The sequence below is a fragment of the Choloepus didactylus genome, chromosome 1 (assembly GCF_015220235.1).
Source record: "Choloepus didactylus isolate mChoDid1 chromosome 1, mChoDid1.pri, whole genome shotgun sequence".
Classification (NCBI taxonomy): Eukaryota; Metazoa; Chordata; class Mammalia; order Pilosa; family Megalonychidae; genus Choloepus; species Choloepus didactylus.
Genome location: NC_051307.1, coordinates 23,449,273 through 23,593,451, shown reverse-complemented (window position 1 = coordinate 23,593,451; position 144,179 = coordinate 23,449,273). Strand labels below are relative to the sequence as shown.

Below are 144,179 nucleotides of genomic sequence, written 5' to 3'. Positions count from 1 at the left end.
CCACCACTGTACATGAGGTCACTTGATGCTGTCCATGTTGTGAATTTTTAACCCCCATCTTTATCTCTATATGATCACTTTTTAGCCTGCTTTTGTTGCCCAAGCTTGACTAACGAGGTATTTTTTTCCATCTTAAAATATTTTCTTCTGTTGTCTTCCCAGATCCCACATTCTCCAGGTTTTCCTACCAATATATTTGCCATTCCTTATATTCCTTTGTTGCTCTCCCTCCTCTTTCAGATCCTCTAAGTGCCGTAAAACTCCAGGGCTCGGTCTTTGGCCCTCCTCTCTTCTTTTTGATATTCTTTCTATAGGTTATCTCATCCAGTCCCATGGCTCTAAAAATTGTTACTAGAATGGTATTTCCCAAATCTTTATTTCTACCTGAGCCCAGACTCAGACAGTTAGCTATATGACATCTCCGATTAGATGCCTAGTCAGGATCTCAAACTTACTATACCCGCAACAGAATGCTTATTTTCTTCTCCTCCAGTCTTCTCCATTTCTGTAAATGGCACTGCCACTTACTTGTTTCCTCAAGCTCAAAATCTTGGTTCTTTCTCTTACACCCAAGACAAATTAACAAATCCTCTGGCTCTATCTCTGAAATGTGTCCACAATCCACCATGTCTAAGCACCTTCATCATTATCCCCTCTTGTCAAGCTCTCCTCCTGGACTACCACCAAAGCCTATAGACTTGCCTTTTAGCTTCTACTGCTGTTTTTCTAGAGTCTCCTCTTATCTCAGAATCCTTCAAAAGACTTTCCGTCACACTACTGTAAAATACAGAGACAAGGCCCCACATTTCCAATTCCTTTTCTATCATTCTACCACTTTCCCATGCACTCCAGCCACACCAGTCTCCTTGATGTTCCATGAACATACTAAATATGTTCCTCTCTGAGTCTTTGCCCTTGCTGTCTCCTTTGGCTGCAGTGTTTTACCTCAAGACAGAATATGGCTTGCTTTATTATTTTATTCAGGTCTGTGCAAATGTCATCTACTCAGAGAGGGCTTGCCAGACCGCCTTATTTAAATAGTAATTCAACAACCCTCATTACTTGTTATCACTCCACCATGGTTTACCATTCTTCTTTGCACTCTTTAATATCTCACATTACAATATATATATTTTTTTGTGCATTTTTCTTTCTCACAATGGAATGTAAGCAACCTGGAACCCAGGAAATTAATTTGTTCTCTGCTGTGTCTGGGGCACTTAGAACAAAGCCAGACTTATAAGAAATTCTAAACAATTTTTTTTTATTTAATAAATGAATTAATAAATAAAAGAGTGAATAACAGCATATACAAATGATATATTCAGAGACCTCAGGTTAAAAATGACTTGATCTTCTTATTTTGCAAGGACTATGCCTCTAATTAAAAATTTTATTTAATGACACAAATAAAATCAATTTTATGTAGCTTTATGTATAGAATGATTGTGATATTATTTCTCTATGGCTTGCCTAGGTTTATAGACAAGGAACTTTTTGTACTTAGAAAGAAAATATGAGTATAGTTTAATCAACTAGAGATAAATTCTTACAAATACACTTAAAATGTAGTTTGAGAGTCATTTAAGACAAAAATCATCTGCTTTTTTCAAGCTTTCACACATCAAATCCACATGACAGAAAATTTCTTGAAAAACTGCATATCCACAACAAAGAGGTTTTCAAATATAAGTAATACAATCTATGCAAATTTGGAGTGTTGTATATTTCCATTCTTGTATTTTCTTTGAACAAAGAAATTGGTGTTTGACATTATTGCATATGAAATTCTGTCCTCCATTTTCTGTGGTGATCATGTTATTTTCTTCTTTCTCTTTTCTGCATTTCCACTGAGCAAAACAACAAGAATTGAGTGTGGGACAGAGCATGTGGCCTGGAAAGGCATGGGTCAAGTTGTCAGAAATGTGGTTGCCAGCCTGTGTTTTACCTCTCATTAACCATGTGGCCTGGGACAAAGCACCTCAACTCTCTCTGTTTCTAAAAAGATGGTGTTTACTTGTTGGCCTTTAAGCTGGCTTTTTGCCCAGCAAGTCTCTGGTTCTATAGTTCCTAACAATTCTCTCCAGAATGAGTTTTTCTCCCACTGAAGTACACTCCACTTCACCATTGCACTCCACTGAGACTAAAGTAAAGTCATGCAAAATCATTTGGGATACTAGATTTTTGTAACTTTTTTTCCAGTACATTAACATTAACTGTTTCTTTGCATTAAAACAAAAATGTCAGTTCTATTGATTCATTCAGGTCAGGGAATCACTTGGATTATGTAAGCAGTATTTAACAAGTGATGGTTAATTTCTTTCATGAGCATGAATGGTACAAGTGATTTTTTTTTTTTTTTTTTGCTGGGCTTAATATGTGACAAATGGTTGGGAAGGATGCAGAGCAAAATTGGGGTTTATCCTTATACCAAGATTCTTTTTTTCCTAAGCAAATTGCTTAGTGCAGTAGTATTATTGTACTCAGAAGACAATATTAAGTTATATTTTATAATTATTTTACTTGCTAAATTTTCCATAGACATTCAATCTTTAAAAAGTCAATATTATTGAAGTATAATTTATATACAATATATTGCACACCTTTTAATTGTAGAGTTCTATAAATTTTGACAAATGTATAGACCATATAACCATCTCCCTAAATAAGATATAGAATAAAGACATAGAATATTTTCATAATCCCAGAAAACCCCCTTGAATCCCTTACAGTCAATTTCCACCCCTCTACTCCTGGCAAACAATGAGCTGATTTCTATCATATAGATTAGTTTCGACTGTTCTAAAAGTTCATATAAATAAGATTATACAGTATGTTGTCTTTTGTGTTGGATCTCTTTCACTTAGTGTAATGTTTTTGAGACTTATCCGTGTCATTGCGTACATCAGTAGTTCATTCCTTTTTATTGTTATGTAGTGTTTGTAGTGCTTACTCCCTTTTCCCCAAACTGCTGCAACTCAATTGACCACATATGTGTGGGTTGATGTGGGGCCTCTCTATTCTGTTTCTGTAGTGAATCAAAATCAAATAAGGGCTTTTTGGCTATCCTGATAACTCAGCATCTTGTTGTTATGTTCCTCTGCATCCAACCCTAACACTTACTTATACAAGATAAATAGCTTCTTTTTCTCTCCTCTCCATGTTCTGCTTGGATTTGTGCTCCTGTGAATGTCAAATATGAATTCCCCAAAGTGGGGACGTTTGTCTGAACCAACTGCAACAACTTCACCTATGTCATATTATAAAGATCTAGTCCCCAGATCCATGGTACCTTTTGCTCCCTGCCTGCTTGGTTGAGCCTATGCTCCTGACTTGTTTCTGTGTGTTGCCCTATGAGGCAGCCCCTCCTCTCTGTTCTAGGACCTGTGAGTAATAATAAACATTTCATTCATATAACTCTGGTGCCACTTGTCCTTGCTGCACCTGACTATCCACATGAAGATCCTTGCCACACAGTTCCACAATTATTTTTCAAACACTATTTTATGTGTTCTGCTATTCCAGGAGTAAATAAGAATGAAAAGTAGCATGGTTTCCAAATAAATTCTTATTACTGAAGTCTAACTCCAATCCTAAAAGGAGGAAAATGACTTGACCCAGTAAGCCAGTCACTCAAAGTAATATCAACACTTCTCATTGCAGAGATAGCAAGTGATGCCATGAAAGGGGACATTCAATGGCACAATTTTGCCTAGTGTATGAAATTCAAATACTGGAAAATATTGACATCTATTCCAATTCTGGAATGCCCCCTCCTTTTGCTCTATCTTTTCCCATTCCCATACTTTAACAAAACCCTCTGCACAATGAATCCTGTCTTGCCTAGGTGCAGAGAGTGATCTATTTAAATATTTATGATATATCATGGAGCTTATCCTTAACTTTCATCCCATTTTCAGGCAGAAAATAATTTCTTTAGTCTCCACAATGTGCTATAAATATTCTACAAGAGTTGAGTGTTACCAGATCTTGGTAATATGTATTTATTTTATGTTCCCCAACACACTATGCCCATTATAGTCATGCCATTCTTCTCCCTGTTTCCCATACATGCAGACACTAATGACTTTCCCTGTGCTATTTCAACTCAATGGTAGCATTCTTTTACCTGCTATCTGTAAGGCCTTAAATGGATTTCTATTTCTTCTATAAAGCATTCTTTAACAGACCCACTCGGCAGTGACCATTCATTCTGCACCAAGCACTGTGAAGCATACATGATGGATACTGTTAATGTTGATTACAACAATAAAAGGAATCAACAAGCACATAAGGTGGTTAGAATTAATTTTTTTTCTCTCCAACTCTTAAGTTCTAAAGGACAATGGTAAATTTGAATAGAGCAGAAGAGTCTTCTAAATGGAAGGCTAATCTTCAGGGATCAAACCACATAATTATGCTTTTTTAAAATGCTTTTTTTAAAAAAATGAGCTCCATTTAAAAAATCACACCATTGTAATGATTTACTAATAGTCCACTTTGATTGAAGGAAAGACGCCTGAGGAAGAAGTGTGAAGACACAGTCTACTGAAGGTGTGATTTGGGGACAGGCTCTGGAGTTTTGGTGTCAGTTTATAAGCATCAAGGAAGCATTAGAGGCCTTTAAACAGAGAAGCCTGATGTGTTAGTTTGGAGCTGTTATTACCCCAGAAAAGGCCATGTTCTTTTTTTTTTTTTCCTCTTTAATCTATATCAGTTTTTATTTTATTGACAGAGGATATGTGCAAGGAATGAAGACATTGATTTTAAAAAGGAGGAAAATAAAATCTAGTAAAAACTTCCAATCCAAATATTTTAGTGTTACCCTCAATATATTGTAGTGGGGGAAAGAAGGGGCATGCATCTTATTTTTAATTCAAAAAAAAAACAAGGGTTCTAGGTTTGTTGCTTTATTCCTGGTAATGATCCTTGAATGTTATTGCAAAGACTGGGTAGAGAAGTTTAATTAAGTGACAGAGATCATATCATTGAAATCTGCATTACATGCTAGGATGATTGTTCAAAATAATATCTTTTAAAGAAAATTTTTGCATTCAAACAAATAATTTAAAGAGTGGACAGATCAAATGCAACAGCTGTTCTGCACATCATGCATGTTCTTCATTGTCAGTAAGTGCTACTCTCACAGATCATTCTAGTCCCTAAAGATATAGTAATGTTTGTAGGTCCAAGGTTTTTTTCTATTTAATGCTAATAAGACAATATTCTTTTAATCCATTCCTATAGGTGTAGATGTATTGTGGGTCAGAACTTTTTGTTAAGCTATTTCAATTGAGATGTGACCCAGTCCGTTCAAGGTGAGTCTTAATCCTTTACTGAAGTCCTTTATGAGTGGATAGAAGACAAAAATGCCCAGAGACAGCTCAGAGAGAAAAGCCCCAGAGAAGCTAAGAGAGGACCCATAGGAGCTGAGAGAGAGGAAGCCACTGAAGCCAGAAGCTGAAAGCTACAAAACCTAGGAGAGAAGGACCAGCAGACTCTGGCCATGTGCCTTCCCACATGACAGAGGTGTCCCAGATGCCAGTGGCTTTTCTCAGAGAAGGTATTGTCCTGTTGATGCCTTAATTTGCACATTTTCATGGCCTTAGAACTGCAAAATTTGTAAGCTAATAAATCGCCATTGTAAAAGCCAACCCATTTCTGGTATATTGCATTCTGGCATCAGTAGCAACCCAAAACACCTGATGATAGTTGGAGTTTAGACTGGGGAAGAAAAAGGTTGAAAGAAGGGACCAGTTAAAAGGGTTCTGAAAAAGTTCTGATTAAAGATGATGAGGACTTGAATGGGGGGACGAGGGCAGAATGGAAATTTATTATAAAAATAGGTGTTATGGAATGAGTTGAGTCCTCCCTAGTCCTAAACCCTGGTCTTGTGAATATGATCCTATTTGAAATAGGATCATTAAAGAAGTTATTAGTTAAGACTAATTAATATGACTGATCCCTTTATAAGGAGAGGAAATTTGGACACACAGAGAGAGAAGACAGCCATGTGATGGAGGCAGAGCTTGAGTTACTCCATGCATTGTCAGCAAGCCACTGGCAGATCGATCCCCACAGACTCTAGAGGAAGCAAGGCCCTGCCAACAGCCTTGATTAAGGCATGTAGCCTCCAGTACTGTAAGGCAATTTTCTGTTGTTTTCAGTTACCCAGTTTGTGTTATGTTTTTAGAGAAGCCTGAGGAAAATAAGAAAATAGATTTAGTGACCAGCTGGATATAAGTGATGGGAGGAGAAGGAGGATTTCAGAACAACTTAGAATTTTAAATTAAAATATTGCCAATATCCCAAATTCTCCAATTCCTCTCCATCTCAATTTCCCCTTAACCATCTGTCTTCCCTTTCTTTAGAGTATAGAGACAGCCATAAAGCTAGAACAGTGTCTTCAGGATTTAGCACCATTAAGATGGAAACTTTGACAAAGTAATAGACATTGCCACTGTGTTATGCAGACATTTGAAAGTAAGGTCTATACAAATAATGTTCCAATGCATAATCAAGTGACTATAAATTATATATATATATAAGGACAAGAAGATTGACTTGGCCACAAATGGTAAATGACACCAGTTTGGAGGGAGGACAAAGTAAAAGGTGGAATGTGGAAAGCATAGAAGGGAAAACATAAGGGAAAGGATATTGGTAATGCCTTAGTGATATTAAGCTGGTCTTGCTAATCTTTCGGCAGTGATTGTTAGTATGCAGATATTATGATATTATCTAACAATTACTCTTAATAAATAGCTTTTCTGATGAGATTGATGCTTCCAATACCTTTTGGCTTTTCTGTGCTTCCTTATGCTTTATGGGGTTCAATCTAGAAGTAGCATATTCCCTGTATTTTTAGGTAGAGAAATAAAAAGAGAAACAAAAAAGGAATGAAATGTAAAAGAAATAAAATAGAAATGAAAAGTGTCTCGTATTATCCTTATAATGTATAATCATACTTGTGTACATTTGTAGCACTATTTACTCTTTTCATCTCACTTTCTTATTTGATGTAAGACAAGACTGAGAAAGCAACACCATTACTCTCATTTACCAGACAAACAGAGTCCATGTATGTTTAGGTAACCTCTAAGATTTTATAGTTGAGTGGCATATCTGTACCTTGACTTTTGGTTTCTTGACTCTTTGTTCAGGGTTTCTTAATCCAGTGGGTTCTTTTTTTTTTCTGTAGGGTGGGAGTTCAGAGGTGGGAAGGAAAATGGTTGGAGGATTAAGAGAGAGACATTGTTCCTTTCTAAGCCAATTGCCTCTCCTGTGCTCCAGTTCACGTACCTGAGCTTGAATGGTAGCAGTGAGGTCCATTGTACAAAGTGAGTTTGGTCAAATTTTATCACCCTCAGACTCTTAAATTTTCAGCAGCCATGGGCCACTGTGATACCTCCTTTCTCCATTGTCCCTGCCTGGATAGGTCTTGGATATATATTAATAGCTATTTAAATATCTGCTTAGTCACTACCCTTATTCACATACAGCCTAATTCTTCTGGCACTTAGAAGGTGATAATGCCAGTGAAGAAAAGCAGGAGCAAGTCAAAACCGCATATATATGCCTTTTCTCAAGAATTTAAAGAATGCAGATGTAATGGAAAAGCAGCTCTACTAATTCCCCATTTCCATGGTTTCCTGACTGTGGCTGGTGGGTCATCTTGAAGACATCTCTCTGGGTCTCAGTCTGGCTTTGTGCTGGTTCAGGCAGAGCCCAGCTTTGACCTGACTCAGCTGGCTACTGCTCTGACTTGGTTGGTTCCCTTTGTTTCTCCCTTATGCTCTGCTGCCCCAGTTCCAGAATCACTGCCAATCCTGCCTCCTCAGCAGTTTCTAACTCCACCAGCTCTTGGCTTCCTACCCCACGACTGCTCACCTCTCTGGGTCTGTCCTCTGTCCTAACCCAGATTTCCCAACTAATACGACATTCCCTATCCCACAGGTGTGGGCACAAACATTTTTCTCTCTTTAACTTATGATTTGCCCCTGTTTTTTGAGGCACTTGAATCCTGTCCTTTGAAACTGCTCTTGGAAAAGGGTTAGTGAACATTCTTGCTCTCACGATTTTCCTTTTTCCCCCAGGTCTGATTTTCCATGTCTTTTATGAGGTCTGTGTCGGGGCTGAGGGAGAGGATGTTGCTTTCATAAATATTGCAACATGGCTTCCATCGTCACCTACAGGGCTTCACTGGGCTTGTGCACATTATTCCTGGGGCTTGCAGCTAAGGTTTGAAGAGCTTCTAGAAGTAGTGTGAATTAGATTCAAATAACATTACTGGTTGGCAATTGAGAGCAGGCCTGATTCCTACCCATCATGCTCTGAAGATATCATTTGAAGATGAAGAACATGGTTCCTTACCTAGATAACCATTTCCATATTAAAATAATATAATCCACGTACTTTAAAAAATTACATGAAATCCTAGCTGACCATCAAGTATTTGAAGAGACCTAAATGGGTTAGCAACTTCATTCCCTTACTGACTTAATTCTTTCTGTTGCCAAGCTTCAGTAACATCCAGGCTCAGCTGATATGAATGTAGGAGCGGGGCAGCACTACAGGGATTAGTACCAGCTGCTCCACAACAGATTTCAGAAGTAAATCAAAGCTGAGAGAGTCCATGGGAAACTCCATGTATACATGACAGGACCATATCACAATGTGGGTGACCTTGACCACAATCTGAGCTGGAACCTCATGTCTCTTTTTAGAAACTTCAAGAGTGCAAGCCAGTGGGAGAATAGGGAAGCCAGGATTGAGGGGAACCAAGAATGATTGTGAAGGTGGCTGGCAGCACATATTGTGGTGCTCAAAAGGATATGGCCAACTTATCTTGATCAGGGCTTGCCTAATTCCCTTCAAGGAGTGTGTGGGGACTTGGAACAGTAACAGGAGAGCGCAGTCTAGGGGTTGTTTCATAAATGAAATGTTAAGGGAGTAGCTGAACTCACTGTCAGGTGCGAAGTTCAGTTGGTTCAAATGAGGACTCCAACCTTCATGAGAGAATACAAAAGATAGGTACAACCCCCAAAGTGAGAGTGGAGGAAGGGTGTGGCAAGTTGTCAAGACTTAGCTAAGTTATAGAAAGATTAAATTCTCAGCGGGCAAGCAGCTAGCCAAGGTTCTCACTGGGCCTGTTAGATGCAGCTGAGAAAGATGGAACCAAGATGATTCTCGATTCAGCTCTTGTGTCTTGGTTGAGATTAGGGTGGTAACTGGAAGATGCTGAATCTTCTGATTGAAGAAATTAACACCTGTGGGAGAATGGGGCTGTGGAAACGAGTCACTAGTCTAATATTGTGATGTAGGGTGATCAGCCATCCTGGTTTGCTTGACTGAGATAATCTCAGTCAAATGGGGACAGTCCTGGGTAAACCAGAACAAGTTGGCCACCCTATGAGGAAATGTATTTGATAGTCTTGGTCAAATGCCTGTTCAACTGTTGCTCAAGATGAAATAAGACAAAAAATATATGTTTATAACAAATGCGATCTGAGGAGTTGGTAGTAATTTTGGAGAAAAACTGATATTCATTTACTTCTTATTGATTCATGTTTAATCACAGAATCTTAGAATTTCTGAATTGATAAGGAAGTTAGATGTGTAATCATCTCATTTTGTATATCATAAATATGGGAACCAGGGAGATTAGATAAATACCTCGTTTGGGTAGCTAATGAAGGGCAGAAATTTTTTGAGCCCACATTTTTTGTTTTGCTTCATCAAATTTTCCTTCATTACCCAAAGAATCTTACTTTTTATTTTCATCAAGAGCCATGCAGTCAGGTTGTTCTTTTTTTAAGTTAGATTCAGTCAACCCTCTTCAGAAGGTTACAGTAAAATATACAATAGAATAAGGATATCAAATTGTAATGTTACCATGACAATTATTACTATTGCTACTAATAGTAAGATTACCACTGCCACCATTGCTGTAGTATGAAGAGAATGTCAGACAATTATTGTTTTAACCCCAGATTCTTAGGTGAGTAGATGTGAAGAGCACTATGAATTCCAGGAATCTACCAATACTTCTTAGGAATCAAGATAATTCTTTGTGATCCCTACTGTAAATCTCTGAAGTGGATGCTTAGTCCTGGGATCAGTCTAGTTACTCTTTCTTACCTGTTGCCATTTTAATTACCGTCTGGGCTATAAGTCATATTTAGGTCTCGCATCCCTGCAATAGGAAAAGAAATAGAGTATTGCACAGTGACCAAAGCTTTGACCCTGTAAACTCTTACAAGAGAATTCCATACCCACAGAGTGAGTGAAAATGATAAATAACTCTTTAAGCTTCAAAGTTCAAAAGAACAGATGGATTTCAACTGGAGGGTTTGTTTTCATCCCATATATTGTCAAGTCCGTGACATCTACCATGCCCAGTGTAGCTGCTGGGGAGATTATATTCTATGCAGAGTCACAAAAGGAAGAATGTTTTTAACAAGTCCTTGGATAAGATGTGTTCATACTTTAAAGGTATTTCTGGTGAGTTTTGGAGAAAAACCAATCCAGATTCTTTACTCTTTAAAATTTACCCTAGAAGACTATCCTTAAAATTGTTACTTAGAATTTCATCTGAACTCTTTAAATATGGGATTGAGAATAAATTTGTTCTGTACTAAAAATTGAGAATGCAAAGTCATATTTTGGCTCTTGGACCCATAAAATTACCAAATGAAAGGTTAAATAATTAAATAGCATCACCAACAATTTTGTTTATATGACATTAAAGATTTAATTTTATTAAACTGACTGATTTATTTGCCCAACACAATGGACTGGTTACTTTGGAATTAAATAGACACTGTTTTTGTGAAAAAAATCTCCCATTGTTCCCTGGAGAACTATGGATTTTTGGAATGGTAAAGAAAGAAAACAGTTGTTACTAGGCACCCTGAAACTACATATCTGGGACTAAAAATTTGTTCCCTGTTAGCATGGAGTCATAGGAACTGAGATTGATGTTTCAGAATTGAATGGTTTATCCACACAATTCCAGGGAAGATTTTTCTAAACCACTCCAAAATCTTACCTTAGTACAGTAAATCTCTAGGTGATTCTAAAATATCCCTAGGTGACCAGTCGATAATCTCTTATAGGGAGTTTTCTCTTTTTTAATTTGGTTAATGTCACCTCTTACATATTCTTACATAAGTACCAAGCTCAATATTATATAAGTGGTAATAACCAAGAGTTTCAGGCTTCAGTTAATATAAGGACTATTAAATACAAGCTAAGTGAGTTTCATTGCTTTTGCTACTTAAGTATTTAGCTTAAAAAAGTCACCTTTTTTTTTTTTTTGGTAAAAAAGATGTTATAAGTATTTGTTGAAAATAATTAAAAATTACCTTCATGTGAAGATTAAATTTAGATAGTTAATAAACCCTTATTGGGAACTAGTAGATTGCTTTCTCAGATGGAGTAAAACTTTTTCTATATAATTTATTGTTTTCAATAAAGAATAGTTCCTACATTAACTACTCCAATATTCATTATGAAGGAAACATAATAAAACATATCCTGTCAGATTAAAAAGCTTCTGAATCAACCTTCGGAAGACAAAGTGGAGCTTCTGAGTAAACAGATTCTATTACATAGGGCAATGCCAGCAGGCAATCTTAATTATGTTTTTTTCTTTCATGTGCTGGTATTCACCATGAATTATTGGAGGCACACCCTTGTAATAGCAATGGATGGCATAATGTTTAAGGTAGGCATCATTTTATGGTGGTTCTTTGCTTTTCTGCTGTGCTTAAGAATACCTAAATTTATCTTTTTCCTTTATTTCTTACAACTCATGTTTGATTTTGTAATTTCTTCAAGAATAAATGTCTCTTCAATCAGTAAAGCCCAGAAAAAAAGGAGGAAAATGCATCCCATTGTTTGGCCATAGTAGAATGAGCAGCCTCTTCTTTTTGAGAACCTGATGGATATTGGTGACCTTTATATCTTTTCTTATACTGTCACACTGTATGAGATAGACAAGCCAAACATCTTCTAGCCTTAGTTTTCCTATGTGAAAAAAAAAAAACTGTAGTTAATGCTACTTTTAGAAAGATGCTGTAAAAAAATGAGCAAGAAAATTGCATAAAATAATACAAAATATTACAGCCATGCTTTCAGTACAAAGAGATTCCTGAAGGTTTTCAATGTAAATCTAGATTATGTGAATAAAAAAATTAATGCATTAGGAGAACTGGTTATTTGAAATTTCATTGATTAGTCTCTCTACAAAACAGATTTTCCCATCTCATGCTCACTTAAAGCATAGCAGAGACCATCAATAAAGGATGACACTGTGTTTGTAACAGACTTAATGAGGGTTTATAAAGTTTCCATATTTTACCCTCACAGTTGTTTTGCATCTTGGATGAACACAGTTCTCCAGTTAATTGTGAGACTTGAGTTCAGGGAGGGGACTAGCCCCCTTGGTTGGTAACTTGCCAGTGCTTTCGTATCCAACCTCTGCAGACCAAGCTGATCTCTCCAATTCCAGAACTAGCCTTGGAACAAGTGTTTCCTGTTATTTCACTGCAGAGTAGCTCAATTACCCTGATTCACTGAGAATGTACCAGAATGCATGATGTTCTGTTATGCTCTGATGAGTTGCAGAATATTGCAGCAGCTGTAATTCTGGTACAATTTAATTACCATGCCTTTATGAAAATTTTCAGACTTGGGACTAAATGAGCATGCTACCTCCAAATAAAAAACAAAAACAAAAACAAAAATAATGTGGAGTATATATGAAGGTGAGGGATGATCAACCTATTTTTTTTTTTAGTATTGACTATTGTATCTACGCTATGCTTTATATATCTATATCTATATCTATAAACTCATATGCCTAAAGAGAATATGGCATTGGCAGCTCATACAACTTATAAAGACCTGATGTGATTAAAACCTAATGATAGAGGGGACAAGACGGTGGCATAGAGAGGAGTGGAATTTAGTTAGTCCCCTGGAACAACTAATGAACAACCAGGAACAACTAATAAATAATTTGGAATAACTGCTGGGGGGCAACCATGAATGTCCACACATATGTCAACCTGAATTGGGAGTAATGTCTGAGATTGCAGCATAAAATTTGTAAGAAAAAGCTGTGGAACCGTGCCAGGAGACCCCTTCTCCCCATAGCAGGCTGAGCTACAAAACCTTGCTGTGGTAGAAAGCAGCACTCTCTGAACAAGTGAATGTAGCTCAACCCAGCTCCAACAGGGGCTTTTAATTAACAAATGTGGACTGCTGAATGCAAGCCAGGAACTCCTAACAAGCAGACAGAGGCTTTTAGTGACAGCTGACCTTAAAGAACCAGAAGACCCCTCTTTCCCAGTAGGGAGAGCCCAGAAGACCAGGTGTTACCTCTTGTCAGGAAGTGAAACTGGGGGGCCATGGACTGGGTCTGAAAGGGGGCTTTCTTTCCCTTTTTCTCTCTCTCTCAACCTGAGGGGCTCAGTGGAGAGACCCTCAGTCATTTTGAGTTCACAGTGCTCTGACCCAGACAGGTGTGGAGATAACAGAGTCAGAGAGACAAAGGAGATATTCAAATGCAAATGAAAACTCCCTAGGGGGTGTATCTTCCTAAGAGGAAGAAGGTGGGTCCCAGCTCTGCTACAGATCTTCCCTTCAGAACCAGACCCCAGAGCCTGGGGGAAAATAGCCAAAACAGAAACTAAAGGGGCCATACCTCCTTACACCAGTTGGGAGTAACAGACTGGCAGGTGCCACCAACTAGGCAGGTTAGGAAAAGCACAGTGGCTGGAGACCTCATGGGAAAGCCTGTCAATCTCTAAGACACACCCACAGGGAGACTTGAAACTGAGTATGACCCCATTCTGAGATCTGAATCTGTGCTGGTCTGGGAAAATCTGATTGGGGTAACCAAGGAGACCAGATGCCTGGACAACAGAAAACTACAATCTACACTAGGAAAAACAAAGATATGGCCCAGTCAAAGGAACAAAATTACACCTCAATCAAGATACAGTTGAGATATTGTTTCACTTTAATGAAACAATCTATCAAAGATTTTCAAAGAGATATACTAAATCAAATAAAAAAACCAAATCAATGAGTTCAGGGAAGATATGGCAAAAGAGATGAAGGCTACAATGAAAACACTGGGTGAACATAAGGTAGAAATTGAAAGTTTGAAAAAACGACTGGCAGAATCTATGGAAATGAAAGGCACAACAGAAGAGATGAAAAACACAATGGAGACATACAACAGCAAATTTCAAAAGGCAGAAAATGACACTTAGGAACTGGAGAACAAGACACCAGAAATACCACACACAAAATAACAGATAGGGGAAAAAATGGGAAAACATGAGAAACACTTCAGGGATTGAATGACAACATGAAGAACATGAATGTATGTGGCATGGGTGTCCCAGAAGGAGAAGAGAAGGGAAAAGAGGCAGAAGCAATAATAGAGGAAATAATCAATGAAAATTTCTCATCTCTTATGAAACATATAAAATTACAGATCCAAGAAGTGCAGCATACTCCAAAAAGAGTAGATCTAAATAGACCTATGCTGAGACACTTAATAATCAGATTATGAAACATCAAAGACAAAGAGAGAATCCTGAAAGCAGCAAAAGAAAAATGATCCATCACATACAAAGGAAGCTTGATAAGACTATGTGTGGATTTCTTAGTAGAAATCATGGAGACAAGAAGGATGTGGTATGATATATTTAAAATACTGAAAGAGAAGAACCACCAACCAAGAATCCTATATCTGGCACAAATGTCCTTCAAATATGAGGGAGAGTTTAAAATATTCTCTGACAAATAGACAATGAGAGAATTTGTGAAAAAGATACCTGCTTTACAGGAAATACTAAAGGGAGCACTACAGACAGATAGGAAAAGACAGAAGTGAGAGGTTTGGAACACAATCTTGGGTGACAGTAGCACAGCAAAGGAAGTACACTGAACAAAGATGACTGTGAGTATGTTGAAAGAGGAAAGTTAGGGGCATGTGGGACATCAGAAGGAAAGAGGAAAGATAAAGACTGGGACTGTAAAACTCAGCAAAACCTAGAGTACTCTGCAATTGTGACAAAATGTACAAATATATTTTTACATGAGGGAGAAGAAATGAATGTCAACCTTGGAAGGTGTTAAAATTAGGTGGTATTGGGGAAAATACAATCAATGCAAACTAGAGAGTACAGTTAACAGAAACATTGTATTATGCTTCCTTTAATTTAACCAAGGCAATATACCAAAACTAAATGCCTATAAGAGGAGGATACAAGGGAAGGGTATGGGACTCTTGGCATTGGTGATGTTGTCAGACTTTTTTATTCTACTTTAGTTTAATTCCATCTTTCCTTTTGTTACTTTTTAGCTGTCATGTTTTTTTTTCTTTCTTTGTCTTTTTTGTTTTGTCTCTGTACCTCCTTTGACTCTTCCTCCTTCTTTGTGGAAGAAGTAGAGATGTCCTTATATAGATAGTGGTGATGGTGAATGCATAAATATGTGACTATACAGGGAACCATTGATTGTTTGCTTAGGACAGAATGTATGTTGGGTGAACAAAAACATCTTAAAAGAAACAAAAAATAACAGATTGATGAAGAAACCTTGAGGGCACTACATTGAGTGAAATAAGTCAGACACATAAGGACAAATATTGCATGGCCTCACTGATATTAACTAATTATAATATGTAAACTCATAGACATGAAGTATAAGTTACCAGGATATAGAACAAGGATAAAGAATGGGGAGTGGTTGCTTATTATGAGCACAATGTTTAACTAGGTTGAACTTAAGTGTTTGGAAATGGACAGAGGTGATGGTAACAAGTTATTGTGAGAATAACTAACAGTGCTGAATGGCATGTGAATGTGGTGAAAAGGGGAAGGTCAGAGTCATGTATGGCACAAGAAGGAAAGTTGGAGGTTAAAAGATGGGAATGTACAAAACAGCAAATCTTGTATTGGACAATGTCTGTCATTTACTGTACAAATATTAGAGATCTCTTTCATGATATATGACACTATACCTAGAAGTTAATAATAGAGGGGAAAAATATACCTACTGCAAACTGCGTACTACAGTTGGTAGTATTTTAACATCCTGTCATCAACACTAACAAATGTACTATACCAATACTATGAATCAATAATGGAGGGGGCATGGTTAGGGGTATGGGAGGATTTGAGTTTTCTTTTTTTTTTTGTCTTTATTTCTTTTCTGGTGTAATGAAAATGTTCTAAAAATTAAAAAAAAAATTGTGCTAATGGATGCACAGCTGTATGATGGTACCATAGGCAATTGATTGTGCCCTTTGGATCTTTGGAAAATTGTTTGGTATGTGAACAATCTCAATAAATTTAAATTAAAAAAAAAAGAAACTAAAGATAGACCTCCGGAGAAGCTAGTAAACCACCAGGAACAACTCGTAAATAGTATGGAACAACTGTTTGGAGGACACCTGTGACTGCACACACATGGTACACCAGTTTGGAGTGGGTGATAGGGCTGGGACCACAATGTAGAACTGTGAGTAAGGCCCTCCAAACTATGGAGCTGGTGCTCCTCCCCCACTGGTATGGCATCTGAGCTGGAACACTTCCCTGTGGGAAAAAGAAACAGTTTCTGCTGGGAGCAAGGGAAGGTAGCTCAACCATGCTCCAATTGCAGTTTTAATTAACAAATTTGTTCTGCTGAACACAAGCTCTGAGCACAGATAAACCTGGAACAAGCAGGAAAGGAACCCTGAGGTCTTTCTCAATAAAGAGGAGGCAGGGCTGACGGAAAAGAAAGGAAAAAAAAACACTAAATAAAAGCAGAGGCTTTTGGAGTTGGCTGAGCCCTGGAAAAGGGCTGTGCCCCAAGAAAAGGGACATATAGAGCCAGGTACCAACTCTGGTTCTTGACTGGCTAAACTAGGGAGCTGGGAGCTCACTCTGAAAAGGGGATTTTTTTTTTCCTTTTCTCTCTCTCTCTCTCTTTTTTTAAACCATTCTATGTAGCTGTGCCAGTTTGTATATATTATGTCCCCCAGAATACAACATATTCTTTAATGCAATCTCATGGGAGCAGATTCATTAGTCTTTTTGATTAGGGTGTATCCTATTGATGGAATGTTTTCATGGAGATTTGACCCTTCCCATTCAGCATGGGTCTTGATTAGTTTTCTGGAGTCCTTCAAAAAGAGCCATCACAGCCCAAGACTGCTGCTGATGCTTTGGAGATGCTAGCCCAGAGTTTGCTTCAGAGAGACTAAGAGAGACAAGACCAGAGACATTTTGGAGAAAGCCATTTTGAAACAAGTACCCCGGAGCAAAGGATCATCAGACACCAGCCACATGCCTTCTGAGCTAACAGAGGTTTTTCATATGCCATCGACCATTCTTCAGTGAAGGTATACTCTTGTTGATGCTTAGATTGGACACTTTTATGGCCTTAAAACTGTAAATGTATAACTTAATAAATCCCCTTTATAAAAGCCAATTCATTTCTGGTATTTTGCATAAGAGCAGCATTAGCACACTGGAACAGCAACTCATTGGAGAAAGTCTCAGGCATTTTCAATTGTCAGGACTGACCTAGGCAAGGGTGGAGTTAACATGGGTCTGAGAGACAAATTAAGGAGTTAAGCAAAGGAGATAATTCTTTAAAGGTCTTATCTTCCCAAAGTGAAGGGGACAGGGCCTGGCTCAAGGGCTGCCCTCCTTCAGAGAATCCAGACCCCAAGGGCTGGGCAAAAAAACAAACAAATAAACAAAAAACCACAAACAGCTTTCTGCTGAGGATTAAAGGCACTGCACCTCTTTATGCCAATGGGGAACTATGGGCTGACAAGTACCACCTGCTGGACAGGATAAGAAAAGCACAGAGTCTAGAGGTGTCAAAGGGAAGTCTGACAACCTGCTCAATCTCTTCCTCAGGGAAACTTGATACAGATTACACCCTCTTCCTAAGACCTAGGATGTCTGATCTGGGAAAATCTGTTTGGACTCAATCATATCTGGGTAGATCCTCCTCAAACGAACAAAATAAAGGTGGGGGTTCCATATAGGCAGGGCAAGAACCAGAATAACAAGAGCTGAAAAATTCTGATCAATTAAACAGAAGCTAGGCTAGAGGTCTAGAATAAGTTGAACCAAATGCCAAAAAGCAGATAGAGAACAAAGTCAACAAACAAGAAAACCCTAAGTAAAAGGGTGAAAACAACCTCTAGAATAAACTATTCAAGGAAAACAGATGCCTAGACACCTGCAAAAAATTACAAGTCTCACTAGGAAAAATGAAGATACAGCCAAGTCAAAGGAACAAACTAATACTTCAGCTGAGATACTGGAGTTGAAAAACCAATGAAAGATGTTCCAGCAAGCATGCTAAATCAATTTAAAAATGAAATCAATGAATTGATGGAAGATATGGCAAAAGAGATGAAGGGTACAAAGAGGACATTGGGCAAACCCAAGGAAGAATCTGAAAGTTGAAAAAACAATTGGCAGAACTTATGGGAATGAAAGGCACAATAGAAGAGATGAAAAACACAATGGAGACATACAACAGGAGATTTGAAGAGGCAGAAGTAAGGATTCAGGGACTAGAGGACAGAACATCTGAAATTTTACACAAAAAAGAACAGATAGGGAGAAGAATGGAAAATAAGAGCAGAGTCTCAGGGAATTGAATAACAATGTGAAACACATGAATGTACATGTCATGAGTGTCCCAGAAGGAGAAGAGAAGGGAAAAGAGGCAGAAAGAATAATGGAGAAAATGATCACTGAAAATTTCCCATCTCATATGAGAAACATAAAATTGCAGATCCAAGAAGTGCAACATAACCCAAACTGAATAGATCCAAATAGACCTACTCCAAGACACATACTAATCATATTATCAAATGTCAGAGACAAAGAGAGAATTCTGAAAGCAGCAAGAGTAAAGCAGTCCATCACGTACAAAGGAAGCTTGATAAGACTATGTGCAGATTTCTCAGTAGAAAACATGGAGGAAAGAAGGCAGTGTCTTGATATATTTAAGATACTGAAAGAAAAAAACTGCCAACCAAGAATTACATATCCAGCCAAACTGTCCTTCAAAAATAAGTGAAAGTTTAAAGTCTTTTCAGACAAAAAGACACTGAGAGAGTTTGTGCACAAGACACCTGCTCTACAAGAAATACTAAAAGGGAGCACTAAAGGCAGATAGTAAAAGACAGGTGAGGGAGGTTTGGAAAAGAGTATAGAAATGAATACTTTCAGTAAAAAAATAAAATAAAATAGGACATATAAAATCTCAAAGACAAAATCATAGGTGGTAGCACAATATTGTAAGTGCTCTGAACAAAGATGAGTGTGAGTAGTGTTGGAAGAGGAAGGCTAGGGGCATGTTTGACACCAGAAGGAAAGACAGAAGATAAGGACTGGGACTGTATAACTTAGCAAAGCCTAGAGTGGACAATGATGGTAATAAAATGTACAAATATAAGAATGTTTTTACATGAAGGAGAACAAATGAATGTCAACATTGCAAGGTGTTAAAAAATGGGATGGTATATGGAAAAATACAATCAATGCAAACCGGAATCTATAGTAACAGTAATACTGTAATATACTTCCATGAAATGTAACAAAGGCAATATGCCAAAGCTAAATGTCAATAAGAGAGGGCTATATGGGAGGGGTATGGGATTCTCAGTGTTATTATTGTTTCTCCTTTTTATTTTATTTTATTTTAATTTTTAATTTTTATTTTTTTTCTCCTCTTCTTTCTTTGGAGAAGAAATGGAAATGTCCTCCTATAGATTGTGGTGGTAAATGCATAACCATGTGACTAAACCAGGAGCCACTGTTTTTTTACTTAGGATGGATTGTATGGTGTGTGAATGAAACTATTAAAATTATAAACAGAGGAATATAAGTGCTAGAGAAAATGTGGAGAGAGGGATCTACCTGTTCACCATTTGTTCCAGTTTGCCAATGCTGCCGTTATGCAAAATATCAGAAATGGATTGGCTTTTATAAAGGGGGTTTATTTGATTGCAAAGTTACAGTTTTATGGCCATGCAAATGTCCAAACAAAGGCATCAACAGTAGGGTACCTTTACTGAAGAACACCTATGGCATCTGCAAAACCTCTGTTAGCTGGGAATGCACATGGCTGGCATTTACTTGCTCCTAGGTTGCATTTCAAAATGGCATTTTCCAAAATGTCTCTCTAAGCTAGAGCAGCTCTGCAGTCCTTCTGTTTGTGAGCTTTTAAAGGGCTCCAGTAAACTAATCAAGACCCACACTGAATGGGCAGGGCCACACCTCCATGGAAATAATATAATCAAAGGTATTATACACAGTTGGGTGGGTCACATCTCCATGGAAACAGCCCAATTCAAAGATTCTAAACTAATCAGCACTAGTATGTTGATCCCCACAAGATTGCTTTAAAGAATATGGTGTTTTGGGGAACATAATACATCCAAGTTGGTACACCATTGGTGGGGAAGTAGAATGGTGCAGCCCATCTGGAGGGCAGTGTGATGGTTCCTAGGAGGCCAGGTATGGCATTGCCATATGATCCTGCAACCCCATTATTAGGTGTATACCGGAAGAACTGAAAACAGGAACATGAATGGACATTTGCACACTGGTGTTTATGGAAGCAATATTCATGATTTGCTATGATGGAAGTGGCCTAAAGGTACATCGGCTGATGAATGGAGGTGCAAACTGTGGTGCATGAATACAGAGAAATGTTGAGCAGCTACAAGAAGTTATGAGGCATGCAACTAGATGAATGAACCTTGAGGACAGTATGTTGAGTGAGATAAGCCAGAAACAAAAAGACTAGTATTATAACACCTCATTAATATGGACTAAATATGTACAAATGCTAAGAACTGAATTCAAGAGCATAGGTTATCAGGGGAAGGCTTATTGTAAAGGTTTCTAGATTGTAAGCTTTTACAGCAGTCACATCTGTTTCTTAGTTGTTACAATTATTTCTAAATTCTGAGATGCTAGATTCTTTGTATACAACCTGGTTTTTCCCTGAAACTTTGGGTACCTGTGTGACACCTGAGACTCAGAGCTAGAGTTCTGCAGCTATGAAAGTCAGTATTACCCCATACAGCAATTGTTAAAAAAGCTCAAAAAGAGATCAGACTTCAGTTAAAGATATGAATGAAGCTGATCTGGTTAGGATTAAAGAAAATAAGACTAAAGGGTAAAGGATGATACTGACTATGTTTTAAAATTCAACTTCTGTGTGAGATCAAAGGAAGAGATGTTTATTTGGTACCAAATTTACATCTTCTTGTAACACGCTATCTAATTTAACATGTATGTTCAGTTTATTTGAACACCATAACTATAAGGAACCTTGAATAGGAATTGAGACCTTGTTGGTATGTACAGGTTAGTGTGATACCCTGATTCATCCCAGAGTAATTTGGGCAGAGAATAGAAACATATTTGCAAAGCCCCCTTGAGGGACTGGTGAAAAATATGGAAATATTAAACTTCCCCACCCGGGGAATTCCTGATATTCTCACAAGCATTGGAGGCTACTAACTTAATTGGCCAAGTCCTCTATCTTGGGTCTTGCCCTTATGAAATGTATTCCTGCAAAGTAGGAGTTAAGCCTACTTATAATTTTGCCTGAGTCACCCCCAGAGAACTTCTTTTGTTGCTCAGATATGGCCTGTCTCTCTCTAAGCCAACTCAGCAGGTAAACTCACTGCCCTCCCCCACTACGTAGGGCATGATTCCCAGGGGTGTATCTCCCTGGCAACAAGGGACATGATTCCTGAGGATGAGCCTTGCTCTGGCATCATGGGATTGAGAAAAACAAGGGGGTGGGGGGAAGAGAAATGAAACAAAATAGTTTCAGTGGCTGAGAGATTTCAAATAGAGTCAAGAGTCATTCTGGAGGTTATTCTTATGCATTACATAGATATCCCCTTGTAGTTTTTAGTATATTGGAATAGCTAGAAGGAAATACCTGAAACTGTTGAACTGTAATCCAGTAGCCTTGATCCTTGAAGAAGATTGTATAACTATGTAGCTCTTAAGGTTTGACTGTGTACTTGTGAAAACCTTGGGACTGACACTCCCTTTATCCAGTGTATGGACAGATGAGTATGAAACCAAAGACAAAAAATAAACAAATAATAGTGGAGGATAAGCAGTATGGGATATTTTGGGTGTTTTTTTCTTATTTTTCTTTTTTTTTGGAGTAATAAAAATGTTCAAAAATTGATTGTAGTGATGAATGCACTACTCTATGATGATACTGTGAACCACTGAGTGAACACTTTGGATGAGTACATGGTATGTGAATATATCTCAATAAAATTGCATTAAAAAAACCTAATGATAGGGAGAATTTTTATTATGAACATTTATTTAGATACAAAGAGGAAGGACTGAAGACCATATCTATTTAAATCAAAATTTTGAGTTGGACCATTTAAGCCCACAACCTTGCCTTATAGTAAAAACATCCACTGCTCACTCATGTATTAGCCACAATGTAGTGATGGCAGACGGGGACATTACTAGGAGTGGTAAACAGAATTTTAAGATGGCTTTCATGAACTTCCTGCCTGGTGTGACTCCACGATTATGTCACCTTATATAGTAAAAGATTATCAGGGTGGGCCTAATCTAATCTTATTCTTTAAAAGCAGAAGTTTTCAGTCTAATATCAGAAGGGGAAGTCAGAGTGATTTGAAGTACAAGAATTCCACAAACTGTTGCTGTCTTTGAAGATGGAGGGGGCTGTATGGATTGACTGGAAAGAGACATCTAGTCCTTGAGGGCTTTGCTTGGCTGACAGCCTGCAAGGAAATGGGGCCTCAGTCCTTCAGCTGTAAAGAACCAGATACTGCCAACAGTGTGAATGAACTTGGAAGCAGATTCTTTCCCAGACTCTCCAGATAAGAGCCAAGGCCTGCCAACACCCTGATTTCAACCTTGTAAGACTTTGTAAGCAGAGAGTGAACTTGAACTCACATGGACTTCTGACCTACAGAACTGTGAGCTAATAAATGGGTATTGGATAAAGCCACTAATTTTTATTGTAATTTGTTACATAGAATAAAAAAACTAATATACTGAGGGTAATTCTAATTCTCACCATGGGTAATATTGAATAAAAGTAAAGCAGTTAAGAGAAATCCAGAACTTTAAGAAAATAATGGAAATTCAGCTTGTTTCTTATGTCTCTCAGAAAAAAGCAATATTTTGAATTCCCAGCCTGGACTGAATGGAAGTTGTTGACACAAGTTTTGAGTCATTGCTTCAATGAAAGTTTAGCAGGACTGACTTCTGTCTTCAGACATGGAATGTATATGTGGAAGAATGAATAACCTGGCCGGTCTTGTTTGTCCAGGTCTTAAAATTTTCCTGTTGATCATCATTAGTGAGCTACACGTGTCCTTTGGTCTCTCTCTTTGTAGGGGATGATAGCAACAGCTCAGGTAGGTTCCTATCCATGAATTGCTGTAATTAAAAAAAGGAAGAAAAAGGTAAGCTTAAATAAAAAACAATCCCAGGCAACACAAATCCTAACAATAGGTGACTAATTGTGAAATTTTAGCCAAAGCTTGATATAGTACTAGAAGCACTTGGGACCATTCTGAAAAGAAGTCTACTGCCATAAAAGAATTCTTCCTCTGAAATGACCTCACAAAATCTGTCTAGATTCACCTGAATGTGCTTCTAGACCAAGGCATCTGTGCATAACATAGGAGAAAATAAAATGCCTTTGTCAGCTATTTTTATAGTCTGATCTGTGATACACATCTTTCCATTACTTTCAATACATAATCTATTTGAGGCTACCAGAAATAGCTTCTAATCAAGTTCCATCTCAACATTTCTAACATGTGCTATCTCAAATGCAACCAAGATAATGTGATGATTTCTTTCTGAAATACTAATGCCTTTTCCTGTATGAAAAGCATTCTTTATGGGCAGATAATCTATGATAAAGTTGATTTTCTTAGGTAATATCTCAAAATGAAAACCCTGCCATATTTAATTAAAAATTTTTTCCCCAGTTTATACACATGGAATAAGTCTGTCTAGTTAGGTCTTCTCACATCAAATGAAAGATAATTTTATTTAATTTCAATTTTAATTTTATTTAATTTTTAATAGATAATATTTTCATATGGTTCAACTTCAAAAGGCACAAAACAATATTCATTGAAAATTCTCCTTTCACCCCTGTCTTCTTCCAGCCACCCAGTTTGATTTCCTGGAAATATTATCACTATTTCCTTGGGAATCCTTCCAAAGATAGTCTATGTTGCATACAAAAAATATACATATACATACATACATTATAAATATTCATACATACAATATATACATATATATGTATATATGTACATATATAGTATCCTTTCTTTTTACAAATGATAACATACTATATACTGTGTTGCAACTTGCTTTAAAAGATGTAATTCAAAGATTGTTCCATATTAGTACATAGAGTACTTCTTTTTTAATGTCTCTATTGTTTTCCATTGTCTGGTGGTTCATTGTATTTTTAACTAGTCATATATTAATAAACATTATTTGGTAGTCATTATTTCACAATTACCAAAAATGAATAACTTTGTATATAAGTCATCTAGCGTGGTTCAAGTATATCTGTAAGATAATTTCTTAAAGAGTAATTGGGTCCAAAGGCAGGTGCATTTGTAATTTTTGTACATACTGCACTGCCCTCCATAGAGGTATACGGATTTTCCTTCCACCATTCAAATGGGTATGCCTGTTTTCCTTGACAAACAGTGTTATCAAAGTTATTAGATCTTTGCTAATATAATAGGTGAACAATGGCATCTCAGGGTAACTTTATTAATATTTTTTCCTCTGAGAGAGGTTGTGTGTTTTATTATATGTTTAGGAAATAAGTATATCTGAAGGATAACTTATATTGTGCTAAGATACATGGGAATATTCCTGCTTCAAGTACTGGTAACAATAAACATTGAACAGAATATTATGACATCAATAGGAAGTGATGCAGTGAAGGATAGTGAGGTAATCCATAACAAAATGTGTCAAATGAGGTTGATAATTTTGTACAAGTTGTAACGATACAATGTAAGAGAGTAGAGATTTCTACCATGACAATAAAAGGACTCTCTTTTGCTATTTTGTGTAGTTTCCATCTACAGATCATATTTATAAGTTTAAAAAAATAGTGACATTGCTGGCTTTCCTAACTTAAGTTTCCCCAAAAAGCAGAGCCTCAGAGAAGAGTTTGCATGCAGCGAGTTTATGTTGGGAAGTGATCTCAGGGGAATAGAGTGGAGGACTAGAAAGAGCGAGACAAGGAAGAAAGGAAAGCCAATTCAAGGACTAGGCTATCAAGCTAGTGACCTCTGTGACAACTGGGGCTCAGTTTGCTGGGGCCCTTTCTAATGAGCTATGTAGAGTTGCCCCCTGAGTTGCCTGGTTTCCCATGTGGTGTTAAGTCCCTCATACTTGCAGGGTTGTGCATGCATCAGAATGGTTGAAGGGTTTCCACTGGCACACCAGGCAGTAGCAGCAGAGAAGCTCTGGGGCAGAAAGTGATAGGCGAGTGGTGTAGCTGAGGACAGGTGTTGTGAGGTTGCTGTGCAACAGCGACAGTAAAACATTGCACCAAGAGGACGTGAGAAAAGGCACAAAAGGTGTCCAACACACAGCCATTTTGGTGTGAAAATGCACAACCCCAAAATAGTTAGAGGGGACAGGAAACTTACTGATACCAAGATTCTAGCACATAGATTCAGATAATAATTAACTACTACAATTCTAGGAAGAGACTCATCTTGAGAAATTTACTCCATGAACTGACATTTTCTGGTTGACTTTTGTAGAAGAAAAGCATGCCAGAAATTAGGCAGATCCAGGAAATTTTCAAACTTTTGCTCATGTTGAAATTACTGTTTTATGTTTTATTTTTTTCACCTAGATCCTGATATATAAAAAATGTATGACTTTGAAGCCTTTCTGTGAATTCACCTTCTATGGCTCCCATGCCATGAAAATGTCTGAAATTCTAGAATTCCAGGAATGCCTGAAACATTCCAGGAACAAAAGTAATTAAAAACAGACATTATTTTGCTCATTGAGAAGAGTCAGTTATTCAAATATCTGGATCTGCATGACTGGTGCTTTTAGGCTTGGGCAACACCAAATTATGCAAATATCTCTCTCCTAAGCAAGAATGGCAATTGGTTGATTGGCACCAAAAGTTGGCCTTGAATGAGCTCTTTACAAAGCACTATCCAATTTGAGATTGTATTGATGACAATCTACAGAGCTAGAATGTGCCTTTTGATTTTATAATCCTCAGAAAAATATCTATCTTTCTTTCTTTCAGTGCATCTGTGCACTGGCTGGTACAGATGCTGTTTTCCTCCTCTAAATTCGCAATTCCATAAAACATGCCTTGGAAACACCACTAGGAAGCCTCCACTAATCTGCTATTTTTAATGGCATGAATGCTAAAAGCTAGAATACTAAATCTCCATTATGTGAAGGATTTGAGTCTTTCTTATTTTAGGAGGGATGGAAGCTTCTCTGCAACAGTGCCATAGTACACACTAACTCATGGTTCAGCAACATCAAGCCTGTGATTATTGGTAGACAAATACACACACACATATACATACACTCACTTAACATATACAAAAAATTAGTCAAGGATGCTGACAGCAAATATTTGCAAATGTCTTTTCCAATTAAGTCAAATCAGAGTCAGTTCCATCTTGCATGCACAACAATTTATAAGATCCAGCATAAATGTTTTAGTTTCCTAAGGCATCTTGTCTTGAGAATTTTCCATGTGACAAAACTTTCCTCATCTTACATGCCCATGATAATATTCTAATCTGCATTCTTTCAGAAAATAACTTGCTATTATGTTTTCTGAACATGTGGCCTTTCTTAAAGAATACGTGCTTGGAGGACCTGACTTTGCGAATGGAGCCTAAGTATACTTGTTCAACGTCTTTGGCATCCGAACTAATCTGAGGATGTTACTGTGTCTGAAGTTTCCTACATTTTATCAAAGAGCAAGGGAAATATGCCTCATTCAAACAAGCACACATATTAGCAGCTTCCGGTTATTTCTGTGTTATGTCTTGTTAGGTGAGAGCCTTTATTTTGGCCATTAAAATATCAATCAAGGAATATTGTTAAAAGAATTTATTATGACTTTTACATATGATTCTTAAAGCAGTGTTTGTATTTATTTAGGCCAGATAATTCTTTGTTGTGAAGGCTATAGGTGTAGGGTGTTTAGCAGCATCCCTGGCCTCTATTCCCTGGATATTTGCAGCCCCTCCCCCAGCTGTGACAACCAAAAATGCCTCCATATATTGTCAAATGTCCCTTGGGAAACTGACTGAATGGATTGCACATTGGGAAATATTGATTTAGGGCATGGTTCTCTAAATCTAGTCTCAATACCAGCTGCATAAATCAACAATGTGTGTAGTGGGAGTGAAGGGCTGTACCACTGTTAAAATATGGAAACAGTTTCCTAACAGTTGCTAAATAGATGTCTTGCAAATTCATCTCCCACCCTGCCCTGGCTACCTAGGTACCTCCTCCCAGACCTATTTCCTACCTCTCCATAATTCAGAGACTCAAAGATTAACTCTGTCACAGGAAGGGACCTCCCAAACCCTGCCTTATCTGTTGTTAAGCACTTTATTATCATCCCTTCATACAACTTAGAAGAAACTATGTTCATAATGCCTCTCTATTCTTACTTGAGACTATAAGCAGAAAATCAGATTATTCCCTCTCATTTATTTTCTTAATAGATAAATACTATGTGTTTCCCTGTTCTACAGACCATGTCTCTTGAAAAATGACTGAGCTATCTTTACTGCTGAACATATGCTAAACCATCTCCTGGCTTCAGTTTAGTTTTAAGATGTGCTTTTTTTTTTTTTTAATTCAGTTTTATGAGATATATTCACATCATACAATCATCCATGGTGTACAATCAACTATTCACAGTACCGCCATATAGTTGTGCATTCATCACCCCAATCTATTTTTTGAACATTTTCCTTGTATAAGAAAAAGTAAAAATAAGATTAAAAAATAAAAGTAAAAAAGCACACCCAAATCATTCCTCACCCCCACCCTATTTTTCTTTTAGTTTTGTTCTAATTCTTCTACTCTTCCATCCAGACACTGGATAAAGGGAGTGCGATCCACAAGGCTTTCACAATTACCCTGTCACCCCTTGTAAGCTACATTGTTATACAATCGTCTTCGAGTCAAGGCTACTGGGTTGCAGTTTGATAGTTTCAGGCATTTACTTCTAGCTATTCCGATACATTAAAACCTAAAATGGGTTATCTATATAGTGTGTAAGAGTGCCCACTAGAGTGACCTCTTGACTCCATTTGGAATCTCTCAGCCAGTGAAACTTCATTTCGTTTCATTTTGCATCCCCCTTTTGGTCAAGAAGATGTTCTCAATCCCATGATGTAAGGTCCAGATTCATCCTCCGGAGTCAAATACTGTGTTGCCAGGGAGATTTACACCCCTGGGAGTCAGGTCCCATGTAGGGGGGAGGGCAGTGAGTTCGTCTGCCAAGTTGGGTTATCTAGAGAGAGAGGTCACATCCGAGCAACAAAGAGGTACTCAGGAGGAGACTCTTAGGCACAATTATAAGCAGGTGTAGCCTCTCCTTTGCAGTAATGAGCTCCATAGAGCAAGTGCCAAGATAGAGGGCTCGGTATACCAAACTGCCAGTCCTCAATGTGAGAATGTCAGCAACAATCCAGGTAAGGAGGTCCAACACTTCTACCTTTTTCCCAGGCTCCTCAGGGGGGCCCTGCATATTTATTTTTATTCTCTGTAAGATGGGCTTGTTTTGAGAATCAATGGAAAAATACCCAAAGAGAAATTGCTATGCAAACTTACAGTGTAAAAATAGCTCCAGCTGAGAGGATAACAAAGCTTTGACAAATTGCATATAATAGAGTCAGTGATAGACAGTGCTTGGAATCAGTCTTCATGATACTTAAACTATTTATTGACAAATTGCTCATGCTCCTCTACAGATTTAGAGACACTGAAAAATACATTTCACAGTTACCGTAGATCTCAGCCTGCATCCTTCTTTGCAGGGTTATCAAGCATTTGAATATTTTCTTGTTGCGTCCCTTGGGTTTGGAGAGTTCTGCTTTGTTTGCATCTGAAAACACTTTTAGATATATTGACCAATTTTCTGAAACTCCAAAAATTAAAATTTTTCCTTATAATACCTGAAAACAAAAATTTGTATAGTAATTTATCTAGAGTTAGAGTTGTAAATAATTATCTTTTTCTGATTATAAAAATCAATGGACTATTTGCTCAGAAAATGATAAAATGAAAAAAAAAAAGAAATGATAATGCCCTTTCATCCAACAGACCAGAGATAATTATTTTTTCTTTTTGTATATCATTCTAGATATAATACACATTTTGTTAAAAGCAAAATGGGAGAATTTTCCTATGATAAATCCTATTTTATCTACATGACACAATGTGAACCTAAAATAGGTTTGCATATCCCCTTGTGGTAGCTGTAGAGTATTTCATTGTATGATGCATCACCATGTGTTTACTCCAAATCATGCATAATTATGTTGATTTTATTTTTATGTCCTATTGAAGATTGTAATGATTATTCTCATCCATACATCTTTGCATACTTCTCTTGTTATTTCCTTTGGGTAATTTCCTGAAAGAAGAAACATGAGGTCAAAGGATATGCACATTTTGCATTTTGATGAATGTTGCCAAATTGCTACCCAATTTACATTATAATAGGGCATGAATAGACCTGTTCCTGAAATCGTTTTTTTTTTTTTTTTTGTTTGTTTGTTTGTTTTAGAGAAGTTGTGGGTTTGTAGAAAAATCATGCATCAAATACAGGGTTCCTATACACCAACCTGGTATTAACACCTTGCATTGGTGTGGTGCGTGTTACAATTGATGACAGCACATTTAAAAAATTTTACTAATAATTATAGTCCAAGATTTAACTTAGGATTCATTGTTGGTGTTGTGCAGTTCCATGGATTTTGTTTATTTTTATTCTAGTAACATATATACAGCCTAAAATTTCCACATTCAAATACGTAATTCAATGCTTTTAAATACAGTCACAGCATTGTGCAACCATTATCACCATCTGTTGCCAAAATGTTTCCATTGTCCCAAATAAAGACTCTGTAAATTTTAAGCCTTACCTACTTATTCCCTAACCCCACCCTGCTCCTGGTAACCTATATACTAGATTCTGACTCCGTAAGTTTGCTTATTCTAATTGGCTCATATCAGTGAGATCATATAATACTTATCCTTTTGTGTCTGGCTCATTTCACTCAACATGATATATTAAAGGTTCATCCATGGTGTCACATGTATTGGGACTTCATTCCTTTTTAAAGCTGAAAAATATGCCATTGTTTTATATTACACATTTTGTTTAACCATTCATCAGTTGGTGGACACTTTGGTTGCCTCCATCTTTTGGCAATTGTGAATAAAGCCACTATGAACATCGGTGTGCAAATATCTGAGTTCTTGCTCTCAATTCTTTTGGGTATATACCTAGAAGTGGGCTTGCCAAATCATAGGATTTCTATGTTTAAATTTCTGAGGAAATATTGAACTGTTTTCCACAGTGGCTGCACCATTTTATATTCCCACCAGCAATGAATGAGTGTTCCCATTTCTCCACATCCTCTCCAACACTTGTTATTTTCCATTTTTATAATAGTAACCATTCTAGTGGGTGTGAAATGATATCCATTGTGGTTTTGCTTTGTATTTACCTAATGACTAATGATCTTGAGCATCTTTGTAAGTGATTTTTGGCCATTTGTATATCTTCTTTGGAAAATGCCTATTTAAGTGTTTGCCCATTTTTAAATTGGATTATTTGTGTTTTGTTATTGAGTTGAAGAATTTTTTTATATTATGAATTTAAAACCCTTATGGATATGTGGTTTCCAAGTATTTTCTCCCATTCTCCAGGTTGCCTTTTTACTTTTATATTAAAGTCATTTGACAGACAAAAATTTTTAATTTTGATGAGGTCCCATTTATCTATTTTTCTTTTGTTGCTTTTGCTTTGGGTATAAAGTCTAGGCAACCACTGCCTAACACAAGGAAGTCCTGAAGATGCTTCCCTATACTTTCTTCTAGCAGCTTTTTAGTTCTGGCTATTATATTTATGTCTTTGATCCACTTTTAGTCGATTTTTGTATTTGGTATGAAGTAGGGCTCCAGTTTCATTCTTTTCTAAATGGATGTCTGGTTTACCCAGCACTGTTTGTTGAAGAGATTACTTTTCCCAACTGAGTGGTCTTTGCCCCTTTGCAAAAATCAGTTGGCCGTAAATGTGAGGTTTGATTTCTGGACTCTTAATTTCATTCTGTTGATCTACATGTCTATCCTCGTGCCAGTACTACACTGTTTTGACTACTGTGGCTTTGCAATAATTTTTAAGAGCAGGAAGTATGAATCCTCCAACTTTGTTCTTCTTTTTCAAGATGGCTTAAGGTATTTGGGACTCCTTACCTTTTCATATCAATTTGATGACTGGATCTTCCATTTCTGCAAAGAAGGCTTTTGGGATTTTGATTGGAATTGTGTAGAATCTGTAAATTGCTTTGGGTAGAATTGGCACCTTAGCAATATTTAATCTTCTAATCCGTGAACACAGAATGTCCTTCCATTTATGTAGGTCTTCTTTGATTTCCTTTAGCAATATTTTGCATTTTTCTCCATACAATTCCTTTACTTTCTTGGTTTTATCTATTCCTAGATACTTGATTCTTTTAGTAGCTATTATAAATGGAATTTTCCCCTCATTTGTACTTCCAATTGTTCATTGCTAGTGTATAGAAACACTACTGATTTTTGGTGCTGATATTGTACTGCACTACTTTGCTGAATTCATTTATCAGCTCTAGGAGCTTGTGGATTTTTTTTTTTTCCAGAATTTTCTGTATACAGGATCATGTCATCTGCAAATAGGAAAAGTTTTTACTGTTACCTTTCAATTTGGATATCTTTCTTTCTTTTTCTTGTCTAATTGTTTGGGCTAGAATTCCAGTGCTACATTGAATAGCTGTGGTAACGGTGGGCACCCTTGACTTGTTCCTGATCTTAGAGGGAAAGTTTTCAGTCTTTCACTATAAAGTAGGATGTTAGTTGTGGGTTTTTCATTCTCTGTATCATACTGAGGAAGTTTCGTTTTAGTCATAGTTTTCTAAGTGTTTTTATCAAGAAGAGTACTGGATTTTTTCAAATGCCTTTTCTGCATCAATTGATATGACATGTTTTTTTTTTCCCCCATTCATTCTGTTAATGTAGTGTATTACATTAATTGATTTTCTTAAGTTAGACCACCCTTGCATACCTGAGATAAATCCCACTAGATTGTGGTATATAAGTCTTTTCTGGGTCTGTGTCTTGTCCTGTACTTGTACCTGCTATTGGTCTTAGGATTTCCCTGTTTACAGAAGTTTGAATGCCCCCTCTACTTCCAAGAAACAGAAATTCTTGCTCTCCCAGGTGTTCCACTTCTGGTAAGTCTTTACCCCAGTCTGCTCACCTCAACTGTTTCTTATACTGCTTTTGCTGTTTCAAGCTGCTTTTGCTTAGAGGGCAGATTTTGGGATGGGGGAAGGGGTCAGTCTTTCCTGGCTGGAATAAGGCCAGCAACCCACAAAGGGAATGCTGACCAAACTGCCCTGGGAAGTGGATGAGGGAGGGGCCAGAAGGGGTGCTAGGAGATTCTTCCATGGCTTCCTAAAGCTGAGTTTTCTTGACTGGGCCCCTACCTAGCAAATGTAGCCCTTCAAGTGTCCTCTTCAGCTCTGAAGAAGTGTACTGTCTCTAAGTCTTCTCTGCCCCCTTGTCTGGGGCAGGCTGGAACAATGGCCCCCATTGATTGGAAATAGCTAATCGAAAGCTGTGATCAGTGATCAGTCCATGTCTACCCCAGATCTAGGAGAAGTGGATTTTTACATTCCTTTCTGGTATCAGAAAGCTATGTCAGAGGCCAGACTCCACTGCTACCTATTATAAGAGTGCGAGATAGATGCTGGTAACTGCCCCATGGAGAGAGCAATTTATTGGTATTTACCATATTTTTTAGTTTCCTAGGCCATCTTTCATTATCACTGGGCATCTGATGTGGGAGGATGTACCATAGGATTAGGATAAATTGAGTCAGAAAGGAAGATAGCTGTCACAAATAACAGAACAGAGCCTCATAATTTTTAGCCCACATTAAAAAAAAATTGCACTCATTTTAGACAAAAATTGTTCAGGGATCTGTAGTTGAAGCTGAGTCCTATTGTACACAGGGATTAAGAGGAAAGTTGTTAATTAATCAGTTGATTGATGTACACAATCATTAAGTCCACTTTAAAGGGAAAGTATAGTAAAATAATTTTTCCCATTTTAACTTTGTATCTGCCCAAAGTCATATACAAAGGATATTGAATAGATCCCACAAATCACAGTATCTTTTGGAGGTGAAAAGCCCCTTGTTTTATGTCAGTTCTGGCTAAAAACTGGTCAAACATTCCTAAGAACCAAGGACTTACCAGCCCTCACATGCTTTTAGTTATCTCACACAAAGCTACTTTTTCCTATCCACTGTTCATTAAACGGATGAAATCAGCTGTGCATTTTTGTGCAGTATAATAGATATCATAAATATTCAGAAACATGGATAGAACCACACACAAAGACCTGATTCTCTGGTCCAGGAACCAATGAACAGGCTGGTGGAAAATTTCACAGGAAAGACCTAAGGACTTTTTTTTTGAAAAAATAAGAAGGAATTTTTGAGACCTGGTTTTTTACTGGGAAATTTTATTTCTGGGTGTGCCTCTGGTGGACAGAATAGAAGGGCTAGTTAGAGTTTGTGCTGGTTTGAATGTATTATGTCTCCCCAAATGCCATTATCTTTGATGTAATTTTGTGTGGGCAGACATATCAGTGTTGATAAGATTGTAATTCTTTGAGTGTTTCTGTGGAGATGTGCCCCACCCAACTGTGGGTGATGACTCTGATTGGATAATTTCCATGGATGTGTTACCCCAACCATTCAGTGTGGGTCTAAATTAAATTACTGGGGCCATATAAATGAGCTGACAAACAGAAGGAACTCAGTGCAGCTGAGGGAGACATTTTGAAGAGGAGCTACAGCCAAGAGGGACACTTTGAAGAATACAGGAGCTGAGAGAGGAACTGCAGTTAACAGAGACATTTTGAAGACGTTTTGGAGAGAAGCTGAAGCCTAGAGAGGAATGTCCTGGGGGAAAGCCATTTTCAAACCAGAACTCCAGAGCAGACACCAGCCATGTGCCTTCCCAGCTAACAGAGGTTTTTCAGACACCACTGGCCATCCTCCAGTGAAGGTACCCGATTGTTGATGCCTTACCTTGGACATGTTATGGCCTTAAGACTGTAACTGTGTAACCAAATAAACCCCCTTTATAAAAGCCAATCCATCTCTGGTGTTTGGCATTCCGGCAGCATTAGCAAACCGGAACAGAGTTTGAGCAGTATTCTTTGGGCACAACAGGGCATTCTGAAGTAAAAAAAATGTCTTCAAGGAACCATAAACCCCCACTTTGAAGTACTCCTAATTTTAATCTACCACTTCTTTGTCAGTCCTTGCCAACTGCCAACCAACAACCCAACTATACCCCCTCGAGATCTTTTCTCAATGGCAATGACAAAATTTCCAAAATTTTCTTTTTCTTCTATGGTATACACACATCCATTAGGGACGTGCCAGATGAAGCACTGAGCTGATACATTAATGTGTACTAAGATGGGACAGACAGTCATGTTCTAATTTTAAATGGTCTCAGGCTGCACGTTTGCATATTTGCCTTAACCCATATATCTCCCTTTCACAGTTCTCTCTCACACTCCACCACCAAACACCCCCACGAGGATAAAAATGCTGTTATATAAATGAAAGCACTTTGAAATCTGTAAATTATTATCCAAGTGTCATATATTACAGTGTTTTAATTAAACACTTATATTCCATTATGGGAATACCTTATGTGAATGCCGTAGCATGTCATTCTTCTGCCTCAATGTCTTCCAGTGACTTCTCATTTCACTCAGAATAACATCCAAAATCCTTACCATGACTTACAAGACTTTACATGGGTTTTGATACTCTTGTGACCATTTTTTTTTTTAACTTTTTATCATGGTAACATATAAAACTCCAAATTTTCCACTTTAACCACTTTTAAGTGTACAGTCCAGTGGTATTAATTACATTCACAATATTGTGCTACATCACCAGCATCCGCTGCCCAAACTTTTTCCTCAGCTTTGGCTTTTCCCTCTTCCAGTGTCTTCTTGCCCTAGGTATCTGCAAACCTTACTCCCTCACTTCTTTATGTTCTCTGCTTCAACAGCACTGTCTCAAGAGTCCATTAACTTCCTATCAAAAGCAGCCTTCTCTTCTCCAACCACTGTCATTCTCTCTCCTTTTACCTTGCTTATTTTCCTCAGAGCTTTTTCATAATTGATACACTATTAATTAATTAATTAATTTTCAGTCCTTTTCCCTCTTTACAATAAAGCCCCAGGGAGTTCATTTTGCTCCCTGGTAAACCTTCTGTACCTAGAAACGTGACCGACATATAGTGGGTCAATGCCCATTGAATGAATGATGTGATATGAGTAAAGGTATGGCTGTGTGTTCCTACTCACCTCCTCCTTGTTTGCTGAACTGATGATTGTGCCTTTATGAAGGGCTCTTTACAATGGTAAAATAGTTGAGCCTTACCGAACCCCCAACCAACAAGCAATCAACCAGATTTATAGCCAATAGGTTTACTAAACCAAACTAAGTGAAAACAGACAGTGCTGGTCATATTGAAACAATAAACAAGGAAAACTCTTAGGTCAGAAGATGGATGCTCTTAAGGAACAAGCTATATATATAAGAGCTGTGAATCTGACTTGAGCTGAGGCAAGGATACAGCTGTGTTGTGGCTTTTAGCTCCTCTGTCAGCCTCATGTGTAGACGAAGCTCTCATGAACCTAATTCCTGTTTGTACCGACAGCAGTTTACATGGAAGAGCAGAGGGTGTGGTGGAAAGGGCCTGGACTAGAGTGGAGCCAGAGGTTTGTGAGTGAGCCCCAGGCCTGCTGCTTCCTGTCTGCACTCAGCTGAATCACTTCACCTGTCAGAAGGACTGCATTCCCGCCTTTGACATAACTTGTTCAAGCGTTATGACGACTAAGGTTCTGTCTTTGACTGTTGTGTCTTTGCAGCCTTTCCTACAATTGTTATTGATTAATAATGATTTTTTTCTAGTAATTTCTTTTTTTACATAATGTATGTAGAGATTACAGTAACCTAGAATTCAAGGGGCCGTGTTTATCTTCTTCACTGATATAACCCCAGCATTTGGTGCCCGGCACAAAACAGGTTCTCAATAAAAATCTGCTAATTGAAGAAATGCCCAAATGCATAAATGAATACATGAATGAAAGTGAGAAAAGAGATAAAACAAAATGGAGTTACTATGGCTAAGAGATTTAAAATGGAATTGGGAGGCCTATCAGGAAGTTACTCTGATGAATATCTCAATCAGATATCACAGACTTCCAAGGTATGCCAAAGCAGAAGGAACAATGTTTCTGAGGACATCTGGATGCCATGAACCAACTACAAGATAAAGGAATCAGTCAGCTGTCTAACTTGAAGGACGTTTGGAAAGCACCAAATCTTTCCAAACAACTTATGTCTTCTCCTTCTCCTTCTCCTTAAAAAACCCCCTTTTTTGGAAGCCCTGAGACAGGGCACAGATTGGGTTGCTATCTCAATCTGTGCTCCCTGAATTGCAATTCTAAGACCCCAAGTAAACGCTTTTGTTGCCTTGCAGCTCAGTCTTCTAAGGAAAGTTGTCCACAAAGTTGTCTTGCTTTCTTCCGTTAATTTTCCAGGCCAGTTTTATCATTTTCTTCTTCTGAATATCTACCAACATTATTTTATTTTTAAACTTAGGCCTGTAGATGCCATTATATCTATTGACTCATTTTAGTAATGTTCTGTTTTGTTCCCCTAATATAAATAGGGATATTGCTATTTAATAATTTAATTTTAATGCTATCTCATAGATTCAGGTGTGACTTACTCAAATTCATGCTCAGGGCATGTGAAAAGCCGATGTTTTTATTTCCAAAGATAGCCTTCAAGTCTGGTGACATGAAAACAGTGCTGCCTGATTGGATATTCCTCTAATGAATGGAGACCATAAAAAGGACTTATGTCCAATATCAATTATTCATACTCCAACAACTTGTGCATTCTCAAGTCACAATTCACCTCTTAACCAACAATAAAATGCAGCTTTGCTCTGAATAGAATGCAGGTTGCTGTCAGGTAAAAATACACTCTCCACTAGTACAATGGATATTTGCATCCATCTCTGGGAGGCAGTGACCCTTGGCCCTTACTTTGGTGAAACAGCTGGCAAAGCAAAACTGCAACTAGAGAAGTCAAAGCCCTACTTGAGATAGTCATGCTACTTAACCACTAGTGTCTGAAGTTTGAAGAAGAGAATGGGAAGAATATTTATCCATACACCTTTTTTCTTCAGACCAGCAAGTCAGCTGAGCAATTCATTCCTGATGGGTGTGCAAGGATCATTAAATATCTGGGACATTTCAAAAATCCTGAGCCCACATGTAATTAGGGATTTTCATCTCTTGACTTGACTATGTGATTTACAAGGAAGCAAAATCTTGGGGAAAATGTTGGCCCCAGAGACATTTGGGGCAGGACAATTCTTTCATTTACACAGTTGGTTTTTGTGGTACACTAAATATCAGAAGCATCTCCTAGATATTGTGTCAATCGAAATGCTATCACGCTGTTCTAAAGACCCCCTGGCTGGATCGTACCACCCCTCCATGGTGAATTAGGGTCATTAGGAAAGGCATCATAGAAAAGGGGGAAGGGGAGATAGCTTCTTGAGGTGATCACTTTGAATTCAAGAACTTTGGACTTAAATCCAACTTTTCTCATCTCTTATTAGAGCATTTGGGCCAACCACATTCTATACATTAGTTTGTAGTTCTGTAAAACATATTCAATAATTAATTCAACATATCCTTCTTATTAAGCAAGTGCCTACCATGCCCCAGGCACTTTACCGGGTGTTGGGTATGGAGTTATGGATTAAACAGATATAGCCCCTCCCTCAGGGAGCTTAGAGTCTAGGGAGGGAAGGGGAAAGAACAGCAATAAGTAAACAGAAACATATTACATTATATTTTGGCATAAGTGCTATGAAGATAACATATACAATGTAGGGGTGCAAAATAATGGACAAGGGGTTATTGGGAGATCTGTTGTCAAGAAATTCTTAGCTTAGGGTTTGGTGTTTCAACTGAGATCTGGCAGATGAAAGTCAGCTATGCTCCAAACAGGGACCAGCATTTGCAAAGTCACTGAAGTTGGAAAGAGTCCGGTAACAACCACCTGAACCAGCAGTTACATAGAGAAATGTCATAGTACAGTGGATCAGAGCAAGGATGCTGGGATCTCACTGCTCAACGTCTCTGCTACCATAATCTGTGTGACTTTAGGGAAGTGTTCTGGTTTGCTAATGCTGCCATTTTGCAAAATGCCAGAAATGGATTGGCTTTTAAAAAGAGGGTTTATCTGGTTACAAAGTTATAGTCTTAAGGCCATAAAGTGTCCAAGGTAAGTCATCAACAATCAGGTACCTTCACTGGAGAAAGGCCATTGGCATCCAGAAAACTTCTGTTAACTGGGAAGGCATATGGTTGGCGTCTCCTTGCTCCTAGGTTACGTTTCAAAATGGCATTCTCCAAAATGTCAGCATCAGCCTTCAATGGCTGTCTTCAAAATGTCTGTTTTGGTTGCAGCCAACATCAAGTCTCCACAACTCCAAGCATGTCTAAGCATCAGCATCAGCAAGCATCTGGGCTTGTGTGGCTCTCTTTTAAAGTACTCCAGTGATTAAATCAAAGACCTATGCTGAATGGGCGGGGCCACATTTCCTTGGAAACATTCAATCAAGAGGTCACACCCTAATCAAAGGTGTCACTCACAGTTGAGTGGGTCACATCTCCATGGAAACAGCCTAATCCAAAGATTCCAACTTAACACTAATATGTCAGCCCCCATAAGATTACATTAAAGAACATGGCATTTTGGGGATATAATACATCCAAACTGGCACAAGAAGGTACTTAACTTCTTTACCCATCATTTTTTTCATCTGTAACATGGAAACAATATTATAATTGTGGTTATGGGAATTAAATGAATTAATATTTGTGAAGAGCATAAAACAGTGCCCAGCACATATTAATCACTATGTGTTTCTAAACATAACTAAAATAAAGCAGTGGTGTGCGGTGGGAAAGAGAGTCAGTGATTTGAGTTTCTATTCCAGGCTTTGAACATGTCTTGTATCCATTCTGTGTGTGTTTTCTCTCCCATGAAATACGGCTGGTTGGATAAAAATGTTCCTATTATGCTTCATAGCTCTAAAAGTCTATGAAATTATTTTATTAGCATTTTTGTTTCTTGAAAGCTCCATGTAATCATTTATTGTTACTCAAAGGATGACAGAGGTAGCAGTGATCCTAGAGTTTATTTAGTCTAATACATTTTTTTCTTAAAATAGTGGTCATGGAGATTTCTTCACTGACCTGAAGTTGATTAGTGGTTAGAGTTGAGACTAGAACCCAGATCTCTTTCCCACTTTTTCAAATAAGTACTAAAACAAGGGTGGTTAGAAGAGTCTCTGGTCTATTTTAGTATATTAAATGACTCACATGAAGACTACTTTTTTTTTTAAAGAATTGAAGAATTTCAATCAGGGTACTGGCAAGAATCAGATGTCACATTCAAACTGGGTAATTTGAAGAGAATTTAATGAAAGACTATCAATGTGTAGGCATAGCGTAGGGAATCTACAAGGGGTAAGGCCATATCCCTGGGCTGGTTGGTATCAGGGGAGAAGCTTTACTAATCCTGTGCCTGAATGGGCAAGGGGAGGGAGCTCAGAGAAACAGATTGTTTGGATATGGCCTCCCATAGGAATTGAGACTTCTGGTTCAAAGTTGCAGCCCAAATAAGTACCCTAAGTAATTATCTCATCCTCACTCAGCTTTATCCTTCTGATCTCCTGGGTGGGCTTCCTTTGGCCAAACTCAACCAGAAGCCTGATGGGCAAGAGAGCACATAGAGTTCAGACTCCTGGGGCAGAGATGGTGCTCAGAAGGGTGGAGAGTGGATCTGGTGAGGGAAAAGCAGGTATGCAGTGCAGAAAGGTTTAGTGCAAAGGGTTCTTTCACCTTTTATTTATATTTGATGCTGTTTCATTCAACACTTTCAGGTACCTTATACTGTGCCATATAGTTACTCAAAAATTGTTACATGATAAAGAGATTCATCTGGTCCTCATTTTGGTTTCTAATGACATATCTTTAAGAACATATCTATAGATTGCCAAAACAATGGTCAATTCATATGAACATTGAAATAACTAGTCTGTCTAAACAGTTTGATAGAATCATCCTATCAATTCATTTGTATTTGACTGAATAATAGTTTCAGGTAGGACCACTTTATGGCTACTTATTTTTAATTATCAGAAATGTGTTAGTCATTGAAATTGTTGTGTTCTGTATTTGGTGTGAGAGGCAGTTGCCTATTTTAAGCTTAAATTGTAAACTCCTGGCATTTAGATATGTCCAAAGGATTGAGTACTGGAGCAGGCCCACCAAGATTTTATTTGCATGAAAGGTCTATAAAACTCCTCTATAAGGCTCATTCTAAGGGAGGAAAGAGCCAGAATCATCTTTCCATAAAAGTATCCCAGTCTTCAGAGAGGAATGGAAATTATTTTGTAATAAAGCACAATGTATCACTAGAATTTGTCCTAACGTTTTTTGTTATAGACCCACATATGTGAAAGTGTGAGGTAGAGAGGAGGATGTTAGGTCGAAATTGGAAGACTTGTTTTCACCAAATAGTCCCTGAGATATTGGGAACATGAAATATTGCTGCTTTAAGTCTAATGTCTTCAGTAAAATAAGGAAGTATTCATCCATGTTAGCCCAGAGTGCAATATTCTTTTTGTTTGTTGGATCAAGAGAGTGTGGGAATCTCTGGGACACTGAAGACCCCATCCTACCAGTGGTGTGTGCTTTAGGGTGGGTATGTCTTCACCTTAGTGGTACCCAGCCAACAGTTTCAGGAATAGGTAGAGGCAGGCATGGTATCTGTTCCTTCTCAATGACCATGCTGCCAATGAAATAGTGGGCGATGACATTGCCACTTAGAAGCTGCTGCAGTGACAGCAATGTCTCAAAATAAACTGAACATGTATCATAGAAAACCAACAACTAATTCCATAAGAATATTTAGATAATGTGCAAAGTAGACATGAATTTATATTGTTCTCAGCCATGTTTGCAGTTTGCAGTGAGACATGGCTGTCCCTCCATAAGTAGTTAAAAGTTCCCATCATTTTGCATACACCCCTTCCTCAGTCTCCTTTCCACAAATATTGACTCATTCATTCATCCTGGTCAAAAGGAAATATGGAGTGTCAATGGAAAATGCATAGTGGTTTCTAATGTGTAGGTAAAAATCATGATCTGGTAGATGATCCAATGAAGGTGTCTGATGGGACCAGGTGCTATATCAGAGATAAGAGAAACCTTTTACTCTCTGTTTCCTTCTAAGTTATACACAAAAACAGGAACTGATGGAGCCAAAATGATCAGTTGCAACAGAAGGACAAAGAGAAGGCTGTGAGTCATTAAGGCTGCTCCAACACGTGTATTTATCCACTTGGAACTCAGGCCATGGAAAGGCAGCTTCAGTGTGGGCAGTTTTTACAAATTAAAATATATATGGATGTATTTCTTTGCAGCATTAAAAATGTGTTCTTACTGAAAGATTTTTTTTATAACTATGGAGGGGCACATCTATAGTTTCTTCACCTGCAAAACAGAGATAATAATAGTACCTACACTATTTGGGAAAGAATTAAATATAGATTAAATATAAAATGTGTAGACGAGTACTTGGCACAATAAACATAAATTGTTATTGCCAATTATTATTATGCTATTATTAAAGGTAAAATATCTCTAGGAATGACTCTGCTGGTTTGAGTGTATTGTGTCCCCCAAATGCCATTATCTTTGTGGTCTTGTGTGGGGCAGATGTTTTGGTGATGGTTGGATTTGCTTGGAATGTGCCCCAGCCAGCTGTGGGTAATGATTCTGATGAGATGTTCCCATGGAGGCGTGGCCCCGCCCATTCAGGGTGGGCCTTGATCGGTGGAGCTATATAAATGAGCTGACTCGGGGGGAGGGAACGGAGTGCAGCTGGGAGTGATGTTTTGAAGAGGAGCAAGCTTGCTGGAGAGGAACGTCCTGGGAGAAAGCTGTTTTGAGGCCAGAGTTTTGGAGGAGACGCCAGCTGCCTTCCTAGCTAGCAGAGGTTTAGCGGGCGCCATTGGCCATCCTCCGCTGGTGTGTTACCTCAGACGCTTTGTGGCCTTAAGACTGTAACTGTATAGCAAAATAAACCCCCATTTTATAAAAGCCTATCCATCTCTGGTGTTTTGCATTCTGCAGCATTAGCAAACTAGAACAGATTTTGGTACCAGAGAAGTGGGGTGCTTTTGCTGCTGAGTTTGCAAATACCAAACATGCTGGAATGGCTTTTCAAATGGATAAGGGAAAGATTCTGGAAGAATTGTGAGGAGCTTGACAGAAAAGGCCAAAACTGCTTTAAAGACACTGTTTATGGAAATACGGAGTCTGAAGATACTTCTGATGAGGACTTGAGCAGAAATGATGAATGTGTTGTTGCAAACTGGAAGAAAGGCGATCCTTGTTTTAAAGCGGCAGAGAATTTGGCAAAATTGAGTCCTGGTGTCAGATGGAAGGAGGAATTTGAAAGCAACAACCTGGAATACTTAGCTGAGGAGATCTCCAGACTACGTGTGGAGGATGTATCCTGGCTTCTCCTTGCAGCTTATAGTAAAATGCGACTGGAGAGAGATAAACTTAGAACCGAACTCTTGGGTTCAAAGAAACCAGAAGCTGATCACTTGGAAAATTATGAGCTTCCAGGGGATGGAATCCCTGAAGCTATAGCCCAACATGAGGATGTAACCAAACACAGAACCCAGCCGCCATTTCAGTACAAGCCAAGATTGGAGATGGAATTATCCAGAAAGGATTTGTGGAAACTCCTACTGTCTGATGGCTTTGACCCCTGCATGCTTCATGCGAAGCCAACAGAATTTTTGCGAGATCTTTACAGACAGAGCCATTGCCAGTCTGGACTGGAGGAGACAGACAAGGAACAAACTGAAGGAAAAATTTCTTCAAAGACAGAGCCATGGAGGTTGAGGTCTGGAGTCAAGAGGTTTCGGGCTGGGAGAGTGGAGCAGCCCACATGCATGGAACGGGTGAGTTTGCCCTGGAGGTGAAGGGTGGGCCTTCTACCTCGATGCTCAGGAAATGTTCTGCCACCCCAAGCCCCAAAGAGGGTGGAGCACATTCCCAGGGAATTGGGGAGAGCCTGGCTGCCACCACACTGTTCTGAAGGGGTTGAGCGTGTGCCCCGGAGATGGAAGGGAATCCGGGAGCTGCCCCGATCTTTGAGGAGGGTGGGGCCGAGAAGGTGGTCTCCCCAATGTGTGGATATGTTGGAGCACTCGCCCAAGCATTTGGAGATGAAACAGCTGCCAAAAAGGCCCTTGGGAAGGGTTAGGCTCCCGCTCTCTCAAGCCCCAAGGATGCAACGTTGTTCTGTTAATGACTCTCAGACTTGGAAATCTAATGGAGTTTGTCCTGCGGGTTTTAGGAACTGTTTTGCTCCTGTTAACCCTGTTTTACTTACTGTTTCTCCTTATGGCAATGGAAATGTTTATCCTATGAATGTCCATCCTTTGTATATTGGAAGCATATAACTTGCTCTAAGTTCACAAATCCACAGCTAGAGGGGAATTATGCCTTAGGACTGGCCATGCCTATAATTGATTTTGATGGGATTTTGTACTTAACTTTTGTTACTGAAATGATTTAAGTTTTTGTGATATTGTGGTGGAATTAATGTATTTTGCATTTGAAAAGATAATGTATATTGGGGTCCAGGGGGTGGAATGTGCCGGTTTGAGTGTATTGTGTCCCCCAAATGCCATTATCTTTGTGGTCTTGTGTGGGGCAGATGTTTTGGTGATGGTTGGATTTGCTTGGAATGTGCCCCACCCAGCTGTGGGTAATGATTCTGATGAGATGTTCCCATGGAGGCATGGCCCTGCCCATTCAGGTTGGGCCTTGATCGGTGGAGCTATATAAATGAGCTGACTCGGGGGGAAGGAACGGAGTGCAGCTGGGAGTGATGTTTTGAAGAGGAGCAAGCTTGCTGGAGAGGAATGTCCTGGGAGAAAGCCGTTTTGAGGCCAGAGTTTTGGAGCAGATGCCAGCTGCCTTCCTAGCTAGCAGAGGTTTAGCGGACGCCATTGGCCATCCTCCGCTGGTGTGTTACCTTGGACACTTTGTGGCCGTAAGACTGTAACTGTATAGCGAAATAAACCCCCATTTTATAAAAGCCTATCCATCTCTGGTGTTTTGCATTCTGCAGCATTAGCAAACTAGGACAGACTCCATGGAGACTCATTTTTTAATATGTGCTGGTATTACAGCTTTAAGAACTTGGAAAAATGCACTATTGCTTTCCATACATATTATATAATAAAAGCCCAAAAGCTAGCTACTGTTTTCTTATTGACCACCTGCTTTCAGCTAGCTTTAGTCTTGTTTGTTTCTTTTCAGAGTATTCAGTAGTTTTTCACCTGCTGGAGAAATGGTAATGTGAAAAGTATGGCATATTATGTGAGTAAAAATGCATTTGGTAGATATTTTGGACACTGCTTCTAAAGTCTAAATTACATTAGCATACATCCTATTGAAATGTGATTTGTGAAGCAATTATTTTTGATATTTGGTTGGTATTCTTTTTTATGTGAACAATAAGAAGCTCAATTTAATCTGAAGAATTATAAAAGTACCTCTCCCAAATTGGCATGTTGTCATTTTCCCACTAAATGAGTTGGTCAAGATGAACATGTTCATTAACTTGAAGGCACATGTGTTAATATCGTGCTCAATGATACAATCCAACTGTATTTGGATGATGACATGCACCATCAATTAAAAACTGTGAAACTATGGCCTGTAGTCCAGTTCTCTGACCCACATCTTAGATTATGGACTTCACTTAGACTATGCTACACTCTATGAAGTCACTTCCTCTAACTCTTAAAATAGTTTTAATATTCTTTAATAACAAGTATCATTATTTCCTGACTTAATAAATTCAATAATTTATGTTTCAAGAATCAAGTAAGTGTCCCCCAGGTACTACAAATGTCCTGGATACAGTCTTTGCTCTCAAAAGAGCTTATAGTCTTATGGGGGGAAGGCGGGGAAAGACATTTAAACAACTTTATAACAAAGCTATAAAAGAGGTACAAACAAATGACATAGGTGGGAATAGTTAATTCTGGGTGGAGAAATTACCATAGTTCTCAGTGTATAAGCCATTTATCTACAGCCAGTCAGGTGAACATGTGTCTTCAGAGGAGAGGGGTCAAAATATGGAGGTAAGAGAATTTGTGTTGTGTGTTCGGGGAGTGAATGGGACCCAAGGGGATAGGCCTCCAAATGCATTTTCACAGGCAAAGCCAGTGCAGTTGAACTTTGATTACTTGATCCTTCTGAACAGCTTTCAAGTTGTTTCCCAGTCAACAGAGAAAATGATACACAAGGTGTGTGATAATCAAGACATTAACTGGCAATAAAGTACAAAAATGGGAAAACCAGATCATTTGGTTCTCTTTGGATTTTAGTCAGAAAAAAAATTAAATTATCCATTTTTCAGGTCAGGAGACAGTGTGAGATCTCTATTCCTCTATCACTCATGACCAAATTTAATTAAAAAATTCATGCCAATGATGCATGAGGCTGGTGGCATCCACTGAAAGCTACTGTGTTGAAAAAAAGAAGGAGCAGGGCAGAAGTAGGAATCAAAGAGTCTAACTGTGAACAATTTTTCTACAATTCCCCCTGAATGTTGGTTCCAGAGAAGACAAACATTTTTAATCCATGTTTCTTCATTTCTAAACATTTCCTTGGATTTGTTGTTTCTCATTTTCAGCAAATGTATTCAGGACACGGCTAGATAGCAACTTGATCCATTGAACACTCATCTGGAAACTTGTCTTGGCAGCCTTTTCTTGATGAAGATTAAATATCTTGGAACAAATCTGAAACAAAGGATAGAATGGGAATTATGTTAAGACTTGTCCATAAAGGTGTGTGGGCCTCACTTCATTCCCAGTTGTGCTTTAGTATGGTTCATAAATGTGGTTAATGAGAAACCTCATGTGTCTCCTTTTAACATCCCCTTAGGAATGCAACATTTATCCAGTTAGTGTGGCTGTGTGAATGTTGTTAGCTCTCTTCTACCCTGGTCAGTTCAATAAAAGCAATTTAATCACAGCCAGTCATCATCCTGATATTCTTTCAGCTGCTGAGTTGGTAAGTTCATCTTGGAGTTTAACTATCATTTCCTACATTGCCTACACTCCAAATAATGAACTTAAGGAGAGTGAAATAAAATATCCCTGCTGTGGTTGGCAGACCACTAAAATGGCCCCTAATTATGACTGCCTCCTGGTATTCAGGTCCTTGTATCATCCTCTCCCCTTTTGTGTGGACTGGATCTAGTAACATGCTTCAAAGGAGCAGAATATGGCAAAAGTGATGGAATGCCACTTCCAAGATTAGGTCTTAAAAGTCTGTGACTTCCGTCTTGCTAGCGCTCTCTTGTTTGGCTGCCATATTCCCTCTCCATGGCTCGTCTTGCTTGCTTGCTCTGGGGAAGCAAGCTGACATGTTTCCAGTTTCCTTATGTAGAAACCCATATGGCAAGGAACTGAGGATGGCCTCTGGCCAACAGTCAGTGAGCAACTGAGGCTCTCAGTCAGAAAGCCTGCCAGGAACTGAATCCTGTCAGCAATGATGCATGTGAACAATATTGGAAGCCGATTCTTCCTCAGTTGGCTCTTGACTCTTGACATGACCACAGCTCTGGAAGAACCTTGACTGTAGCCAGGGGGAGAGTCTTAGCCAGAGGACCCAGAAAAGCCATGCTCAGGTTCCTGACCTATAGAAGCTGAAGTTATAAGTGCTATTGTTTCAAGCCAGTAAGTTTCGGGTTAATTTGTTACACAGCCATAGATAGCTAATACACTTGCTTATATAAATATTAGGGCTGGAGAGTGGGGGATACAGAGACTGAGAAAAGAGAATGTGTATATTTGTTTGTGTCTGGCTGAGTCAACAACCAGGATCTTCATGACAGATGTTCTGTAGGCAGAATTTATAGTCAGTGCAACAACCTGGTAAAGTGTCATTCACGTATTTTGGATGAAACTGAGGTTATGGGAAAGCAGTTATTTAGCTTAGGTGACAGAGATGGGAGACAAACCAAGGGAAAGTTGGCAAAATGAGTTTGGCTGAACAAGGACAAGCTGGAAGTGAGATGGATGAGTGCTGCTTTCATTTTGTGGAGGGAACCAAATTGCAAAATAACAGAAGGGTGCATTGCTGAGAAGCCCCATGGGAAGATATGGGTAGCTCCTGTGGTGGCTTCTATAACTCAGCAGGGTGTTGCAGAATCCATTAGACTCAGAACAGGCTGTGGCTCTGTCTTACCAGTTCCTAGACCATCCATCATCATCTCTTCAGCTCTTGCAACAGCTTCTCCAGCCCTGACGCTGGACAGAGCCTGTATGGACTCTCACTGCTCATGGGTTATGGCCTTAGTTCCACAACAATGTCCTCCTCACACCATTCACTGAAGGAATCACAATTAACTGGTAAAGTCCAGTTTCTCCTGGATTAGGCAACTGGAGTAGGTTCTTTCACTCCTTTCTGTTACCCCGTTTTGTTTTACAGAGAGAATTTTCCAGAGTATTGATGTCCAGCAAGGTAGCCTCTAGCCACATGTGGCAATGAAGCACTTAAAATGTGCCTACTGGGACTGAGAAACTGACTTTTTATTTCACTTAATTTCAATTAATTTAATTTTAAATAATGTAGCTGCTGACTACTGTGGTGTATAGCGGTTCTAGAAGTTGCTGTTATTACATTGTTCTTTTTGTTAATTTATTTTGGGTTAATATATATATAGAACACTTTCTATGAGCCAGGCAGTATACATGCAATTTTGCATATATTCCTCCAATTTTCATGATACCCCAAGAAGTAGATTACATTATTTATATTTTACAGAGCTAGAAGCTGAATCTCAGATTATGTGGCCCATCTCAAGTCACACAGACAAGAGCCAGGATTCAAAAAAATGTCTTGCTGGCTCCAGTCCTTTGTTTCCTATAGAGATGAGTGAGGCTAAATCAGCAGGAAGGGAGGGTGAATAAACAATGGACACAAGACAATTAAAATATAACCCTTGTTATAATGGGCTCTTTCATTTTATTGCTTATTGGAAGCACTTTGGCCACAGAAAATACATTAGTTTTTAAATAACCATAATCCAAATCTTTCACATGATATACTATTTTCCCCAAGAAGCATCATCTATGAGTACAGTGAACTCCAAAAGTCTACACTGATAATGTACACTTTTTGCTATTGTGACATTACATATACATAGTAAAAATACTCATATACTGTGGAATTATGGATTTGTGATATACCTTAAGGGAGGCCATAACAATTCAAAAGGGAGATGGTGTGGAATACACTGACTCCTATGCGGGCAGTGTTTGCAGAACACAGGAGGTATGCAATAAATGTTTATTGGCAGTGAAGATGATGAGAACTTGACTTCCAGTGGCCCTTTCCTCTCTATTTTTCTTGAGGAATACATGGTATATTGACAACCAACATTCTCAAAATCAGGGAGACCTTGGCACTTTGAGTTGCAAAGCTGAAACATAACTGGGTCTGATTACACTTGTAGATAAGAAATAAATTAAAACATATGTACTGTTAAAATTGTGAGGCATATGTATTGTTAAAATTGTGCAAAAATCCTTATATAAGTAAGGAAGACCTTCACTACAAGAGGCTGGAAGTCTTGAATGCTTTCTGTCTTCCTATTTAAGAAAATCATCAGTGCCTAGAAATCAGCAAGTTGTTCGAAACAAATGTAGACTTCAGACCTCACCGGCAATTTTCACTCAGATCAATGAAACTATAATTTATATCTTAAGATATTTCTTTTGATTGTTTTATTCTGTAAAATTCTTAGCATTGGTTTGGGATTTCATTGAATTATGGTGATGATACAGGATTAAACTTTTCAGAATTAATTGCAAAATGGCACAAAAATCTCATCTATTCTCAATATTTGCTCAATGTACAATTTTTAAATACATGAAAGAACCCAAATAAAAATATAAATGTTAAGGTCACTTGCAGCAAAATAGGGCACATTAGAATTACTTTTAAAGCTTTTATACTTAATGATAGGCACTTTATAAGATTTACATTTTGCTCAAAGGTAACTTTTTGATGCCAATATATTAACCATTCCCTTAACTATATATGTTTTCCAAGGGAATAGAAGATCAAAATGTTATAAAAGAGAAGGAAAAATTGGTCTAAAACTACACTTGAATGGAATTCCACAGAATCAACTTCATTTTTCCTTCTTACTTCTTTTTGCAAGTCTGCTCTATATCTTCTTCATGGTCCAGTTCTGAGATTTTACTTCCTGAAGTAAAATCTAGTGGCAATATTTGGTTTTATATCTTTTGCTCTGAAGTAAAGTGTTTGTTGCCCGTGGAAATTTATATAATTTTTTAACCTTGGTCATATCCGTGAAATAGTCAGATAATTTTTAGGTGGCAGTAGCTAGCATTGAAGGTTCTTGACTTAAAGCAGCTTTTGAGTCATTCATAGCCTATTTTAACTCTCAAATTAAATGATTAAGATTCAACAATTCCTGTTATTTTCATCATGGAGGCAATGAAATTCATTTCATCCTTACCTAAAACATGAGCAGAACTTTTAGGGTCCAATGGGCTCTCTACTACTTGGTTTAGGTATCCCTTCTAGAGCTTTTCTCTACCAGAGACAGGCAGGTTTTGTCAGAAAAGTCTTAATAACAGGGAGCTTCACAAAGCAATCTTACCATTGAGAAAGTTCCAATTATTAAAATGATCTTTCTTATGCTGAAATCAAAGTTCCCTCCCATTGACTTCCAGTCAATGCCTTAAACAGTACAAGGTTCTTAGGCACTCCAAATGCATTGAGAGATAATGAAAGATTGAACAATTCTGGTTCTGATTTTTAAAGCTACACAGAATAAAGTTGTTCTGTATGCCAGGCCACTCCCTTGTCTACACAAGTCTTCTCTTTCCGAGGATCCATACTGCTGTTTCCTTCATCTATTTCTTAAACAGCATGATTCTCAGATGTTTTGTCAATTTTACTCTTCTCTGAATGTGCTTAATTAAGTTGACCAGTAAAGCTCTTAAAATATGGTCCCAGAGAACCAAGCATAATACTCCAGTTGGGGTCAGCTCTGAGCAGGATAAAAACCCTGTATCTCTTAGCCTTGACATTGCACCTGAAATACACCTGAGTAATCTTTTCCCAACTGCTTCCAAGTAGAGGCGTTACTGATTACTGATGGGCATGTATTCTGCACTGGGAGAATTATTTCCTTGAATTTCCAGGATAAGGAGGAGGTGGAGAACGCTGTGCTGAAGGCTGCAGTGTCGGGGAGTATGGTGGAGGCAAGTCTGCAGAGCACTCCATCTCATGGTTGTAACTATAGGGGGGTGGTGCCACTGGAAAAGAAAAGGAAAATAGCATCAGGCATGTGGCAAAGATTCTTATGTCTACTGGGCAAGGTTCTTTGGGAATGAACATACAATACTTCTGCCTGCAAAAAGGTTCATGACATGCTATATGACAGGGTGACTGCCATACAATGTGGTGCCATGGGCCAAAATGTTTTGACTTGATGTCTTAGGGAAACTTTCTTTTCAAACTTTTCAAACGGGGTAGTTAGAGAAGGGGTTAAGGGACAATTCAAGCTTGAGGAAAAGCACAGAAGTAGGAAAGCACTTTGGTTCAAGCAGAGAGAACAAGGAAGGGAGAAATGGGAAAAGATGTTAAATGTGGTTATGTCATTGTCATGGTGGGTTTCAGTGGTCACATAAGGAGCGTGTGGTGCAGAGATAGCAGAGATGTTTAAATATGAGAGTGGAAAGATCCAAGCTCTGCTTTGGGGACAAGATTCTCTCAGTAGTATGGACTGCAATGGACTGAAGGAAAGGTGAGATGTGTAACAGTGCATGTGAGGGACTGTAAGAGTCTCATGGCAGCGAAAGAAACAAAAACATGACAGTCCCTGAGGAGCTGGGTGCTTAGGAGACGAATGAATAGGTGGAGGAGGGGTAGAAGAGTGAAGGAAGGTTTGCAGCTATTGGGGTCCTATGACTGGGAGGGTGGTGGTACCATTACAGAAATAAGAAAAAAAAAAAGGAAGATAAGCAGGTTTGGGAGTGAAGATAAACTTAAATTTTCTAAATCTTATAAGAAAATTTTTCTGAACAATGATTTTTTTGCTTTAATATATGTTGGCGTGTTCTAAAATCACATTTAATACACTCTATTATGCCTGGGTGTGGATGTCTATTCTGTAAGGATCTTCATCTCATCTTAATCTCATCTGTGGGATTGGAAGACAGGTAGCCCTTGAACTAAAATTCACTCATGACTTCCAAAATCAGATCATTCTGCCATGTCTGAGCAACCCCTCAGCACTGCACAGTGTTGATGGTTCTTCACCCATAGCTGAAGCATCATCAAGGCCACGATGCTACTCGGAAAATGACATGCCTTCGTTGCCTACTGGGAATGTAGCCTTCATCACAAGTATGATAAGAATGCAAATAAATGATCAAGTTCTTAATAAAATAACTGAAAAGAACAAGCAAAATTTTAACAAACGTCTTTCTAAATGTTTTCTAAATTGTGATCCTATCAATAAAATTATGCTAGTGTCCTCCAATAAACATGCATGTCCAAACACAGGTTCTCAACTCATACACAGGAACAAACCACATTGAGCTTGCATCTTTTTACCAGCAACTCAATGCTTTGGGCCATTTGCTGCTTTTCCTATACTCATAGGGTGGGAGCCATCTGGATTGAGTCACCCTGGCAAAGAAGAAGAAGGAGCCATACAACTGAATGGGATGTCCCCCAGCACAGCTCAGGTGAGAGAAGGCTTTGCAAGTCTCCACTGGGCTAAGCGCATTCACAGCAAAGGGCAGAGCCCTGTAAAGAAAACAGCAGTGAGGTATCTAGCTTCTCCACTGCTCCTTCTGAATGCCTCCCTGATCATTGGAGTTAGGCTGCTTCAAGCTCTGTTTTCCAGAACGAGGTAGAATAACTCCTGTGGATTCTAAATACACAGTTCCTCAGCATTACACCCACTCCTTTGCTTCATTATGCCCAGGAGGACGGAGACAAAGAGATTTATAATAAACTTCATCTAAGCCAAGAAATAAAACACTGCAGTCTCCATGTAAAATAGGAAGTTACAGCTGGATACCCACTCAGCTGTTTCTTATAGGCATGTGGTTCAACGTTGTTTTTATGTTGAAACTGCTCCCTGCTTCCCACTTGAGGACAGCATACAGGCTCTACATCATTCTCTGTCATGAAGCCAGAGCGTGTATAACAAAGTGTTTATACTTTGCCATCTGCATAAAAACTGCTGGAGCACATTTTGATGAGAATCCCTACACAGTTTATACAGTTGCACACTGAACATGAAAATCTAAGATAGGAAAGTGTTATTTTTTCATATAAGTTTTGAATTTTGATAAAGTGAAATATAATTCTGTAGAGTGATATTTCAAGGACTATCCACCATGAAATAAACATGGTGCTTCTTTTATAATGTTAGCCACTGGAAGACATTTTGAAATAATACTGGTATAACTGTGGACTGTGCTACTTTTTTTCTCTTGAAGGTAAGATTTCCCTAGAAAGCAAATTTTGCAGGGTAACAATTTTAGAATTCTGGATTAACCCAGGTCAAATCAGCTTAAAAAAAAATGTATGGATGCAGGTGGAGTTATGGTGCTTTTGAAATTCTTTCATAGCATATTCCAGTTCTCTGAGTTAGGGAGGGTTAATATGTCATTTATCCTCAATGTTTAAATATAGCTGTATACAATACTAAAAAATTCAGGGGTGCTATGAAATTCAGAGAAGAAATTTTGTTTTCAACACATTCAGGCCAGCATCTCTAAAGCTAATTTGGGGGGAAGGTGCACAGTATTATAAAAATGAAGCAACACTATTTTAGAAAATTTGGAAGCAAAAGAAAATCATCAATAATTTTAGCACCCCAATTTAACAAATAATATCTTCTAGTTGTTTTTAATTTGTATATATTTATAATTCTTGCAATCATGTAAAGCTGTACATACTTTTTCACATTGTATTCCAAGTCTTTTTCATACTGCTACAATAGTCTTCATAAACTTTGTTACTGGCTATATACTATTCCACTGACTCTTCACTTATTTTGAAATTAGCAATATTTTTATCATTAAAAGTAATGGTGTGACAAATGCCTCCTTACACATAAACTTTTTCTTATTTTGAATTATTTACCTAGAATAAAATTCCAGAAATTGATTAACTGGCTTAAATCATATGTACATTTTGGTGCTTAGAGTACAAGAGTACACTATAAAACTATTTTTAAAAAGAAGTGTTTCATCTTATAATGGTATTGGTAAGGCATGGTGGTGTGTTATCATTCAACATTTTCTAATTTAATAAATGAAAAGCATAACTCTTTTTAAAAAATTTTTTTTGAAAATTGGCTAGTTTCAACATTGTTCCACATCTTATCTACTAGTTATAATTCATATTGAGTGATTTTTTTGTGTGTTCTGGGCTAATAATTTATAAACTGGGATCTTAATTAGAATTAAGATGTAAATAAGTGTAAATAAGATACAATTAAGGTTACAGAATTATATGTTTTTTTCTTCTAAGAGCAACTCTTTGTTAAAATGGCTTATTTTCTTTTATAATATTTACCTTATTGACATAATGAAGTTTAAAACCTGCATGTAAAAGAATAATCATTCTTCATCTTTTTATCTCTTCTGTGTTGTTACCAAGCTTAAAAATTTGCTTCTTTATCAGATATCTGATATATATCCAACATATTCCTGAGTTTTCCATTTAAATTTATATATACTTAATGCTTCCCTATATCTGTTATTTTATTTGGGGCATATCTTCATCAAATTTATTTTTTCTAAGTTTTTAATTACAGTTTAGCCAAATTATCTAAACAATGCCTCTTTACTAATCATAACCTTTCCCAATTTTTTTTGTTATCTTTCCTTTAGAGTTTATAAAATTCTTACCTACCTGTTCTGTTCTGATGTACCAGAAATTTGTTTTAATTGTTGCTTTTAAATTGTTTTTGATAGCTCATAGGATGGTTGAACCTTATGATATATTTTTTTACTAGAAATAATTTATTGAAATATTTCCTTCTACTGCTTGAGTACATATTTTTTCTTATTAGAGAAACTGTGAGTTTTGGATAAATGAAAAAAAAAATCCATGGAACTGCACTACACAAACAGTAAACCCTAAGTTAAACAATGGACTACAGTTAATGATTTACTTTTTAAGACAATCTTTATTATTATTCCATTTTTATTATTTTGGATGAAATTTAGGATTAAAACATTCTAAAAAAGATCTTAGGGGAATTTCCTTGATTCTGAAATAAACCTTTACATCAATGTGAAAAGTATTGAAATGGTTTCATTATGTATTTCTTTTAATATATTGAGTTCTTTAGTCTCTGTATGGATAAGAGTGTATAGTTTTTTCATATGGTTAATGAACACTTAATAATGGTTTAAAACATATATGGATTGAATCTCACATCCACAACTTACATTCTGTATAAACAAGGCAAATTTCTTAAGCTATGTGAGCTTCATATTTCTCACTGGTAGAAAGAGAATACAGATTCCCATTTCACATGGTTGTTGAAAGCTTCAGTTATAGGGCGTCTAATATAATTTCAGCTCCTTTAGGTGTTCAATCAGTATTAGGTCCCCTAACATTTTTCTGAATAAGGTTATTACTAAATACTTTGTATTGTATTGTTACTGTGTTGGTGTATTTCATGATCTGTTATACTAACATAGCAGCCAGCATTTATTAAGTGCCTGCTATGTTCTAAGCAATCCTAGGAACTTTGCACACTTCAGCCCTGCAGTCTAGGTTATAGCTGGTATGTACAACTGACTGAATATTTTATATTTCTTATTTCTGACAACTTAGTATTTTATGTTACTGAATTTTGTTACCTGAATCTTATCTTAGTTAGTCTCTTTAATTTCTTTGCCTACAGTACAACATCCACAAATCATGATCTTTAGGATCTGCAAGTTGAAATCATCTACCCAGCTTACCAGCTACATTAACATCACTTTACGATTCAAATGACTTAGTCATTATAACTTTACTAGCTTAAGAAACTCCTGCCCAGAAAGATTCATTTGAGAAAGTGTTTATTGTTCATTCTGGGAAACTCCTGAAGAAACCATCAACTCCTCAATATAAAGCATCAAACAACAGTTTTTATACTCCAAGACTCTGAACCTCTGTCTCAAAATCTTATCCTTCTGTGCCCACCAATCCTAAGCTATTACACTGTGATCCTTAACCAACTCTAATCAAGCCCATGCATTGAAAGACTGGCCTCAAACCAGACTTCAAAACCTCATAAAAATCCCAACTTTGCCTTCCCCTCTCTGAGATGCTACTTAGACTGTGTCAAAGTAATGCTATTCTTGACCATGGTAAGAAGAAAAGTTTCTTTTTATTAACAGGCTATCCTGGGATATTTTAGGGAGCCAGCAGTTAATAGACCCTTTTTTCCAAGACAAGCACCTTTTTAGTTTTCTGTTTAATTACATTACTCAGAATTTCAAAATAATGATGTGTTTGAATACTTTGAATTGTTCACCCTTGTTCTATTCCATTTTGACCAGAATTTCTCCAGTGACTACTCTGTTAAAAGAAAAACTTTTCATGCAGTCTAGAATTTCACAGCTTCATGGAGCAATTCATGAATCTGGCAGCATCCCATCCAAAAGGAGAAGGGAGCTCCACCAAACATGGAAAGATGGAGCTTACATAGGGCAAATGGACAGCAAGCGAGAAAAGGTTCTGACTGGCTGCGAAGTTTCCACTTTTACGCTGAATACTATATGGAATATTTGTCCATTATGATAAGCTATCTCTACTGGACCGAAACTGGTTTATCACCAGGTATTGCTTATCTGCAGTTCTGTCTGTCCCATTTTCTTGTAAAGCCCCTGCAGACCAATTGTTTTGTCTCCTGGAAAATCCCTTCCTGGAAAGGGGATCCCTCCCAGCAATACCCAATGTAGGTGGCTATTTTGTTTTACTTATCATCTCACAGCATCTAATGTTGGCTGTAAGTTTGAGTTATGTTAAGGAGGAGGTATATTTGTATTCTTGTGTGTGAGTGCACTTATGTACACGTGTATATTTATGCTAAAAAGAGTGGGTGTTAAATTTTATGAAATTAAATTTTGGCATTTAGGGAGATGATACATTTTCTTTTGACCTAACTGATACCTTTCATTATTTTGCTTTACTGAGAAAAGCCTTCCCTATTCTCTGAATAAAAGTTGAAATCTATGTGTTAGTATATTAGGATTTTCATGTCTGTACTATTATAAGAGTCTGAGTTTTCTTTTCCTTTCATATACTTACTAGATTAGGGCACCTAAAATATGCTAAATTCGTAGCATGAACAAAGTAGCTGCCTAACATTTTCCTTTCTGTAGAACAGTTTCAAAGACATGAGTATCAGTTGACCACCATCTTCCCTGGCAGTACTGTCTTCCCAGGACATCGTAAAGACAATGTCAGAATTCAAGACATTGTTTTGGTATATTAGAAAAACTTTCAGTTCCCCCAGTCAAATCCCAACCAATTATTAACATTCACTGCACACTAACTATGGACCAGGAGATGTGCTCAGCCTTTATATGCATTGTATCACCGAATTCTCACAGCAATCCTAGGATATAGATTATTATCTATATAGGCTATATCTTATTATCCAAGACATATATAAGGAAACTAGGTCTTGGAGAGGTTAAGCCACTTTTTCATGACCATACTGAAATCAGGCAATAAATTTGGGGTGTGAACTCAGGCTGTTGAGTATCACAGGGCATTTTCTCAACTGCTTATATAACTTAGTTGACTCTATACTTTCACAGGTAGCCTCTGCTGGCAACTCAACTACCTACTCTTATGGGTCACGTTTTGTACGGTAGCCTTCTGTTACATTCTCTATTTACTTGTCTGCCCCACCCTAAGGTGATTCTCTTTTACCTCCATTCTGTGATTTTATGTTTTATAACATGTGATTCCACCTCAACCACTCTTGCTCCATTAGGAATCTGGAGAATGCAAAGCTCCTTCATTAGGAACGAGTTCCTCCATTTGGTGGCAGGAAAGATGTTATGTGTGTGGACATGTATATGGACCTCAGTTATATGTAGCAACCTTAGCTGTCATTCTTCCTCTCCAATTAGGTTAAATGTTTGGAATTGAGTTAATTAAGGCCAGGTGTTAGTTTCTTTGTTACAGGATTAGTAAATTGGAAAATTGGAGCTTTCCCATGAACTTCAATGCAAGACCTTAGGAGCAAATCTCCTCTGTCCTCCCCCTGATCCCCACTACTCCCAATTTGCTTGAATCCCACTCTGAGCGGAAGGTTTGAATATTGGCCCACAGAGCTGCTGGCAAGACCTCCATTGCCCCCATCACCACAAATACAACACTGCCCACTTTTCTACAATGGCCTAAGATGCCAAGCCTCCAAAGGATAATATAATTAGAACTAATCATTCATGTCCCCCTTAGATAACATCAAGACTAGTCTCATCATGTTTTACATCCCTCTGTCACCATGAGAAGGACAAACTCCCAGAACATCCATCATTTAGACCCTGACTCCTGGAACCCTTTGCACATCTAATCTGATGAATTTCCCCAACTTTCCTCCACCTCCTTTCACTCTGGTGGAACACACAGTCTGCCATCAGAAAAGTCTTTTGTATTCTCATCCTCTTTTCATTCCCTTCACCACATTATTCTATCTCACAATACAAGGAGGATCTCTTCTGATTGTGTCTCGTTCTTCAGAGAAATGAGATCTTTTCAGAAAACACCTGCTGAGAATGAGAAGAACTGTTGAGGTTTTTGAATTTTGAGATGTCAGAAAAAAATGGGTGAAACTATTGTCTCAGGGAGTGGAAATGAATCTTTACTTCACCTTTCTCCTCTAATTAAAATCAGGTTATTCATTAGATGGTTACCCCTGAACTTCTCAAATCAGAGTTGTTTTTTTCTCCCACATCTTATAAACCATAGGGCCTGGAAGTGCACTTGGTGTTCTAACATTTTTTCTAAACTTTGTATATTCTCCCTCTTTAAAAACCTGAGCTTTTTCTTAGGACACATCATTAGATTATATTACTTTCTGCTGCTCCTTGTTACAGATTTTCCTGCCCCAAACCCACATTCACTGTCTTTCTCTCTACTATGGCTTCTATTATCATTTGTGGTTCTATCAACATCCATGTAACCCTGCCTCTTAGTGCCTTGACTTTTTGCCTTCAGTAATCTTTTTTTAGCCTTGTAACCAAGTATTACAAAAATACTATTTTGTAAATATGACCACCATCCTTTATCTGTTTAGAAGACCCATTCCATTAAATCTTGGACTGCACCTGGATTTCCAATTTGCTGATATCAGGACAAAAAAACACACAAATTAAATTGACGCCACCTTCTTTGGGTCTTCATGTCTTTGTTTATTCAGCTTAGATGTATAAATCTATCACCAAACTTATTCCTTTTCACTTGGCATCAACTTGCTTATCTCTTTCTCTCCCCATTGCCTGGTGAAAGCCTAAACTTGATTAAATCCAGCACTTTGGCTACCCTGAACATGTACCCAGGAGTTGAACATGGCAAGAAAAATGCACAGTCATTCTGAGTGATCTCACTTAAAATGAAAGACCATAACAGCAAGTGTGGTGGTCCTTGGCATTGCTTGAAAATATATCTTTCTTTAGCATTTCACTCCCACTCTCTGTGATAACAGTTTCATGCTTTCTTCTCTCTTTAAATCTCAAACATCTCCCCAACCCTCTTCACTCTCAGCAGACTTGCTTCTTATTTCACTGAGAAAACAGACATAATCAGAATAGAATGCTCACTTTCTGACCACCAAATCTACAACCTAGTGCTTCTGGGCCTATGTACCACCTCTCCTGCTTAATGAATAAACTGTCCCTGATCCCATCTAAGTCTGGTCCCTCTACTTGTGTATAGGATCCCCTTCTTTCTCTTCCTCAAGGACACTAGTTTTTAATAATCTCTCTATCTTCAATATCATCTGTTTTCCCTTTTATACTGGATATTTCCCATCAGTGTACTAGCAAAATAAAAGATACCACGATCTGAATTTTCTCAATGGCAAAAAAAATCTCTATACTCCATGGCTACCCCAATATTATTCTCCCATACACAGCAAAAATCATTTTCAAAAATTCTACAATTGCTAGTGCTATTTCATCAGGCAATACATTCATAAGGTTTTTCTGCAGTATTAATTGTGTATTGAAATTAATATGACATCTGAAAAGCATTTATCACTTCTAGGAAATAAAATTTCTCGCATGTTTGAATTCTCTGATTTATACCAAAGAATATTTCCTGGGTGAAGCCTTGACCATGCTTACTGCATTCATTTTGTTTTCCCCATTATAAGTTGCATCCACAAGGTGAAGGCATTTTCATAATCACAGCAGTTACAGAGATTCTTTCCCATATGAATTTTTGATGTGTAAAGAAGTTACATATCAGCTAAAGGTATGAATTCTGGTTTGCTAATGCTGCCATTATGCAAAATACCAGAAATGGATTGGCTTTATAAGGGGATTTATTAGATTTCCAATTTACAGTTCTAAGGCCATAAAAGTGTCCAAACTAAGGCATCAACAAGAGGATACCTTCACTGAAGAATAGCTGATGGCTTCCAGAACACCTCTATCAGCTGGGAAGGCTATGTGGTTGGCGTTGGCTCATCCTTGGCTCTGGGTTGTGTTTCAGCTCCTCTCTCTCAGCTCCTGTGAGTCCTTGTTTCTTTCTCCCAGGGCATTTCTCTCTAAGTGCCTGGGGGTCCTCTCTTAGCTTCTCTGGGACAAACTCTGGGCTTCATCTCTTAGCTTAGCATCTCCAAATGTCCTTCTGTCTGCATCTCCAAGCATCTCTAAGCATCTCTGTCAGCTCTGGCTCTTGTCTCTCTTCCTGAGCATCTTAAAGGACTCCAGTGATCTAATTAAGACCCACCCTGAATGGGCGGGACCACATCTCCATGGAAACATTCAATCAAAAGTTCTCACCCACAGTTGGGTGAGTCACATCTCCATGGAAACAACCTAATCCAAAGATTCCACAAGGTTGAGTTAAAAGAACATGGCTTTTGTGGGGGACATAATAGGTTCAAACCAGCAGAGTATGCTTTTTTATCATACTCAGTACAAACATAGGAGTTTTCTTGAGTATGAGTTTTATGGTATCCAATAAGACCTGATGAATACATGAAAGGTTTCCCACCTTGTATATATGCTAATAAGGTTGCCCTCATTTATGAATTCAATGATAAAAATGGAGTTTTGACTTAATGAAGTACTTCCCAAAGATTCTGAAGTTCAGCTATTTTATAGGATATTGCTCAATATGAGCTTGCTGGATATTTTCTCAGGCTAAGTTCAGGCTATGAGCTCCCAGCCAGAATACAACATATGTGAAGTTGTGCACTCAGAGTAACACACACAAAAGGGCATGATGTCCATCTGCTCATTTCTTGGGTTATTAATCTTAATCACCTTGCCAAGATATTGTCTGGTTTCTTCACTGCTAGTTAGTACTTTTCCCCTTGAAACTAACCAGAAATCTGTGGGGAGACACTTTAAAACCATGCAAATATCTTGTTTTTCAGCAAACTTCCCCCCATTAGATTTAGCATCCATTAATGATTCTTGTCTGAAACTTTTTTTATGATGACTGCAAAATGATGATTTTTCCAACCTGACAACTCCTTTCTATATTTAACAGTTGTCATTCTTCAGTAAGAACCCCCACCCCCACCCCACTCCACTTCTCCATTGTTTACCTGTCTGTCTACCTTCTACCTATTTAATATCAGGGGACTTAACATAACATACTACAAATCTCATTTTTCTTGATAGCATTGATATCTCTTATTTTCCTTTTGTTGGTCTTTGGTTTTTATATCTTTGTCAAGCCTTTTGTTTTTGGCTTTCTGCATTTTTTCCCCAGGTGTGTAAGTGTCATCCAAACCTACTGTCTTAACATGATCACTTTCCTTTGTTTACCCATAAGTTCTGGAAAGCAGTAGAAATGTCCAGTAAGACTTGACAAATAACTCTTATCATCTCACTTATGATTTAAACAATAATTGGAAGGAAAGAGAACACCTATTCATTCTACCCCACATACAGATATGGCGGGAGTGAAAAACTTTATTTTGGAAAGTCACTGACCAACAAGGTGTCAGGTGTGGCAGCTGAATGACATTTTCTTGGCAATCCCCTCTTTAGTGCAGGGTAATAATGTTGATTGTAGGGTTTCCCATGGAGTGCTTTCACCAGGGAATAAGAAAACCTTGGCTAAATTATTTTCTCCTCATTTGTCTGGCCTCCAGGCTATAGGACTATACAATAAGTTGGGTTGTTATTTCCATTATCAGAGGGTTAATTAATTAATGTGAGTAAAACATTTTGTACTTCCACAGATGAAAGATTCTGAAAAGCATTCAATACTATTATGCATTATATTCTGATCCTTTCAGTAAAAGCTTAATTAGTGACTTTGAGAAGGAAAGGAGAAGTAATCAAGCACATTATGTTTTCAAAGACCTATTCTTTGTTCAGTAAAATGCTTCCACCATAAAGTTCATTATGTTTCTTGCATTATTCAGTTCCCAGAACAAAGCATTTACTGAGAATGCAACATGCCACTGTGACCCGCCAATATAAATGATGACAATGTAAAGTTTTCAAAACATGTTTCCATCAATGAAATAGAAACTGGAACCCAAGAAAACACAAAACCTCACATTAAAATGGTGACATTTTGTATTTTCTATTCTAATTTTATTCAAGTGTTGGACTTACAGAAGGCTGAAATAAATTATAAATATTCTATAAAAAATCCTTTAAAATGTTTTAAAAATTTATTTTAACTACAGTTGTTTGATCAAGCAAAAGTTTTTCTGGAATGTTATTTTCTGCTTTCTCCTCTCTGTCTTCTCTGCCACTAGTTTCTTTTCTTGACCCTACTCTTTCTTCAGTTCTGTTGGGTTATATGAGTTGACCCCTGGGAAAATGGGGAGAGGTGAAAAATAAAAAATAATTCCACCTATTTTTATCTTATACTCTAGTTCCAACATTTTTACACCAATCGCAACAATATTCTTTGCAATTTGGCAAGATTCAAAATTGCAAATTGATGTTGTAGTGGGTACAAGCTACATATTCCAGAGAAGGAATTTAAGGTAAATTCCTCAGTTATTGAGATATGACTAAATCAGGGCTTGTTGTGAGTTGCTTTCTTCCTCCGTGCAGTCACATTTGCTGAGTGTCTACTATGTGTCAGGCATGGCCCTATATGCTTGGGAGAGAGTAGTGAAGAAAATAGACAAAGTGCGGTTCACAGAGTTAATCTTCTAGAAGAGGGTGATGGACAATAAACAATAAACATAATGGTTAGGTAAACTACACGGTATCTTAGAAGCCGAAAAGCACCATGAGAAAAAATTGGAGCAGGGTAATGAGGATTTGGGTGCCGTGGGGTGCACATGACAATCTTAAATAGGGTGATTATAGCAGGCCTCATTCAGGAGGTAATGTTTGATCAAATACCTGCATTAAGTGAGGGAGTCAGTGTTCCAGGCAAAGCTCTGGGGCAGGAGTGTTCTCTGTGTGTTCAGGGTAGAGCAAGGGAAACTGTGTGACTGGAGCCAGAGTGAGCAAGGGGGAAAGTAGAACTAAATTAGGTCAGAGACATAAAAAGAGGGGCCAATGTATGCAGGACCTTGAAGACCCCCGTAAACCTTTGCCTCCTACTTGGGATAAAATGGGAAACCACTGGCTTTGACTCTTACTCTGGGTGAAATGGGGAGGGGATGTCATTGAAAGATTTTGAGAAGAGTGATATGATCTGACATCTACTTTACAAGGATCACTCTGACTATTGTTTGAGAGGAGACCAGTTAGGATGCTATCACAGTAAGGTAGGTAGCTGATGGTGGCTTCCAGCAGGGTAGTAACAGTGGGTATTATAAGAATAAGTAAGACACTATATATATTTTGACGGTAGAGCAGGCAAGTTTTTCTGGTAGATTGCATGTGGATTTGAGAGAAAGAGCACAGTCAAAGGTAATGTCAAGCTTTTTGGCCTGAGCAACTGGAAGGATGTACAAACCATCAGTAGAGATAGGGAAGGATGTGGGGGGAGGAGGATTTTGGTGGAAGATTAGAAATTTGGCTTGAACATGTTAAGTTTGGGGTATCTATTGGACATCCAAGTGGAGATGTCCAATAGGCGGTGGGATGTATGAATCTGAAATTTAGGAAGGAGGTTGGGGCTAGAGATATGTAACTTTGGGAGGGCATTAGTTTATAGACAATACTTGATACACTGAGGCCAGATTAGATGACCAAAGAAGGAGGTATAAATATAGTATGGAAGAAGACACAAGATTGAGTCCTGGGACATTCCAATATGAAGACACCGGAGAAGAGGAAGAACCTACAAAAGTGGAACAGGAGAAATGATCATTTCTACCTTCATCTGAAACTTGCTTCCTCGAGTTGAAGATGATAGGCAAATAGCTAGGAGAGGAAGGAAGGATTAGAGAATTGATACACAGAACATAATACATGCAGAAGGTATCCTGCTCCTTTTCCCATAAGGACAAAGAGAGAACACATGAGTATGGATGGCAAATTATCTTCCAAAGGGTGTGTTAAGTTTAGAACTTGACCTAATTTTATAGTCAAGTTGTACATGTACAGGTTGAACTAGAAAGCACTATTGCCATCATTGAATTCAAAATACAGTACTTTATTTATTGAGTAACATGCATTCAATATATTTATATGCAGAATTTCTAAAAAGTTCTCAATAAATACTTGTCACATTATTAATATATTATCTTTGTTCTTGGTTGAGAATTTTAATATTATGTTAAAACTGTTCTCTTTGTGAAAAGAGAACATCTAAAAACTTTCAATACTTTTTCTGAAGGAACATATAACTATTGAATCAGATGCCAGGGCATTCAGATGTATAACTTACGTTCTCTATAATTATTTGACAGAACTCACTGGCATGTAGACACAGTGGGTGTGAAATGCCTGTTTATCTTAACTCTGGCTGACTGCCAATTGTACATGAGACAAGCATTGAAAGTATGAGTATCTTTATTTTATTACATGGAGGTACCTAACCTCTCTTCAAAGCTAGAGCTTCAACCTGCATTGACTTAGAAATACCCTATAGCTTGGGGGTTTTTTCAGTAAGTCTTTTATATTTCCTTCTTGCTCCACATAGTAGAGCATAACTTAGAAACCTAACTCTGCCTTCAGGAGGAGTAAGTCGAGTGCTCACCAGGGTAGGAAGAGATGGCGTCGATGTGGGCGGCCCTGATAATGCCCACCCGGGTCTCGCGGTTGTTTTTCATGCACATACAGATGCAGATGGCGATTCCGGCGATGACCCCCATGATAAATACAATTCCAAACACGATGCCAGCGATGGCAGTGCCCCTAAGAGGGAAAAACAGAAGTGCAGTTATGGAAAGTCACACTTACTGAAACACGTTTCAGCCTCTGGGATATAACTCCATGACAACATGACAAGCGTTTTTTTAATGTTCTTAAGGGTAATGTTAAAAAGAAAGAGAGATAATTCCATGAATTGGTCTAGCAAGTGGTATTCTGTATTTCAATGTTCAGGAAACTGTTAGAGATCTTTAGGGAACACACTTGCAGCAGAGTTAAGCCATCGTTCAGATTCTGGTTTTACAAATTTATGTATTTATCCAGAATACAATTCTCCAGATATGCTCTTTAAATAATCATAATAATAATCCAAAACGTTCTGCTGTGTAATGTTTTATGATGGTCTCCCTCATACTTAAACAGCAAATAATTTATCTATTGGCCCTAGATTAGATATATTTAATGAAAACAACTTGACAATTGTCAACATATTTAATAAATTTAATATTTTTCCTGATTAGAATGCTTTGTAAAGTAGAACCAGAATGTTTCATCCTTAACAAAAACAAAGGAAATAAAAGCAAATACAGTCTTTACTTATTATGCAGAGATAAGTTCTGACAAACAGTATTCAGTATTCCCACTGAATTCAGGAACAATGTCAGCACAACCTCTATTTCTATTAATGTTATTTTTTTGTCAGGAAGTTTTAACTTATGCAACAAAATCATAAAAGAAAATGAAAAAATAAAATGTTGCATGAAAGAGTAAAAATTATCATTATTTGTAGATGATATGGTTTGTAGGTACTCAAATTTGTCCACCATTTTCAAAAGCAATGAGGAGATCATTCTCAATATGTAAATTTTGACCAGGAAATATTTCTAGCAATGTTTCCTAAGGAAATAGAACACGTGTGCACAAATAATGTAACAAGGATGTTCATTAAAGTGTGATTGCTAATTGCAAAATATCAGAAACACCTTAGTGTTCAAAAAGGCATTGCAAAAAAAGATAAAAGAAGTATATTCCATCAGAGAATGAATCATCTACAATGAATAAAAACTGTGAAGAGGTCCAAATCAACTGAGGTGAAATGTTCATGATACATGGTTAACTTAATAATACAACAACTAACAGGGTAACACTGGGGCAAAACTGTATTTTTATATTGCAAGTTTCTGAGAATATATAGAGAGGTTATCTTGCAGATATGAACCAAATGTTCACTTTCTAATTCATGCAATCCCCAGAGGCAACTATTTTGAACTCTTTCAGCTGTTTCCTCTGGTATTTTCCTCCCTGCTTTTCGATAATATTATGACATTTCTTTATATATAAAGTATATATATATACTTTATATTTTTACCTATTATCTATTGGCTTCCTCTATAGTTTGGGATTTAGATCTTTTCCTTGGTAAATCAGTCATCAATGTTGATATTACCATGGCATTATTTACTGATGAGCCAAGCAAGGTACTTATGAGCCACACATTGGTTACCTTCCATTTATCTTGCAACTTTGGTGTTTTTCTTTTTAGTGGAATAAATATATTTCCATGTGTTTTCATTTTTCCAAATGCCTATGGATTCCCCCCACCACAACATATTCCTAGAAAGCTTTCACACAATTATCAATAAGTTTTCCAAACACTCACACACAGTAAAAAATGTTTCATCAGTTTTGATTTTTTCCCCATGGAGATTTCCCTCCCACAGCCTGCAAACTCCAGTGGTTTCGCTATAATTTGGATTGGTTCCTCTCTAGACCTGCTTGGGGGTTCTCAGTTCCTTAGTTTCTGGACCCGATTCTTCCTCCTTCTTGGTGAACTACTAGCTACCAAAGCATATCCTCAAATGGCTACTTAAAGGGAGGCAAATTATTTTAGTGTGTCCCAACGTAGCTGTACAATCTTGGGCAAATTGCTCGACCTCTCCAAGCCTGACTTCTCATCTATAAAATGAACATCAGCTTGGTGCTTATCTTGGATGCTTGTCATTACATTTCCAAGTAATCTTTGGCTCCCTTACTAAATTTCATGTCATGAAAATATTTGTGTAAATGGACTTACCAGATAAGTATATTCTTATTCTCAGTGCTATCTGAGCATCTGCTCTGTATTTTTTCTAGTACAGATCCATAGTCTCTCACCCCAATATCTTGGATCCAAATGTGTCTCATAAATTAGGAATTTGCAGATTTGGAAAAGGAATACAAAGCAGACACTGTTTATTGTATGGGACTCCCAGGAGAAGCTAAGGCAGAACCCTGAGCACAAATGCATTCATATTTTTGCAGTAAAAGTAGGAAATGTAATAAGTGGATTAAATAAGACTAGAAAAAGAGTCCCAGGTTCATTTAGGTCTAGTTTGTCAATAACCGAGTTATATAAAATCTTTCAGTTTACAGAGTTTTTTTTTGAGAAATTTCAGAATTGCAGATAAGGGAATGTGAACCTGTATTTGTACTCATCAGAGAATATTTTCTCCCTAAGACTTTTCCTCATCATGAAAAAGAATAAATAGAACACCATTAAAATTTCCAAAAGACTTCATTGAAACATTTCTACATGCAATTTCACTTTGTTATTAAAATATGAAAGGAGAATGTGAGACATTTGGATATGTTGCTGTTAGTAATTAAAGAGTGACAGAGGTTAGTAACTTAATCAATAAATCTTTCCCAGAAAAAAGATCTATCACAGGAAATAATTTGAAATAAGAAAACTAAACACAATAGAAAACCTCCTTTTTAATAATAATTTTCAGGTCTAAATAAGACTAAATTGGAGGGCTTAATTTATGTTACAGAAATAATCAATGGTCCAATTATTCAGGCATAAATTTTTCAATGTGTGGGTTATGGAAGCTGTTATCAAATTGAGGCATATTTATATTCATCAGTTCCTCTTTCAAATGGAGGAAAGTAGAAAATTAGTCATTTTTTTTCCTTCTTGGCAGGTCCAGTGAAAGTGTCTGCTCTTAAGGTCAATAATAAGGTTGCAACTAATGTTTTAAATGAGGTTTTTTGATTAAATCATGATTTTGGTGTCCTTGATCCTTTGATACCCATTAGCAATTGTAACTTAGTTAAGTAAGAAATGGCAAGCATAAAATGTATAGCATTATTTACTCTGCTATTAATTAAAAGAAACAACAAATAAACTGTAACTTTCCTGCAAAGAAATAATTCAGTTTAGTCAACTGTTGGAATGCGAGAAGCTATTAATTTGAGAAATTTGGCATCATGAAAAACTTAAAAAAATTTTAGGTGATTTTTGTATTTTGAAAGAATGCTTTGCAGGGTTTGCATATTTCACTTTTTCTTGTTTTTTAACTTTTATTTTGAAATAATTATAGTTTCACAGGAAGTTGCAAAAAATACTATAGAGAGGTCCCATGTACCCTTCACCAATTTTCCTTTCAATGGTTGCATCTTGGGTAACTAGTATAACATCCTGTGGTGATATGGTCTTTTGGAGCTGTATGTACCCCAGAAAAACAGGTTCTTAAACTCAATCCTTTCCTGTGGTTGTAAACCCATTGTAAATAGAACATTTTGATGAGGCTATCTCAGTTAAGGTGTGGCCTAACTCAATGAGGATAGATCTTAATCCTATTACTGGAGTCCTTTATAAGCAGAACAAAATTCAGAGAGAGAGAGATAAAACTGGAGGGAGCAGGGAGAAGTCACCATATGAACTGCTATGTGACAGAGGAACCAAGGATCAAGGCAGCCTGCTTCAGAACTCCAGTCTTCGGGAAGAAAGCATCACCTTCATGGCACCTTGATTTCAACTTTATCCGAACCTCAAAACTGTGAGTTAATAAATTCCCATTTTTTAGACCAACTCTGCCTATTTGAATGTATTATGTCCCCCCAAACGCCATTATCTTTTGTGTAATCTTGTTTGGGCAGATGTATCAGTATTGATTACATTGTAATTCTTTGAGTGTTTCCATGGAGATGCAACCCACTCAACTGTGGGTGATGACTCTAATTGGATAGTTTCCATGGAGGTGTGGCTCCACCCATTCAGCAAGGGCCTTGATTAGTTTACTAAAGCACTATATAAGCTCAGACAGGAGTGAGTTTGCTACAGCCAAGAGGGACACTTTGAAGAACACACAGGAACTGAGAGAGGAGCTTCAGCTTACAGAGACATTTTGGAAACAGACTTTGAAAGCAGACTTTTGCTCTGGAGAAGCTAAGAGAGGACAGATGCCCCTAGAGCAACTAAGAGTGACATTTTTTGAGGAGCTGAAGCCTAGATAGTAACATCCTGGGAGAAAGCCATTGTGAAACCAGAACTCTGGAGCAGACGCCAGCCACATGCCTTCTCAGCTAACAGAGGTTTTCCGGATGCCATAGACCATCCTCCAGTGAAGGTACCTGATTGTTGATGCATTACCTTGGACACTTTATGGCCTTAAGACTGTAACTGTGTAACCAAATAAACCCCCTTTATAAAAGCTGATCCATTTCTGGTGTTTTGCATTCCGGCAGCATTAGCAAACTAGAACACCAACCCAATGGTATTTGTTGAGCAGCCAAAGAAACTAAAACATATCAAAATCAGGAAACTGACAATGGTATAAAGTGTGTGTATAATTCTATATCATTTTATCATATGGGTAGATTTCTGTAGCCAACCCTGCAAGCAATTTATAGAATTCTTCCATCAACACAAAATATTTCCCTTGGCTATTCCTTTATAATCATCATAGATTACCATAAATAACCCTTGGCACCCACTAATCTCCTTTTCCATAATTTTGCCATCTCAAGAATGTTATAGGAATATGCTTTTTTTGCAGACTTTGCACCTTTGTCAAAAATCAGCTGACCATACTTCTGTGGGACTATTTCTGGGTTCTGTGTATTTTGCTGTTCTTAGATGGAGTGTTTTACAAATATTGATTACATTCTGTCAGTTGATGATGTTTTTTAGCTCCTCTATATCCTTGCTGATTTTCTGTTTAGTTGCTCAATTAATTGTTGAGAGAAGGACATTGAAGACTTCAATTACAGTTGTGGATTTGTCTATTTCAGTTCAGGTAGTAAAAAAAAAAAAATTCAGACACTTTTCTTGGTTACAAGAGACCAAAAATCAAGGTCATATAAGTGAATTATTCTTCATAATTATTCATTACAGTCACTCATATAGTGAATACTTCTTTAGTCAGTTGAATCCAGGAATGGGCAAACTAAGCAATGGGCCAAATGTAGCCCAATAGTTATTTTTGTAAATAAAGTTTTATTGGAACAAAGCCACATCCACTTGTTTACATGTTGTCTATGGCAGCTTCAGTGCCACTATGGCAGAGGTGAATAGCTGTGACAAAGACTGCATGGCCTGCAAAGCCTAAAATATTTGTTATCTAGCCCTTAGCAGATCAAGTGTATCACCCCTGATTTAATTTACTTGTAAATAAATTAATGTTGCCTTTCCCTAGGTGACTTTTTCTAAAACAAAATTATGCCACTAGTGATATTGTAACAAAGCAAGTGATAGCACAGGCAGGGCAATTTGTACCAAAAATCTAACATTCTATGGTATTTAGAAGCTCTTTTGATTTCATTAATTAAAAACTCACAATAGTTACAAGGTTTCAACATCCTTTTCCATTAATCCTACTAATACCATTTATTATACTACATTTCTATATAGTACTCCAACATAAAAATCACTCACACTTTCTTTTCTGTTCTACAAAAAAATCCAGTTTTTTTTTAGTAGATACACGTAAATATAGTGTTTACAGTTTAGCTCCATTGGCCATATGCTGATAATGAAAAAATTCCAAACAAAATTACGGATTCAAAATCTGTATCAAAATGAGATTTTATTATCAAGATATTAAGGGTATCTGTAGTGGCTATAATGACAATATGAAACCATTTTTTATAAGAAGGATCAGAGATATTTCATTTCATAAATAATTCATCATGAGTGAAAAAGATTCTGACAATGTTGCAATTGCTATAATAATATTTCAATATACTTTTGGGTTCAGTACTTAACACAGATATCTTTACATGTCTTCCCTAGTAAATAATGTTTAAGGGAAATATTATATACAAAAGCAATACCAGAGTAATTCTTCCTTTCTCCCTTGACATGACTACAGTTTTCAAGTGAATTTTATAAAACAGCATGAGGCAAGAGACTTACAAACATTACATGCAATAAGTCAATAACATTAGTCCTCCTAAAATAGAAAAATAAAATGTATAGGGATGCTTAATATTATATAACAAGTGGGAAAATTATAAAAATATATCTCTTAAACTTTTCATGTGGACATGAGTTTTTAAGAAGTACATGAGTGCGGTAAAATTTTTAGAATAGTGAGTTCTGGAAAAAATGACCAGAATTTCAGAAGAATAAACTTAAGGTAAGTCCATCTCTTACTAAAGAAGCCATGGGAAACAGCCAGAAACTGGAAGTAAATGGAACTCAGAAGAGAAAGGAAAAGATGCAGCTATGTGCATTGCCGTATGACAGAAAAGCCAAAGGAGCCCAAAGATTGCCAGCGAGTCAGAGGATACGAACCCTGGGACGAAGCAAGACATCCAGTCTCTGAAATTGTGAGCCAATAAATTCCTGTTGTTAAGCCAAGCTGTTTTGTGGTATTTGTTTTAGTAGCTAGGAAACTAAAACAACGTAACATATTGTATATCAAAATCTAAATACAATTCATAACTAAGGAATTTTCTAGAACCTTTGTTCTATATACATGAAAGTGATTCACTTTATTATTTAACAACAATATTTGGAAGAGTAGCATTGACTCACACTTAAATAGATTTAATTTTCAAGTCGTGTCCTCTAGGTATATGATTTATTCCTTGGTCCTTATGCCTACCATTCTGAACAGCTGCCACTAGACAGCAACATTAAATGAATTAATTTATTCATTCAATATATATTAAGCATATATTGTGTGCTAGGCATATAATGGATATTGGGATATGGAATTGAATGATGCATTATCCCTGCCTTGAAGGATTTTATAGGCCTGTGTAAATTAGTAAACAGAGAGAAAGGACTGAAACAAGAAAACAATTTAAAAAATTTGATCATATCCAATAAAAGTGTATGAATGTAACAAACTAAAGGCAGTAGTGATCCTTTCTTAATACTCCTTTGTAGGTGTATATAAACAGCTGTTGACCCAGAGGATGCTTCTGTGAAATCAAATCCAGCCTATTTGTTTGCAGGTGAAAAAATCAAGTCTGCAAGAGGCTAAAATAAAGTAGTTGCCGGAGATCTTCTATCTAGTTTCATAGCAGAGTGAAGAATAGAGTCCAGCAGTCCTAATTTACACTACAGAGCTGTTTATATTACGATGGACTGCCTTGCTCTCCTCTCATCATTCAACAAATGCTTATGGGATCTCTTCACCATACTAGATGCTCTACTAAGTACTAGGATATAAAGATTAAAGGAAAAAAAAAGGCTAGTTGGGAAGTAGAGGAGATGAGAGACAGGATATCTGGAATGTTTGGGAAATTGAGGCTCTGAGATCTGAGAACTGATTGGATTGGGGAGTGAGTGAGAGGCACAAAAGAAAGACCACAAAAATGTGTTGAAATGAAAAATACTTGAGACATGCAATCATAATATAGATTTAAATACATACAGCCCCTATGCACAGGTTCCCCTACCTTCTGCCTTCCAAATCTAAAAAAATTCTCAATTACATCTAGATATAATACTCTCATTAATAATACTTTTGCATAGTTCACCCGTTTGAAGTAACCTTTGCTGAAACTTTCCACTGAGCTAATTATTATCAACTGCTTAGGATGATAACTTTAGCAGGGCTTTATTTTTAATTTCTGCACCTTTTTAACGTGTTTTCAATGGTGAAAAAAAAATCAGAAGCCAGTTCTTAACAGGGACTATCAAGATTTCTATTGAAAGTCCTTTGCTGAGATTTAGGCTCTGACAGCATATAAGCTTTAAAAGATTGAATCTTATTACGAAAATTCAGAGTCCTCAGAGTAATCATTTTCCTTTCCATCAGCTTCAGGATGGAGAGCTTCAAATAAATATGAAAGCATACCTAGTTACAGACCTGACGAACAGCAGCTGCCTTTCAGACCGATACATTTAAAGATTTTTAAAGGGTCCCATAGGACTAGGGTTAATGTTGGAGGTTGTAAACCTTTTTGAATGAACTGCTGGAGCAGGTAACAGACCTTGATGGCATAATGGACCCCTGACAATGAGCCTCCATGACACCAAATGCAATGTTTCCTCCAGGTGCTCTCCTGACTGCTTCATTATACATCACAAGCTGACCTGCTTGGCCAAAGCCTGCAGTCCTTTTCCTGGACCCCTGTGTTGGCTGACACAAGCCTGCAATTGATTGCCACCTGATCGGGAGGTTGGGTCTTGTGTTCTAGCCTGCCGACAATTTGCTTTGTTCTGACATTTATTATCTGTACACAACTCTCACCAGCCTCAGGCTGCCCAGACCACACCTCTCCAAAGGTCTTGCTCATAACCTCACCTGTGCCAACCTGATGTGGTTGGTCAGAGCTCTTATATTTTGGCTTCCTCTTAGTACGTAGCTTGGTGCTTACTGTACTGATTCTCAAAGCCACTGACAAGCAATGCATTTTCATTTTAGTTTCCTTGTCATTCTCAGTCACTGCAGATGGCTGCTTTTACACAGCTCCAAATAGCTTCTGAGTTTTACAATTTATAATCACCCACTAGAGAAAAACTGATTTCAATTTTGCCTCATTCTAATAGATACAATCCCACAGAAGAAATGTGATTGGCCCAGCTGGGGTTGGGTACTCACCTCTAGATCAATCCATATGGCCAAGACCCAGGATTGGTCTAGTTTGGGTCACATGCCTGTCCCCAGATCTGTTATTTGTAAACAATGTGGAAAACATGGGGAAAATAGAGGGGTTGGACTGAGAAGCAGAGGCAGGGGACTTGGCAGACAATGACACAGACATTCACAACACACTGTAACTTTGTATATTTGGCATAATTAGGATTCCAGGTCCAAGTTTGAATGTATGGATGTGAGCCAGAACTATAAAGAAATAAGGACAGATAGGGAAAAATGACCCAAAATCTCACTTCTGCTCACCCTCCACCTAAATATATAAATGTTACCATAAAATCAGAAAGGTAACTTTAGGCAAGTTGGCAAGTGTGGAACCATGAGGATTTCTAGTGGCCATCTGTTTTGGCAGACTTTATTTAAAAAAATATCATTTAATATGAAAGTCAGAGAGAATCATAAATTATGCAACACCAAATATTTTTGAATGTCTATTCTGGTCTAGACACAATGGAGGAGATTTAAAGAAGTAAGAGACGCGGCAGAGACACATGTATACATGTAATTATAATGCACTGCATTATGTGCAAATCAGGGAAACAGGGAAGCAGGATTAGACAACAGCACCTAATCCAAATGTTCAGCATTTGTGCAAGCATGTGTATGTGTGTGTGAGAGAGAAAGTGTATGTATGCATATGTGTGTATGTTTGGAGGGTACTTGAGCATGAAATTCCTGAAGGTGTTAAACCGTCCTTAATCTTAGAAGATTATTATATTATCCTGACAGATTGCAGTTTTTGTCATATAAAATGTCCATTCTTACCTCTAGCAACTTTTTTATCTTAAATTTTATTTGCTAGTTGTTATTATAGCTACTCCATCTTTCCTGTGGTTGGTGTTTCCATGATGTTTTTTTCCATCCTTTTACTCCAAATCTATTTGCATTTTTATTCTAAGGTGTGTCCTGTATAGATAACACATAATTCAGTATTTAAAAAACCTCTCTGCCTTTGGTTTGGATTGTTGAATCCATTCCCAATTATGTTATTAATGATACAGTTGATTACATCTTCCATTTTAGTGTTTACTATTTGCCTCATATTATTTTTGATCCTCTCTTCCTCTTTTCTGATTTCTTTTGCATTAAGTGAATACTTGAATGAACAATTTAAAACCTTTAAATAATTTTTAAATAATTTTTGAGTGTTTGTTTAGTTGTTGCTTTAAGATTCAACATGTAAACCTCAGTTTACTAGAATCTGCTTCAGATTCATACTTAGTTATTCCAGTGATGTAAAGAAACCTTACTCCTATGTAGCTCTATTCCCCACACCCCTTTTTGGTATTATTGTCATAATGTTCCAGTTTGTTAAAGCTGCCATTATGCAAAATACTATAAATGGATAGGATTTTATGAAGGGGGTTTATGTGGTTACAAATTTACAGTCCTGAGGCCATAAAAGTGTCCAAACTAAGGCATCAACAAGATGATACCTTCACTGAAGAATGGCCTATGGCGTCCAGAACACCTCTGTCAGCTGGGAAGGTACATGGCTGGTGTCTGCTGTTCCTTTGCTCCCAGGGTGGTTTCAAAATGGCTTTCTCCAAAATGTCTCTGGGTTTCACTTAGCTTAGCAACTCCAAATGTCATTCTGTCGGCATCTACAAGCATCTCCTGGCTTAGCACATCCTGAGGCATTTTGTCTTCTCTTAGCTTCTCCGGAGCAAACTCTGGGCTAGCACCTCAAAGCATCAGCAAACATCTCTCCAAAAGTCTCTCTCAGCTGCTCTGAGCTCCTTCTGTTTGTGAGCTCTTTTTTAGGATTCCAGTGATTAAATCAAGACCCACCCTGAATGGGTGGTGTCCATATCTCCATGGAAATATTTTAATCAAATGTTTCCCCTACAGTTGATAGAGTCACATCTCACTCAATCAAAAGAGTCCAACCTAATCAGCACCAAGATGTCTGCCCCTACAAGACTGCATTAAAGAATATGGCTTTTGGGGGCACATAATGTATCCAAACCGCACACATACTATACCAATTAATGATAAAACCCAAAGAACATTGTCATAGGTATCATTTTTACCAACTGTATTCAATTCCTTAGCACAATAGACCTTTACTCACACCAATTTCTGATTTGAATTTTTTGCAAATATATTAAATTTCTATTCAGTATAGAGTGAATAATATATTATGTCAAAATCAATTCATTAAATTGCTTTTTCAGTCAGTTAAGAGTGAATTAAAAACATATATTTACACTGCCTTTTATAATTAAATAATTATTTTTTTTCATTGAAAACCAAAAGATTAGGAATTAATCAAAGGGAGTCAAGGGTATTGGAGCAGAAGCATATCTCAGATCAAAAGGACAACATATAAATGCTATAGAAATGTAATATATCATGGTGTGTTAAGGGACCATGAAAAGTCAAGAGTTGTTGGGGGCAGAAAGTGGGAGGTGAGGCTGGGGAATACTTGTGGGTTTAGGGCAGATTCAGAGGCTCTTCAATGACACTGTCAGAAACTGGGCCTTTTTTTGGAGCTAGGGGGGAACAAATTAAAGGCTGTCAGCACAGATCAGTCTAAGAGTAATGTGGACAGCGGATTTGATGGGTACTGGACTGGACCCAGGCAGTCCTATTAGAAGACCATTGTTTTCATTCAATTCAGATAATGAAAGACTGAATTGACAAGGCAGGGGGGCAGCAAAAAGGTCGGGAGGAGGTAGTTCAAGAACAACACAGAAGTTTAAAGTTAGCAGTGCCATAAAGGCATCAAGTTCAACTCCTAATGGATTATTATGACTCCATGCCAAAGCTTTTGGACATTCCCAGTATTTAAAAGTCACTAGGTTATGAGGGAGATTATTCCATTATGGAACAAAACCGTGCATGTGTCTGACCTGACTATGATTTAGTTCATTAGATTTCTTTTCTCCCCAAAGAAGGAACCCTCTGTAGAAGGAGAGCTCTGCCTTTTTATAGAAAAGAAGGGAAGTGTCAGGCCCAGGAAAGCACCATACTAAGGACAGGAGATAAACTTTGCTTACTGTTGTTGCCTACTGGTCTGACCTTATCTCAGTGTGTTTCCTAAAGATGAACATATTTACAAAGGGCATGTCTACTCTTTAATCCTGTATTATACAAACTTTTAGCATAATGAGCATGCATAGACAGGAGGTTTGCTTTATTTGTATAATCAATGGACTTTTTTTTTTTTTTTTTTTTTTAAAGTATAGTTTTTATCATATTTTTTTTTTTAATCATCATTTTATTGAGATATATTCACATACCACGCAGTCATACAAAACAAATTGTACTTTCGATTGTTTACAGTACCATTACATAGTTGTACATTCATCACCTAAATCAATCCCTGACACCTTCATTAGCACACACACAAAAATAACAATAATAATAATTAGAGTGAAAAAAGAGCAATTGAAGTAAAAAAGAACACTAGGTACCTTTGTCTGTTTGTTTGCTTCCCCTACTTTTCTACACATCGATCCATAAACTAGACAAAGTGGAGTTTGGTCCTTATGGCATTCCCAATCCCACTGTCACCCCTCATAAGCTACATTTTTATACAACTGTCTTCGAGATTCATGGGTTCTGGGTTGTAGTTTAATAGTTTCAGGTATCCACCACCAGCTACCCCAATTCTTTAGAACCTAAAAAAGGTTGTCTAAAGTGTGCGTAAGAGTGCCCACCAGAGTGATCTCTCGGCTCGTTTTGGAATCTCTCTGCCACTGAAGCTTATTTCATTTCCTTTCACATCCCCCTTTTGGTCAAGAAGATGTTCTCCATCCCACGATGCCGGGTCTACATTCCTCCCCGGGAGTCATATTCCACGTTGCCAGGGAGATTCACTTCCCTGGGTGTCTGATCCCACGTAGGGGGGAGGGCAGTGTATAATCAATGGACTTTTAATTGCCCTTCTCTGAAATGATGCCCTCAGACCTCAGTACTACATAGAATTAAAAATAATAGTCTTTGAGTTATTCTTAGATTGCTTCATGCAGTCCAATCTTCTGATTCAGGTTTTTGTATAGTTACAATCTAATTGAATTAGATGATGCCCAACGTCCCCTCCAGCTCATCAGTACCACAACTAATTAGCAAAAATTCCATTTTAATAGTACAGCTGCTATAGGTCAAGAAAGGAAAGCAAAGCAGAGGTAGAAATTTCAGCCTAATGAACATTGAAAAAAGATTATAAGTGAGTTACATTTCAGTGTGTTAATTAATTATAGTCCAACAAGAAAAAAAAAACTTAGGAATATTGGTTGATTATAATCTAAGATATAATTATTCATAGAATTCTGCCCCCCAACACCACCCCCAATTCTGAGGGAGAGGGAGAATATCTCTTTTCAATAATTTTGCTTTATTTATTGTTAATATAAGCATCTCTGGATATGTAATAATTGTCAAGGTAGAATTTAATATTTCATATAAGAGAATATAATTCATTCATATCTAGTCAGCTCTTAATTACTTTTTCTACTTTGGACAGATATAGTTTTGTCTCAATAATCTTGCCAAAAAAAGACTACACCATGACATACTCATCAGTATGGAAGATATCTTGTGTGTTTGTTTGTTTTTTTTTTCTTAAGGGAATAAAGGAGAATAAAAATCAAGTGGCTTCAGTGCAGTTTTATGAGCAGCTATTCTTAGTGTTTGAATGTTTTACTGTATTCTTTGAAATTCTGAAAGGCTAGGGAGCCATTCACGCTATCAGTCAAGCAATTTGCAAGAAGGGTACCATGCCAGGGGGTTCACACCATCGGAGTGATTGTCTTAGTTTATCAGGCTGCCATGGAAAATACCACATAATGGATTGGCTAAACAACAGAAATTTATTGGCTCACAGTTTGGAAGGCAAGAAGTCCAAAGTCAAGGTGTCCAAAAGGTAACGTATTCTCCCCAAAGTCTGCGGGTTCTGCTGCTGGCTGCGGCACATCCTTGGGGTTCCTTGGCTTGCGTCTCTGCCTCCTGTCACATGGTGAGCTCTTTCTCCTTGTGTCTGCTCTTTCAGTTTTCCACTGACTCAGGGCCTCTGGCTTCTCTTGTGTTTCTCGTTCTGTGTCTGAATATTTTTTGCTTAAAAAGGACTCCAATAATAAAGAGTAAGGCCCACCTGATTCATTTGGGCCACACGTTAATTTAAAATAGCATCTTCAATACGTTCTATTTACAAATGGCTTCACATCCACAAGAAAGCAGATTAAGATTAGGAACATGTCTTTTGTACAGGTATGTAATTCAATCTACCCCAGTGATATTACCCCACAATTCTGTGTCTTTTGGATGTCTCAGAAGCCAGGCAAACTTCATCCTGTTCCATATATTAGAGCATGCAAAAGAGAGGAGGAGAAGCCTGAAAAAGTACCATTTTCCTACCAGAGGAAAAGAAAATTAGCCAATATAGCTGTGTAGGCAGTCAGAATAACGGACACTGCAGTTGTTCAAGTAACTTACATTGCCTGTGTTGATGGGAAGAATAAGGCAAATTGTAGTCTAGGCCATCTCTATAGATTAAGGACTCTTCTGATAAAGTTAATGCAAATTGACCAGAGAGCGGTCATTCCAACAGGGAGGATTCATCTAAGGTTGGTGAGTTCATGCAGCAGAGTTGTGACAGAGACAGTTAAGGCTCACCAAATATCCACACAACTGGGAGAGGTCATGTGCCTAATTCTCCCCCTCAGAACATAAAAGGAAGTAGGGCACCACTTCCTGCCAAAGTCAGTTAAGAAATCTTTTATTTCTTCTTCATCCCCTTTTCCTCCTGATTCTCTCTGTGTGATGGAAGCAAAGGATACTGGGATGGAAACCCACATGTGGAAGCAGGCTGAATTACTGAGTTGTGGCTTGAGGGGAGCTACCCCGGAGAGCTGCTGATGTGATCAAGAAATAAAATTGTATTGAGCTAAGCCAGTGAGGTTTCAGGATTTCTCTGTTTCTGCAGCATAAACTAACTATGCAACTATTTATCCAACCCTTTGTTCTATTGCTGGCCCTACCCAAAATCAGCAAGGAAAAATAATTTCTTACCAGCTGTGAATCTTAAAGGAAAAGTATACCCCAATTTCCTTTAGTTATTTATCCCTGTTACACATAACTCTCTCCTAACCATTTTTTGGACTACAAAGATCCAGTGGAAAGGCAACTGTTCTGGTTTGCTAAAGTTGACAAAATGCAATATATCAGAAATGGACTGACTTTTAACAATGGGGACTTATTAGCTTACAAGTTATAATTCTAAGGCAGTGGAAATGTCCAAATTAAGGCATTAACAGGATGATACCTTCTTCCTGAAGAAAGGCTGCTGGCAATACAGACTCCTCTGTCACATGGCCAGGCACACAGCAATGTCTGGTGGTCTGTCTTTCCTAGGTTTTGTTGTATCCAGCTTCTAGTTTCAGTGGCTTCTTGGGGGTGTGTCCTTGTATCTCAGCTTCTCTAAATTTCATCTGTTAGCTTCTCTGGGGTTTCTGTGAACTCTCTGGGCTTTTCTGTGTGTCCTTTATCTTCTTATGAAGGACTCCAGTAAGGGAATTAAGACCCACCTTGAATGGGGTGGGTCACATCTCAATTGAAATAACCTTTCAAAGGGTCCCACTTACAATAGGTCTGCACCCATAGGAATGGATTAAAAGAATATGGGGTACATAACAGCTTCAAATTACCAATACAAACTTGAAAATATTTACTGGTGTTGAAAGGTCTTTACTGGAGAGTTAGAAATATTAATTAGTTGGTTTTGATGAGTAACACTAAGTTGCACTGGCACCAAAACTTTTTGTTTTTCCTTCTTTACTTGCACTGGCACCAAAGTTTTTTGTTTTTTCTTCTTTACTTGAAATCTAAGTCAGTAATCTTAACATTTTGATTGGCCCTTAAGATATTCTTACATTTGGTTGGCTTAAATTTGCAAATGGGCCCTTTCTCACCAAAGCACCCTCAGGAGGAAATCCAGATCATAAAAATTCCAGGGAACAACACCAACCATTTATTTTATGTAAACAGTTTGGGATTATGCCAGTCAATTCACCAGTTCATGATTTCAAAGTTTGTTTCATCAATCTTATATCACACAAGTCATAGAACATAAAATAAACCCTTTAACAAGAATTTGGATTTGATTCTATAAGAAAGACAAGGTCAATTTTTAAAAAGCAGTCAGCTAGCAAGAGAGCTATGGGAAGCATGCCTACAAAGAAAAATGGTCATAGGGACTTTCAGCACTATTCCATAAATTTTGACCTTTATTTCTCCCTTCTGCTATAGATAGCCTGCTTCTTTTATTACTCCTTAAGGGCAGGTCTAGCACCACATGAGGTTAAGACATATAATTTGATCTTTTGCCATTTTACATTCCAGTTATTAAAATTTCATGGACTCAGTGATCAACTTGCAAAAGAGTCGTACATACTACCTCGTAAAACAATATCAAAATAATGTAAATCAACCTTTGCTTTGGGGAGAGGGGATTCAATTTAGAATCAAGTCCCCTGATCAAAATGCCTAAGGAATGCATATTCTTCTTTTCTGTACTGGAAGACAAGTGAACATCCCCCTTCAAGAGAATCATATGTAAATGTTGATTTTATGCCTTTCATGGAACTGAAATATCTGAAATGAGTCTCAAATTGGGCCACATATTTTAACTGCATCATACATGTTCATTTGGTTTGAAATTTGAAGCAGTTAAATCTGACGTCAGCTCTATAAGATTTTCATCTTCTATAACTGATCATTTCTTGAAAAGAGTGAGGAACGTTATCTCCCCATGTATTCGCCAACTGTAGATAAAGCATCTATTCAGTATTTTTCTAAGAGTTCTGGGTACAAGGGTGAGCAAGAATGCATCACCTTTGACTTCTACCAGGGAAGAAAGACAGGTAACAAAAGTATATGAAGCTCAAGATATTAATGAGTTGGTAATTAAAATAATCGAGCAGTGAGTTAGTCAAGGAAGAAAAGAAAGAGCATTCAGGAAGAGGGAATAACATGTGGAAGGTGAGGGTGAGTAAGGTACATTTTAAGAGAAAAGATCAGTATAGTAAGTCCTGTATACAAATTTGATGGTAGGAAGGAAGGTATTTGCAATGGTTAGTTTTATGTGTCAACCTGGCTAGGTTACCATGCCTAGTTTTTCAAAGACTAATTTAGTGTTGCTGTGAAGTTTATTTTGTAGATGTGGTTAACATGGACAATCAGTTGACTTTAAGTAAAGGAGATTATTCTTGATAATGTGGGTGGGCTGCACCCAATCAGGTGAAAGACCTTAAGGCAAATGTGAGGTTTCCCTGAAAAAGAAGAAATTCTGCCTCAGTTCCTGCTGTATATATTTTATACTGGTCAACTGGTTCTATTTCTCTGGAGAACCGTGACTGATACAGTCTGACTAATGGTGGCAGATGAGTTTGGAGAGCTAAGTAGAGAAAAACTCATGAAGAGTTTTGGAACCCATGTTCAAGTGGAGATTGTAAAGCAGGGAGGTGGGTGGGCATGCATATAGCTGTGTATCAGGAGATTGTTAGTAGAATGACAAATAGATTGCAAGAAGCATGAATAGAGACAGGGATACCACTTAGGAGGCTGCTGCAACTACTGAGGTGAGGAAATCCATTGGCAAAAAAGAGAAAAACACTGTAGGAGCAAGAGAACATGGTACATTTGGGACACAGCAAAAAGTCCAGTAGAGCAAGAGCTAAGAGTGTTCATGAGTGAGAGGTTGGAAATGAGGTTGGACAGACAAGTTGGTAGTCATGTTCATAAAAAGCTCCGGTTCTGAATGCACACTGAATGCCAAAGTATCACTGAGTAATCCAGAGTGGCTGGAGGAGAAGGATTTTATTTTTAAGCAGTGGAAGTAAAATTGGAAGGGGGAGGAAAAACGAACAGAACATATTTTCTTGGCAGAGGAGGGGTCTATGGTGGTATAGGGAGGGGATGGAAAATGGTGGGGTCTGGAAAATTTACATCCCTGCCAAATATAATGCAAGAAATTTGAGGATCTGGTGGACCAGATATGGGACATGTGGGATAGAGAACTGGCTGAGAGCTGCTCTAAATTTTGAGAGAGCCACCTGGGAGGGCAAGGGGGCTGCAACAGTGAGATTCTGGGTCTCTGTGTGTAGCAGATGATGGAGGACCAAGAGCTGGCATAGGAAGGAAGAGGCAGCAGCCACCTGTAGCAGAGGTAAACTGAAAATTTAGCAGACCCAAGACTTTAAACTGATTGGGTGCGGCCCACCCACATTATCAAGAATAATCTCCTTTACTTAAAGTCAACTGATTGTCCAGCAAGGCCACCTGGCCAGCTTGGCGAGATGCTCTGTCCAAGTCCTGGGGGCTTCTGTCAGTGCAGCCCAGTAGAGGCCTCCATACTGCCTGAGAGGAAAAGGATGAGCTTTAAGCACCTGACTGAGCCACAAGGCAGGAAACCAGCTCAGGACAGTACTAGTCACAAGATGCGCAAGAATTTCCTAAGCCCTCCTTTCTCTCTTCCCTTTCCCAGCTCTCCAGCTATGGGGTGAGTAATGGAGGGAAGGGAACTATTGGGTAGGAAAGAGAGCAATCAGCCACACACTTCTCTCTAAAGGCAGGCAATCCCTGACAACTGGAGTTAGGCGGAAGATGGGGAGAAGCCTTCTGTTCTAGTTTGCTAATGCTGCCGGAATGCAAAACACCAGAGATGGATTGGCTTTTATAAAAGGGGTTTATTTGGTTACACAGTTACATTCTTAAGGCCATAAAGTGTCCAAGGTAACACATCAGTAATCAGGTACCTTTACTAGAGGATGGCCAATGGTGTCCAGAAAACCTCTGTTAGATGGGAAGGCACGTGGCTGGCATCTGCTCCAAAGTTCTGTTTTCAAAATGGCTTTCTCCCAGGACGTTCCTCTCTAGGCTGCAGTTCCTTAAAAATGTCACTCTTATTTGCTCTTGGGATATTTGTTCTCTCTTAGATTCTCTGGAGCAAGAGTCTGCCTTCAATGGCCATCTTCAAACTGTCTCTCATCTGCAGCTCCTGTGCTTTCTTCAAAGTGTCCCTCTTGGCTGTAGCTCCTCTTCAAAAGTTCACTCTCAGCTGCACTGAGTTCCTTCTGTTTGTCAGCTTATTTATATGGCTCCACTGATCAAGGCCCACCCTGAATGTGTGGGGCCATGCCTCCATGGAAATTATCTCATCAGTGTTATCACCTACAGTTGGGTGGGGTGAATTTCCATGCAAACAACCTAATCCAAACATTCCAACTTAATCCCTACTAATATGTCTGCCCCACAAGATTGCATCAAAGAATATGGCTTTTTCTGGGTGACAATACATTCAAACCAGCACACCTTCCATGAAATCTGAAATGTATATTGACATCTTAGATTAGATATTTAAAATATCTGAATGAGAATCTTGAGACTTGGGCTAAGAGTGGGCAGAAAAGTCTTGGGTCTGCTGAATTTTCAGTGATCAGAGAGGAAAAGCTTCCTATAAAAAGGCAGTGGGATAGAGCTGCATTTTGCTTATCCATCAAGCACTGTGCTTGTTCAATGTATTTTACACAGTCAAAGGAAAGGATGGTCATTTCCTCTAAGAAATCTTAGTGAGCAATATATTTCCTCAGAATAAAATCAATACAGTGATGAAGAACCATTCCGAATAGACCCATTCCCAGTTCCCCAGTGCTAAACCTAAGATGCACACACCATGGTGAACATTGTATTTAGTTAATTTGGTTATTTCTCATAATTCCTGAAGAAAGTTCTATACAGAGCTTTCAAAAGCATCACATACAGATTCCATTTGTCTTTCCCGGCCAAGAGAGAGGTCTGTAATAAGATAATACAGAAGTCCCAGGACTGAGGTCTGGAATTGAAAAGCCTCTTCTACTATATTCACACGGATTCTTTCTTTCCTCTTGGTTCACCACTTAATCTTCTGGTCTCATTTTCTTCATCTGTTCAGTGGAGATAATGGGTCCCAATTTCATTTTATGTTATCTGGATAGAAGGATTCCCACAGTTCTACCGAAGGAAAATGTGACCAGTAATACCCACTTATCTACCTTTCTGAAGTGTTGTGAGGATTAATGACAGTCTGCAAAGTGCACTGGAGCTGAAGATCACACCATGAGAGAGAGGGCTGATGAGTATTATTAAATGTGTCAATAGACAAGTGTATTTTAATGAATGTGGGGGGAAAAACATACAGCAAAAGATAATGGCTTGCCCTAGTGCCTCAATGCCTTTGGGTAGAAAGGAATACACAGAATTTCTGAGGAGAAAAATAAAAGCAGTAATAAAATCCAACAGCTCAAGACCATGAACATATAAAAAGTGAAATATTATTTGCATCCTAAAAATTTCAGCCTAAATTCCTAAAATAAAGCAGTGATTTATACTCCCAGGATCTAATGAAATCAAGTAATATGCTTTGGAAATTTAGAATAGTCTATATGGGAAGACAGAGGACTAGAGATGGAGCTGTTCATAAATAGAACCAAGGCAAAGAGATCTAGGAAACTATCCTTGCAAATTCAAAATGCAGCATGAGCAGAATTCACCATGATGTATAAATTGATAACTGCCAGGTTTTTTCTTTTCTTTTTTTTTTTTTTTTTTTTTTTTTTTTGCAAAAGAAGGTGAAATGGAGATATGAATATTGCTTGCTAGGGAAGGTAGTTAGGGAGCAGTGAAAATGTCTAGCAAATTTGACTGGAGGTATAACTAATTTGGTCAGTTACATTTACAGAGCTACAAGAAGAATACGTTGTTTATGAATGTAAACATTTCCTTAAGAAAGTTAAGTCTCTGTTTCCTTTCTGTATCCTAATTATTTCAGGCTCTAAACCCTTCAGCAAATAGAGAATAGATAATTTTTTCTTGTTCTTGACATACAAGGGTGAGATATTATAGTGTTTTTTTAAAGGACTCTAATTTCTTTTATCTGTAACAGGTATTCATGGTACAGTATATTTAGCCCAAATATATTTTTGATTTCATGTTGTTTGTCTATATGTTGTAAAACATCAGTGAGCTATAGCTAATGTTAAAGCTAAGATGGGACATTTTATTGAAGTTTTCTTAACTTTGACACCATATATGGAACAAGCTGTACTCTGCTTCTGTAGGTGAACATTTTTGAAGTGATTTTTTCATTTTATTATTTATTGCTACATGCTAGTTTTGCCAAAATACTTATATTCTTCCCTATAGATGTGTCTATAGATGCCCTAAATACTCTTGTCTATTTTATGCTCATCATATGATGATTCTAGAGGTAAGTGGGACAAGAAAAATAAAGGTGGCTGGAATTCGTAGTGAGTTGAACATTTTTTTCCTTCCTTTATTTTTTTTTCCAAAAGGCTCAATGTTAGAGCTCCATTAAGTCCATGAAAAATCACTCTCCATGAAATTAATTGCAATTTTGATAAGATAATTTTAACATAATTACAAGCACTTGGAGATACTATTATAATGAAAAGAATATGTGGGAATCTAATTCATCTAGGATAAGAGTGAGATAATTTGGAATCCGTTCTTGAGTGGGGGGGGAAGCCATGTTTTCAAATATTTAAGTACTAACTTGTTTACCCACTTAAAAGATACAAATCTTTTAAAAGAGAAAATAGTGATTTTAGATATATTATCAAAAGCAAATCAAAGACCTATTTTAAGGGTATGGTATTGGGTATTTACATGTTGTTGATAAAAGATAAATGTTATTAAACATCCTGAATAAATAACTAAAATCCCCCTGGTCTGATTTAAGAAAATAATAAACTGAAAATTTTCTTTTTAACTGCTTTCTCCAAAAAGCTAAAAAATTCATGTGTGTATATATATATACACACACATATATATATATGTATTTATATATATGTGTGTGGGTGTGTATGTGTGAGTATTTGTGTGTGTTCTTCCTTTTTCCAAGTCACCATCTCATCTCATATCTGTTCACTTTTGTATCCTCAGCAGTATCTGCCTGGAAACCCCGTTGCCAGGAGACCAATCGTTAACAACATCCACTGCTGTGGCCTCTTGGAGTTTTAAAACGTCTAATGAGGAGCAGACAGAAATTGTCAGCTTGCTCCCAAGCAGGTAACAATTTTTTTTCTAAGTCACAAAAAAACACTTATCTGGATATTACCTATTCGGGTAATCACAGTAACTAAAGTATAACATGCAAAGGAGAAAAATAATACCTTTGGAAAATCCAAATTGTACAAATCCACACAAAAGGGAGGTGGAACAAAAAATAAAATCTTCAGTTTCTTTGGGAGAGAACCTTTCTGGTCCTCCTACACTGTTTGCTTGTTTATTTATTGTAAACTATTCTAAAAGGCTCTATTATCAGTATATCTAGTCCTTTTATCTGTCTGCTATTGTTCACTTTTGTCCAAGGGAATCTGAAGCAGCAAATTCAATGAAATGGCATAATGACAACTGTGAAAAAAGTCAATAATAAGAGCGACTAAACACAGCCGTAAGAACTCCATACCAGTTTGTAGCTTTCTGAGTAGGGCTTTATTTTCCAAGAGTTCAGTACACCTTAACTGTGTCCAAGGATCTCACTATTATGACAGAACACAATGATCAATAAGAGACATTGGGAACAGATTAATAGATGGTGAAAGTCATGCTCTGTTTAAGAAGCTAGGGATGTAGTCTAGCTACAGTCTGCATTTTTGAAAGATGGCTAAAATATTTAAAAGATGTTTATGTTCAAAGGGAAAAATTCTGTAATATGGAAAATTCACTTATGTGAATTAAAACACAGCTCAGGGTTGAAATTAGAAAAAAAGAAATGGCCCATCTGCTATGCTTTTATAGTTTTGACTCTATTATTAGACTTTGTTTTTCATTTGGTGTCTCATGGTGACCAAGGGATGGTCAATTATTTAGAGTTAATACTTCCTCCAAAAATTTTTATTCGCAAGTGCATAAAAAGCAATAAAAATCTGAGTTGCAAATAAAGATGTGCTTCTACGTGAGCATTTGGAGGCTACTGGGGGGCAGTGCATTCCAGAGATTTTAGATTATGCTTTGATAACAGACAGACTTCAATTTCTGCCACATTTCACAGTGTGATCATTCATGGGCTGCTCACTCTTTCTAAAGTTTCATTTTTTAACAAGAAAAATGTGCATTTTTATTGTACCTAACTCATAAGGTTGTTACATGAATTAAATATTTGAGTTTATGTATGTAAATACAGTGCCTGGAATGTTATAAGTGCTTAATACCTATTCACTTTTATCATCATCATTAGGTTAAATTCAGCCTATTTGATCATAAAGTTCTGAAACTGAATTTATGAACAGTCACTGAGCCATGCAGCTAATCATGAGCTGCTGTTCAAGAAAATGAAAGGAAATTAATGTCTGCACAGCACCGTGCAAAGAGGACCTTCTGAAGAAACTAGGTTAATATGAAAAAACAAACAAAAATGGGCTTTAATGCTTTTCACAGTGTGTGAAGGAAGGCAGAGGTAGAGCTGCATTAAGGAACTATTTATTCTTTGGAGAAGTATAAAGTCGAAGTCCTAGTTCTACCCCATATCTTCCTTATTTATTCTTTTTTGAAGCATAATTTACATAAGAATAGTGCATCAACCGTAAGTATGTTGCTTGAAGAATTTTATGATTTTATGTATATGCCCATGTAACGACCAGCCCATCAACTTATAGAACATAAGCATTATCTCAACAGACCCCCTTGTACCCAGTCAATATACCAGCCACCCCCAAGGGTAATCACTCTAATGTTGAGGATCTGAAGCCTCAGATTCCCTTCCTAATCTAGACCAAGGGCGCTGGAGAAATGTGACATCCTCATTCTCTTCTCAAGCCAAACTTGTCTCCTAATGTATCAATTTTACTTTACTCACTTTGTACATCAACTTAACTTTAGTGTACACTCATTGTATCATCATGCCCCTAATCCTAATTCATCTGCACTAAATTGAGTATTTTCCAGCTACATACAGTTTATGAACCATGGCATTCTTCTTATATTACGTTAATGTAGTTTCTCACATTATGTTAATGTAGTGTCACTGCATTTTTTTTTTATTTGCAAACCCGATAAATATTATTCTCTCAACCCTCATTGTATTGTGTTTTCCAAAGCATCCTGGGCCAAGGCTAACTAAAGAGATGGAGGAAAACAGCTTTAAGAAGAAGGCCTAAAACTCAACTTTCCCAAAGAAGCTTTCTGGGTCCAGTTCCAGAGTTAAACCCTGATGCAACAGCAGAACAAGCCTGGTGTTCTTGGTATGAAGCAGCTCCCCATCTGTTTCCATCATCAGTGTCTCCTGGGCCTTGAATTTCATCCTTGATACCTGACCCAGGTGACCATGCTATGAACCCTTCATTCTAGGGAAGACAAATAAGCTCAAGAGATGCATGGGACCCTAGCCAATCAAAGTTGGTGCCCCATTGCTAAAATGACCCCGGCCCTTCATTTGACCCCTTGACCACTAGTAAACGTACAAGCAAATGAAGCAGCCCCAGAGTAAGCAAGGAACTGAGATGCATATGTGATCACAGAGAAACTAGATTCCTTTCTAATACTGTCCTTTTTATAAGTGTACTAGAGCTCTGAGCTTGGATTTTTCCATTCTCTGCATGAAGTATGAAGAGTAGATTAATGCAACTTGAAAAAAAATATTCACATAGTAGCTACTAAAACCCTTGGCCCACAAGTTGCTGTGATTTTCACTTGAGCATGCTCAAGGGTTCATTTTACTTTTGACTTTAAAATTCACACTCAATTTTGACACAGGAGACATATGTATCAGTTCTTTACAGTACCAATCCTGTAAAAAAAAAGATGACTCAGCCACCAGTTATAACAGCAAATTATCACTGTATTTAATTGAACACGCCTTATGCTGATTAGAGAAGGGTTTCAAGTTGAGGCAAAAACAGCAATGTCCTATCTTAGAACATATGCTATTCTGTAATAAGGGAAAAGGGGCCAAATGTAAATCCTAAACAATGTTGTATCTCTGAAACGTAATCCCTTAAAAAAATCAAGCATTTTCACTTTTCCCTTTATTGGATCATGAATTTTAAAATAGCTGCTCTCTTAAATGAAATCTACTTTTACACACATTTCAGAATTCAGATCTCCACATGAACCAAGAAGTTAGAAGCTGTTTTTTCTCAACGGGTTTCTCCTTCATAGCCAAAGCACCCAATGTACAAGAAAATGAGGTCAGCCCTAAGAAGAATGGTGATAATTTAATAACAACAGCTGCAAGCCAAAGAAGAATTACAACTATAAATCAATCTGGAGCAATAAAGTGTCAAAAAAAAAAAAAAAAAAAAAAAAAAAACCACACACACACACACACACACACACACCTGTGTAAGAACAAGTTTGATATTAAAATACTGTTTATTTTCAAGTTATCCAACAAACGGCTAAAAGAAATGACTACATTTTCCCTTATGAAGGATATGACGACACTATTTGCTGCCCACTGAGCACCACAGGCTGGGTTTTGGGACACAGACATGATATCTTCTGAATGGTGCTAACACCAGGCAATAGAGAGAGAGAGAGAATGGTATTTAGATTTATTAATTCATTCAACATGGACTGAACACCCACTATGTATCTGCGTCTGTCATAGAGGCGTGACATATAACGAGTTGTCTAGTGGGGGTGACTGATAAAAGTTTAAAGTCACCACTGAAATAAAGTTACATAAGAGGGCCCCTAGTAGTAAGGTCAGGGAAGATTTCACAGATGGCATGAGACATAAGCAGAGGTTCAAAGGAAGAAAAGGAATTGGATAATTAGACAAGGTGAGGACATATTCCAACAGAGGGGATGGCACATGCAGAATCAAAGGTGGGAAATAGTTTATAATGTTTGGAAAAGAACAAGCAGCTAGGTGCAGCTACAGCAAATGTTACAAACTAGGAGTGGCTAAAAATACAGCAGAACCTAGATTCTGAGTGACATTTAAGTCCAGAATTCAGCTCATTTGCTGCACGGAGGGGAATGACACAGCTAGATTTGTGTTTCAGAAAGATGCTACCTGGAGCAGTGTGCAAGGAGAGAATGGGGCCAGAGGGGCACGTTGGGGGGCTGTTTTAGTTTTCTAGGCTGCTCAAGCAAATACCACGAAATAGTCGGGTTAAACAATGGGAATTTATTTGCTTACGTTTTTGAGGCTGGGAAAAAGTCCAAATCAAGGCTTCACTAAGGTGTCACCAAGGCTTCATCAAGGCGATGCTTTCTTCCTGAAGACTGTGGGGTTTTGGGGCTGGCTGCAGGCAACCCTTGGTTCTTAGCTTGTCACATGACAAGGCACATGGCGGCTTTTTCTGGCCTCTCCCTTCTCTTTAGGGTTCTGTTGATTTCAGCGTCTGGTTGTTCCCTTTGTGGCTTTCTCTCCCTCCATGTGAATTTTATTCCACTTATAATAGGATTAAGATCTATCCTGATTGAGGTGGGTCGCACCTGTACTGAAGTTACCTCATGAAAAGGTCCTACTTACAATGGGCTCACACCCATAGGGAAGGATTTGATTTAAGAGCGCGTTTTACTCGGGTACATTCAGCTTCAAACCACCACAGGTGCTGTTCTAGCAGCTCAAATGAGAGGTAATAAGGGCCAGTTTTGACATTATGTTAGAGGAAGAGAGAGAAAAGGGCAGATTTGAGAGGGGTGTAAGTGTGAGGGAAAGAATTTCAGAAAAGGGTTACCCTTTTTAGGTTTTAATGCATTGGAATAGCTAGAAGTAAATACTTGAAACTATCAAACTGCAATCCAGTAGCCTTGACTCTTGAAGACGATTGTATGGCAATGTAGCTCACAAGGGGTGACAGTGTGATTGTGAAAGCCCTGTGGATCACACTCCCTTTATCCAGTGTATGGATGGTTAGTAGAAAAATGGGGACACCATGGATGACTATATGATATGTGAATATGTTTCAATAAAACTGAATTTAAAAAATAAAAAAATAAAAAAATAAAAAATAATTAAAAAAAAAAAAAAAGGGTTACCAGCCTCTGGGGTTTCTGATTTGAGCTATTGTGGTAATGGGGTTTTTCTGAACTGAGAAAAGGCATTCAATGAGCATAAGTTCTGGAGTTTATAGACAGTGGGGAGGGTAATTTTACTTTTGAAGATGCTGAGGCAAAGGTATCTTTTGGGTATACACATGGAAATGACAAAGTAATTTATGAGATCAGTGCATTTGCTCTGGCATTTCCTAGACTGTTCCAAGCTCTGGGTTAAATCCTACCAGCATCATAGCACATATGTTATAAGATCATGTCCATTTTTGATGATTTACAAGGGAGGTCCTGGAAAATAAAGACTTGCAGGGATCTCTCTGCTAGCTTTATGGTAAGCATTCTAAGTCAGGGGACTGCAGCCTATGAGTTCACTGAGAACCTCAGATAGAAGCCTGATTGTCAACAATATAATGGACACCAGATCAGCACTGGTTTGGTGAGAGTCACTTGTGGATCAAAATGACACATGATCAAAGCATGCATTATATTACAACCTCATCATCCAATGTAAGGAAACATTCAATGTCAAAAATGTTGTCAGAAAACACCCTTTTAAAAAATAAAACATGTCACTGCACTGCACCACACTTCCGATATCGGTGGCTTCCTATTTTACTCAGAGTAAGAGTCAAAGTCCTTCCAATGGCCCACAAGACCCTCCATGTGGAGCCTCTTCCTTCTTCTCTCAGACCTCATCTCCCATCACTCATCTCCAGTCTTTTCCAGTCCCATTGGCCTCTTTGTTTTTCCTCAGCCATCAAACACTTGCTGCCCAGCCTTGGTACCTGCAATTCTCTTTTGCCTAGAATGCATTTCTTGCATATATCTGCATGGCTTTGAGTTGTTGGTCAAATGTAATCTTTTCAGCGAGCCCCTCCCTGACCAATCAAATTAAAATTGTGACATTTTTAATTGTCATCTTCTCCTGTTTTATTTTCTCCACAGCACCAAAGAATAGTTTTTGGACTTCCTTAAAACATTTTAATGGTAGATAAAAGTGCTGATAGCAGCTAGGGAAAGGATCTAGAGAAGGTGCATTAATCAGAATAGAGTAAGCTTATGCCACAGTAACAAACAGCCCCCAAATCTCAGTGGCTTAACTGAGAAAGTTTATTTCTTGCTGAAGCAAAACCTGTTCTAGTCAGGTGACATTCCATAACAGCTCTCTTCCCTCGAATGACTCAGGGATGCAGGCTCTTTGCATCTTACAGCTCTACCATCTCAACACGTGGCCCCATGCTTGTCACCGAAAGGGCCAGAAGTGACACACATCCTTTCTGCTCATGGCCCATTGGTCAGAACTAGTTCCATGGTCCCACCAAACTGCAAGAAGGCTTGGAAGCATGGCCTTCTCAGTGCGCTGGCAGGAGAAGAGACCTGGGTATTGTTGAGTAGTCCTCAGGTCTAACACACCAGCCCACTTTGAAATGATCTTTTCAAGATGCAGCATAATGCAGTGGAGAGAGCACAGGTAGGATTTGGCAGGTCTGGACACAAGATCTGGTTGAACCAATCCCTAGCCAAGTGGCCTCAAGTGAGTCAGGCATCCCCTCTGGGGCTCTGTTTGCCCCTCAAAATGGGGAAGATAATGCATATGCTGCTTATATCAGAGGGATTTGTGCATCCATCTCAGATAAAAAAGTTTGGAAACAGAATTTACAAATTTAGGCTACTGTTCAAATGCAAGTACATGAATAATGTAGTATGAAACAGAAACCCTACCAGATGAGACAAAATGAATTACATTCTTGTTTTACATCAATATTCATACAGTTATCCCATTGTTAGAGCCACAGGGAATAGTACCATTTCCAGACCTGCTGGCCTAACAGCTATGAAGCAGTGAAGTGAGGAGTTGCTTACGCTTCTGCCTCAGTTTACTTTCTATGTATGGGACATGAAGTTTATGCCAAGGAAATTCAGAACACAGCAAACATCTAAAGATTACCAAAAGCATGTGTTTACAGACTATGAAGACACTCATCATCATTGTCTTCAAGACTGAATTAATCCAACCTTGATAGCTGTGGGGTAACTGATGCAATGCTGCTGGATGTAGTCTTCTTAGATCAGCAACTGTGCAACATGGCAACCATATGGTAAGGACCGAAGTATTTAGGGTACAGTACGATGTTGGCCAAATATCAGCTATGAGAGGTATAATTACAGTGTATTTCAGAACATATTAAGAACATTTAATAACATCGTTTTTATCAGTTCGGGTAGCTAATGAGTACATTGGTTGTCAGATTTCAAAAACATACTAAATTTACACATAATAATTCTGTTAGTCACCTCGAGGTTGTGGAGGATGATAAAATGTTAATGGTAATAATGATATCCATCTGTCAGTTTTCTATATTCAAAGAAGACTTGTAAATGCCAAATATTATTTTAAAAATATATTTAATGCAAAATACTCAAAAATGTGGCTCCCAGTATTAAAATATGCCTTGAATCCTCTGGGAAACTCAGTGGAATGCTACAACATTAAGACAGAAGACTCCAAATCACCTATTCCCATTCTGTAACAAATTAACAAATGTGTTACTTGTCCCTGTGGAGAATTTCTTATTAAGTTAGGGTAGCAAGCCATTTATCATCTATAAGAAAGTTCATTCCATTTGTATTTATCGTATATGCTAGAGAAGTATTTCCTGTATTAAATAGTTATTTCCCTCTGTATATTCCACCATCATTTTATCTCAGAAGAGGCCTCTTGATGCTACTGACTATGCTGTACACACACACACTAAACATCAGGAATATCTTTGCAGCCATGTAAAGGCCATAGATTAACAGCCCCCAAAATTAGAGACCATAAATCAGTCAGTATGAGGGTAACCAATACACAAAGATCCATATGAGAATCTTCCAATCTAACTTTGTCATGGAATTTTCCTGTTTAGTCATTAGCCCAGGTAGCTCTACTGTGATGAAAAAAGAAAGATTCAATAAGGGCAGCCACAGATAAATACTTACAGCTACGTTTTGGAATGCAGACAGCATATCAGCAATGAGATAAAGCTTTCTGCAACAGAAGCTCACTTAACTAACGTTTGTGAAACGTGCCCAAGTGCTGGCTTTTAAATGGGGGTAACAGAAAGCACAGTGAATTTTATGAAATGTTATACAATGAAGTGAATGTTCATTTGTTCCCTTTTGATGGCAACTTATCCTACTGCCTCTGCTCAAGGTTACTTTTATTCTCCAAAGATAATAACCTTGAGGATGATTGCTTTTCTCCTTTTATTCTCTTTAGATACTCTGCTATTCTCTCTTATAAAAGACATCCAGACAGCTGGTCACAGTGCCAGGCTGATGACAGTACATTGTGTAGACATTTGGGAATAAGAAGTATAGAAAACCAGCTCTGTGTATGTGTGTGTGTGTACCCATTGCACACGTGCACACACACACATGTTGCTGAAACTATGACAGTAAGCCTCAGGACTGGCCTCCTACTGCCCATGCCACATTCCACTAATTTGTTTCTTATCCAGATTAGACCATATCAACTCCTATCTTTAATAAACACCATATCTATGACCTTCCACTATGGCCCCTCTGTCTTACATCCAGGATAATCATCAACATTGAGTCTATTTTAGGAGGCAGCAAACTACAACCCAAGGGCCAAATCTGGCCTGCTGCATTTCTGTCTGGCCCATGAACTTTTTTACATATTTAAATATTTGAAAAATTAGAAGACTATTGTGTGGTGTGAAAATTTTATGAAATTCACATTTTTGTATCCATTAATGCTCATTTTTTTTTTAAGCCATGCTCATTTGTTTATGCATTTTCTATGCCTGCTTTTGAGCTACAACGTATATTCATTTCTTAGGGCTGCCATAACAAGGGACCATCAACCAGGTAGCTTAAAACAACAGAAATTAATTTCATCACAGTTCTAGGGGCTAGAATTTGAAATCAAGGTGTCAGCAGGGCCATGCTCCCTCTGAAGGTTCTAGGGGAGAATCTTCCTTGCCTCTTCTAATTTCTGGCATCCTTGGTTTGTGGCAGCATAATTTCAATCTTTGCCTCCATCTTCACGTGACCGTCTTCCCTTCCTCTGTGCCATACGGCCTTCTTCTAAGGACGTCATTCATTGGACTTAGTGCCCTTCCTAATCTAATTCGACCTCATCTTAACTTAACCATTTACAAAGACCCTATTTCCAAACAAGATCACGTTCAACCCAGCATGGGCAAAGTTGAGTAGTTACAACAGTGGCCACATGAGCTGCAAAATCTATAATGTAAATATCTGCTCCTTTACAAAACAAATTTGCCAATATCCAGTGTACATGCCCTGAGGTCAGGCAGTGCACAGCCTGTGTGGCTGTATACTAGAGCCCTGATTTCTAATACCCATCATATCTGCTTTTTCCCCAGACAAGCATTTAAAATAATCCATAATCTATACTAAGACTACATTCCTTCCAACCCCCCCCCACTACATAATCTTCCCTCACATCCTCTTAAGCATCTCTACATCTTGTTCATATTACTTCCCTGTTTTAATAGTGTTTTCTTTATCTGTCTTTTGATATCTTACCTAACACTGAGAGCCTGGCTCAAATATCACTTTCTATGTATCAGTTAGGAAATGTGTCAACCTAATGTGATTCCTTGCTTCTATGAATTCACATGGTGCTTTATACTTCTCTGACACACTTACAACATCCTGCGTTGCACAGTACTTAGTCAGGCATTTGTCTTGTCACTTCTACTATACTACACGATCCTTAAGTATAATGACCTGTCTGAGTCATCTTTGTAGCCTTCAGAATGCTAAGGACGTGGGCATGTGTGATGTAGATGCCTGTAAACAGAGAGGGACCAGGGCCAGGAACCAGGCAGTCCTCACCATACACACAATCATACAATCACACAATCACATACCTCCTGAGTCCAGGGGAAATTCCAGTGGTGTGGCAAAGGACCCAAGTTAGTGCTCTAATAAAACTGCTGTGGGGAGGGGTGGCTCGGTTCCAGAAAAATAAATAAGCTCTAAAAGGCACAAGACCAGGACCCAATCCAGAAGCAGGTGATGTACTGAAAACCAGTCTGGCTGTAGAAATCAGTGAGATTCATTATACATAGCAAGAGCCCCAGTCTGGGGCCTAGGGGCAGAAATCCAATGGAAAGGAAGATAAAGTGGGTACTGTCAACTTTGGCAAGGAGAAGATACAGTCTTTGAAAGACTGTGCTTCTAAGGAGGTGATGGGCCAAAGTCAAAAATCAGAGGTAACTACTGAGAGGGTGACCTCAGCTGAGTCCCAGAGATTGGGTGGGAGGTCCTTAAATTACTTTTGACAATGTCTGTATTTTATCCAAGGATCTAGAGAATGGAGAAGCCTACAGGGAAGTTATGTAGCCTTAGCTGAGGGGGAAATCTATTGATGCAGAAGAAAGGACACAGCAGAGTCTGAAACATACCACCTTGAGCATTGGCCACATCTTGGATCCTGTGAAAAGCTTTTACTTACTATATCTCATTTAATGTGCACAACAGCTTGGAAAGGAAGCAGTGAAGCAGTGTTATCTTGTTTTCCAGATGAGGAAACAGGAGCTTAGAGAGATGAAGTAATGGGTGGAGCTGATATTCGAAGGCAGGCATAAGTGCACCCAAACTAACTCCCCCTGGGCCCCAACACTGTATCATACTTCTTCAATAGATGTTTATTAATTGAATAAATGAAGACAGAAAATGAAAAGTGCATGGTCTTCTTTGATTCAGTGTGATATGCCTGGTAGCACTAATCTCTTTTTCCATGTTTTCTCTAGTCTTTACTTGTAAGTTACTGTGTCTTTTCTATCACTGACCCACTGAACTGAAAATTCATGCATTCTCTGTGTCCTGTGTGTCAATAAGCAATGGAAGCAATCTAAGAACACACTGACTGCTCTAGGCAATTGCTTTGGATTTCTGGCCTTCAAAGCCTTTCACAAACCAGTTCAAACTTAATTTCCAGGCTTATTTTATTTTGTTCTTTACTCTTGAGCTACCCTATCTTCTCAACAACCCCTTGCACATCTTATCTCCTCCATGTATTTGCTCATGCTCAATCTACAATGTCCAATCTTCCCTTGCCCCATCCTCATCGAAATACTAAAACCCTTCCTGGTCCATGTTAAATGCTGCCTCTTCTGTAAAATCCAAATGATGTCTTTATTCATAAGTAATCTTTGTTTTCCTCAACTCTCAAGGCATTTTTTTTTCTTTATCATTTATATGACATCTGTTCTTGAAATGAAATAATACTTGCATGCTGTGCTGGTTTAGAGCTGTTATTACCCCAGGAAAGGCCACGTTTTTTTTGAACCCATTCTTGTGGGAGCAGACCTATTGTGGGTGGGATCTTTTGATTAGATTGTTTCCATAGAGATGTGACCCCACCCATTCAAGCTGGGTCTTAATTAGTTTACTGGAGTCCTTAAGAGAGCCAATACACACCCAGAAGCTGGCAGAAGCTGAGAGAGACATTTTGGAAAGAAGCTAAGATATGTAATCCAGAGCTTGCCCCAGGGAGAAGCTAAGAGAGGACCCCAAGAGATGCTTAGAGAGAAAACACCTGGAGACATTTTGGAAGCAGCCATTGAAATCAGATGTTTGTTGATGCTAAGCTAAGAGATGAAGCCCAGAATTTGCCCCAGAGAAGCTAAGTGAGAACCCACTGACCCTTAAAGATAAGGCCACTGGAATCAGAAGCTGAAAGCAATGCAACCTGGGAGCAAAAGACCAGCAGACGCCAGCCACGTGTCTTCCCAGCTGACAAAGGTGTTCCGGATGCCATTCGCGTTTCCTCAGTGAAGGTATCCTCCTTTAGATGCCTTAGTTTGGACACTTTTATGGTATTAGAACTGTAATTTTGTAGCCTAATAAACCCCCATTGTAAGCCAATCCATTTCTGGTATTTTGTATGATGGCAGCTTTAGCAAACTGGAATGGGTTTTTCCATGGAGATGTGACCCAGCCCCTTCAAAGTGGGTCTTAATCTGCTTGCTGGAGTCCTTTATGAGAGGGTAACAGACAGATGAAACTCTGAGAGCTCAGAGAAGCTAAGAGATGAAATCCAGAATTTGCCCTAGAGATGCAAAGAAAGGACCTACAGGAGATGAGAGAGGAAGCCACTGAAACTAGAAGCTAAACCCGGCAAAGAAGGCCCAGAGGACTCCAGCCATGTGCCTGCTCATGTGACAGAGGAGCACCAGATGTCAGCAGCATTTCCTCAGAGAAGGTATCCTCTTGTTGATGCCTTAATTTGGACATTTACACAGCCTTAGAATTGCAACTTGTAACTTAATAAATCCCATTGTTAAAAACCAATCCATTTTTGGTATAATGCATTCCGGAAGCTTTAGCAAACTGAAACATATACAAACTAAAATCTCCCAGGACTTCAATTTTTACACATCTTTTTGTCACCCACAGTGCCTCTTAGTGTCCTACACTCAAAAAAAGATGCTTATAAAACATTCTATAAATAGTAAAGAATAAATGTATAAAAGAAATTTCTATTTCTTAAGCTCTTTTATGAACAATTTCTAGCTGAGATGTTTGTTCTCTCCCTTACTCATTTTTTTCTGACTTGGTTCTTTCCAGTTATATAAGTCTTTCTGGTCACTGGAGTGTTCAGAAGAAGTTGTATGAAATGGAAGAAACTGGATATTTAAGGCAGACTATGGCTCTTTGTTTCACGACACTTACAAAGTCACTGTGAGACTCTAGGTCTAAAATTACTTTCCACTCTTAGTATATACAGGCTTGTATATACTTTTTCAAAGTATTTGATGAAATATACTGATTTGCATCCTAAGATCATGTATTCTTCCAAGAAACTCTATTTAACTTCATAATTTCGTTTACTACATAATTTACACTGCATGACAGCATGATAGTTCACAAGGTACCTTTGAAATCTAATTTGTACTGGAGGGCAAAATTTATATTTATGACATTTTTAAAGCATATTAAAAGGGACCTTTCTTCTCATTTGATAAATATTAATGCATTTATTAATGGAAGTACAAAGGTTCTGAATTAGAAAAAATAACACTGAGTTTTCAGAGACTATAAGAGAATTCACCATTATTAAAGCCAAAGATCTTGTGCCAGTTTGAACGTATTATGTCCCCCAAATGCTATTATCTTTGATGTAATCTTGTATGGGCAGACGTTATCAGGGCTGGTCAGACTGTAATTCTTTGAGTGCTTCTATGGAATGCACCCCACCTAGTTGTGGGTGATGACTCTGATTGGATAATTTCCATGGAGGTGTTGCTCCACCCATCCAGGGTGGGTTTAAGTTGATCAGTGGAGCCATATAAATGAGCTGACAAAACAGAAGGAACTCAGTGCAGCTGTGAGTGACATTTTGAAGAGGAGCAAGCTTGCTAGAGACGTACGTCCTGGGAGAAAGCCATTTTGAAACCAGAACTTTGGAGCAGATGCCAGCCACGTGCCTTCCCAGCTAACAGAGGTTTTCCAGATGCCACTGGCCATCCTCCAGTGAAGGTACCTGATTACTGATGTATTACCTTGGACACTTTATGGCCTTAAGACTGTAACTGTCTAGCCAAATAAACCCCTTTTTTTATAAAAGCCAATCCATCTCTGGTGTTTTGCATTCCACAGCATTAGCAAACTAGAACAGATCTGAAATACATTTTTCTGAAAATGAATATTGATGGCAGATAATCATACTGAAGGATGGTAATTCCCTAGTTTTGAAAGTTTATAGAGGTCTCATAAAACATTATCAATTTTAAATTATCTGCGTAAACAGATGATAGTAGCTATCTGCAGTAAGTCATACTTAAAGCCACTTACATTGGCTGTTAGAGTGTGTTACTTACTTTAAGGCACATTTGCTTCAAAATTCCTTACTTATATTAAAATTATTCTACAAACCAGCAAGTAATGAAGGATCCTAGGGAATAATAAAAGAAATACTTAGCCAGGATTTAAGAATTCACTAAGATAATCCACCCAATGATAATTTTGATTTAGATCAAAGTTAAAAAATAATGTACCTATCAATAAAGTGAATTACTGTGGAAGAATTATAATAGCCTTCAAATAAGATTATCTGAGCCTGCTCCTTCTAGAATCCATTCTTTACTTTTCATGCCACTTTAAGCAGTTTTAATATAGTATTACTTTCTAATTTTTCAAGTGCCACTGTCAGATAAACCTAATTATTTCCCAGAAGTATCTTGCAACTAAAAGAAAAATGCAGCAGAACACTTATTCATCCATCTAGATATATTTGATTTATATAAAAATATTTTCTATTTAGCCTTTTTTTCTAAATGAAGAAAACCCAAATGAATAGGGAATCAGACATAATTTTTTTGTAGGTGGGATGGAGGATGGTGGGGAGAGTAGAAAAATCGTAGAATTTGAGATAGCCCAGATAATTCTTCATTAAATCTATAGACGACCCCAGGATATTTCCCTTCCTTGCACACACATGCATTTCCAGGATCCCCAGTGCTTCACCATGACCTAGAGACATTCAGAGTGCTGCTCTCACATGATCCTGAGGCCTTGGCTTACATCAAGAAACCATTGTGCCCCAGCATTTACAACTGCCTGCACACAGTACCTCATGTTGAAGATGTTGGGTCATTAATAAGGAAGGATTGATTTAAATGCTCAGGGAGTAGGGAGCTATTCCTGAGCATTTGGGAGGGCAATGATGGGAGAGTGTCTGGGTAATGAAAGCAGAAATCAGCTCCTATGTATCTGCAGCCATCTGTGATTCCAAATTTAGACTCCTGACATGGTTGTCCAGGACCCCGGCTTCTTGACCCATCTGCTTTAATCTCCTCATTTGTGAAATGCAGAAACTATTTTACTTAGTTTCTTGCAGCTCCATGCTTCTATAATGCCCCTAGATGACTACCTTCCTAAAATTCAGCCTTCTGACACAATAGCACAGGAGTCAATTACTTTTGATCTTAGTCTCTCACCTGTTGACCACTTTAAGAAAGGGACAGGGCCCAGGATCAGGGTGTTACCCGACTCCAAAAATTAAGACGGTAATCTCCATTTTTGGAGTATCACTGAAATCCTTGCAACAAATGTCTTTTCTTGCAAAGTTTAATAGCTCGGACTAAACCACCTGCATTCCCTCACTTAGGCCTATCTGTGACTGATGTCAATTCAGTCCTAGGGTCAGTGGTAAAATCTGTTCATATACAGAAGGCAGGCCCATGACTTCTTGCTCATTATTGTATCCCCTGAATGAATCAATAAATGAATCTTGGGCTGGACAGCCAATCCATCCATTCATTTGATTCAACAAATATTTATGGAGAGCCTACTGTATGCCAGAACTATTTTAGAGGTTTGGTATATGTCAGTACATGAGATTCCTGTCCTTGAGAAAATCACATTCTGGAAGGAGTAGAGAGACAGACAATAAACAATAAACATAATAAATAAGTGAAGTCTAATATTGCCAGAGAGTACTAAATTCTACAAAGAATAAAAAGTAGGTAAACAGGATAAGGAGGGTCAAGATAAAGGAGGTGGGTGAGTTGAGATTCACAGCCTTGAAGGTGACAAAGGAGTTGCCAAGCAAACACTTGGGGAAGAGCATGAGACAGAGAGCACAGCTAGAGCAGGGTCCCCAGGGGTGTCTGACATCTTCAAGGACAATCTAGGAGGTCAATGTGGCTGAAGTGGGGTGTGTAAGGGGAACAATGGTGGGAGATGAGGTCAGAGGTTAAGGGCCAGTTCATGGAGGAACTTGGAGGCCGTGTAAAGACATTGGCTCTTACTCTGCGTGAAAATGAGGAACCAGCCATTGAAGGGTTTTGAGCAAAGGAGTGGCATGATCCAATCTCCGGTGCTTGAAAGGAATCACTCTGCTGCTATGCTGAAAATAGACTGTTGGAAGTGAAGGTAAAATAAGATCAGTTAGGAGGCAATTGCGACAATCCAGGTGAGAAATATTTTTATGAGATCAAATCAGCAAACTTGCTTCCCCCATGGACTAGCCTATGATGCTAACTAGCTAAGACTGAAATAGCTTTATCTGTATATTAAAGAAAGTGAGGTAAACCAATATAGCACTGCTGGTAAGTTTTTACTCAGGGATATGTTCAGGTACTTTTTTAGTACTTAAATTTTGTAGGCAAGTAACACACTGACGACACTGAATTCAATTAAAAAATGCCAATAAAAACCATCAGAACTAATTTATCTGAAAGGAAAATTCAACTTAACATCCATTAATAATAGCCAATAATGACTTCCTTCAATTGGTTCTGATTCTGACCAAGGAATGGCATTTCCATCTTTCTTTTAAAGAATTCCTGATAGACCACTACCTCTATTGAACTCTTGAGTGTTATCTGATTCCAAAAGAATGGTCAACAAAACATTATTTCATTGGGTCCTGGATATGCGCTGCAGATTCTTATCTACCTACCAAGAGTCCATTCATAACACAGCCTCCGGCTCAAAGGCAGAACAATGATATTTCAGAGAAGAAAACCGGAAGAGAGACCAAATGTTTGCTCGTGTTTAGGAGACAAATTCAATCCATTTCTTTATCAGGTGTGGTACCATTTATAATGTTTCTCTCTCTCTCTCTCTCTTTTTTTTTTCTTTTTGAGCTTTACTATCTGCCTGTTAGCTCTTTGCCTTTCAGGAAAGGATCTGTGGTTGTACGAATTGAAACGGTTACACTGTTGTTGCTCTACAAATAAATTCTATCTGAAGTGAAACTTATCAACAGTTTTACACTGATGTTATATCATTCCATGTGGTGGTCTTTCAAAACTATATGCCTTCTTAACAAGGATTTCACCTTTTTGTCTGTTTTTTTTTTTATTAGAGAAGTTGTAGGTTTATAGGAAAATAACACATAAACTTCAGAGTTCCTGTATCTCACCCTATTATTGGCACTCAGCATATCACCTTTATTTTTTAGCATACTTAACCACAGTATTAGACATGTACATTCTCTATAAGCCTACTAACAATGGACAATACTCCCACTACAGATATTCACTGTATATTATTTTTTAAAATACCCACAAAACTACAGAATATACTCTTAACCTAGTCTTGATGTATTCCATGAGTGCATTTTAGTGGGCCAGAAACCCCCTAAATTTATTTGTAAAATTGTGCATTGAAATGACTTTGTGAAATGATTCCATAGCTTTTATCAGGACTCCAAAAGCCTCTGTGACCTCCCTCCCTCTCAAAAATGGAAAAAAAAGAAAAGAAAATAAAAAACACTGGCTTAGAAAAATGAACAAATAGTATTTTTTAAGGATTATATATATATCTATATATATATCTATATATATAGATATAGATATTAGAAGAATATGCCCCCCATTTATGAATAGTTCGCTCATGAAATTTAGCTTTGGTTTTTATCAAATAGACCTTTTGCTTTCACATCTTGAATTTCCAGAGAAAATGTTTTGTTTTACCTGTTACAATTTTTAATAGCAGAGGAGACAATTTATTTAAACCCACCTTTATGAGCAGCCACCACACACTGGGGAAATGGTGATGATACAGAGATAAAAAAGACTAGATTTCTGTTCTTGAAAATCTCAGATTCTGTCAGTTGAAGACATTGATACAGCTAATTATCATACATGATGAAAAAACACTTTTAGGGAAGTGAATCAAGTGAAGTTTTATTACCAGGAAAACCGAATTCTGCCAGGGTTTATTAGGACCTGGAAAAATGAATATGTTTTTCAAGTGCAGAAAGAAAATGAGGGTACAAAGTACAATAGGCACAAAAGAGTGGGTTTCAGCTTGTTGGGAACAGGGTCTTTTAGGGGGGATTGGTCATGGGAAGTCTGGAAAGGTGAAGCCATCCTGCAAAGTGCTTGGGACCACCCTCAATGTATTTGACAGACTTGTGTATGTAAAATGACGAGGAAATATTGGAAGTGTTAAAATAGAGGAGAGGAATAATCTGAATACTTTCAGAAGTTTAACTCTGGCAGACAAGACGAGGACAGACTGAAAATAGGGAGATCAGTTAGGATGCTCCAGAAAAAAATGATTTGTTGATTAATTGAAAAGATATAGTCATTCTTGCCTATATTCTAGAAGTCATCTAGGTTTCTCTCTTTTTCGAATTGCTCTATCCAATCTATCAGCAACTATGATTCATTCTACCTCCAAAACATTTCCTGAATCTCTTCACTTCTCTCCATCCCTGCACCACTATCTGAAGAACTCCATCCTCTATTTCCTGCTCCTCTCAGTAGCTCCAAAGCACTGTCTCTACTTCCTCTCCTATCTTCACAATCTGTTTTCCACATGACAGGGTGAGTGACCTTTGAAAAATAAAACACAAATCCGATCAGTCCATTCCCTGACTTAAAACTCCTCCATGGCTTCCCACTACACTTAGGAATCATATCCAAACTCCTTATAATGATCTTCAAAACTCTCAGTGATTTGATCAATGTCGACTTAGCCTATGCTTCCTATCACATTCCGTACTCCTCCTTCACTCAATCATGATGCCCCAGCCACACCAGTATCTCCCTATTCCTGGAAGAATTCTCACTCCAAATTCCTTCCTGCCCTGAATCTTCTGCCTGAAATGTTCTTCTCCTACACCTCTGCATGTCTGACTTCTAAGGTCCCAGCTCAAATGTCACCCCATCAGAGAAATCTTCCCTGACCACTCAACCTATCACGGCAACCCAATCTCATTACACATCCTGCCTTCAATAATTTTCCTGTGCATTTATTTGCTTACGTGCCTAATGTCTCTCCCCTTCTCCCTCCATTGTCCCCCTCCTGCATGCAGGCTCCATGATAAGCAGGGCACCATGACAAACATGAAAATGTCAATCAGGACTTCATCATTCACTGCTCTGCTCTTGGCACCCAGAGGAGTGTCTAGCATTGTGCTATCAAATACACTAGCCAGTAGCTACATGTGACTGTTTAAATTTTAATTAAAAGTAAGTAAAATTACAAACTCATTGTCTCAGCTGTACTAGCTACATTTCAAGTTTCTGTTTTGGACAGTGAAGATATAGCACATTTCCAACACTGCAGAAAATGTTAGCATTTTGCAGACAATCAATATATATTTATGGAATGAACAAATAGCTGAATGAAAAAATGTAAAGTGCTACCACCTTTGACTTACTGAAGCCGGCTATTCATGTTACAAAAGTTAAGCAAAAACCTGTAATACATTAAAGAAAGAAACGAAAAAGAAAATCTCAGGGATATTCTAGTATAGCAACCTCTAAGATATAAATATCTACTATGTAAAGTTTTTCCCAACCTTGATTGCTATGTCTTCCAGGGACCTCCCCATTGTTGGCTGCACTGAGGGGACAGGTGAAAACAGCATCTCTCTTGCTGTTAGGATAGTCAAGGAGATAGCCAGTTGGCCCTTATGGAGTAGTGTTCACTATAGGGAAGATTAGAGTAAATGGACAAGTGGGCTAACTGCTCCAGCTGGAATCAGGAGTATTTCCTCACAAAAGCAAAATAAGAAGGCAGAGTTTTGGTACATTTGTGGTTTAGTGAGCTTCTGTGAAGGAGCTATCACCAGGGATTGCATCATTTATGTGAAGAAAATATGTCTAAGGTCCAGATAACTGACATTAAACCAAATAAATGCATATCTATATGTATCCCATTTGTAGGTTAAAGGATATCTATACTTGTTATATTTTATAAATTTCATAAACTTAGGGTTGTTTTGTGTTTTTGATATTTTTAGAAATAAAACAATATATGTATATATACATAATCCATTTGTAATTCTTATTCTCTAACCATTTTATTTCTCAAAATACATGTTTGTGCTGACATTGAATACAATTCACAATTATTAAAAGTGTTTCCTCTAAACTGAACCCACCAGGCTATCCAAATTTGCTACTCTTGAATTTCACCCAACAATTTCAAAGACAGCTTCCATTCAACCTTTTTGCCACTCCAGTCATAGCTGATACCATGGAAAGCAGGAAAAATGGTATGTGGCCTGCATATATGAACTCCTAATCCCCTTTCCTCAGCACCAAACTCTAAAAGACATTCTAAAACAAAATACCCTGTGGTGCAGAAATAAAAATCTAACTGAGCTTAAGACATTTAGGGGCCTGGAAACTGAAGGTACTTGGTCATCAATCTGAAAGTCAGCATGACCCAGCCATTCAATCCTGTCTCTTTTCAAAACTTTTTTATCACTTTACAAGCAACATGTCCTTATTACCCAGAATAAACAGCCATGAACAAATACTTTGTGATTTTGCCTCACATATTTTCTTCTTTAAAAAAATATAAACCATAACAGATAATGATAGTGTCTACGATATCCCCCTTCTTAATAGTCTTATTTCCTTCCATTTTTTGCCAAAGGCAACCTCTATTATGAACTTGGACCCTAGTTGTACCAGGCTTTACACTTTTCTTAAGATAATGTGTCCATAAATATCTCAGTTTTTTTAGGATTTGTGTACTGTTCTACAACATGCTATTTATTAGCTCAATATTGTTCTTTTAACCATTGTATTTCATTGCCTGAATATACCATGATTATTTATCTTTTCCCTCCTTGATGAATAATTCAGGATTTATTCAGTTTTGTCATCATGAGTAATAATGCTCCAGCAAACATCTTTGCCCCTTGACCATGTGAAAGAGAGCAGGTTGGGAGCTGGTGATCAGCAGCTAGTGGTGCAGATGTGCAGAACAGATGGGAACCATCAGGCCCACAGGGATGCTGTTGGGGCCTGTAGAGACTCAGTGGGGACCCTGTGTTGTGCAGGTGGAGGCTGGGTGGGAGACCTCTGTCTGGGGACAGGAGAGTGGAGGAAGCCTGCAGAGGAAATCCTGGTGCCTATTATGTGTGCAGGAGGTCTTTGGTGCAGGCAGGAAGGCTTTGGGGCTCTGGTTTCCATGGCTAGAGTCCCAGGAAAGGTTATTTCCAGGCCAAGGCTGCAAAGTCACCAAAGGATCTCACTTTCTGGGCTGATGGCTAAACTGGAGCACTACCAGATGTCCTCACATCCACATGGCTAATGCCACCATACCCTCCTTCCAGTGTCCTCCCCTGAGAAAGCTTAATACCATACTCACTTTACAGGAGAAGCACCTGAAGGAATTCTGTGTATTCTCACAGAACATATGTTGAAAGGTGAATTTGGAAGCTGAGAGGCAACACGTTGATAACTGGCATGGGAATTTTAGAAGATTCCTTCTGTCATCCCCTTCCTGATTTCTCATTTGAATTCCTGAGTACCATCTTCCAATTAGCTAAATTTTTCTTCAATGTTATACAGATTTTATTCTATGTGATACTTTTTAATCTCAATATCACATTTTTTTTTTTACTTTCAGGATTTCTAACGTTCTCTTCTTTTTTTTTAGCCTGCTATTCCTTATTCATTTCTGCCTTCTCTTCTTTGCTGCTGTTATAAATTTCTTAATGGACTTCTTCAGCTCTTTGAGCATATTTATTTTGAACTAATTTTTAACGGCTATATCATATCACTTCCTTTCAGCTATTTCAGCCTCTCTGATAGGTGGGTGTTCTAGTTTGCTAATGCTGTCGAAATGCAAAACACCAGAGATGGATTGGCTTTTATAAAAGGGCTTTATTTGGTTACACAGTTAGTCTTAAGGCCATAAAGTGTCCAAGGTAACACATCAACAATCGGATACCTTCACTGGAGGATGGCCGATGGTGTCCGGAAAACCTCTGTTAGCTGGGAAGGCATGTGGCTGGCGTCTGCTCCAAAGTTCCAGTTTCAAAATGGCTTTCTCCCAGGACGTTCCTCTCTAGGCTGCAGTTCCTCAAAAATGTCACTCTTAGTTGCACTTGGGGTATTTGTCCTCTCTTAGCTTCTCTGGAGCAAGAGTCTGCTTTCAACAGCCGTCTTCAAACTGTCTCTCAATCTGCAGCTCCTGTGCTTTCTTCCAAGTGTCCCTCTTGGCTGTAGCTCCTCTTCAAAACATCCCTCACAGCTGCACTGAGATCCTTCTGTTTGTCAGCTCATTTATATGGCTCCACTGATCAAGGCCCACCCTGAATGGGTGGGGCCATGCCTCCATGGAAATATCTCATCAGAGTTATCCCCTATAGTTGGGTGGGGCGCATTCCCACAGAAACACTCAAAGAATTACAATCTAATCAACACTGGTAACATTTGCCCACACAAGATAACATCAAAGATAATAGCATTTGGGGGACACAATACATTCAAACTGGCACGGTGGGCCTGGTTCTGTTCCTCACCGTGCAGTTCCCCCATCATGGATGTAAGACTTTTGGAAGTTAACTTCCAGCTGTCCCTGGCTGCTTTCTTCTCCAGAGGTCTCAGCCCTAACACCTGTGTGTTTCTATTCTTTTGGTTGTTGTTCCTGATGGAGATATTTATCTTATTTTTTGAGCTCTATTACAACTTTTTAATAAAAAAAATGTTAATGTTACGCGTTGATGGGGTATTTAAAGAGTGAATTTATAGCACTCCGTTAGGTAGAAGATTCTCTATCATCTGAGGGATCTGCTTGTTAATGAAGTCTATTTTACACTGCCTGATCCCCATCAACCTCTATAATCACTGCCTGCATATAAACCACCTATTCTACTCTCTCCCATTGACTGAAGAGCAGTTTTTAATTTTTCCCATTTGCTGAAAGTTAATCATAGGCAGTCCCTAATTTACTAATAAAGTGTTTTAAAAAAGTTACATTTTAAACCTCTTGTAAGCTGAAAGACACTTCCATGTTAATATTATGATAGGCATTTTGAATTACAGTTTGCCTGAATTATATGATAATTCCAACTGTACTTAAAAGAATTTATAGCAGTGTTTCAAAAGAAAAAAATTCCAAATTCCAACTAAAGAATACCAGGAACACATCTGTTGTGGATTGACTCATGTCCCCCATAAGACATGCTCAAGTTCTAACCCCTGCTCCTGTGGGTGGGAACACATTTGAATAGAGGAAATTTGGAGAACCTAAGAGGTCAAATTGAATGAAGAAGGATCTTAATCCAATATGACTGGAGTCCTTATAAACAGAGGAAACATGGACAAGGAAGGAAAAGGAACAGGAGGAGATAGAAGGAGACAGACACCCATTGTATGGAGGCAGAGACTGAGTTGTGGATTGCTGATTGCAGGCAAGCTACCACCAGAACTCTACAGTCTTTGGAGGAAGCAAGGTCAAACTGAGGCAGCATTAGAATTAGGGTGGTGGCTGGCTGATGAGCAAAGGGCAAATTCCAAGAAGTGGCCAGGCCACAAGGAGAAAGATATCTCTGAGGAGAACAGCAGTATATAGCACCTGGGGCCAAGTGACCCCACCAGAGTGAGTCATCCACCCTACAAAAAAAGGAAAAGGGGAGGGTAGTCAAATAGTTAATAAAAATTACAAAAGGAGCAAAAATCTATAAAAGCAGATTGCCCCACAGTGTTGGGGCCTCTCGCCTCTTACCTCTTTCTTTAGGAAAATGCTTGCATGTTTCTTTTCCGCATGTATATTTAATTAATTTTCTGCCTACTTACTCTGGACTATGCCCTTGAACTCATTCTCATGGCATGGCCAAGCACCTAGAAGCCCAAATCAGACAACAGGCTGATCCCTTGATTTTGGACTTCTAGACTCCTAAACTATGAGATGATAGATTCCTGTTTAAGTCAATCAGTTTACGGTATTTGTTATAGCAGCCGGACAAACCAAGACATCTTTCTACCTTGGCTTCTTGGTGTAAACTTCAGAAGACCTGGGTTCTAATCCTAATCAATCATTATTAGCTTTATAAGGCCCTTCAACTCTTTAACTCTTATTATTTTTTTTTCTTTTACCTTTAAAATGGTATAATAATTCCAGTCTTTACTTCAGGGTTTTATGTATCAAGAAAGAATAAGGGAGTGAAAGCATTTTAAAATTCAGGAACTCCATTTAGGAAAATATCATACATACTCCAAACACCATGGCCTTGTTAATTCTCAATATCTGCCTCAGAGAAGGCATTCCTCTGCTCGCAGAAAAGAAACCAAGCATTTAGGTCAATCACTCACAATGAATTAGAGAATAACCTAAGTCTACTCCAAAGGTGAAGAGGCTCTGAACTCTTTTGTTTTCCAAATGCGTGAGTTTGTTCATGATGTGAGTTATCAGAAATCAGAGAATGGTTGTCCTTACATAACTGTTCTGCACAGGAAACATATAAAAGGACATTTGGAGCAAATTACAGCCAGAGGAAAGCCAGAAGCACTTCCAGTTTCCCTTATATCTTTCTCCACAGGCCAAAATATTACCAGAAAAAATAGTTCTTATCAACACGCTGGGGCTTGGTACACTTTATATTAAATAATGCAATTTATGTAGCCAAGCCAAATTACTTTTATATTTACTCTGTGGATGTTGTATAAATCTCAAAGGTTTAAGAAAGCCAACTGAGAAAGAATGCCTAAAAGGTAGCTCTTAATATTCTCCCTGAATTTTGAAATCTTTAATTATATGGACAATTGATGATTGTCAAATAGACCTGTTTTCATCATCAAGTAAAAAATGGCCTAAGTTGGGATGAATATACTACATTTTATTGCTATTTTTGTACATTTAAAAAAATTTTTGCATGAATAGGGCCTTGAATCATATATAAAAAAAGCTCAGCTCCTCCAGAACACAAAGAGTACTGCTGTCACATCAAAGCTACATTCAAGGTTGAAGTATCATAATCTTTTATAGGTCCTCAGAGAATATTTTGTTCAAATATTGGAACAGCTCAGTGATCACAAGCTAGGCTCACCTGTTGGGTTTCTAGAAATATGATATTCTACAAAGTAAGAGGTACTGAAGGTTAAGGCATCATTATTGCTTTTTAAAATCTCAGACAAAGGAATGCACTGTTTTATAAAAATATCACATAGAAACTTCAGGAAATAAGCCACAGAAATTCTAACAGAGACCACATAGTAAAAAAGGATGAAGAAAAAGTATCAGCAGTGCTTAAAATGAGGAAAAATCCAGAGATATATTGGTAGGAATCTGACCAGCTGTTAATCAAAAAAAAAAGCAAAGTTCTCTATAGAAAAACTATTTTGACAGAATAGAAATATTTATTTTATAACAAAATTTTAGAATTTTTGTTCATACTCAAATTTCTGCTTTTAACTCAAAAGGTTTGCTTTTAAAAGGCTTTTTTGTTTATTTTAGAAATAATTGTTGAATAATATTTTCCAGAAATGTGTTAATGTGATTTTGAAAAGAAGTTAAAATGGGGAAAACAAGTGAAAGTAAAATCTAATAATCAGTTCAACCTATTGAGATAGTACCACTTTCTTACACACCCAAAAAGAAGCAACTTCCTGATCAGAAATCAATTTGACCTACTGTTATTGAGGCACTTGGTTACCAATTCTGTGGCCATAAGAGAAGAAAAACATGCAAGAGAAGGAGTAACATTTAAGAAATCTCTTGTGAGCCTTTTCACCTGGGGGCAGGTGGGCTAATACTATAAGATTTTGTTGGTTTAGTATCTATCGCACAAAGATCTACCCCATTATTAGCAGCAAACAGAAGGGCACAGTTGAGATGAAAACAATTATTGAGAGCCTCCTCTGATAGCGCTTTACATGGAAACTTTAAAAACCATCTCAGTTTGCCGCATTGCTATGACAAACACCACACAATGGGTATTTGTCCTGGTTTGGATGTATTATGTCCCCCAAAATGCCATGTTCTTTGATGCAGTTTTGTGGGGGCAGACATATTGGTGTTGATTAGGCTGGAATCCTTTAATTGAGTGTTTCCATGGAGATGTGACTCAGTCAACTATGGGTGAGACTTCGATTGGATAATTTCCATGGAGGTGTTACCTCACCCATTTAGGGTGGGTCTGAATTAAATCACTGGAGTCCTATAAAAAAGAACACAGACAGAAAGAGGTGCTGCAGCCAAGAGAGACACTTTGAAGAATGTACAGGAGCTGAGAGAGGAGTTAGAACACAACCCGGGATCAGCAGATTACAGCCATATGCCTTCCCAGTCAAAAGAAGTTTTCTGGACACCATTAGCCTTCCTTCGGTGAAAGTAAACTTGTGTTGATGCCTTAATTTGGACATTTTCATGGCCTTAGACTGTAACTTTGTAACCAAATAAACCCCCTTTATAAAAGCCAATCCATTTCCAGTATTTTGCATAACAGCAGCAAGCAAACCAGAACAATTGGCTTAAATAAGTATTTATTATTGGTCAAAAAATCAAGATGTCAGCAAGACCATGCTTTCTCCTGGAGTTGGTAGCATTTCTGTGATTGGCAGTTGTTCCAGTTTGCTAATAATGCTGCTGTTTTTCAAAACACCAGAAATGTACTGGCTTTTATAAAGAGGGTTTATTTGGTTACAAAGCATGATGGTTAGGTTCATGTGTCAACTTGGCCAGGTGATAGTACCCAGCTGTCTGGTCAAGCAAGCACTGGCCTAACAATTGCTGCAAGGACTTTTGTGGCTGGTTAATAAACCAACAGGCTGGTTTATTAAATTATCAGTCAATTGGCTGCAGCTGTGACTGATGACTCACCAAAGGGCGTGTCTTCCACAATGAGAGAATGCAATTGGCTGGATTTAATCCAATTCATCAGTTGAAGACTTATAAGCGAGACAGATAGAGGACCTTCACTTCTTCTTCAGCTGCCCAGTGACGTGTTTTCCGAGGAGTTCGTTGAAGTTGCTGGTTTGTTTCCTGAGGAGTTCATCGGACATATTCCTTAGAGTTGACAGTTTGCTTACTTCCCTACAGAATTTGGACTTGTGCACACCCACAGTTGTGTGAGTCACTTTTATAAATTTTATAGTCATAGATACCTTTCATTGATTCTATTTCCCTAGAGAACCCTAACTAATACACAAAGTTATAGTCTGAAGGCCATAAAATGTCCAAGGTAAGTTATCAACAATCAGGTACCTTCACTGAAGGATGGCCATTGGCGTCTGGTAAACCTCTGTTAGCTGGGAAGGCATGTTTCAAAATGGCATTCTCCAAAATGTTGGTCTTGGGGCATTTTGTCCTCTTTTACCTGTAGATGCTTTTCAAAATGTCACTCTCAGCTGCTCTGCTCCTTCTGTTTGTCAGCTCATTTATATGGCTCCAGTGATTTAATTCAGACCCACCCTAAATGGGTGGGGTAACACCTCCATGGAAATTATCCAGTCAAAGGTCTTACCCACAGTTGACTGAGTCACATCTCCATGGAAACACTCAATCAGTAGGTTCCGACCTAATTAACACTAATATGTCTGCCCCCACAAGATTGCATTGAAGAACATGGCTTTTTCTAGGGGGCATAATATATACAAACCAGCACAGCAGTCTTCCATCACATGGCGATATTTCTCTCCTTGCATCTGCTCTTTTGGTTTCCACTGACTTCTGGCTGCTCTCTGGCTTTCTCTGACTGACTGTGTCCAAATTTTCTCTCTTTGTAAGGCCCAAATGAACACTGATTAAAACCTACTATGATTCAATTTAGCCACACCTTAACTAACAATGCCTTGAAAAGGTCCTGTTTACAAATGGGCTCATACACTGTGGATTAAGTTTCAAACATGTGCTTTGGAGTACATGACTCAATCCTCTACACGTATGTTACATTTTTTCCTCACAAGAATCCAATAGATGTGTACTGTCATCATCACTTAACATATAAGGAAAATAAAGCTCAGAGATATTTAGCAACTTGCCTAAGACCATCACACTAATACATGGCAGAGCTGGCAATCTGAGTACAAGTTTGTCTAGTTCAAAGCCCATTCTATGTCTATCACATCATATTTTCTTATGTATATTCCTTTTGCCTATTTTTAGAAAGGTATATAGAGGTTTTTTTTTTTTGTTTTTTTTTTTTAAATTCAGTTTTATTGAAATACATTCACACACCATACAATCATCCATGGTATACAATCAACTGTCCACAGTATGATCACATAGTTATGCGTTCATCACCACAATCTATCTCTGAACATTTTCCTTACATCAGAAAGAACCAGAACAAGAATAAAAAATAAAAGTGAAAAAAGAACACTCAAACCATCCCCCCCATCCCACCCCATTTGTCCTTTAGTTTTTATCCCCATTTTTCTACTCATCCATACACTAGATAAAGGGAGTGTGATCCACAAGGTCTTCACAATCACACTGTCACCCAGAAGGTGTATAGAGTTTTATGCAATAATTGAACTCCTGATAAATTGAATATAAATGACCTTTCATAAATTGAATCACATATTAATTATATTAGAGGAGCTCGCTAATTCAATGGACACCATGCATATCATTTGTAAACTATATAATTTATGCAGAAAAGCAGTAACCACAATTATTATCTAAATTTTAATACAAATATTCATGATTGGCTTTGCCTAAAATGGATTAAATATATACAAAGCATGTTTCTTTCTGGCTCCAGCAGCAGCCATTAGCATAGTATAGGGTCAGGGGTTCCCTTGTGGACTTGGAGGCTGGGTGGACCAATTGCATGGCGTTCAAAAAGACAGACCCCTGAAGGCACAGGAGAGTGTGGTTTGCAACAGCCATGGACAATATCATCAGTCTTTATTTCACTTACTGCAAAATTATCAGCTGCAGGTAGTGTTGTTTTTGACAGAGGTCACTGTGGTTCAGTGCTATTGGATTTTATCTTAAGTACTTAGTTGTTTGCTAGAATGACTGACGGGCAGAGGCATATTGGAAGAGATTAAGGGGTTGACCCCTCGGAACTTTGTTAACAATCAATAGTTGATCTTTCTAAAGCCCCTTTCTTGAGAATTTTGTTATTGTTGCCCAACCCATCTTTTCTAGTGACATTGATGAACTATATTGAAACACAAATATGTATCAAGAGGAATACAGGCATATAAATCTTGGTAAGCAACTCTACAATTACAGTAAATAAATGAGCAGTTCCTAGAGTAAATCCAAGCTACATGGTTTGGGGTGGACTGTGAAGCTTAGATTTGTCAGGTGAGCCCTTTGCTTGTACTTCTGTGTTAGGAAAGTCATGTGACTTGAGAAACTGCTTACAGAATTCAAGCAGTTCCCAAGTACCTGCATGATTGTTTTGTCCATAATAAGATTTTCCCCCTAGAAGTTGAGTATTCTGCTTTCTGACCATATTACATGCAGCAAATCCAAGAACTGTTTATGATAAAACATCAACTAGGCTGCTGTTGTAGTTGTTGCTGGTGGTGGTGGTGGTGGTGTGTGTGTGTGTGTGTTTTCAACGCTGGGTATCGGTTCTGAGAGTGAAAAGACTATAAAGGTGAAGGTTAGTAAACACTAGCTTACATAACATAACCAGTCAAAGCCATGTACCCTTTCATGGCAAAATGTCTGGAAGCTTTTGTCAAGAATTCAAGACTCAGTTGTGTTCATTCTTAAGACTGATTGAAATGATACAAATTCAATCTCAGATTCTAATTGCACCACATACTAAGTGGTCTCAGCACACATGTGTGCCACTCACCACTGTTTTGGGCACTGTGCGAGCACTTATATTTTTAATTAGTTTAAGCAATCTGGCAACCACAATCTCAAAATGATGACCTTGCAAAAATACTTTGCCAATAATGTATCGTAATTTGCCTCTTTACCTGGCTGCCTTCTCCTTACAATTCTTTGAGGGCAGATATGATTCTTACTTATCTTTGTATCTTCCAGACCCAGAAGAGTTCCTTTAATATAACAGAAGCTCAATAGAGGGTTAATGTTGAATGAGTCAATCCATGAATCTGAGTTGCTGCCTTCTCACATCATCACACCGGGTCTCAGACTCACTGAGCAGTTCTCTACCAAGAGTCAACGGGTCGGATGTTTTTCTCCTGTCCCTCCTGATCCGCTCTGCACCTTTCTCCATCCTGCTCAGCAATCAGGGAGTCTGAGCCATGACTTCATCAATAGGCCGTCTTGCCCTCTAACTTATGTTTGGGTCTGGCCAGCGGAAGCCCCCGCAGGAGAATGGAGGTTGAGAGGAGTGAGAATGAGACATTGGCTCCTGTGACTTCCCATCAAGTCAGCTACTGCAGGTTGGCTGCCTTTCTCTACAGACAGCCCTAGCTCTGGTCAGGTCCTTATCTTACACCTAATCTCTCTGGAGTCTGGTAACTGCTCACTCCCCTCACTCCTTTTCAGGCTTAGGGATGGTAAATGACGTCTGCTGCTGTTAGCCCAGAATACTGCACCATCTTTGTTGGTTTCTCCAGTCCTTGCCTGTCCCTTTACGAGTTCTCTATATTAAGTTCTCTTCAGTTTCCAGTTTGAGTATGCCCTCTGTTTCCTGCTGGGACCCTGACAGATATAGTGAGGTACCACTGTAGCTGCTTGCCTCTATCTTATGTAATTAATTTTACTTCTTGCAACTGCAAAGCAAAGATGACTATGACTATATTTCCACTTTACTTAAATGCTGTGATAGAAATTTAACCTATCTGGAACTTTTATCATTTATATTTATTTATTTATTTTGTTTTCCACAAGTCATTGGAAATTCACCTCCTGGCACCACAACTACTAGAGCCATTGATCCAAAGTGGATGTCTCTGCTGGATAAAGGACTAGGCTGGTTTAAGATGGCTCTTTGTTGAGTGAGGACAAAAAGGAGGAGGGGGAGAATTATAAAAGGAGGGATTGAGGAGGCTTAGCTCAGAATAAATTCGCAATTACAAATTCATTTGGGCAGAGGGAGGAAGGCTTGTTAGATTTTTACTTCATACTCACTCCAATAGATAGAGCGTTAAACTAATGAATTCTAAGTCAGGCTTTATTACAGCACCCTCTGAAAACTAGGAGGCCTTCTACTTTCATTTGTTTTACACACGATGTCTACATTCTGAGGGTTTTTTTCCTTGCATGTGCTGCCAAGCTGAGTCAGGGGCGACTCTCAGATCCCCAGCTTCCGAGGGCTGCCTCAGTTTCCCCATCAGTCAAGTGAGCTCTGAGTTGTCTCCACTGTAGGACTTTTGTAACTTCCCTATCAAATAGACCATCAGTAGGACTTATGTCCTATTTCCTACTTAAGCTTTAGGTTGCCATAGAAGCATGAAAAAGAAAGGGAGAAATAACACATTATCAAAACCCAGACAGTTATATTAAGCCCCCCTTTCCATGAGATGCTTTATTATGCTTTTAACAAATGTGTGTGAGTGCATGCACCCTATGTGAATTAAGAAATAATGTATACTATCAAAGTAAGACAATGTCAAATTATAACACTTCAAAATCAGGCATGGCAGGAAATTAAGACACTTTTTCTGAAGTTATAAGTCACCTAAGTACATTTTAAACACCATTTCCTCCCTACTTCAGAGGTTTCATTTTAGAAAAGCATGGCAGGAGTCACTCTAATGTGATTATAAAGGGCCTGAAGCTTTGCTTTTAAAATTCAACACTTAGGTAAAAAAAAAACACAACTTTTTCCCTTTGATTTTTATTCACTATTTTTATAACACTAGCAGCCCTGAGACACCAGAATGGAAATGTATATTCTTCTTGATGTTACCAGACACCCTACATCACAGCCTTTTAATGGGGTCTGTTTCCATCTGCACCTTGATCTTTATTTCTGCATTCCCCCAAACTGCATTATTTCTGTATTCCCTAGACTTACTCTCGGCTTTCTTGGTATTACATTCACTTGTTCATTCATTCAGTAAATATTTATTGAGCACCTATTGTATGCCAGGCCCAGACACAGATGCTGCTCTCCTAGAGACTCCAGTCAAGCAAGGGATCCAGGAGTCAATCACTCAAGTTTGTAATTGCAAATACTGGTAAGTTCTGTGAAGGAAAAGCACAAATATAAGAGCATAAAGCAAGCAGACCTGACCTGGTATGTGAGCTCAGAGAAGTTTTCCCAGGAAATAATGGTCAAGGAGAGCTGGGAAGGATGAATACAAGTTAGTTAACCAAGTGAAGGGCCAGGAGGTCGAGGAAAGAATTTATTAGGTAGAAAGAATCGCAGATGCAGCGCCTCGGAGACTGTGTCATCCTGAAATCAGGTTAAGGCTATGTGGGATATCTGACTTAAAACCACTGGACTCCAGGTAACTCATGCATAAGACTAAGACTCTGTGTGGCAATCCCCTTTGGTTCATAACTTGAAACACATAAAGAGCAGACCTAGGGAGGTAGCTGGTAGAGACTTTAATTTATATTGTGATACAAACAGTCTAAAGCTCTCAGTGCTTGATCCAAGCAAGGTGTATTTACTGCTCAGGCCTCAAGTCCAACTTGGGCTTGCAGGAAGGGGTGGGGTTTGGTCCTTCACCAGTGTTCAGGGGCCCAGGTAGACAGAGACTTCACTGCCAAAGAGAGAAGAGCATGTGCCAAATGGTGAACCAGCTCTGAAAGCTTCTCCCCAGAAATGGTGCACATCGCATTGGCCAAAGCAAGTCACAGGACCATTCCTAATATCAAACTATAGCAGTGAAGAGCAATTCTATCATGAGGCTGGTAAGTAGAAAGCTAGAAATATTGGGTGAGCAGAGTAATGATCACCACAGATACAAATCTTCCTTTACCAGATACTGCCAACTACAGAAAGAGCAAATTACTGATGCCTTGCCTGCAACCAACCCATTTTCTTATCTCTCAATTCCAACCACCTGTCACTGCACAGGGGTGCAGGTGAGAGCACTGTAGTGGGGTGACAGTCTACAGAAGTGCCAACCCATTTTCTTATCTCTCAATTCCAACCACCTGTCACTGCACAGGGGTGCAGGTGAGAGCACTGTAGTGGGGTGACAGTCTACAGAAGTGGAAGTCAGAAAGCATTTACCAAGAGGCACAATGTTTTATAAATGGAGACAAGGTATAGTGGATCAAATACCATTTCCAAATCTTGGACTTTTTCCTATACATCCTGTAAGAAGGAAAAGAGTAATGTCCTCAACATTACTTTCCAATCATCCATTAAATTTTTTTATTAATGCTATCTTAATTTAATCTCCAAAAGATCCTTCTAGTTCTTTGTTCCTTTCTATGTACTGTCTTGGTCTTGCCTTGTGTATGCAATATAGTCTCTCACTTCTCTTAGGGTATTAATTATGATGTGTCTTCAATGTTTTTGTTTTCTCCCCTATTTGTTGCTCTACCCTCTTTGTTCCTTATTTGATTCTATTTCATTTTGTTCTGTATCTACTTTCCATCATAGATGCTTTTCTTAAACATCTGGTCTTCCTTAGTTGCCAAATCATATTTAAAAGAGTGAGGCTTCCATAGGAAACCAATTTTGAAGCATGAACATGGCTTATCAATTTGTAAGCCTCACAGTGTGTGTGTGGGGGCAACTGTGGGGATCACTCATATTCTTGGAATCTCCAAATGCCAAGTATCCTTAGTTCAGAGGTTCTTAACCTTTTTGTGACATGGTAGTTTGGTAAAGCCTATTAACTCCATTTTAGAATAATGTTTGTAAATGCATGAAACCAATTACATTAAAATCTATCAACATATTAAAAAATTAGACTTTTGATATAGTAATATGTGCTTCTTTATTAATGCATTGCATAATAAGCTTAAAATTTGTATCTAATAAATACTGTAAATTTGAAGTGATAATGAGTGCAATGTTATTTTTGAGTTACATGCACCTATATATGTCACCTATAGGTGACAAAAGACCAGGTATTGCTAATGCTAATATGATTTGTTGCTTACATTCATAAATGATAGGGACACTAACTTTCAGGGGTTAGAGACAAGGTCAATATACAAACACCAACCATATCTTTATATACTTAGAAGCAAACAATTAGAAGGCAAAATTTAAAAAAAATTATATTAATTAAGGCATTAAGAAACAAATTACTACTTATAAATAATTTTAACAAAGGCAAGGACTAGATCACAATTACCTTTACTTCCACAATCATTAGCAAAATGCCTGACAAATAATGTATTTAATACATTTTGCGGAAAAAAATAAAGAATGCCACTCTGAGATTTAAATTAAAGACCTAAAAAATTAGAAGTTTTCTCTCCCTTATCTGTCTGCTAGGGCATACACATGGGAGGGCTCATCAGATGGTACCCTCACATTGGATACCTATGCTCCTTTCCTGCCCCACTTGGCCACAGCTACTTTTACATTACAACCAGAGTATATACTAGAAGTTGAACATACCTGCTCACATACTATTGGCCGTAAGTTTCTCAAATGATGACGCGTAGCAGCAAGGAAGGCCAGGAAATTTAGTGTTTATCCTGAGCAGCAATTGTGCACCATTACAAATTATATTACAGTTTTAACAAGGGAGATTGGATATTAGAAGACAGCTAGTTGATCCATCAATCCTAACCTTCTGGCATACACCATCAACAATTCATTCTAATTGCAATATTTTACTATTCTCAATGCTAAAATATTTCAAAAGCATTCTTCTACTAAGCCACCAACCAGAATATAAAGTTTTATTCAGCTGCTATATTTATTTAACAGAATTATGTGCAAATAATCACTTTCAGTCATCATAACCCTAAGGTATGCACTTAAGAGACTCACTGCTAAACCCAAAGCACTCAGAAAACTAAAGACCTACACTGATCAGGATTTATGAATCACATGTTAAAGCAGAAATCACAGAATAAGATTTATGCCTGATCAAATTATAGAATTTAGCATACTGATTCATAAATCAGTCAATTGAATCCCAAGAGAAAAAAAAAAAGATTTATAAATCAAAACTTATTTGGAATTTATTAGTAGACTGTCTTTCGTAAGAGAGTAATATTTATAAATCTCTTTTCTTACCTACAAAACTAAATTTTATAAACTTTTTGCAGTCTGGATCTATCCCTAATGACACTTACCAGTGTAAAGTGAAACACACCTGGGTGATGCTGAGATACCCTAATAAGTGATGACATTGGAAGGAAAGATAATTTTATTAAACTTATTAAATAATTTTAAAGGATAACTTTATAATCAAAAGAAATATTATGGAGATATGAATTTTAATATTTAGAGAACACAATAAATTACAATGCAGATGTAAAATGATGTGAAAATACACCAAATTCATGGTTCAGAACACACTGAATGACAAAATTTCTCCACTATATACTCTGGTGTGTGTTTAATTCTGATTTTGGCAAATATTAAACTTTGCAATATTAAATTTAATTGAATATTTTATAATATTTTACAATATTAAAATTAGAATATTTTACAATATTGTATTTAATTTTAAAATATTAAATTTTACAATATTAAAATTATATATTTTATTCCAAATGTAAAATAATAATATTTTGGAATAATTTTTTTTTTTAGGTTACATTTTCTCATTTATCATATTCTTTTCAGAGTCTCTGGATTTGCCTTCTATCTGCTTGGAATGCTACTCTTCAGAAAATCCACATAACTGACTTTCTCATTTAATCCAGATCTCTACTTAAATGTCATCTCAGAGGTACAGTCTATATTCATTCATGATGACACTGTGCAAAGGAACACCTCCATCACTCTCTGTCCTCTAGGCTGCTTTATTTTTCTTCATAAAAAGATACTAATAAAAATAACCTAAAGTTTAATTCCAAGTGACAGCACTGGCAAGCAGTTGCACTGTGTAGTGGTTTCTACCTTCTGGTTAATGTGATATTTATTTCTACTAAAAGTAAAGAAGGCTTGCCTTATTTATTTATATTATTTATTGAGAAATATGAAAGAGCAAACAGATACTCTAAAGTAACTTAAATAAGCAAATAAATTAGGTATTTTCTTTGTTGTGGCATGGACTTAGCTTTTCATGCTAGCTATCACTAATCCCTTAAAACAAAATAAACTAGGAAGAAATGGTGTATAGACTTTAAAACAAAATGCAAGTTCAGTAAATATATCAGGATTTCTGTTTAGTTTTTAATTTCAGGAAAAACTTGGGATATTTCTGTGGGCTTTAGTTCTTTTGAGTATTTTCTTAAAATACATTTTTTTTTTAAACAAAATAGAAAGTGTGATCATCCATAAAAAGAAAATCTTCCTATTATTAAACCAGTTTGGTTATATGTGTCTCCTGCCTCATCCCAAGACCTAATAATTGTAGTGTTAATGATAAAAACAACAACAACAGATGTTTCTGCTATAGCATGAAGTACACATTTCTGAAAAAAACCTTCAAGTTCCACAGCATCACAAGCTAAAAATAATAGGTTTTATGGAAAAACCAGGTTAGAAAGACCACTTAAAATCTAAGCAATTTGCTAATCAAAGCCAGTGTAAGATCGGTGTTTCAGGGAGTCTGAGCTTGTAAAATTTTGAGGACCTTCTTCAAGGAAAAATAACACATTAGATTAACTTCCTGGCACAACTCAGCAGAGTGCATAAACACATGTCTTACAGAATTTTTTGGCTGCAAATTCTTTGAGCGCCTCTTCACATGGCAATAATTTTTGCATCCTTTGGTCTCGCATGATTGATTGAAATTTGCTTTTCACTATTCTTGGTTTCAAAAGTTTCTTCTAGCATCACAACTTGTTAGTGGTAATGTCACGAAGTATTTAGGGCTTGTCAAATTTGAGAAAACTTCTATCAGGTTTCAGGAACAAGTGATAACATTTGGAATAATTTTCCACAGACTAGCTTCTGGCTCCTGTTTCAAACTTTTTGCACATAGCTGCAGGACACTTCAATCACACATTCATGTCACCATCTGATCTCCGGCCCTGCATCTTCCTATCAGATCACTGAGTGAGTTGGTACAGTGGGCTGCCTGATCATTCTTGGAGGTCATTCCTATCCCCAAACGGTTAGCAATAACCTAACTACCCTTGGAAGTGACTTTGAACCAGATAAATATACACTAAACCCAAACTAAGTGTGCCCACAATTCCACTTGCCCCTGGCTGGATCTCAAAAATGCCCGCAGCTGTTTCAAAGCCCCTGAGGGAGGGGACATTGATGTGCAAAGAATAGTGGTATTAATTACAGCAGATACACCATCTTCCTTTTGCAGTGTTACAACAATGCATGGCCCTGTGAGTGGGCTGCTAAGATTCGTCTTTGGTGCAAGGAAGGGGACCGTGCAAAATAGGAGCCCTGGAGTTCAAGCCTCATTAATGTCACAATAGATTATGCTCTACCTACAGCAGGATGGCAACGATAATGGATACTGCAGGAAATAGCTGGCCCACCTCTGGCAGGAAGCTCTATGTGGCCGTGGCTGTAGCCTGACACAGGATATTACGAAGGCACAGAAACAATCAAGTGAAAATGCCAGCTTCCCAGAACTGAGACAATGCCGACGGAAGTGGCGCTGGAGCATAGGAGAAGTGCAGTTTGCCAGAAGTCAAGCGTCAAGCAAGGCTAGAGGTGCATTTTTCTGGTTAGGGAGTCTTGGATGCAAGCATTCATTTTTATTTTTCTGAAAATAGAACAAAAAAAGGTCCAGTTGTGCAGGCTTCAATTTAAGGATTTTGTCCTTTCCTGCTGAAGTTTGTGATTCTATTCCCACTTTTCTGGCTCCCTTGCCAAGAAAAAATTATGTTTGAACCAGTACAATATCCCTGCTATACTAATTGCTATCCCTGATTTGCCTACCATATATGAGTTAACCGATGTAATGGAAGCATATGCTGGAGAGGAATAGCTAAGTAGCTATTAATTACTGAGTGCTGCTATTCTAAGTATTTCATAAGAATTCACTCATTTTAATCTTTATAACAATTTATGATGTAGATTCTAATGTTATCCCCATTTTACAAGCCTATATATGATAGAAGCATAAGCTTTGTAAATTTGGCCCGTGGATTTAACTGAGAACTCATTCATCTCCCCTCTCTATTCAATTACTTTGACCAAACAAAAATGAATCGTTAGAATTTTATTTTCAATATTCTGAACATACTTACCACAGTAATTCGAATTATCCCTTTACACAACTCTAAGCATGAAGAAGTTATAGTTCATGCAATGAAAATTTGATTATACCTCTTAACCGGATAACTAAACAGGGTAATAGGGGTTCAAAATTAAATGGTTTTTGATGTGGTTTATTTAGACCAATGTGGGCCAAGGACCACTTGTTCCAAAGTCTCCCAGTAGGGAGTTAATAAAATGTAGATATTAATAAAAATGTAGATTTTCTGCCTCCAGTTTGTACCTACTGAATTCATATTTCTAGATCAAGTCCTGGAAATATGTATTTTTAACAAGCACGTCCAGGTGATTCTCATGCATCCTAAAATTTAGGGACCTCTAATTTAAATACCATGAAATCTCCACTTTCTGCTAAATAGACATAATTAATGTCTGGTGTTTATAATTGCAAGACATTTAAAAGCTTGAATGAGATTTAAGAAATGAAAAAATATGTTTTTGTTTCTTATATGCTAATAGATGCTTAAATGTGTTACTTGAAACAAATGAAGTACAGAGGGAAAAAACCCCCATGAGGTTCTGCAGATCTTTAAGTCAGACCATTAGTTAATCGAAACACCTGGGGGTTATTCTTCCTAATAGCAGAATCTGAAAAGGAGAACATTCTACTGATTTTGGATGAATCATTTTAGTATAAACTCTTTTTCCTTATGAACTACTTTCTTCCTACACCCATAAAGGAATGAATCTTTGGGTCTTGCAGTTCTCTGTGAGCTTTCCTGTCTCCTAAATATTTAGATTAGAAGGAAAAATCCAGGATCATTCTTCTCAAAAGTTTAATGAATTTTTAAATTGTATGAGCATAATTGGAGAAGTCTTGGTTTTAACATTACATTGTTTTTCCTTCCAAAATTCTCATCCACATTTCATGAGACATAGTACATTCCCCTTAATAAGCCTAACTTATAATTCATTTCATTCATTTTCATCACAAAACTTAATTGATACTTTTCATTTTCTGTTTCTTGTGTCTTTGTCTTTATTTCATGTCATCTGCAAGGTACACTCTATATAGTATGTAAAATCAATGTATCTACTGTGACAGTTAAGCTTGTGTGTCAATTTGGCTAGGTTATAGTGGCCAGTTATTTGGTCAAGCAAGCACTGGCCTCATTGATACTGTGAGGATATTTCATGGAATTAAATCATTAGTTAGTTGATTACATCTATGGCTGATTACAACTACAATCAACAAAGGAGATTGACTTCAGCAATGAGTCTCATCTAATCAATTGAAGGTCTTTGAGGGAAAGCTGATGGTTTCAGCAGTCAGAATGAAGAATTTCTATTTCTACTTCAGCCAGCCAGCTTCTGGGGAATCCACTGACAGCTTCGTTGGAGATCCTAGCTGGCGGCCTGCCCTAAAGAATGTGGACTTGACCATACCCGTGGTCACATGAGCCAATTCCTATAATAAATCTCATAACATTTGCATACATATATATATATATACATATACACCGTCAGTTCTGTTTGCCTGCGGCCTGCCCTAAAGAATGTGGACTTGACCATACCTGTGGTCACATGAGCCAATTCCTATAATAAATCTCATAACATTTGCATACATACATACATATATATATATATATATATATATATATATATATATATATATACACATACATATACATATACATATACACCGTCAGTTCTGTTTGCCTAGAGAACCCTGACTAATAACATCACTGTCAAGTATTTTGGAGCACTAAAAAAAGCACACAGTGTGGTCCATCTTTTCCAAGCTCATTTCTTAGTTGAGGTGTTCACATGTACAAAATCAAGAGATTGTCTGGATTTAGATGGGCTTAGAATTAGAGTAGTGTAAATCTAAACTTCCATGGTGTTATTTGCAACCCACTGACAAGACACATAATTAAAATTAAAGCAGAAAAATAAAGGGAAAATGCAAATAATTTCACTTGACCCCAATTATAAGTCAACATAAACATAGGATTCTTTTTCCCTTGCATGATAGTTTCTTTATTTACTATCTATAAAATCAAATGTCAAATCTGTGAATGGCTCTTTGTAGTTTGTTCTTGGACTAAACACGTTAGTCATGATTTTGCTATTAATAATAATATTTTTCATAATAACGCACAGAGGGAAAATTGATGTTTACAACTAGGTTTTGATAGTTTAATAATTCTTTGATGGGGAAATACTGCTTCAGGCAAGACTGCAGTACTTCCCTACCTGTATTCTATTCTCTTCTTCAGCCATTGGGTTTTTTAAGTTTTTATTACACAAAAGGCAAACAAGCAAGGAATGCTGCTTATCTCTTTTAAAAGATTTAAGCTATTATGGGTGTGCTAATGAAATGGGTCCATTTACTTTTTCTTTCCTTGCCAACTGTTAGTCCCATCTATTTGTCCCCTTGGTGGGATGCATACAGGAGGATGCAATCCTTATGCTTTAAGAGACCAAAGAATTATTCAGCACTGCAGTGACTTTTTGGTCAAGTATAACCAACTGTTGATAGATACTATTCTTTTAAGTAGGTTAATTATCTATAAAAGAATGTAAAGGATGCTAACCTGAACCCTGAACACTTCCTGCTCCGGAACAGGGGTTCTCAACTTCAGCATTCTTGACATGTTGGCCCAGATAATCATTTGTCGTATGGACTGTGCTGTGAACTGTGAGATGTTTAGTAGCATCCCTGACTTTTACCCACTAAATGCCAGTAGCATCATCCTGTAACTCCAAGACATCACAAAAATATCTCCAGACATTACCAGATGCCCATGGCGGCAAAGTAACTGCTAGTGTAGAATCCCTGGTCTAGACATTTACACTTTTTAATTCTGTTTAGACTATGGTGACTCAATGGAATATTTTATTGCTTAGATTCAAAAGGCAACAAATATACCCTGGTATATCTCACCCTAAGTGCACTGAGGGGATCATTGCCTTAATTCTTTAGTTCCATACAATTTACAAAATAGTTCTTTATATTTATTTTATATTCTGTTTTTTCCTTTCAGTTTTTTTTCTTTTCTGTTCCCTGTATTTTGAAGCTTATTTTTGGGTGTATACATATTTAGGATTGCTATGTAGTTTTTGCTGATTGACCATTTTATCATCATGTATTAACACTTGCTTTGGTAATATTCTTTTCTCTGGAGTTTACTTTGTCTGATAGGCACTCCAACTTGGTTTTGGTTAGTGTTTACATGGTATATTTTCTTTCCTTCCTTTTACTTTTAACCTATCAATATCATTATAGTTGAAGATTTTCACATAGATAGCACATATTTGGTTCTTAAAAAAAGTCACTCTCTGTTCTTTACTTGGTGCATTTAGGCTGTTAGTGTAATTATTGATATGTTCGGATTTAGGCTATCATTTTATTATTTGCTTACTGTTTTACCCCTCTGTTGTTTTTTTTTTTTTTTGGTTGTAGTTGTTGTTCTGATTTCCCTTACCTGCCTTCTTTTTGGTTATATGACGTTTATTTCTATTCCATTTTAATTTATCTATTGTGATTTTGACTGTATCTCTGTTGTTTTTTAGTGGCTTCTCTAGGATTTAAAATACATAACATTTTGCCATTTATACCACTTTAATTGGAATGTAGACAGTTTACCATCACATAAATCCCTTTACCCTTCCCCCTTTACATTATAGCTGCTTTATGTATTACATCTACGTTTACTGTAAACTCCATCAGACAATGTTATACTTTTTGCATTCAACAGTGAATATATTTTACAGAACTCAAGAGGAGAGAAATAATCTATTATATTTATCAAGATAGTTTCCAATTTTTGTCACTCTTCCTTTCTTCCTGATATTCTGTTTCCTTCTGGTATCATTTGCTTTCTTTCTGAAGTTCTTTTAGCAATTCTTTTAGATTGAGTCTGCTGGCTAAAAACGTTCTTAGTTTTCCTTAATCTGAGAGTGTATTTATTTAATTTTTATTTCTGAAGGACTTTTTTGCTGGGTACAGAATTCTGGGTTGACACGAAAATGTCAGTCTGGGATCTGGGGGGTTGTCTAGACTGCATTCAGTTCTCAAAGTCTATGGTATGCTTTTAGGGTCAACTTGATCATGGGCCCAGGAATTCACAAACAACTTTCGGGGGTCACTTTCTGAGCTCCTCCCTCTTTGCATTCTCCTAGTATTTTCTGCTTCTCTGATACTCCCCTTTCGATTCTCTGGCCAGAAAAATGGGTTTTATTCATATCCAGGGTTGAGCAGTGGGAGGACACAGAAAAAACAAAGCAATGAGGATTCCCTGCATTCTCCTGGCACTATACCACTCTGATCAGAAAGTATGGTTTACAAAAACCAGAGGTTTGGATTCCTTCCTTCCTGTGGCTGCCACTGCCAATGCTGCAACCCAAGGATCACTTGGGAGCTGGGGCACAAGAGAGCAAAGCAAAGAAAAAACTATTGAGGTACTTTTCCCACTCTCTAAGGGCATGAAGGAACCCCTTACCGGCTTTCTTAGCCTGAACTAGAGCATTTCTCCTGCAGTTGTCTCTAAGTCCTGGAGCCCACTTACATGTTTTGGGCTATGTTGAATCCAGGGTGGGGTAAGCAGAAGAAAAAAAAAAAAGATAAACTCACTGCTAGTTATACAATACTTTGAATCTTGGTCTTGCTCTCCAATGTACCTGCTATTATTTACTTTTTCAGATTCTGGAAATAGCTTCTCCATGCATTCTGTCTGGTTCCATAGCAGCCTTCAGTGGGAGGCACAAGGTAGAATGAAATTATTCCACTTTACCCAGAACTGGAACCACCCTTCCAATGAGAATGAATGGAACAAAACTCTTTTGCCACAAGCACCAAGCAACATATATAACACAGAGAGTAAGCTGGCTGCTTAAAGGCAACTAGTTGAATAAAAAACCCATTTTAGAATTGTGAAACCTCAGCTAAGCCTTGCTATGATTGATGACTTTTGATTTGGCATGCCATCTGGCATTTATTTGCTAACACTGAAAATACGTTCAATCTGGCAATTGTGCAAATGTAGATTATATACAATATGATCAGAAGCAAGTCATGGCCCTTTTCATTCTTGTAAGTCTTATAGGCACTGAGTTACACTGAGAGAACTGCTGATTAACACATTTTTTAAAACGTCTAATCAAGGCAATTCTAAACTTTTACATGCAAAGGCACACTCAAATCTGTAGACTAACATGATAACTCTACTGAAAGGGCTAGCAGTTAGAATACTGCTTTGTGAATTAATTATTGGTTTATTTTCCATAGAGATGTACCAGGCCTATGCACAAGATGTATTTCTGAAAATGTGTGCATTAAATAAATTTTGAAAAGGGAATTAACTGAAACCTATAATGAATCCTTTTGTAAAGCCAGTCTTTACAAAGATTGATTTATTTTATTATACATATGAGTTTTTCATAAATTGGATTTACAGGTTTTTTTATTTAGACTTTTTTCCCCTGTGCTTGAATCGGCTTCTCTGGCTAACTACAGGTCAGACTAGGGCAAGATGGTAGATTTGTGCCACTAATGCACATGACTTTTCAGGCTGTACGATACTTTAATCAACCGCTGGGCAACAGGGCACAGAATTTAATTAGCCATCTTTGAAGTTATCCGACCGCAATCACTTTGGATTAATAGGACCATTTATTTCACTCCAGGCTGAGAGTGCTCTCCTGAGGAGAGATGCCATGTTTCAGCAGGTGACATATGGGACCTACCAATGAGCTCCAGAGAACCAGGGAAAGAGACTGGGCCAGAAGCAGTACTCAGCATCTCAGACCGACCTTGGAGTGACCTTGTTTCTTCTTTTCCCTAAATCCAGATGTTTTCAAAATCCAATGTTTTCATTAATGGTAGGACAATCTATAAAGCCTTTCAAAGTGCTTTTATGTACAAATACGTCCTTTAGCCCAACACTGAGAGATGGGAAAGTTATTACTATTATTCCTTCCTTAAAAATTAATAAACTGAGGTTCAGTGATATTAGAACTAATTTAACAGAGCTAGAAAGAAGAGGAACTCAAAATCAATTTTTGTGAATCCAAATATTCATGGTCTTTCTTCTACACCCTCCTGTCACTAATACTACTATTGATTAAGATTCAAATCACAAAGAATTGTTTCCGTTTTATTCCACCTGGCAAAGAGCAATAAGATGTTTCTATTTAAGGTAAGGATGGGTATTGTTTGTAGTTGTAACTTCAAAGTGCAATTTTCATCATTTATTTGATAAATTCAAACATTTTCCTATTGTGCAATACTTCACAGGCTGATCTGGTATTATTCCAGCTGCTCGTGGAGAAAAAAATGTTCGATAACACCCTACGGTTTGATATCTGCTACCACAGGTAGCACCTACATTTTGCAAAATGCAACATCGAGTGATACAGTCCCACTCACTTTTCAACAGTGTGAGTTCATAGAGAGATATGTTTGGAGTAATCGCTCATGTTTTCTCTTTTTCTGTCAGATTTGTGCAAGGACTTTAAAAAAAAAAAACAAAAACCCTCACGTTGCCTGTAAAGTCTTTCTCTTTCCCCTTTCCTTAAGAATGAATGTAGAAACTCCAAATTCTGTTTGTCGAGTCACAGAAAGTTACTCTGGGTTAAACAGGTAAGGCTTTCACCCTTGGCAGTTTCAGATGGAGTCCCTTTACGCTCTGTGAGGTTACTATCACCCTATGAAATGTTCATTAGTTATGGGTATGAGCTCATCCTAACATCTATGCAATTGGGAAACAGCTCGGAGACCTTGTGTTCTGGGCTGTGATTGGCAGCCAGAATTCTTCCAGTATAACACAGTAAAAATCACTGTGTGTGCATAATTCCTCCCTCCTCAATTTTATCAATAAAACATTTTTACCTCCAGAAATTATGCAAGCAAAGAGACTTCATAGGCTGGTCATAGCCTGCCAGCCCACACTGCCTCATTGATTCAGTACATTCACCTCGAAACATGACAAGCTATCATCTGATAACAATTTACGATAAATAGTGCGACTAGAAAGTGATGACTAGCTCCCTAAAAATCAGTCCCTTTACTTTGTAGTGATACCTAATCTGTATCCCATGAAAAGACAGGGAGAAGTAGATTGAAGCCAGTATATTAGGGTATCACGGTTAATTAGTATGGGAAGGCGTAAACCAACATTTTTGGGGTATGGGCCGGATAGCTCAATTAGCTGACCTTACTATTAGAATGTGATGAGTTATGATTCGATTTTTCTAAGCAAATATTTATTCAGATGATATATATTTACTTAGAACCTGTAAAATGTCAGATTTTTCATATGTTTAAACAGAGGATTGACCTTCATTTCTTTCACATGCATTTAATGAGTTTCCATTATGGAAAATTCAGTCCAGTGGGCCTGTAGCTTCAACAGTGAGTTGGCCGACTGGCTTCTCGTCCTTCCAGGGCCTAGAGCATGGAAAGGCAGATGATTTAGGCACTTGAATAAAGTGATAAATAATAATAGAGAGGAGAAAAGATAATGTTATAGCAGCATATAGCAGGGTCTTTAATCCAGACATTGAAGGTAAGAAAAGGCTTGCCCTAAAATACGCTGTTCCAGGCTTCATAAGAATAGTGATGAATTGTTGCCAGTCATGCCCATTTTGAAAACATCAGACCTTCCAGAGCAGTGGGGAGTAGCAGAAAGAGGCCAAACTCATCTACTTTTAAATGCCAGCTCAATATATGCTAGCTGTGTGAAACTGGACAAATAACTCTGAGTCTCAACCTCCTCGATCTGTATGAGATAGAAATAATAATATCTAGATGGCAAGGGCTGTTCTGAAGATTAATAAACTAATAAATTTTAAGCATCTGGGCTGAGCAAGCATTAAATAAATAGTAGTTCCCTTCACTCAGCCAATCCCCACCACGACCAAACACACTTTCTCTCGTAACATCCAACCATGATTTCTTATCTAATTAAGGTAGCTCCTTGTTGGGACTGAATCCTTGACCCACACAAAAGGCATGCTCAGGTACCAACCCCTGGTCCTGTGGGGTGAACTCATTTGTAAACACAACCTTTGAAGATCTTTGCGCCCAAACTGAAGGAGGATGGACCTTAATCCAATATCGCTGAAACCCTTGTAAGCAAAGGAAATTGAACACAAACAGAAAAGCCACAGGGAACAGCCAGAAGCTGGAAGTCAACGGAACCCGGAGGAGAAAGGAGATGATGTCGCCATATGTATTGCCATGTGACAGAAAAGTCAAGGACCAAGGACTGCCTGCAGCCAGCCCTGGAATACCATAGTCCAGAGCTAGGAGCTCCAGTACAATGCCAAACAGAAATGGTGCTATAAGGAAGGCTTCTAACACCATACTCTGCTGCATGATATTTGAAGTAGGCTTTTTTCTTTTTAGCTATTTATTAGGTTAAGAAATTTTCCTCTATATTCTTCCTAGCTTGCTAAGTGTTTTCTTTTAACTTGGAATGAGTGATGAGTTTTATCAATAGCTTTTTCATTTAAGATTGATCTTAGAATTCCAGTCCTTCAAGAAGCCTTCCCAGCACCCTAAAGTTGGTCTAAAAACTTGTCCTCCCTCATTCTTGTGTTTTCCACAGCAAGATGAGCTATCTGTTTATAGGTCTATGTTTAAAAGTTGCTTGTACACAACTCCAGGGCAGGAGCTATGTTTACTCATGTCTCTAACCTCCGGAATCTGGTGTAGAGTCTAGAATATCTCTGTACATTGATGTAGAAATAAATTGTTGGTAACACATTCTGGAAACTTCATCTATTCCTTCCTGAAAACAAATAATGCTCCTGACTATTACTTAATTTACAAAGACAATTATTATAGAATAGTACATAAATTTAACTATGAAAAATTTTAGTTATCTACATATTTATATTTGCTCTTAATCAACAAAATAACTCATAATATGTAGAATACATGTCTTCCGAAAAACACTGACTTTCTTCTTAAACATTTATTGCTACATTTTAAATCAAATTCATGTCTTTTACCATTATATTTGCTATTTATTTGTTTTTTGTGTGTGTAATTATTAAAACAAAAATGAGACTCCCATAAACTCAGATTTGCTCAGTGGGTACCCTTCAGAGGTTTTTTTTTCTTCATATCTATGTACTAAGATTATTTTAAGCTAATTAATTGAAACAATGTTTTTACTAATACCAAAGGCCTTTTAAAATGTGTTGTTTCTGTCAGTATTTGAATAGCCTTTTATGTCTTACTCAGAAAGCTCAGCTACTTAATGAGCATAGAAGCTCAAATGTCATTTGAAAATATGAAACCTTTGTCTTTTAACACAGTTTTGCTTTCATGCATACCATGGTTCTAAAATCACAGTTGTGATATTTATTAGCTGTCTCGGCAAAACTGTGGGTAATACATCTTTCACATTTCATTGAGAAGAAAAGAAACTTAATCCCACCAGGATCTCCATTATTAGTTCTTCCTCTTGGTTTTTCTCCCGTGAGGATTTTATGTTGGCCAGATGGCACTGTGAAGAATTCCTAGACAGTATCAGTATTTTACAAAGACAAACCAGAAGAACAAAGATCTATTTTTGATTTATGGGGTTAAATCTTATCAGCTGGCTCACTGTGTCCAAACCGTTCTTAGTAACTATTATACAATTAATTTCCTACTTGCATGGCAGAGTGCCTTCATTTTCAGTGAAGTCCTGTTTTTAGTTTGTTCTATTGGATAACAGTAATTAGCCACTCAATTTTCACTCTCAATTCCTTTGACTTCTACTAGTTTTAAAGAGTACTCTACAATCCACGTCTATATGTTGGATCTTCTCTCTAGTGAATGTCAATTAAATTTTATCAGAAGCAAAAATGGAAATATCCCTTTCCATAGTCATCACAGAAAGTTCATCGCCTATGGAGAGGAATTGTTGAATAAAATGTTTGAGAATCAATGTGAAGGTAAATTGTTTACTTCTCAAATTAGCCCAATTCTCAGTTTGAAACATATTGAGGACTTTAATCTTCAAACAGTACCCTCATGGCAAAAAAAAAAAAAAAGCAAACTCATAAATGGAGAAATAATTGCACGGTCACACACTCTACAATCATGCATGGGTCCTAATAGTGGTACATCTCAAAGTGTTCACTGCAAATATTTCATCTATGAAATAAATAAAAATGTCTTCATCTGGAACCTTCTCACCTTTGTCCTTTGTCTTAGTGGTGTCTAAGAATGGGTCCTTTCTATATAAAACCTGCTATCTCATATCAAGAATATAATTTAATTATCTTGTTTTAGTTTTCATAGACAGGACCAAAAAACATAAGCCAGTAAGGATCTATCTTGTATATTAACTACTTATCCCTCAGTTATATTCAAAGTTTAGAGTTCCCTATCTAACTAAACTGACCAACATGGGTTTTCCCAAACTGACCATTTTTCTTCTTATATCTTTGCCTTTGTACACAAAAGTGTCTCCATCTAGAATACATTTCCTTTGCTTCATTGTCCATTTATGTAAATATCTACCCTCCTTTCAAAACAGTTTCAAATCTCATGAGGCTTTCCCTGAACATCTCTTTCTAAACACACACACACACACACACACACACAGACTTAGCTGTTTCCTCTCTTCCTGGTTTTACAGTAACACTTCATAGATTATCTCACTGAATTCTAGTTACTGGTATACACTCGCTTTTCTTACTAGAATACATCATTTATTCATCTTTGAATTTCAGGACCTAACCCAGAACTGCTCTGATAGCAGGCACTCAGGATGTACATGTAGATAATTAATTGACTGAACAGTATATTGAAGAGCATATCCTAAAATTACTGTAAAAATTATTCTTAAATTCCAGCAGATAATATTATGATTCTTCTGTACTGAAGCCAGTTTGTGTGACCAGAAGGATCAAAATTAGACATTTTTTTTAAGTTTAATTTTTAAAGTTTTTCATAATACAAAGATTTTTAAGGTCTTAACCAAAATAATAATAATAAAAAAGGGAGGGTGGGGGTTAAGGATCTGAATTTTTTTTTTTTTACCAAACTTAACTCATATCTAAAATAGAAAAAAACCTGAAAAGAAAGAGGGACCTGAGTAAAATAAGACTTACTAAAAGGTAGATTTAAAATTAGCTCCTGTGATCTCATTACAAAGGAGTCAATATAATTAATTTGCGAAACATCAAGGACACTTGAAGCAAACATAATTAAGACGTAAACATCTCTACTCAACTCTGATTATTTTAGTGGGTGATTAGGGCAAGGCCTCAGCAACAAGGGATCAAGTTTACCTTATCTTATCAGCTTATGAACGGTCCAGAGTCTCCCAAATTTTATTTTGTATTCAAACTCATTTTAAATGGAATCAAGCCATTTTTATGTTGAAAACATACATAAATATAAACCACATTATAAAATTATTCCTTTATGACATGTAACGTTTCATTATGTTTACTGCCTTCATCATTATTACTTTTCTGTTAACAACAAAGATTTAATTTTCTGTTAAGATCACTAACTGGATACTTGAATGTGAGGAAACATAGTCTAAGAGTTTGAAACTTGCAATATTTAAAAACATGCATAAAAGAACTCTTGTAAGCATTCTTGGAATGATTTTTTTTCTCCCTACCCCATCCCCCTTAAAAAAAAAATTAAAAAAAAACAACTTTGGGTGGAGTCAAGAACTCTTTTCAAATTTCAAACAATAACTGGAAATCCTGAAAAGGTACTCTCTTTTATCAAGTGGGGAAAAACACTTTAAAGCCTCCCCCCACTTTTTTTTTCTTTTTTTGGCTAATGATTGTTTAGCAAGGGATTTACTCAGGGGTTTCTATTTTGGACAGAAAGTTCAGTTTTAACTGCTTGAAAATATAATGCCATCTGTGTTTATTTTACCCTCCAAAATACAACTTTTTTTCTTCAAATGTAACAAGTACATGGCCCTATTAACCCAGATAAATGTACCAACTCAAATGATTCTACTTTTAACCAAATGGTGCAATTAAAGATCTAGAAAATGTACATTAAAAAAGATGACTCTGATTGCAAAGATACAACATATAAAGCATGTCTATAAGTTTTAATGTTTTAAAATATTCTGATTAAAAGTAATTCTGTCTTCCATATGTATTCACCATGATGGGGTTAATGGTCAGAGAAATGGGCTGGGAGCCAGAGAACCAAAGAATGAGAAGATCACTCTGACCCCAGTTGGCCATGAATCTAAAACTCCTGCCCAACCCCCTTGTGAGATCACTCAAAATTAAAATTTGAATTCAGCAACAAAAAATTTTAAATTAACTTAAAAACTGTGAATGATATGCAAATGTAAAACAACAGTACATATTTATTTCTAGAGTACTCTGAGCTGGTAAACTCCTTTAAAAATTATTCTGATAATTCTTTAATGTAGGAAGGGAGCTTACTGTTTCCCACCAAGTCTTCCACGAGGAGAAATTCAAACATTTTATTTGGAATTTATTTGCATTTCAAACAATGCTTAAATTCTATCCATCAATCTTCACTGAGATTACTGCCAGCAAGTCGCTACCAGTTCACTACAGACTTTGAAAACAGCATGGTAGAGAAACTAACAATTGCACACTTTTCTAGGCATACAAGTCTAGATGCAGGTCTTGCTTCACCAACCTCTTTGCCTAGAAGCAGCTCTAACATAAATTCTTAACTTGTTATGGGGAAATGCTTAACACATTCTATGCATGTACATTTCGTTGTTTTTTTGTGGTTGGTAATTTATCACTTTACGTTGCTCATGCCTAGAATTTCTTGGACTCTACATTTACTTCCTGAAGAACAGAAATTGTTTTATAGACATTATTTAGAGGAATGATACCTTGGATTTCAACAGAATCTCTCTTTACCTTGATGTGTCAGGAGAATCAATACATTTATTTAATTAATTATTACATAATTTAATTAATACCATAATTAAATAATAAATTTTAAACAATAAATCCTTCAACAAAGTAGTGAAAAACGTATGAATTACAAAGTAAAAAAATGATCAGTAAAATGAAGATGCTGTAATTAAAACACTATTGTGGTGCAAAACATTAAGCAATAAAAGAATACTTTTTAATGCCCTCCTAATAAAGGCAATTTCTTTTGTAGCTTACTTTGTACATTTCATCAAATAATATAACACATTAGATATTGATGAGTACATAATGTCTCGAATAAAGATTTTATTTCTATATAAACTTTAAAATCGCTATCGCCCATGCCAGTAATTCGGTACCTTTTTGAAAACATAACTGGCCCAGGGAAAGAGCACTGATATTACTAAATTTGACCAATACTCACGAGAGGATATTCCCAATATAAGCATAGTAGGAACAACAGTAGGGTGTGGTTCCATCACAGCAGTAAGATCTGCAGTCTTTGCCGCACTGAGCAAGACAATTGTCTACAAAACACAAACAACATGCATACACTTATAGTTCTGAAAACACAGCTTCAGAAAAAATTATTCTATTTCATATCTTAAAGGGTCACTGATCAATCTTTAGTGCACACAAATTTTCAATATACATACTCAGAATTCTAGAACATCTGTAAATGTTTAAACTAGTCTTTTTTACCCATTAGATGGTAAGTTCTAAAAGCAAAGACCATTCTTTGAAACTTGAGCACCAAGCACTGTGCCTCGTAGTCAGGGTTTGTTGAACGAAATAATGAAGGGAGGAATGAATGAATGATTCAACTAATCAGTCATTCAGTTAGTCAATAGATTTCTTATAATAATTTTTAATTACAATGTCTCCTAACTTTAAGGTATTATTTCCTCAATTGTCCTCAATTAACGGAAAGGATTATTGACATGAATAATATCAAACAAGGATACTTAAAAAATAATGTGTGTGCTTCACGAGACTGTATTGTGTGCTTTTCTTTTTATACCATTTTTCCACTTCATAATTACTGTTTGCATACATACAGTAACACAGATGAATCCTATCAGTCCATTTGGAGTGGAAAATGAGTTACAGGAAGAAATTCCCATAGACATTTAACTTGTGAATAATTAAGAGTTTAATCTTAGATTGAATAATAAGTAAACTATAAAACAGCACTATATGAAGGTGGAAATGGTACTTTCTGATTAAAAAGGACATGTTGGATCTGACAAAACCAAATTACTGTTGTTTTTTTCCTATATATTTTTGGTCAGGAAAATTATACCAAAAATGTTGAATAAAAATTACCCTAGTTTATAAAAAAAATTCACCTAAATTATTTCTGTTCAACAAGTTACGTTGATTTTATACTCAATAGTATAAATAATGATGGATATGTGAGTTTTAGGTACATGATTAGGAAAACTTTAAGTGCATTATGATCATGTAAGTTATATGTTCAAGAATCACAAAATAAGTAATTTCCAACTTAATCCCTGATGGTAATACCAATTATTATATAAATTATGTAAAATGTTAGCTTACTTGTCAAAGCCATAACTTAAAAGTGCAAAATGTTACACTTACATCTACATGTCCATGATATGTCTAGAAAGGCAAATTTCAATTTCACTTTTAAATCACCTCATTGCAAAGATGATTCTTAAGAATTAGATGTGATCAGAAGGTAGTAAAGCTCATTTACCTTTATTAATAATGCATGATTTTTGTGGAACAAGTGAAAAAGTTCATTTTTTCTTTCCCTTAATTTTATTTCAAGTTTCACAACCCTGAACCTTGAGGCTTTTCTCTGCATTGTGGTAGGAAGAAAAAAAAAATGTGAGGGAAGAATAAATTACCTTTGTAAGAATTGGTAACCGTATTTAAAAATCAGTTTTCAATTTTGAAGACAGAAACATGATCTAATGATTTAGATCCCAGAGAGAAACTAATATCTTTTTGCCTTGACATTGAGTGCTTTTTGCAGAGTAAGTCAAACTTTTTAAGCTATTTATTTTATAGTTCTCCCAGTGAATTTCTATAGTTCTATAATACTCCCACGCATGCAACTGTGCATTTAACGTAAACATTGTTAGTGTTGTGTAATTTATTCAAATATTTAAGCTGGTGAGTTACTCAAGATTTTAGCAGGGACTTTTTGCTTCATGCTTTTAAAGCCATTCATATCCTGGGAGACCTGACATCCCCACTATTGTCACAACAGTGCAAACAATAGGTAAGTAGCTTCCTGGGTGCCTTTTGTATGATGCCCAGAACAGAGACATCTCATTAAATGCTCCATGAATAACAAAGATTCAATTACTCTCATTGTACTTCAATTACTACTATTAAAAGGACACGGTGTTATCAAAATATTTTTGAGTTAATGTTACAGGAAACCAAGCCCAAAATCTTGTAGCCAAGAAGCTGTTTTATACCTACAGAAAACAATCTAGATCATGTCACAAATTGTTCATTATTTTTATGACATTTTCCAGTGCTCTTGTCTCCTTCCCAGAATTAAACTGCTGAAAAGGGTAGATTTAGTAGCATGGCAAATATATTCAAATGGCAACAATTACAATCTCAGGTTTTCACCACATCTCAAAGCTTATTTTGGTACCTATTTGCTTTCGCCAACATATTTGAAACTGGTTCTATGAAGATCAGAGTTTGGACTTTACAGGAACATTTTCTCACGTATCTCCAGAAATAAATAACATCACCTCTAATCTTGAAATTAATATCCCTGAAAATTGCCCAGTTGAAATTTTCTTCAGTGACTTTAAATAAGGGCATGATCTGGAAACTGAGTTCCCAATTTCCCACTTTAAAGAATGTGCAGTACAGGAAAAGCAGCATCTGGCTCTTAGCATTTGCTCAGAAATGGCTCTGGTAAACTACAGTTAAGGATAAGAGAGGAAGGAAAGGGAGGGGACAGAGGGGACAGAAGTCATTGGCTGAAGCCTGGAGGTAAAATCTCGACTGAATCCTGTCTTTGTAGCCTGTAGTGGGAGTTGGACCATAATATAAACATTTCATTGGTTCGTTTTTCAAAAGTGACTCCACAGTAAAACAATGCTTCAGGTGTAGAAATCTTGCTCTTATTTGCTTAGCCAAATGGAACATGAATTTAATGTACTTGCTTTGGGGAAAATAATTCAGGTTATGGGCAGGGCACCTACTTATATTTTGTTCTATTAAAGACTTAATGTTTGACATTTAACAAGGGGTCTGCACTAGCCTTCCCCCATCTAACCCCAACTCTCACTTGCAGCTGTCTCTCTTCCTTCTAGCCAAACTGAATTATCTACTGCTGCATACACACATTTCAAGTTTTTGCCTTTGGTCCCACTGTATCCTACTCTGTCTCCCTTTGTCCAGGGATCCCCAAGCCTTCAAAGGCATAGCTCCTTAAAGTCTTCCTCAATTCAATTTCACCTAACAGATTTTTATTGAGCTCTTCCTATGTACCAGGTATTTGCTAGTATCTGAGGATATTAAGCTGAACAAAACGGACATTGTTCTCAAGGAGTTTACACTCCTAAACCAGCAGTGGGTTCTCCCTCCTTTGAACACCTATACCATGCAGTTGTATTTCTCCTATGACATTAGAGTAACTTAAGGGCTGATGAGACTCAGAAAATGGCCTCTGTTCTATTTATTACCCAACATGTCTCACTCAGTCAATGTTAGCTGAATGAACATGGCAAACATAAGAAGGACTCTGATAAAAAAAAAAGTTCAGGAATGAACGCCAAAAAACTTATTGGTGAAATATTTATGGCCCAAAACAGTAAGTTAACTGAGTATTGGCTTGCATATTGCATGTACTTTGCTGCTTATCAGGGAGGGATGCAGATGGAGAGAAGAAATGGAGTGAAAACTTCCTAACCTGACCAGCCTTGAAGCTGGCTGGATTTGCTGGTTTCTTGAGTCCTGGGGATGGTGCACTGGCACCAGGGAGCAGGAGGAGAGAAGGAAATAAATGCAAATTCGGAGCTTTCAGGGAATTAAATAGACCAACAGGACTAAAATAGACAAAAAGAACTACAAAAAGTTGTAGTTAAATGGAATGGTTCAGTCAGGGAGAGTGAGAGTGTTAAAGAAAGTTCTACTGACAGTGTTCTTATTTTTGTTTTCTTTTGAGAAGCAGAGGTGGAAAGAATGATCATTGGTTCAAATGATAAAGAGGTTTTTATATAAAACTAATATTAAAGCAATAGATCCTGTTAGTGCCCCAAATTCAGAAAACCTATACAATTTAGATAAAAGAATTAATACAATATTTATAATTATAAATAGAGAATAGAAAGTGGATTCTACTGATTAAATAGTAAGGTCTTTTCCTAATTGTTTGAATTCCTGTATTAGAAAGTCAGTATTCTCCATGTAAGAAAGTATCTTTAAAATGGTAACTTACAGACAGCCTTTAGTTTACACTTAAATAAACAGACTGAAAATTTCTATAGAAGTTATCTTGACTCATTTCTGGCACGACCCAGTGAGAAATTCAAATCTTTTGAAGCTCAGCTGACAATGCTGAAGATCATCCTCATTTCACTTGTATTATCTTTGTAAGTAAAAGATGAAGCCTAGTACTATAAATAAGTTTAGCATTGTAACCTAATGGGTAAACCTGTCATAGAAAGTTAGAGACACGAAATCAATCATTTTACAGAGGACTTTGCTTTGAGCTTGCACAGCTTTGTAAATGCGAAGCAGATATAAAAACCACATGTATAATTAACTTTATACATGAATAAACAATTAAAGGTCGCATTGGGCTCCATATCAATCACGAAACAAGGAACCGCTTTGCTTCATCAATTATTAGTAATTCTCACTAAGAATAATTAAGAGGGACGCCAAATGACCTACTATAAATAAATGCTTAACCAAATCAATGAAAACAGATTAAGCTCTAGGTGAATTCACATCTCACAAAAGCCTTATATTTGGATTCAAGGCAACCAATTGTCCTCTCTTCCACACTTGTGAGTCATCTTCTAAAGAATAAAAAGTTCTAAGGATTTTTATTTCTAAAAGGAAGAAAACCAGAATGTTCAGTTGTATTGCAGTGGGGAGAGCAGAGCGGTGAGTAGACTTTACTGAAATGGAAAAGTCACCAGATTAGTTTATTTTTAAACTGCAATAATAGTCTACCTTCTAAACTTCAGGTGCTCATTAAAAATGCTCTCTTTCCACTCCTTACCCATTCTGACCCCTAGGTTTTCCTTGAGTTCTAGACGCAGTTGGATAAATTTTACTTTATCCGGAAAGTAAAATCCCCTAAATGCAGGCTGGAGTTTTCCAAGTGACTTTGCAGAGAGAGAAAGCGAGAGAAAAAAGAAATGAAAAGAAGAGCAAAAAGGAAAAGGAAAGAAAAAGACAAAGCAAAAACCGCGTGGAGGTCCAGACACGGGTTCAAGCGCGCCAGTTTCTGTTCTAGCCTCCGCCGGACGATAGACCCTTTGCCCTCCCACAGAGGTCCTGCATACCGCAGACCCCAAAGTTCCTCGTCCCTCTCCCATCGTCCTGTTTCACTGACCTGCGTAGATAAAGAGCAGGATCAACTTCGGAAGCGAGACCCCTGGACGCCCCGGCAGCCCTGGTGCGTCCATCCAAGCCGGTGGCCGGAGGTTGCGCGCGCTGATAGACAGACGGATGGACTGGAGAGAGGGCTGGGAGCCCAGGGGGAGCCCGGAACGGGGAGGAGATGGAGGGGATGGAGGGCGGTCAGATGGAGTGAGCAGCAGTCCCTAGTGAGGGGGACGGTGGAGTCCCGGCCATTATCCAGGGAGCCTTGGAAGGGACCCCGGGCCGGCCGGGGCGCGGCTGCGCGGACCCGGGGCGCGCTGGCCCGGGCCGGGCTGCGCTGGAGCCAAGGTCTCTTTGTGCCTCCCCGTGGCGCTCCTGGAGGCGCCGCTCCCGCGTCCTCTGCTGTCCCGGCTCACGTTTCCCCTCCGCGGGTGGCACCGACACGAGGCTGGGGGCGGGAGTGGCCGGACTCCTCCGTGAGCTCCGGTTCTTTAAAGGGTGCTTTGGGGAGCATGACCCTCTCGGAAGGAACTTCTTCTAAAGCTCTGTTTGGCTATTGTTGTGGGGTTTGGTCAGCACACTTTGCTGTCTGCTCTCCATTCTGGTTTTTCCTTTTTAAGCAATAGATGACAAAGAACTTTTATTTTTTATCTTTAAACAAGTGGAGGGAGTTTTTAGGGCTGAAGTTATGGAAAAAAGACCGTTGGGAAAAGAACAAGGGAACTGCAAAGTACAGAAATGGTGTATGGTATCTCTGTTGAAAGCTGATAAAATGTGCATTCCAGTTAAAGTCGGTGGGAAAAAAAACTGTCCACTGTCATCACTACTGTTTGGCACTGTTCTGGAGTTACTGGCC

General features: G+C 37.7%; 1 protein-coding gene and 1 long non-coding RNA gene across 3 annotated transcripts; one reads left to right on the top strand and one right to left on the bottom strand.

Annotated features, from left to right (window-relative positions):
* Positions 1–48,619: 48,619 nt before the first annotated feature.
* CYYR1 (cysteine and tyrosine rich 1) lies at positions 48,620–143,685 on the bottom strand. Of its 2 annotated transcripts, XM_037833052.1 has the most exons (4): positions 143,334–143,685; positions 138,189–138,291; positions 65,010–65,167; positions 48,620–50,983 (listed from the first exon to the last, which is right to left on the bottom strand). In XM_037833052.1, exons 1-4 carry the CDS (start codon positions 143,404–143,406, stop codon positions 50,850–50,852), a joined length of 468 nt encoding a protein of 155 aa, XP_037688980.1. In that variant the 5' UTR covers positions 143,407–143,685; the 3' UTR covers positions 48,620–50,849. The 2 variants fall into 2 exon arrangements, with proteins under 2 accessions (XP_037688980.1, XP_037688972.1); XM_037833044.1 differs by lacking the exons at positions 48,620–50,983; positions 65,010–65,167 and adding an exon at positions 109,933–110,366 and having other exon boundaries at positions 143,334–143,465.
* On the top strand, positions 87,012–90,205 carry LOC119531624. The gene is made up of 4 exons (XR_005216361.1): positions 87,012–87,066; positions 88,238–88,390; positions 89,097–89,317; positions 90,090–90,205. It is a non-coding gene; the product is annotated as an uncharacterized LOC119531624 (long non-coding RNA).
* Positions 143,686–144,179: the final 494 nt, after the last annotated feature.

Bases quoted from the DNA above. Each gene is read 5' to 3' on its own strand.
- CYYR1 (XM_037833044.1), bottom strand. From the start codon at position 143,406: ATGGACGCACCAGGGCTGCCGGGGCGTCCAGGGGTCTCGCTTCCGAAG. The intron at 138,292-143,333 runs GTCAGTGAAACA...TGTGTTTTGTAG, and splicing joins CCTGCTCTTTATCTACGCAG to ACAATTGTCTTGCTCAGTGC. The intron at 110,367-138,188 runs GTGAGTATTGGT...CTTTTTTTGTAG, and splicing joins TATATTGGGAATATCCTCTC to GGTGGATGACTCACTCTGGT.